This window comes from Gobio gobio (assembly GCF_949357685.1).
Source record: "Gobio gobio genome assembly, chromosome: 21".
NCBI classification, from domain to species: Eukaryota; Metazoa; Chordata; class Actinopteri; order Cypriniformes; family Gobionidae; genus Gobio; species Gobio gobio.
This window is the reverse complement of record NC_137117.1, coordinates 21,192,388-21,314,283: the sequence shown is the minus strand read 5'-3', so window position 1 is coordinate 21,314,283 and position 121,896 is coordinate 21,192,388. Positions and strand designations below refer to the sequence as shown.

General features: G+C 40.1%; 1 protein-coding gene across 3 annotated transcripts; it reads right to left on the bottom strand.

Annotated features, from left to right (window-relative positions):
• Positions 1 to 2,758: 2,758 nt before the first annotated feature.
• casz1 (castor zinc finger 1) lies at positions 2,759 to 89,375 on the bottom strand. 3 transcript variants are annotated; one of them, XM_079803153.1, is made up of 19 exons: positions 89,275 to 89,375; positions 34,417 to 34,986; positions 27,475 to 28,336; positions 26,469 to 26,534; positions 22,787 to 22,877; positions 19,822 to 19,986; positions 18,023 to 18,195; positions 17,082 to 17,944; positions 13,877 to 14,009; positions 13,360 to 13,423; positions 12,480 to 12,634; positions 11,681 to 11,803; positions 11,161 to 11,478; positions 10,824 to 11,022; positions 9,171 to 9,342; positions 6,688 to 6,836; positions 6,307 to 6,535; positions 4,997 to 5,338; positions 2,759 to 4,406 (listed from the first exon to the last, which is right to left on the bottom strand). In XM_079803153.1, exons 1-19 carry the CDS (start codon positions 89,315 to 89,317, stop codon positions 3,118 to 3,120), a joined length of 6,006 nt encoding a protein of 2,001 aa, XP_079659279.1. In that variant the 5' UTR covers positions 89,318 to 89,375; the 3' UTR covers positions 2,759 to 3,117. The 3 variants fall into 3 exon arrangements, with proteins under 3 accessions (XP_079659279.1, XP_079659278.1, XP_079659280.1); XM_079803152.1 differs by lacking the exon at positions 89,275 to 89,375 and adding an exon at positions 79,584 to 80,055; XM_079803154.1 differs by lacking the exons at positions 19,822 to 19,986; positions 89,275 to 89,375 and adding an exon at positions 79,584 to 80,055.
• Positions 89,376 to 121,896: the final 32,521 nt, after the last annotated feature.

The following is a 121,896-nucleotide window of genomic DNA, read 5'->3' as shown; positions in this document are numbered from 1 at the left end:
GAATGAAAAAACATCAGCAAAAAAGTGCTAGAAACTTTTGTACCCTAATCTGGCTCGGTGACTATGTCGGAATTGTATGCTCTATTGTTGAATTTGTTGTATAGAGAAAGAGAAATACTGAAATACTGTCATCCTGTGTCAGAGCAGCAGCGAATGCAGCGCCGCTGGGCGTCCTCGGTGTCGTAGCACAGACCCGGGGCCTTGTGCCCTTTAACGGTGTGAGTCTCAGCGGGAGCCGCTTATTAACCGCAGTCTCGTTAAACTCTTTCTCTACAGCACAGCAGCGCTACCTATTATGACACTGTATGTTTTGGCAGGGAAAGCCATGGTTTCGAGAAACACTGTGCGGAACATCGGCATTGTTATAATAATTAGAATTTCTTTATTTCGACTCTTTACAAATCCTGCTATTTTACACACATAAAATGTATTCAAGTGCACAGTATCTCCCAGGCAAACAGCTGCTTCAGTGTGAGTCCTGCGCCTTTGCACTTGAGACCAGAGAACAAACGGCCTGTGAAAAGGGGCATGCCATAATGCAAAATACATAAGTTCAATTAAATAAAACAAACACCAAAACAATAGCAAACAAAGAGTTGTGGATGGTATTAAATTATGCAGATATCATCGTTATTGTGATCGCACGTGATATACAGCTTTGAAAATGATGACTTCCTTGCGTATAAGGTAGAAATACACTCCACTGTTCAGTGCTACAATAATGTGACTCGTATAGATTTAATTACCACTAATTCCTCTACCACTATGGGGAAACCATGGCAATAACAATAAAACCTCACACACGCTTACATACTGTCTCTCTCTCTCACACACACACATACAAGCAAACTATTCTGGTGTTAGTTCAGTTTTTAACTTTTTATTCTTTATTTCTCCTTATTTTCTTTTAAAGGAAGCTTTTAATCAAAGAGCATTTTTGTTCATATATAGTTTTTACAGAAGAAAATACTATACAACCTTTTTTTTCCCTCCTGAAACAATATTTCAAAGATATCCATCTACACATTTAGTTGCCTGTATTCTGATAGTTCGTTCGAAGCTGTGTTTAGGAAATGAATCATTTCCTCGCCTCGAGTTTGTCTTGTTTATGTTCAATGGAGGCCAAGTAAACAAACATCTTTTTTTTTGTTTTGTAATTTGGAGCGAAACACTGCAATAATTTCCTCTGTATAGAATTCATTTAAATTAAGTCATCATTAGTGTTACTCGTTTGGCAAGCCAGGTTCTAGCATGCTTGTTTCATATTGAAATCATCCAATCCTGGAAGCGAAGAAAAAAACCTTTTTTTCTCTCTTTTTTTCTTAAATAAAACACAGAACAACAGTTCTTCGTCACACTGAAGACTATTTGTGCATCAAAGCAAAGTGAACTAAACAACGTTGTAAAGCAAGTTCCCTGTTAAACGATATATGCCATCATTTCAAAAGGTAAAAATGAACCTAAAAAGTGCAAAAAACACCCTAGAATTCTCATTGCAAGGTCACATAAATATTAAATAACTTCTTATTATTGGAGTGAAACCACAGCTGTTGTAAATAGAAAACAAAAGCTTGAAACATTGTTTTCCGTCTGTACAATTCATAAAATCACACACTTTCCGAGCAGCGCTACCAGCGCTTGCATTCATCATGGTGCCTTTGTGATGCCTGTCCTCCATTCAGCCCTCTAGAAAAGAAAGTCTCTCTCCATGTTTCCTCTTCTTTTAGAAATAGATACATGATGCTTCTGAAAAAAGAAGCTTCAAAAAGCCAGTCTTCATCCTCAGACTTTGTCGCAACTGTTGTGTTTTTTTGTCTTTTTCTTTTTTTTTCATGCTACAGAAACTCTGAAGGGAAAAGGAAAGAAAAATAACACCTACAAACTTTTCCCTACATTCAGAGACGCTCGTCTCCTGCTCTGTGTTTGAAGGACATTTGTATTTGTGGAGCAAAACAAAGACATAGCTGTAATCTCCTCCCATTCACACTGGGCAGTAGCACCATCGTCACATTACAAACTCTCCGAAACACAGGGGGCGATAACTCTCGCCATCGAAACAGACCCATTTACAGTGAGACACCCCCACATGACCTGGTCATGCCTGTGCAATTAGAGAATAATGCCAAAACAAACAAACAAAAAGCCATATTAATGCAATCATGTAAAAGATAACAAAATGTCTTAAATAGAGGCTCGAGTATCCGCTCTCATCTATACAAAAGTGCACTATGAATATGCAATGCCAAACGGGTCCTCGTTGAGAAAAGTAGAAGGAACAGAAATCAAGTGAGAGCTGGCATTCACTGAGATCAATGCTTTATGGCCTGAAGCTTTGCAGTCACTTGTCGCTGTTTGTTTTTTTGTCTTTTTGTTTTTTGTCCTGAAGATGCAGGCGAACGTCCACATGGAATGGAGCCTATGACACCACTGACCATGACAGCAGGTTTAAGTGAGAACTGTGATAATTGTAAATAATAATAATAATAATAACAACAAACAAAATCATCTGATCAACGGAGAAGCATAGAAGTCAAAGCGCTGATGCAGGCCCCTGCACAATAATAATATTTATAATAATGACACAGGGTGTTTCTGAATCACTTATTTGAGCAACATTCTTTATAAAAGATTTCCTGCAATGTACGCTTCTCGTTGCTTTCAGGTTGGTACGAGAGTCTTGCAGTCCAGTGACCGCAATTAAAATGTACATTAACATCCACACACATCTACTTTATATAGATAGTCATATATAGAGAGATTGTTTTTTTTTCTTCCTTATTTTTTCCACACACAAAAAGTAACAAATGAAATCGAATAAATTAAAGTCAAACATGCACACACACAAAAGACTGATGTGTAGGAAAAGGTTTACATAGCCACCCATGTGTAAAAGAGGGCCTCGTCTGTCTATTTCTCTGTTCATTTTTTAATGCATAATTAAATTAATAATGTTGGTCATCTTGTAAACATCATAATAAATCATTTTGGGCCTTCACTTTTCTTGTAGTTGGTTGTTTTCTTGTCATCTGCAGCGTCTCTAAGCATGATAAATGAGGCCACTCAAACTTGCGTTTGTTCAGGGAATTCATACAGCAAGTTCTCCTTCTACAGCATAGATTAGGGCTCAGCCTCCGGCTCCTCTTTATCCAGTTGGGAAGTCTCTGCGTGGTTCATGGAAGCATCAAAACTCTCTCCATTGTCCTTGTCTACTTCTGGCATGGAATCTTCATACGAGTCTGTATTCATGTCCTCCTCTACTTCCTCCTCGTCGTCGTCATCATCGTCGTCGTCGTCGTCATCGTCCTCCTCGGCTAAAGGCTCTTCCTCGGGTGATAGGTCATCTTCGGGATCGCCAGATGTGCCGGTGGTGTCGTCCTGAGGGTTGCTCAGCCCCATCGGGGCAGCAGGGCCAGAACCGGTGGCCAGGGAAAGTGGCTCCCGGTGCATCTTTTTGCTCAGGTCCATGGAGTCGCTGAGGCCCAACCCAGCAGCGTTTTTCAGGAAGAACAAGGAGCTGTTGGTGTCCGTCCCCAGGTTCAGAGAGCTGTCAAGGTTGACCGCTGAGCCCGGATGCTCGTACTCGCCAGCGGCCCCTGCCGAAGGGAGGTACATGGCCATATTGTTGTGGGTCAGCCCCGGTGTGCCAGGTGAGGTTGGGGGCAGATTCATGGGCATTGGGGGCACGGCTAGGCCAGCGTGGTGATGGTGGTGGTGGTGGTGGTGGTGATGGTTGCCATCCTGGTTGGGGGAGACCGAAGGCAGCTCGCCCCTTTCTTGCTTCTCATGCTTGCGCTTGTGGGAATCCATCTGGGACATGCCCACCACCGTGTGCTTGCACTCTGGGTAAGTGCAGTGGAAGTGCGAACACTTGAGCTTGTACTTGCAGTCGGCCACCTCGCAGTCTACGCTCGAGCTGAACTGACAGAATCCGGCGGCGCTGATCACATCCTGCTTACCATGGTGCTTGCGGTGCGCTGTCACCTTGGTGCTGTCCGTACAGCGGAAGCCGCAGCGCAGGCAATGGAAGTGGGTGCTGTTGCCCGAGAACTGGCAATCGGGGAAGTTACAGCATAACGAAGACTTGAAGCGCTTGAAGTCATCCAGGACCAGGTTGTCCACGCGGTCGTGGTGCTGGGCGTGCTTGTACATGTGGGTGCGTCCGCAGAACTTGTAGCCGCAGTTCTCTCGTGTGCAGTGATAGTGGGTGACCTTCAGGGAGAACTGACAGGCCGTATCCTTGCAGTCCTCATAGAGGTCGTAGCGGCGGAACCCTTCCAGCATCATACCTTCGTCCAGCATCTTGCGAGACGAAGCGGTCTTGCGCCGCTTGCCGAAGGGTGACATGTCCTCGATGATCCAGAAGCGTTTCTTGGCGCCAGTTGCCGTGGGGATAGATATGGTGTTACCTGGTGGCAAAAAAGCCACACACGGGTTAGACTTCAATCAGTACGACACGCAGCAAAGCAATTCTGTAAACAGGAGTAGACACATGCCCTATCAAAGCTACACATGAAAGTTCCTCCTACAGCAATATACTACATAATGTGATTCCATGCCATAATCAAACAGAGGCAGTCCCATTTGTATAATGTACTAGTGACATTTTAACGTGATTGTCACGTCTAGGTATTGGGAGGGTTCAGAGGTGCTTCCGTACATCTGGCTTTATGGGAGAGCAGGATACCCTCCCATAAGCCTGAGGTCAGTGCTAATGATGTGCTCCCTGTCCTGGCCAGCAGGAATCACATGACTCTATTAAAGCCTGGCATGATTAAACCAGCCCTTTACAGCAGGCCACTAATGGACAGCATTTTAGACAGTGGACCTAATGGCAGGTGTGCAACGTACTACACAAGTCTGTAGACTGCACTGCATGTGTAAAAAGCATAAGAGTTGTAACCAGCTAATGCTTTTTAATGGCTTTGTAACTACTATCCATAGTACAAACTACTGTAACTCTACAGCTGCAGTGTTCGGGTGGAGGCGAGATAGGTACCTGCAGCGTCCTGCACTATAGGGACGTCATTTTTAACCGAAGACGAAGTAGGAATGATGGGGCTGAAAGCTGGTGTGTTGGTTGGCATGACAACACTCCTAGTGGCTCCGAGAGAGGCGCTGAGCAGAGAGTATGATAGACAGGATGGGGAGAGGAGATATGGGAGTGAGGGGAGTGGTGGCCGGAGAAGAGCCGAGGAGAGAGATGGAGGCTGACTCTGGAGCGCAGGCTGATGAGGAGGTGGAAGAGGAGGAGGTGGTGGAGGAGGAGGAGGTGCAGATTGAGAAGGAGGAGAGTCAGCAGAGGTAGTGGTGGCAGAGGCAGGGACCTGACAGCCTGGTCCTACAGAGACATGGTGCCAAGGAAGGATGGTAACAGAGAGACAGGAAGGTACAAGACACAAGGGTGGGGAGGTAAAAAGGGAAAGAGATCAAGTAATGAAATAATGAAAGCCAAATGGTAACCAAAGTCAGACAACAGCCAAAAGCAACAGTGATGAGAATGGAAGATAACATTTGAAATCAAACAGTGAACCCATAAAAATCAATTCAATGAAGGAAAGCTCAGATTCACAGAGCAAAGGCCTAGGTTTAAAGGTGCTGAGAGCATTGTTAGCCCGTTTACTAACTTTTGCCAATGAATTAGACCTGTTGCCCATGCCTTAAACCACACAAAATCTCTCCAAAACCCCTCCCTCCACAGACACCGATTGACAGGCCAAGTTTTCTGATTGGCTAAAAAGATCCAGATTCTGTTCCCAGGACACCCATTATATTAATACCTGTACATTTTCAAGCACCTTTAAGCCTAGAGAAAATGAACAACTTGTGCTGCCTCTGTGTGTGGCTGATTTCAATGACAGTAGAGATGAGAAAAGTCTGGGATGCCCCTGTTATGTATTCGCCACAGGGGTGGCATTAATGTGAGCTGTGTGTGGAAGACTATATGACAAATTTAGTGCTTTATAATTGAATAAATATCATTACAGTTGGAAACATTTGGCGGCTCTGATGCAACCTAAGTAGCTTTATGAAACAGCTACAGGGAATTCAATGAGAGGTGGTGCAGGTTTTTACGTTTCTTTTTTCAAAAGAAGGACAAAAGGCCATCACAAGGAACACAAAGAAATTTGATTGAATGATTGGCTAAATAAATCTCTAAATATTTGCTCCACTGGCCACACTGAGCCTGTGGTCTCATTTGATCTCTTTCATATACTGCCAACCTCACATGGTTGATCATATATGAGAGAGATTAAATGAAACCAGGCTGAAAATGTTTATTGTTGCTTGTTGCTGAGGTCGACTCACCTGCTGGCGAACTATCATTGCCCACGGGGGTGCTGGTGCAACTGCGGTCTTGATTGGAGGACTCTGAAGAGAGGCCCAGTGGGCTTCCTCCGCCGGTGTAGTCCATGTAGTCATCATTGTCATCCATCATGCTGGAGAAGTTGGGGTTCAGATGGCTGCCTATCATGGCAGACGAAGCTAGACTGGCCATGTGCTGCATGTCTTCAGATCGGTGGGCATGAGAAACCACCTACAAATGCCCAATGGGTAAAATCCTTTTTTCACTTAAATTTTTGACTTCATGTTTAAAAAAATGTATTATTACCAAAAGGGACAGACTTAAAATGATATATATTATTTTGAGAGTAAAAGTTAGCTCTATATTATAATTGTGCTTCGTACCTGGGAAGGAACTCTGTCGAAATTTTTACCCAGCATCCTCCTCATGTGTTTGCGGGCATGGGAGGTCATCTGGTGCTTGAGCAGGAAGGAGAATTGACAGCCCTCACGGATACAATGGAAGTGGCTGTTAACTTGGTTGTATTTGCACCCTGCAAGAGACGAGCGACAAAATTAACTTGAGCAAAGACCGTCTTCATCGCGCCCGGGTTTCAGGGACAACATATATCATTGATTCTCAACGAGGTAATGAGGACATTGTGCTTCCGTCCCGCGCCTGCATAATGCAGAGAGACAGAGCAGATGAGTCCAGTGTCACACTGGGAAAGTCGAACCTTTTGAAGATTAGACCTGTGGTGCTCTTTTATTACAATGACATCTTTTATTCAATTTGGAATTTACATAAATACATTCTGCATTTGGAGAAGCAATAATGCACAACCCTGCAAACCAAAGTAAACACACAATTATTTCCATATTAAATTCATTTTTCACGACCTATCTGTTGCTGGTGTATTTCCTCCCCCTCACGCCTGTCCCTTTGCTTTTTTATTTATTTTTTTCTACACAAAGGGCCCTACAGATTTTAATTGCTATATGTTTTCAAATTTAAAGACTGCCTCTGTGCACTAATCAAATATGGTAGGGTGCTCGTAATAATTTTATTGTGAATAATGCGTGCTGAAATAATTGAAAGAGTAGCATTCAGGGCAGGTGCTGGCTTGTCCGTTACCATGGCACAGAGGCGCCGTGCAACAAGCCGCCTGTTGTCAGACTGCTTTTGTACACAATGGTGATATACTCTAAAACGGCAGAGTTGAGTAAATATGAGCACATGCTGAAATATCAGGGCTCTTGTGCCACCAGATCCTGGTAACCTCATCGCTGGTGTTCTGTTTAATGTTGCTGCCATGGATACCATTTTCTCAGTCCAGCTGAACCATCAATTCTTTATGACTATGGCTTGCTTTTGTCATATGTCCCTGGTTTATACCACTAACAACGCAACAGGAGAGACCTTATACTCTGTGGACACTTGTGATACTTTCCACTCATCAATTAATGTTCTTTTCTTGACTTAAAGGGATAGTTGAACCTTCTGTCATCATTTACTCAACCCGTTTTATTCAATAGAGCCAAAATAAGCTGCTCTCATACAATTGAGATTGAAATGACTTCATGCTCTTATATGCCTATATTAAAGGCTTGGTCCTATATAAAGACGCTTTTGTTGTCCTTTGATTTCTCAACACAGTCCCAATTCACTTTCATTGCGCGGAAAAGAGCAGCTTGAACATTCTACCCAACGTCTCCTTTCGTGTTCCACAGATGGGTTGAAATGAGGGTGCCCATTTTTGGGTGAACTCTCCCTTTAAGGGGAGGGGAGTAGAATAAAATAAAATACAAACTTTTAATCTGCCTGCTTGTGATGATGATCGAGGCTTGAAAAAGAGCAACACAAACAGACTGAGCTCGACAGGCACAGTAATTAACAAACATATGTAATTGCTCATTCCTGACAGGTTAAATATACCCAAGAAAACAACCTCTTGTTTGATTGCCTACTATAAATACTGAAGTATTAATGTATGACAAAAAGGCAGACACCATTTTTCTCGGCCTGTTTTCTGTAATATAAATAAAACGTCCCCAGTTTTACAATGAGACGAGACCATCTTTATTTCCACCAAACGTGTTTGTTCTGCAAAATGCAAACGACTGCTACAGCGCGCTGACTCTGTTGTCAATGTAAACCGTTCACTTGACAAAATATCAATGCGCAGATACTAATGAGATAACAGCTTCTGAGAAACATGCTCAAAATTCAGTGAATAAATGCGAAGCGCAGCCGTTTCACACCCTGTACTGTATGTTGTGCTGCAAACAGCGTAGCAATTACCAACTCAACTAGGGGAACGACACTTTTCCTGTAGCCAGAGCCAATGGAAAAAGTGTTTTCATAGCAGATGATGGCATCGATATGAAATTACAGTTACATCATCTCTGATTTCACACCATCTCTGATCCTTTCAGCTGCATTACAAACAGCACGCTTGCAGTCGCTGCTTGAGAATAACGTGGGAGAGCGAATGAACAGAGTGTGTTTGGAAACACGAGTAACAAATGTGAACAGTGATCGAAACAATAAGGGGTGTGGGAGGCTGGAACATGATTGCATAATGTCGAATTCACTAAATTACTTGGCAAACCACACCAAATCAAGCAAATCAGATTTCCAAAGGGTTGAGGGGGATATATAATATAGTCATTATTTTCTCACATTCACGTCTTTCCAAACCATTTCACTTTCGTGGAACATAGAAGTTTTTGAAGATTTTCAATTGCTAACTAGCTTATTTTGGATTTATGAAGAGCTGTGTAATGATTATTCCAAAAACAGAAAGTACATGAGGGTGAGTAAATAATGACAGAATGAGCTTGTTGATCTAGATGCTTCTTTTAATACATGAAATGTTGGTTCTTACCGAGTCTGCCACATTCTTCTCTTTTGGTGAAGTACTTGAACCCGTTAGCAGCACGTCTTTCGGCTTTCTCGTGCTTCTTGACGTGCCAGGGCAGTTTGGTGGTGATGTTAGTGACGAAGTAACAGCCAGGTCTCAGACAATGATAATGGCCCCTCATGCGAAACTCACAGTGCTGCAGAGAACAACAAATAAACAAAACTCAGAGCGAGAACATCTATGTCTCCATGGTTCGGTTTTCTCCAGTTAATTCACAACCCAATATTAGATATTACATGAATATACAAGCATTACAAAACCATCCTTTGAACCAAAATGGGGTCTGATCATTTGTCAGTTAGTTCCTCATTACTCAGGGTACCTAAGGGAAGAAGTAGGTTGCGTCTGCTCATTAAACCCTTTTTCCTCTTTCTTTCTCAGAGCATGTGACAGGACCAGCCTCACTGACCAGCGGAAATCTGAAGTTTAGGTTCACGTTATAGCTGCTGACCCCAATAACAACACACCAATTAGTTCATTTGGCGATTCATCTATTTCTAAAACAGCTCTTTTATCAATTCATTAGTCTGCGTGTGCGTGCATGTGTGTGTCCTCCGCAAGGTAACCTGTTTCTGCACCACCATCTGTTTCCAGAGAGGCAGTTCCCCCAGGAGCACATAAACAGAACCCACTCTACTCTGGAGAGGAGGGGGGAGCTCCGAGAAGTGGGGATGGGACGCATAAATGAATTCATTTAAACAGGTTTTGCTCCAAATGCAAGTTGCAGGAAGGGGAGGGCTTTTTCTATTAATGATGGAATTTTTGATGAAAAGCAAAACTTGTTTATTTTATACAGCTTTGGGGGCTCCACGGTGGGTTTTTTTGTTTTTGTTTTTGTGAAGAAATAAATATGTACTTAATTCTCTGTCTTCTGAGTTTTAAATTTTTACAATGTCTGAGAAAAAAAAGAAAAAAGCATGGTGCCTTTGTATGCAAATGTTGTTGCCACGGTGCCATTGTGTTACTATATGGTTTTTAAGGTGGCTTTAGCATGTTGCAAAGGGATTTATAGTTTTATCATTTGAGATAATTGAGATAATTTTTATTATTTGAGAAAGTTTTATATTATGGGTAAAAATGTAATACATAGGATTAGTGATTAGCTCAAATTGCTAAGTATGTGCAAGAACTAATATTTTTATTCAGCAAGGATGCATTAAATTGATCAAAAGTTACAGTAAAGACATTCATAATGTTATAAAAGATTTGTATTTCAAACAAATGCTGTTCTTTTGAACTTTCAATTAATCAAAGAATCCTAAAAAATGTTTCCACAAAAATATTAAAAAGTACAACTGTTTCAAAATTGATAATAATAAGAAAAGTTACTCAAGCAAAAAAATCAGCAAATCAGAATGATTTCTGAAGGAATGATGCAGAAAATTCAGCTTTGCATCACAGAAATAAATTACATTTTAAAATACTAAAATAGAAAACAGTTCTTTTAAATTGTAATAACATTTTACAATCTTTGTACAATGTTTTATGGCATTTTTGATCAAATAAATGCAGCCTTGGATTTTTTTCAAAAACCTCTGAACCGAAGTGTATATGCCACTAAAAAAAGACATAATAAAGAATGTTTGATAGAATATTACTGCCGAAAGTCACGCTCACCTGGTTAGGACAAAGACACTGCAGAGAATAGTAGGAAAACTGGTCTCGCACATTCACCAGGTTGTTGTTGGGGTTAATGTGGTCCAGGCAGTGTGATTCAGCCTTCCCGGATGTCTTACACACATATTTGCAATTTCCAAACAGACAGTGGAAATGGAACTTATTCGAGTATTTGCAGTCGGTGGCCAGGCAAGGATCACTGTGGGAGATAAGCGTGACGAAACGTCTGTCAGATATTTAAAACTGCACAGAAGACATGGAAATACAGGCTGCACAGCCCATTCAAATCACACCACCACGGTATTATGAATTTACAAGAATGGCAGTGTCTACTCACTTGTCCTGAAACTGCAGGAAGCCAGGCTTGACCTGAGGCTTGGCGTTCTCCAGCGATGTGGTGGCCAGAGGGGAAGTGGCTGGCATACTGGGCATGGAGGCGGGAAGCTGGGGGATCGATCCGGCCAGCTGCTTCCAGGTGTGGAGAGAGGGGGATGAGCTGTAGCCCCCTGACACAGCCAGGCTAGGCACCTCCATGGGAGGCGTCTTGGCCATGGAAATGGGGGCAGCCATCTGATTAGGAGTGCTATCATTGGATTCCTTGCTCTCGTTGAAAGGGGGCTCCGATTTAACCTTCAGGTTGGCTCTGAAGTGGAAGCTAATGACAGAGAGGTACATCACCTATTAGATGTGCTTTAATAGAGCTGCCAGAAATAGCAGCAAATTAACATTACTAGATCATAATCATGTAAATTGTGTGCGTATGTGTATGTGTGTTGGCGTGAACTCTAACATTTCAAAACTTTGATTTAACTTCATTATGTTTGATTGTAATGCTCCAGGACTAGAGCGCTCCTCACTTGGCGTGTTTGATGGCTCCGTCCATTGTGCTGAAAAGCGCCCCACAATCCTCCACCAGGCAATGAAAATGGATCTTGTGCAAGAAATCACACTGGGCTTCACAGAAATCATCAGTGTCATACCTGTACAAACATGTGAGAAAGAGGGAAACTTTAAAAAGAGGAAAAAAGTCAAATTGCTCGTAAATTCAGGTCAGTTACTCAAACGCACTCTTGTATTTTCGGTTTAGCTCATGAGGATCTGACTTTGAGTAAGGTGGTTCTTTAGGTGAACTACGCCTGAGCCAGAAGCAGCGGGTCTCTGGCTGGGCCTTTTGCTAGGGCTTTGTAACTAAATACTGTACATAACATCACATGCTCTGGATAAATCTTCTCTTTCCACATAACAACCTGGGAACAAACACTCTGGATGGCACTGACAAGCAAAAGGGTACATCATAAAGACGGATGGTGACAAAAACCAGACACCACCTTCAACAAAACACAGAGGATGTGGAGCCAAGGCACGGCAGTGTTCTCTGTAATGGAAGATCTATTTGGGCACACTGGTGATAGTAGCTGACATAAATAACATGTCCATGATTTAAGGTTACAATTTATATTCATGTATAAGGTAAAGTGTATACTTCAACTGTTCACCATTTCTTTTCACGGTTTAGCTTTAGTTCAGAGAGAACTCATGGCTAGTGTGAAAGAATTAAACAAGTCTAAAAGAAAAGTACAGTGGAAGTACGAAGCTTTGAAAAGTAAAGCTAAGGCTGGAAACGACTCTATAGGGAAACGAGATGATTTCAGGCACCTGCGCAGGTAGGTCCTCCACAGCTCGGTGTGTTTCTCTGGGCTCGACCTCTTCATTACCCTACTGAGATAGTGAACTGCATCTGAGCCGTCTGCCGTCTGAGCTCCCTCCAGCTCTGACTTCAGATCCAAAGCACTGAAGAAACCAGGATTCATCTACAGACATAAACACGAGCTTAGGCATGTTTCGTCACACAGTAACACCAGTTCTACTCGAGGACAGACCAAACACACAACAGTTTCTGTGCACTCTATGTTTGAGGCTTCAGATGTGTTTCAATTCGGTCTTGTATATGAACCCGAGCGAGAGACAGGAAGAGAGAGAGAGAGAGAGCTGAGCTAAGCTGTCAGGAGAACTAGAGCGAGTTTTCTATTTAAATCATCAAGGTAATGGTACATGCACACCATTTATACTAGTCATAGAAGATATATGATTAAAACAATGTCCATTTTAATCCCCACAAAAACATACAACATTTAAATATCTGTTTGGCACCATTTCGTCTTTGTAAAAAATGAGGGTGACATTTGCTCTTTTTTCTCGGCGCTGACTTTTTAATCAAATAATTTACAAAGTCCATAAATAAAGATAGAGCAGATGGAGGAGAAAAAGAAAAAAGCCAGAGAAAAAAATGCACGGAGAGTTCAAAACAGCTCATCAAAAAACAAACATCTCTATATATCTGCCGTGGCAACCGGCTCCTGCTTCATTATATTAATTTGCGAGCGGCGGACTGAAATTACACTGTATGAAAAATGGCTGGAAAATTTAAATGATACAAACTCATCCTATTAGCGGTGAAACATTAAAAAACAAACAGCCCCCTCTGCATCCTGCTAATTTGTCTTGGGATGAAAAGCGTTTGATGGATGAATCTTACCTTATTCATAAGTGAGGATAAAAGAGATGTATTTCCTGGCGCAGGGTGTCCGTTTGATTCAGCGCTAGAACAAGCAAAATGAACAGTGTTTAGGCAGGATTTGCATGAGAACAGTAAATATTATAATTTATCCGAGATTGTGAATATACAATGAAGAAAAAAAAGGGAAGGAGGCTGGAAATTAGGGTTTATGCGAACACGCTTTCATCTAAATGAATGTGCAAACATGTCATGCCTCATACTTGACGTGCATTATGAAAAGAGGGTATTATGGGAGAATTTTTTGCATTCGTATGATGGATTTCCTCAAAGGAGGCCTCGTGGTGGGAGAAGGAGGGAGCGTGTAAATCTCGTCCTCCTTGATCACTCCACAGACCCACCTTGTGAAGGGGGTTTTAACAAGAGCACTCACACTAATTAACACAATACGGCATTATTTGAGAGATAAATCACGGCGGGGTGGGGCGGGGCGGGGCGGGCCTGGGCGCGAGTCGAGAGGGGGAGGATGATGGGATACCTGTGGTCTTTCTTGCTCAGGTCCAGGCTGTGCTCCTGGACAGAGTCATGGGGGGCCGTGGAGATGCTGTCTGCCGGCTCCTGCTTCACCTCGACCGGATTAAACCGGCCTGCTTGAGCCGGCTGCCCCATCCCTGAGGAGAGAGAAGGAGAAAAACAAAGTTATTGTTGGTCAGCATTATTCCGCCGTGATGAGATCCAATCTGACTTCTGTCCCGGCCAAGGAGAAGACCAGGAGTGATAATTATTGCGGAATTATGTCAGGCCGTCAAGGCATTTAAATGTTGATTGAGAGGCAGCAGGAATGAGGGAAAAAGACTCCGTTTTCAGCAGCGCTTGTCACAACTCATTTGCGGGCCTGCCTCTTAACTGGTCATTAAGAGGCATGCTAATGCTGAGGGAAAGTGGCAGATTCAGCCTGCCGCCCCTCCCTGCCGTCGCAGTGTGTCCTTGTTGGCCCGACGACGGACGCCACTGAGCATGCCCAAAAGGAACATCTGCTTGTCCGTCAGATTAGAGGTGACAGCCAATCAGATCGGTTCAAATAGCGTGACCTCTCGATCAGATTTTCAGAATAGGTATGCAGACGACGTGGAGAGGAGGAAGGCGGCGGGAGGGACGCTGACGGGAATACGACCTGGCTTTTCCTCCAATCCCCAAGTGATTGAAATATTAATTTGTCCTCAGGCTATACAGAGAAAGCCAGGCTTTTGCTAGCCAGTAAGTGGTATTTTATTAAAAAACGGCTAGGAGTTCAAGGCCCAAAGATGGAGCGATGAGTGCATCAGCAGTGATTGCGAGGTCGGGTGAATGTTGTTTAAGACACCAGGCCCGCTGAGGAAAAGTGACAGCTAGTGCCCACCCTGCCCTTGGCCTTCAGTTCAGAGGGCATTTAACCATGTGAAAAGAGACGAAAGCCACTCCTCTGGGTCACAAACAAAAACGCCCAAATACAAACACAAGTTTATCAGATGTGTCACTCTAACTTTCCTGACGCATGTGCTTTGACTCTATGTGTTGGTTATGGAGGTGAACTAGTGACTCATTGAAATGTGTCTGCTTTAGGCGCATCACATCCCAATAAAGTCAGTAGCTCATACCCGCCCTATTTTCAGTCTTCTGCTGTGTGCCACGCTCAGTTGACTAATTACTGCCTGTCTTTGCATGAAACTAGCCTAGTCCATCTACAGTACCTCCAATCTATCCAAATCTGTGGTCTTTATATGTGAGAAGTATGTCGTACTTATATTAACCTCCCTGCCTGTTCGTAAATGACAGTGCCCTACATCGGCCCAGTACAAAGCTCTCACTTTCTTTCTCTCTCTCATTTTTTTTTTCTTTTTCTGGGTATAAAATGTCTGACGTTAACAAGGGACATTTAAATAACGACCACGTGAGGAGAGAGTCATTAAATCTTCAGCTTTGCAGTTTCTATGACAAAAATCGGCGATGATCTAAAAGAGTAAGGAGAGGGAAAAAAGCACATGCTCACGACGCTGTGTTTTTCTGGAAATTATCCAAGAATAATGTTGTACTGTGTAATTACCTCAACGAAGTTACTGAACTCATGAAAGATCATTTGTACTGGGTGTCTAATTAGCGAACCCCTCAGATTTCAAGATCTTCCAAAACACTCTGGGGGTGAACGTGTAACGTGGATAAAAAAAAGAAGTGAGTATTCAACTAGGAAATAACGCCACCTGAACAAATTAGCAAGCGGCTCTTCTTACACAGTAAGACTGAGATGTGTTTCTTTGCAAACTGGCCCTTGACTAAAAAAAAGTTCGGAAAAAAAACAACAAAGCTGTTTGAAAATAGTCGCAGTAAACATCATTCTCTCTTTTCTAACGCTGAGCTCTGACCACATCCTCTTCATATTTTACCCAAATGTCCTGTTCACACGTCTTTTCTGAGCAAACGTGTAAAATTAGCAATGCCACATTATGATCTGCACTCTCAATTCTGTCTAGTAGGGGATTTTCTTTCTCTACTTTTCTCGAAGTTACCAAAACTAAATACAAGGTGCTCACTTATGAGAGAACATGCTCATTTTATTTGCCTTCTTGTAGGGCAGTAGGACTTTTATGAAGTCAGGATCCTGTTCCCATACCTCACAAAAAGAAGCATTGTCATACCAAGAGTTTTGTACTGTACCATGTACAATGAATGTGATAATTAATCAGTACTGTGAAATATATTAAAGAACAGTACAATGACACCCTCACAATACAGGATATTATTTTTGTAAGGAAACCCACTTACTAGCCTTAAAACGCCTAGAGAGTAAAGACTTCACTGACTCCACATCAGTGTTTTCATACTGAAACAAGTAGTACCTTTATATACACACCAACACATACACACAGCCCTCTCTGGAGTGCTGAGTCAATTCTGCTTCGCCAGTTTCTGATATTTCTTCCTCTATATCAGAGTGCATATAAAAAGCTGCTTTGTACCTCCAATTTCTCAACTTAATATTATTCAGGCTCCATTTGGTTGGAACGAGTGCACGCTCAGATAAGAGGCCGGTGATGAGGAAGCATGTAGAACACAGGCCCTGGGATCCTCCTGAGAATGCTATTAGAAGCAGCTTTACAGAGCCCACTCACTAGTTCAGCACTTATCTGCTAATGGATTGTGGGTATCATGACAATGATCGCTGCAATAACAAGACTAGAGCAGCAAACCAGCCCTTTAATATTTTGCCTTAATCCTGAAATCAAAGTTTATGTAGCATCTGAGGACAGCATGAGCAGATGACCTGAAAGTGCCCTTTCACTGATGGATATAGGTACAGAGAAAGAGAAACACATGGGCAGAGTGACCCAAAGAACTGATGTTCTCACAATTAAACACAGTGAGGAAATATTATCTAATTTGCACTTGTTCTAGATGTAAACATTGGAAATATTTAGTCCAGTAATGATTCTCAAATGGTTTTATTTTTAATTTATTTAGACAAAATAATATAGAATTGTAATATCTGGAAATGATTGGTTAGCCATAATAAGAAAATAATTATTGGTTTTTATACATTTTTATGGATTTGAATTAAATGTAATTATTTTAATATGTAATATTAATGGATACTATTGAAATCAATAAATATACTTATAAATATTAGAATTACTGTGTGTAACCCACCAGTTGAGAATCACTGATCTGGATCATCTTAAATTGATACTATGCAGAAAGATGAAACAAACCTGCATCCGGGTTACTGGAGGGCTTCAGAGCAGCCGCTGCCAGTCGGGCCATCATGGGCGATATCAGACCCTTGTTGGCCGACATCTTCTCCATAATGGATGATGCAGCGAATGAAGTTGGAGTGGAAGCTACAGTAGCAGTTGCTGGGTCCCCAGTCGGGGTGGAGGTCTGGGGTAGAGAATCACTGGGCATGGAGTGAGCCACAGAGGTGGCAATGGATATCAGGCCAGCGGCAGAGGGTGTGAGTGGCATGGGCATTCTAGGAATGAGGGAGAAGAAGGGGTTGGAAGCACCTGCCAGTGCACTGTTGGAAAGTGCCAGGGCCATGGGTACGTTGCTCGGCAGAGCTTGGGACAGCAGGGTGGAAATTCGGCTGGCCGGAGGCAGAGCGGCGGTGGGCTTGACGCTGTGGCTGGAGGACATGGTGGTGGTGGGAGTGGGCAGCAGATGAGGTATGGTGGAGGACTGCTGGGTCGTTGGAGAAGCACTTAAGCTGGAGTTCTTGCTGCTAATGGCGGAGTAGTCCATGAGGTCATCATTGCTGGACTCTTCCTGCTCCTCTTTGGGCAACAGGAAGGAGGAAGTGAGGCCCAGCACACCCGAGGAGCGAATGTGGCGGCGCTCGTGTTTGCGCTTGTGTGAGGTCATCTGGCTGGTGGAGGTAAAGGTGAAGCCGCAGCCTTGGCGTATGCAATGGAAATGATTGGTGGCCTTGCTGTAGACACAGCCTTCGTACTTGCACTCCTCGTATTTGTAAAATTTCTTGAAGCCATCCTTGGCGTAAGCGTCATCTTTGATGTGATAGCTCTTGTGCTTCTCAATGTCACACTTGTTCTTGAAGGTGAAGGTACAACCTGGGCGCCTGAGAGGCGGAAAAGCCGGATTAAACTCTAAAATGGCATTTAATGCACATTTAGCTGAGTTTGAGCGGCTATCGTACCTGCAGTGGAAGTGGGTGGTCTTCTGCCCATAGAACTGGCAGGCGACCGTCCCACAATCCTCGGTGGCGCGGAACCTCTGGAAGCCATCGTTGATCAGCTGTGCATTTTTCTTATGGAAGTTCTCATGAGTCATGACATCAGAGGTGCTCGTGTACACCTTGTTGCAGCCCACCTGACAGACAGGAAATGAAAAAGAAAAAAAAAATGCTTTCATGATACAAAGCGTGAGCATGGTTTAGAAATAAACACCATGTGTGAGTTTCAGTTTGTTGCACGGAATGAAAAATGCTCAGTATGAAAACAGTGGCTTGGCGCTTGAGCTCTTGTAGTCTGCAGGGACATGAAAACAACAACTCGAGATGTGACACAAAAATAGCTCAGTTTGGCGATGAACTCAATGTGGGGAGCAAAGAAACAGGTGACCTAAAAAAATGAACAGGAAACATTTTCTCAAGATCTGAGCTTTGTTAAAAATGTACTCTTGAGACAACATCTCATAAAATATGAAAAGCAAACCCTTTACCCGAAAAAAAGAAGAAAAAACAGGTGTGCGTTTCATGAAAACAGCTTCAAAGAGATAAAAGACAGGACTTTTTTTTGTGATTTGCAATATGTGGCATGCAAAAGCAGCATGGTGAGGTGGCGTGTGGTTGAAACCTTTTTCCATTTAAGGTTTTAAGTCTATATTAGAGGTCTATGCTTTAGTAGAAGAGTCAGGGGGGTTGTTCGGGAAGACTGTCACTTACTTTGGTTTGAAAGGCTCTGTTACTCAACAGCAGCACTCAGGAGCCCTCTGGGCAGCAGACGAACATGAACTAATGTTTGAATTAAAACCAGCAATTGTATATCATCCCTGGCACTTTTCACCCGTGCAAACATGGTAACTTGGCCATATTCAGTCAAACAATGAAAAAAATGCCACTCTGTTTTTTCTCCGTAAATCAGGAGAACGGGTGCCAACATCTGCCTGTTCTCACTGCTGTTAAAACAAGAGCTGAAATGTCTAATAACAATTACGCCGTTAGGGAGGCTTAAAAAAAAAGAGAATATATCTTAAGCCCTGGGCCACTGTTGCCTGTGGTGAAAAAGAGCTCGGCTTGAAAGTGACACCTTGAAAATAAGCAGATGTTAAGAATTAAACAGATCTGGTGGGAAATAATCTTTAACTCGCCAGTTGGTACTAAAAGATGAAAAATTTTGAATTTATATAAACAACTCTGAATTTCATCCATGCCAACTAAGGAGTGAGGGAGAAAGGTGGTGAGGGGAGAGGAGGGCCACATCCTGTTCATCCTTTTAATTACATTTAATTTATTCTGTCAGCTTCTGTCTTATGAACAAAAAAAAACAAAAAAACTGATCATAGTGATGAATAAGTTGAAGAACTTTAATGTCATTACAGAATGCCATTATAGAATGTCACAAAATTCGGTGCTATTTGCCTGCTGCTATTAATGTTATTTCTGAGCAAGGAAAGTAGATTTGGTTCAAATTGCAAGTAAATGTATCTTAATTTAAAGATGTTTAGATATCTGTATTGAAAAACAGGAAAAAATACTGAGGAAGATATTCATTTTTTTGCAAAGCATGAAACATTTAATATCATGACTTTACGCATCTAAGACCTTCTGGTTCGATTTAAGACATTTTTAATTATGTAATGGTGAATTAAGATTTTTAAAAGACTGAGATATATACTTTTTGTTCTCAAATCCTGTACAAGTAGGGGGCATGTTTCTGTATTAGGATGAATGTGCTTTTTTCCCCCTCTTCACACTAGGGTTTTGCTGTGGTTTACCTGCATGCAGTGGTAGTGGGTACTCTTGCCATTGAGATGGCAGCCATGGTAGTACACACTGCAGTCATCCAAAGGGCTGAAACGCATGAATCCATGCTGCAGAGAGTTGTCCCTCTTCTTATGCATGTTATAATGCCTTATCACATCCTGCTTACTGGTGAATCTCTGTAAACAACAGATATACAGAGTTAGTAAGGTGGGGGAGGTGGTGTGTAGGTTCTGAAGGAAACCAGCAATGAGTTATTTTATTACTCATGCAACAGCTGCAGAGCATTGCAGCAAATTGCAGCCAGCCAGGTGGGTGAATGGTGCATATCACTAGCGGTCATAGCAGCAGGTATAATGTGAATTCACTTTTACCCTAGCAGAGTAGAGCACTTAAAAGTGAGTATTTTGAAGGGTGTATTTAATTTGGAGTTTGCCTTATAGACTCGCATCAAATTATGACTCAAATATGACTTGGTAGTATTTTCTAAGCTCACCTGGTGTTTGAATCTGTGCGTAAAGTGCTGCTTAAAAAGGTTCCTGAGCAAGACTGTTTATTACGTTTTATTTCACCATTTCTAATTAAGATGGATCACTTGACATGCGAGATCACAGTTGTGATATTCTCCGCTTCTGAAAAATCATGTTCCATGCAGATGGTTTTGGAACGTGCACGAGGGAAAGACAACAAACAAACAAACAAGGCAACCAAAAAAATTTTCTCTTTTAATTCCCGTCTGAGATATGATTCCATTTTTAATTAAAGTATTAAAGCACAGTTTTGTGCAGGGTTAGACAATAATAATGAGGAAATATGCTAAAATTTAAAATCTCTTACACCACGTAAGAGCAGTCTGGGGGGAAAAAAAAACGAAGCAATGTAGGGGGAAAAACCACACTCTTGAGAGATCAGGGCAACCAAATCTGCAGTAATTGGGCTTGAGCTAATATTACAGGAACTGAAACAAGAGTAGCTGAAATCAATGAGCCTTTTCCAACGTAAATCCATATTTTCTACATAAATGAGCAACAGGAGAAAAAAATATGACCGAAACATCCACAAAACCTCATTGCCCATCTATGAAGATTATCTTACAGGCAAATAAAAAATAAATAAAGATATATAAATACACAAAGATAAATACTTAAATCTTGGCTATATATATGGGGTTACATTGCCATTCCTGTTTCAAAAGAAGAGAACTGTATTTATATGATATATGAGCCAATGTCCAACAAACGGTGATGACAGGAATTTGGGTTGTCGACAAACAAATAAAAAGAGATACTGATCTAGATCCGGCCACACTGAGCGGAACTGTGGAAAACAGCAGGAAATTGTATCAGTTGGGCTTCTGTACTTAGAAGAGTGGCCACACGGTCGTGCGGACATTTATTTTAGGATTCCGAACGCATTGCAGGATGGCCATGAAAGGAGAGGCAGGGCCGGTATGGACTGGAGCAAAGGCTGGCAACCGCAGGATAATATTCCACCACTGTGTCATGTAACATTTTAATGACTTATCAATTCCAAAAACAAGTTCATCTGAGCCTCACCTTCCAGCTGGGGTACGCACAGCCTCCTGTCTGTCATTACTAAACTGCCAAGAGTCACTGACGCCTTTACGTGCACAGGAATATTCCAATATTAATCCGAATTTGGTCATATTCTAATTTTGTATGCATCATGTAAATTCTGACAACCCACAACCAGATTAAGCCAAAGTTCTAGGTTTATAGAAATCGGAATAAGATTGCCAGTCCCATGCTCTACTGTTAAGCTTAAAATATTAAAATAAATTAAAATATTAAAATATTAGATTTTCACACTAGCACTACTTCATGTCATACACTGGTAACTGAATTTTTAAAAAATATTCTAAGAGTAAAGGCTTAACCAGAATATTGAACTTAATCGGAAAATGATGTGCATGTGTCAATGAATTCTTAAGCAACACAAGTTCCAAAAACGGACAGCTTCAAAGGGACTTTTCAACCAGTTCTGCTTACAGTTTGAGGAATTGTACTTGAATAACAAGAGGCAGCCCGCTAGGCTGAATAAGTCTCTTTTAGATGCAACAGCTGCCCTGTTGTCTTCAGCAGGATTCCTGGATGTTTATAATGAAAAATGTAATCAGATGATTAAAAATGAAGTGGGAGATTATGACTAGAGAGGACTTGATAAAGAAAGACTCTGCAGCTCTCGTTGCAGGAGGATTTTTGATGTCTTCTACAAATGTGCCCGTCTTTGCCTGCTCTTTTCCACCATATGCGCATGAGCCGCTGCTGTCTGTGTTCTGATCTGCTTAATGCTGATTTTGCTGTGCTGAACATGACAACTCTGGGGACATGGATCAGATTAATAATGTGAAAGGGGATTATGAGTGGCCCAAGAGTATTAGCAGATGTCCTTAGGAAAAAAAAGAAGGCATCTTTTGAAAGTATTTACCATTATCTATGAAAAAAAGGATGGCCATTGTCAGTCTGACTGAGTTTTGAGAAATAGCCCTCATCTATCTAAACCTGTTAAGCCAGTACGGTGCTAAGATAAAAGCCTTGTCCGTAAGGTTTTGTTTGGCTGTTTCCTTGTGTGTACCCTGGCACACTTCAATCATTTCCTCTAACAGTTATCTTGCTCTCCTGTCAGGGAGTGATGGGAAAAGTGTGAAGGTGAGCTTTAAAATGGCGTTGTGACACTCTCTGCATTATACGGTTGTCTTACAGAAGCAAGGCACTTCGGGTTTTCAGCATTAAGGGATGAATGTTAAAGTGCGTTGAACCGTGCCTGTCAGATCACAAAAATGACCCAGCTGACATAATCTCATTTATCATTAAAAAGGAGGCAAGGACACCCGCTAAACATTTACGTATTAGCATTTCGCAACACTGACCACTCGTGGGTGAATTAAGAAAGTTACTTCCGTTTTGCACTTGGTGAGTGTACCTCATTTTGAACCCTGTTTGTGGCTGTTGTACTCACCTGATAGTTACATTCGGGGTCCATGCAGTGATAATGCTCTCTGTACTGGTAAGCACAGTGCACATGGCCACAGTGTTGGCTCCCAGAGAACCTACAATCAAACAGAAATATATGTAAAACTCTGTAATTGTTTAAAAGTGTTTTGGCCAAGTATTCTAAATCCAAACATTATTCTCATATTGAGCTAAAGATAAACACGATTTAAGAAACAGCAAATGAGATAAAGAGATCATTTTAAAAGAGAAAAAAATATCAGTGCTTAGTGAAAAGGAGTTGCATTTCGCTTTTTCTATTCCATATATGAAACCTCTAACAATGTGGGGGCTGATTTTGAAAGGGCAATTTAGCCTTTTATCTCCGCTTGATAGATGCCCTAACAATGACAGAGTCATCTTCACGGAGCTCAGAGTCATTACCAGGAACTATAAACACATAGAGAAAACAGGCCTACGCTTCCTCAACCATACGATTGCAATTCACTCTCCAGCCACAGCAATCTCCACCAAATTAGTTCCATTGCCTTCAAAGGCAGTAGGTAGACTCTTATTAAACTGTAACCCCCGACATAATTCGCTCATTTGCTCGTGCTTTAAGCCCTGCCAAATCAGCGTTTGGCTCTCCAGGTTAACAGCCTATGCTTTAATCAGGGAAAGGTTAGGCCTAATAGAAAGGTTTGAGTGTGTCTCCGTGTGGCTTCCTCCTCTTCACTCTCGCCGACTGACTCGCCCGGTCTTCCGCGGATTGGCGGCGCTTTAAAGAGGCACATTTCCTGAGTGTTTACAGGCTGATTATAACCCTGACGATGATGACTGTTAAAAACCTCCAATTACAGCTCAAAACACACAAATAAACATTCGCACCGCCGCTGCCAAGAGCACCATCTGCTGAAGTAGAGAAAAAGCTAAGTAATTTTTTTCCCCCTACTGCCTGGATTATCCCTAGACTGCTTTTACAAATCACTTTGCTAAGTTCATTAAGCTAATTGAATGGTGAATCCACTACCTGCTAAACGTGGGTGGTGTTCTGAAGGGCTGGGGAAGTGGCAGGCGCTTAAGGTGGTTGTGTTTGCATCTTAAAGGAACAGTTCACCCAAAAACTCACCTACATGTCATTCCAAACCTCTATGATTCCCGGAACACAAAAAGGCATGCATTTTTCAATGCAATTACAGCCAACGAGGACTGGAGATTTCAAGCACCATAATTGTATCATAAAAGTAGTCTATATGACTATATTCTACTATAGTCTTCTGAAACGATCATTTAAAGCTGCATTCATGGAAGTTCATTAGAGAAATAGTATTGTCAGGTTTGTGAATTAATCATTCATTGAGTTGGTTTTTTTCATTGAATCAAATGATTCTTGATTACAACTCAATGACTCACTGATTTGGTCATAGCAGTTAGCAGCTTGCTGAAGATTGAAGTGATTAATTAGCCTGACAAGCCAGACCCACATCAAGATGTTGGGTCTGGAAACTCACCATTGACAGGGCTCAATCCGAGGGGCGGGATAAACAGTTGTCTGTCAAATTCCCTCTGCACGCAATTGGATAGCGCCACAACCAACCGAGGCGGAGCTAACGTTAGTTGATAGATTAAACTCAGAATACATCTTCCTTTCTTTCGAATGACATCAGTGCTGTTCTTTGTTCTTTCCTCAAGGAAAAGCTTAACTCCAAGTCTTCCAGAGTAGCGTCCAAAACCGATTTGAAAGACGCTGATCGTCAGCTTCTTTGTTTACCTGTAGCACCAAGAACCTCGGCAACTCCGCTCCGTCATTATGTTAAGCCCGCCCACCGACTCTACACACGCTGTGATTGGCCTGACCAGAGTTTGGTTTTTCCAGCTCTCAGGTCTACCGAGAGTTGCTAGACTACATTCGCGGCAAAATAAATTTTCTGCCGCTAGGGTGCGTCTAGATTTCTAGGCTAGTGATTAATGAAATTTTGGTCCGTTTCTCACGCAAAGTGAAAGTTTGAATTCAAAAGTTTAAAAAAAGAAAATAGTCACATGATATTTTTATTTAGTTTAAATTTTTTTAAAACTTGAAATCCTCAGTCCCTATTCATAGTAATTGCATGAAGAAGAAGAAAAGGAGTGGTACAATATTTAACATGTCTTCATTTACATTCCACAGAAGAAAGAACATTTTTAAAATAACATGAGGACGAACACACGGTGAACTATTCCTTTACAAAAGAGATGACAACACAGTCTACAGTACAGACTGTATATCTCACACTGGCACTGGCAGAGATGCACGCATTAAACTCACCCACCATTAGCAGCCCCTCTGCGTCGCACTCAAACATTCCCGGCCCTGTGTACACAGAACCCCCCTGGGATGCCAGCCCACACCGGCTGTATCACTTTGCCTCTGGACAATTCCCACTTGCCGCGTCAGGGGGCTAATGGGCCACGCTGCTATTCAGTGGCGGATTAAATATTAATATCGCCACGATACAGAGATTGCCGCACATCTCCCGTTACAATAGAGACACGCCGATCAAAGTTTGGTGCAATGCTGGGTACATAAAAGCATTTAGGAGGGAAAACAGTGACTAAACACTACCAGGGAAGCTCTTTAAACATCAAACCACGGCAGTGCGAGGAGATAAAGAACTTTTTCCCCTTTTGTGGGGGGAAGGTGGGTGTAGACAAGTTTACAAAGCTGCTTTTTAGCACGACTGTTCTCTCATTAGCGTGGATGATCCCTCCCCCCCACCCCCACCCCGATCCTTCAACAACCCCCCAATACACCAGGCTGCATTTGCCCTTTTTATGAGTCCTCATTTTTCTTTTTTCCCCTCCTCTCTTTCCTTTCTTTTTTTCCCAACACGGAAATTGAAACTGTATCTGGGCTTATCTACTGCCTCCCTGCGCATCAACTGCCGAGATGTTTAGACAAATTTTATGCATTATGCAGTGCAAATATCAAAACAGTTCTTGGCAGTGCCAGCAGAAGCCTCATTAAAAATTCCTTAATTAAATCTTCTTGCAAAATGTAATCAGTCCAAGGAGGGTTTTTGTGTGTGCACAAGGATGTGTGTGTGTCTGTTAGTGCCAGGGCTTTGATTTGTGGCCTTCATGTTACGGCTTGGGAGAGTAATCATTAACGCCAAAGCCACTTTGCCTTTTGAAATGCGCCTTTTTCTCTCTTTAAGGCTAGAATAAATAAACAAATGATAATCACCTTTCTACTGGCATGACAAAAGGAAACAGAAGCCGATATTGGAGTGTGCTGCATCTATCTCTGCGCTTTGTCTACATTTGCGAGTGCCTGTCATTTAGTTGATTCAGTATCTTCATTTGAAGTGCAGATATTAGAAACGAAAGTCGCAACTATCTGTGCAGTCATGCCCAATGACACACAGGCACATGCAGGGCAGTCTAATGTGTCCGATGTTTTTGCAAACATTTCAAGCTGTTTGCTTAAGATTTTACGGAGTTTAGCTTCGGCGCTGGCAGGGAAACTGACACTGGGAAAAAATTACTCACTTTCCAGCCTTTAATTCAATTAATTTTCCTTAGTCCATAAACCTGGCGTGCTTACGCGTAATTTATCGTCCACACAGAAAGTGTATTTTTGCAAATCTACATCCTGCTTTATTAAAGCGTGAAATATGCCATCGATTAAAGAATGTTGTCGTGAAGTTTTGTGAGGATGAGGATTTGCATACCTGGCAATATATTTCTGGTACACGTTGACGTCCTCTGTGACAGGTTTCTCGGGAGGAAGGCCATTCCTATCATGGCAATGAAAAAAAAAGAGAAAAGGATTAATGGTATGCATTCCATCAGTAATAAAAACAAACTGACGCAGTATTTACTTATGAGCCATTTCAAAGTTTGGGCTATCAATATACATTTTCTTCGATGGAGTAGCGATTTGGTTTGGGAATGAATTAGGGAGGTATATAGGCACGCTTTGATGCATGGCCTCCCAACAATGAAAGCGCAGAGGGGAACATTTTTTTTTGAATGCATAAATTATGTATGTGTGTTTTTGGAGAGAGCACAAATGCAAAGATGAGGGTGTGCGCCGAGTGTCAGAAAGCCAGAAAATGGCTGCATGCATTATATTTTGTTTGATTGGCCCTTGTATGAGGGATGACTATGGCTTTTTGGACGTCCTGTTTCAGAAAAAATCCTCATCGATTTACTTAAAAGTCTGGGTTTGGTGGCAGCATTTAACTTAGCATCCCACCTTCATTGAATAAGCACTTAAAAGGAGGAATTCCTAATGTAACGCATTATAGTTTGTGTGAAGCATTTTGTATTCAAGGTGGCAGCAGTTCAGCAGCACTAACTCAGGACTAAATACATGAGCAGCTCCAGCAGGGGATGACCTGGGGTTAATCTGCCTCTTTAGGTCTGGTTCTGACAACAAATCACTGTATGTGTGTGTGTGTGTTTGCACATGGCCACACTGCTGGCTGTCTCAGGGACTGCTGGAGAACAGCCTTAAGGATCTTGCTAACCTGAACTATTGACAAGGTCAAGAAAACTCATAGAAAGAGTTCCAACCAAGCCCCTACAAACTTGCAATCTGACTCTAAAGCCAGCCGAGGTCTTCTGACCCCCCACAAGTCCCAGGATCCCTATGTGGGTTATCGTTAAAATTACTGTCATTTCCTGTCGATTTATTGTCCAAACAGTTCATTTCATTTTCAAACAGTGCCTTACTTGACAGAAGAGACGGTTCCAGTAGTGATGGAGTCAGTTTTAGAGAAGCTGGACTTCATGTAGTCAGTGTTAAAGCCGAGGTGGCCCGCCTGGTCTAAGGGCAACCCGGGAGGTCCCACGACCCCGGCAGGAGCAGCCGTGTTGATGACAGGCGTTCCTGGGGTCCCTGCCGTAGCCGGGAGAACGCTTGGCATCATCGGCGGATCAACCTTCCCAGGGATGAACTTCTGAATGTTTCGTATATCGTACTTTGACGGCCTGCCGACCTTGCCGGTCTTAAAAGCAATGGCGCCACCCATGTCAGGGTTGCCCTCTCCAGGTTTAAAGAGGTGGAGGAATTTGACGTTCTCCAAGTCGTACTTGGAGGGTCGTTTGTAAGAATTGCCATTTTGCTGTTTGAGACTCTCACCCATCTTCAGCTTCTGGATGAAGAAATCGTACTTAGATGCACGGTTCTGGATTTGTGACTGGTTGGATGGGGGTGGATTGAGCGAGCTTTGTTTGTGGTCCATTCCGGGTGGAAATATCTGTCCCTCTGACCCCGCAAGGGCCGGCTGGATGAGGGCTGTGCTCTTCTCCGGTGCCATTTTGGAGTTGAGCTCTTCAGGCTTGGTGTGTATAGGCCAGGGCAGGGTCTCCCCGGCCTTTAGCTTGCGGATGTACTCCTCATACTTGGAGAAGCGAGCTCGACGGGTGGCCTCCTCGATGCTCAGGGAGGAAGGATCTGAGGTAGCTGCTTTCAGCTTCTCAAAGCTGATCTTCTTGGCCAGCTCATCCCGAACCTGCTGGTCATCATAGCCAAACATGTGTAAAAACTCATTCATGGTGTTGGCGGCGTAATCTCGTAGTGCGGAGGCCTCTCCTATACAAAAACAAAGATAAACAGTTGATTTAGATACACCTCAAACGTGCATTGATGACAAAACTGGATCTGAAAGTATTAGAGCACTTTTAATTTTAAAGCTAATAAAAAATAAAATTACAGCAAGGCCCAAATTGAAGAATGGAATTGGGTAAAGGTGTAGTTTAATTGGAGTATTGTGAAATTCATTCTGGACCATTAACTTTCATATAGGTCTAAAGGGAGGTCAGATAGACCAGCAAAAACAAGACAATTTGGGTTGAATGCTTCCCCTGCAGCTTAATCAGTTCCTATAAAGGCCAAATTAATGCTCTTTTAAAGTATCTTTTTGTATGTGTGTGAGCGAGGGACACAAACCCCTCTGACACCGGTGCACTTGGTGCTTGGCTCTGATACAGTGTTTAGCACAGCAGATGAATGCAAAAAATCTCATCTCGTCACATTTTGCCTGTCAGAAGAGCTACCCTGGTACAAGAACACGGCTCCTGATGACAACTTCACAGAGGTGTCAGATAAATTCCCTCTCCACCCTGCCAGGACCCCAGCCCTCCACCAGACCTTTTCTCCATTTATTTGATTGCCTTTTTCATTGCTGAGCAAATGAGACGGTTAGAGGTAACATTAGCCATGGCCATGCTAATTAATACTAAAATATTTCAGCTTTGGTCTCATATTTCTATGTTATTGCTAAATCGGTCTCTCGCCCGTGCTTTTCACATCTCCTTCTCAGCATGTAAAATAATCCCCAAATTTCCATTGCAGCATTGGGGCTAGTCCTAGCCGTGCTACAGCAGTATGAAAGGTGATCTGGGAGATCGAAAGGGCATGAAAAATTTAAGAGAAATGTATCAGGTATTTGATAGGAAACTCCCTACAATTTGCTATGCATCATTTTAGCAGCTATAGTGTGTTTGAGCACATACAGTAATTTCATCTCTGCTCTGGCGTCTCCTGTCATATTTACCAATGTGCAAAAAGAAGGAACTGAAAATGAATATTTGTATTTTGCAGTAGGTGTGAAAGGTGTGTATAGCTCATGTTATAATTATATATTAAATATTTAAATTATATAGATTATATGATATTTTAGCAGTATGTATATATATATATGACCAGAATGACCAGAACATGTGCTAAAAGCTATGAATATAGCCACGTTATGCCATTAATGCTTAAAAAAGTAATTAGACACCAAAGTGTATTGCATTTGTTAAAGTGCTTGCTATTTTGACAACATTTTGACAAAGTACACTCATTTATTGTTAATTAGCCTCAATTGAATCACTGCTGGATCGGCCAAAACAAAAACTATAAAAAATAATGAGCTATTATTACATACTGAAGGATATTTAGTGCTATTGTATGTATCCCCAGAACTTCAGTTTGGCAGAGCAAGGCTTCAGTCATAAATTTGGCATCCAGTGACTATATTTTTGTATAGGTCATGACTGCTTAGAGGGGTTTTGTCAGGTCATGTGATTTTACACAGCTTTAAAGTCAGGACAGGCTCTTTAATCTCTGTCCCTGAACACTTTCCAAGGGCAGCAATCAAAGACGCTTCTGCTTTGGGTAATTGGACTTATTCCATGTGTACCTTTTTTTTCAAACAGTTGGGAAACTCCCTTCATTTTCTGACAGAAATCCCCCTCTCCGTCTCTTGTGTTATCGGTCTATCATTAGCATTATTATTAGTGTCAAAAGTCATCTGTAGGATATGCAGCCACCCAAAATTATCCACTCAACTTCATGTTGTTCCAAACCTGTATGATTTGTATATTTTTTTAGCAGATTTATTTTAAGTCCCAAGTAAAAAAAAAACAGGTTTTCAAACAACATGAAGGTGGCGATGTCAACTAAATGGCTTTTTTTTTTGAAAGGGTGAACTATCCCTTTAACAGCTTTCATTTTGAGTAAACCGTCTCTATAAGATCAAACTGATGGTATTAGAAGAGATGTTGGTTGTACTACACAACAGTAGTAGCAGGTGGTAACAGTAGACAGGACGAGAAGTCTAGCATGCCAGTGGGCGGCTCTGTATGCGTTTAATAGACTATCAGTGTCAGGAGAATGATTGGACTTAAACTGCACACATTATGCCAGGACCTAAGAGGAGATAACCTTTTAAAACAGCATGTAAATGAGCCCCCCCCCCCCCCCCCCCCCTCATCCCCCTCATCCTTATCTCACACGCTCCAAATGATGTCATGTGCATGTGGTTGGAAAGCCATGGCTTTGGGGGAAAGGTACGATTTGCCTGGCTGAACTCCCAGCACTCTCTCTCTCTTCCTCATGCCACTGGAGAGTACAAAAAGAAGTGCTCCTAATCTCGCCACTTCATACTGGCAAATTCCAGCCTGTGACAAAGCCCTTGTCTATGTTTGAGGCAATTAAGGTACGTTTTTCCCTCCATGGTGTGATAACAAATGGATATTATATCTCCTTTCTGTTGACCAAACATGGCCATCAGAAGCAGGCTGATTGGGTCTTCATGCACTCCAGAAGGGGTGATGATAAGGACATACATGTAGGGATCTATATATAAATTGACTTATCAAGGGTCCACTGACAACACTTTAAAAGCTGTGATCTTAAACGGAAATTTCTGATGGTGATTTTTACATAAACTCATTCAATTTTAGACTGAATTCAACAGTTTATATTTTGAAAGATGCAGACTTCTGTCAAAAATGCAACTCTGTATTCTCTCCAGAAAAACAGCAAATTAAATGTGCTGCCATAACTAAAAACCACTCATCAAACATCAAGATATTTGAATAGTGGATGGTATTAGCTTCTGGTGAAGCTAAGTGTGTTATGTGAATTGGTCATAAAGGCTGAATTTGAGAGAATCTCGAGCTACGCTATAGCACTTCTAGCTGCAATAAATTCAATTTAAATTTAGTTCTATTAGAAATCTTCTGAACTACAAAGCACAAATAAAAAACACACAAATAAAAAAATAAAAGAATGTTAGTATAGTATTAATAGTATATATAGCATTTTTTTTTTACTATTAGTTTTTCCTCCCAGATTTGTTTTTGTTTTAATCATATATGTACTTTTTTAACGTTTCGATTATAAATAAATACATGTTTTTTATTACATATATAATAAAAAATCTGACAAAATAAGCAAATAGTTATAAATGTCATTAGTAAATGGAAACAAATCTCACATATAGTCAAACGGTGGTTGATTATGATTTGATTTCCCTTTTCAAACTTACACAAGTTAGTGTGTAATGTTGCTGTTTGAGCATAAACAATATCTGCAAAGTTATGCCGCTCAAAGTTCAAAGCAAAGGGAGATATTTTCTTTTAAAGAAACTGCTTTTTAAGGACTACAACAAACGGCTGGTAGGGACAAGACAAGCTTCCTCCCGGGTTAGTGAATCACTAATCCTGAAATTTACATACACCCTGCCCCCGGGAACACTCAACAAAGGGGGTGAGGCCATGTTGAGAATTTATAGATTATCATCACAGAATATGCTAACCAATGACTTGAAGATAGTTAACTCCACATCAGCTACATAAATTAATCAACTAACCATTCAGGAACATCTTACATGTTGTCAGTTCTTCTTGAGTCTCTCCATCATTGTCCGACTCCGGTTTGAACATAAAATGCTGAACAGTTTCATTGCCTGTCCGCATGAGGTAATCAGAGCTGCTAATGGAAGCTCTTTAAGCTCCGCCCCATGAGCAGCAGCTCATTTGCATTTAAAGGGACACAAAAAGTGACAATTTTATGATCTAAAAATGATCTGTTTTGCGCTAAAACTTCTAGGGACATCAGACTTATTTTAGGTCTTGTAAAAAGGGGCAATCAGCCACCCCTTTAAAATATGTAATATATAATCAAATATAAATTTTAAAAAAGTATATAATTACTTAAAAATAAACACTTCAAAGAGATACTGATATTTTTAGATGATCTTTTGCCTAGCCTGGTTGAGAAGCATGCATTTGGCGGCTATGGGAAAGGCATTCTGTGATTTTATGCTGATAGGGATTCTGCTCAGTCCCCTGATGTGAGGAGTTAAATGTTTTGAAGGTCGCAGTTTCTCTCATTGATCTTGCGATGTTTGTTAATTACATTGTCACTGATGTTGTGAGAGATAATTAAGCCACTATGTTTATATGCATAATTATGTGCGCTCCGCATCAGCCTTTGAAAGACAGCAGCACGAGAGAAGAAAAAATATTTTAATTGTGAGCCGCTCAGTAACATGGCAGTATAGATGCCCTAGTTACAATCAACAAAGAGAGAGAGGAGGGAAAAACAACTCAAGACAAAAGTGGTGACTAATGTCTGCTCACTGCAGTCTTCAAATGCTTTTTCCTCATTTTGAGATGCAGAAGCAGCCGGGGCCCGATGGAAGCAAAGGTGTACAGCACAAACACATATTTACAGACAGCTTTCTTTATGACCGTGAAATAAACAAAATGACTGATTAAAACCACAAGCCATCATGTTTGCCGGAAAATACTTGATTTTCTGAGAAGCTCTTGGCCCCACTTCTGTGATAGAGGCCGCAAGCCTATAGGTGCTTCTACCGTACGAATGAGAGAGAGAGAGAGAGAGAGAGAGAGAGAAAACATGAAGCAGAAGAAAAACTGAAAGAAGAAAGCATTTAACAAAAAAGCACCAGCTTAACCTGATTTGGTAAAGAAAAGAAAAGTCTTTTAACCAAAGTGACATCTCTTATCTCCTGTTGTTATCTAGCATAGTTTCTGTCTTGTTTTGTGTTAAGTACCTTTGTCGAGTACTGCAGTCTTCCTGAGATAGTCAGAGGTGAAAGTTCACAGAGGTTTTAAAATGGAGATTGGGTTCGGTTTCTGCAGACTCTGCTTGTTTGTTATCACTTTGTGAAAGATGACAACATGTGTCATGTTATCTAGATGATCGTGTAGCAAATACAGAGGAAAACGCAGTGTTCGTTTCTTCCCATTCAGTCTCTGAATCTCTAGGATTTAATCTCCTGAACTACTAGAGACCTGGAGTCTTGGCAGAGCGGGTCTACTATGTAATTGGGTCCGGGTGGTAGCTACGTTTTGTGAGCTTATAGAAAATCAAAGAGTCAGAGTGTAATCCTGGGCGTAATATGAAGCTTAGCCAGCCTGCCAACACTCTTGGCCCCTCGGCTGGTACGCAGATATGCGGCAGTCTCTATAAGTCTCTTCTAAAAATTCCTTTCTTCTTTTAGTTCTCTTTTCCCCCCAATGCAGATTGGTTTGTATATGTTTGCGGGTGGCAACAGAGTCACTCTTTTATGTTATAACTATAGATTTCTCTTTCCAAGAACTGCACTTGCACAGTTGTGAAACTGTCAAATTGTCACTGTAATTATGCTTGCAAAGAACACAGGTAAGGTAAGACCTGTGAAAACTGAGCTGGAGAGCCTTTGAAGAGAGATTTTATCTTGATTATGTGCACTTTGTTTTGGCTACACACAGACAAATACTGAACAATGTGATCTTTTTAGTATTCATAAGTACGTCAAGTGTAGTTCTGAATATTGCCATAGACATTGAAATGCACAAAATCAACTCAATGACTGCATCTAAAATGTATTTAGATCTTTTACTTATCAACAACTTTGGAAATGTAGGCTACTGTGATTCATAGAATAACAAATTCATGAAATTGAAAGGTAGTTTTTTATTTTATTAATAAATTAGATGAATAAAATATGCTTCAAATTAAATATTTTGAATGCCGTCACATTTATTTAACAGCATTTTATTGTTTATTTTTAAATGTTTAATTTTATTTATAGTTTATTACTACACATTTTTATTTCAATGTTATAAAATAATTTTCCCAGATAAAGTCTCTTCATCCCGCTAAGAGATTGTAAGCATTGAACTTATCCACCAGGAGGCCTTCGAAAGTTTTGGAAATATTTCCGACCAAACATGTTTACGTCTCAAAAGTTGTACATATATAAAAAAGTCAATGTTTTAGATGCTGTCAAAACAATGGAATTGTGTGTTTCTATTTGAACATACAGAAATCTGTCACGTTCCAATACCTATGAATACTAATGACATCATCCAAAAAGAAAGAGGGGATACCTGGTGAGGAGAAGGAGACTTGGCGAGGGGGGGCTTCACTGGTGGGCTGGTAGCTGTCGTCCTTGTGCGGGCTGCCCACCGAGTCCTTGTCCTCTTGATAACTGCCCTCGTGAGAGTCGGGCATGGTGTCAGCATCTTCTGCGTTGTCTTCTTCATCGCTGCAGCCTTTGGGCTGTACCATGTACACACCTTCAGGGGGATTGTCGTTTATATTGTTGGGTTTGAGTCCCCTGTGCTCACCCCCTTCAAAGGATTGAGGATCATCGGCATACTCGCCGTTCACCCACTTCTCAATGGCCTCGCGCCGTTTCTGGTCCTCCTCAAGGCTCTGGCCCAGGGTCAGGGCCTCTGGGAAGTCGCTTTCAGGCCTGTCGCCCTCATCGTAGAGCAAGCTGCCCCGCTCGCTGTTGTCCACTAGGTCTGAGTCTCCCTCTGCATTCTGGGAACTGCCGTCGTACACCACCTGCCGGCTAAGCTTGGCACAGATCGCATTCAGTTTTAGGCCACCTTTCCTTTTGGCGGCCATCATGGATTTTCCTGAGGTCTTTTCAGTGCATAAACTCCTCTCAGCTGTTAATGAAAAAGAAAATTCTTATTGAATTTTTCTCTAGTTTTTGTTTAACCTTTAAATAAGCATTTATTTAACAATTTAACACCATTTTTTATATTTGTTCAAATATTTATATTTTATTACAACACATTTCTATGTATTTATATATCTGGATTTCATTTATATACACATTTTATAAAAGAAAAGGGAACATTTTAGTGGTTAAAACAAAATATGTATGGTCATCATTCACAGTTAATTCACTTGTTCAATGATGACAGCTGCACCATCCTCGAAAACTGCAAGCAAACCACAATGCCTCTCGCTAAAAACCACAAACCTGTTTAAGTGCATTTAACTACGTTTTTGTTCGCTGTTACTCTTAGACATACAAAAAAATACAGAGCTAAAAAGAAAAAAGTCACGTGTGTCTGTAAGATGTCATTCACATCTTTGAGAGAAGGTGAGAAAGGGAACGTGAGAAATATCCCTACCTAAATAAAAACCCAGTAGAAAAACTAGATCGCAATCAAACCCTCAACAGTGTGTCAAGCCGCCACTACAGTGAGATTTAATCCTGAACATGACAGCAGAATAGACACAGCCTGACACAGAAGACTCTCTTCACCTAAAGAGGCCCAGCGTCCTGCCAATGTGAGCCTTAGCTCTGACAACGTGAGGATGAGCGTGCAGAAGACTATAAGAAAGAACAAAAAGTGCATCTGGAAGTAGAGAGAAAACGACAGAGCGCATAAAAGAGATAAACACAGAGAAAAAAGTAGCAGCCATTCCCTCACCTCACATCCCCTCGCTCACCCTGCTTTAGTCTTCACAGCTTTCACTCAAATTCACTGTCAGCACTTTAAACCTGCTCTTACGGTGCAGAAGACCACCACACCAACAGTTACCACAAAAACAGCTTTTCTCATTTCAGTAGACATTTAAGCGATCAAAACGGTGGTTTAAGAGTCAGACACACACACTTCCTGTGAATATAGACAGTTGCGAGTGTAGTGAAGCTGATCATTCACACATAATAAAGGGATTTGGTCATAACGTGGCGATATAGCCTCACCACATATTACCTGCTGCACCCTATATTACCTTCTAGCTTAGGGCAGCATGAATTTCCACGCTTCAACATTCCAATAATTCTGTGGAAATCTGCATGTGAAGATTCCGCATGGGCCTGGTCATTTGCTATTTCACCCCAATGGGCTATCTATAATATCTATCCCGTGTCAACTCCCCCCTGCAGCTGTTCTGGGTCCGTCCATTTCCAGAGATGCCTATTTAAGGGCAGAATTCTCTCACTGCTAAGTCACCCTTTCGCCGCAAATCTGATGCAAAGATTTAGCAAAGTTCACTTTTAATAGGTTTTCCAGGCTTAAAATCGAGCCCGCTCGTAACAGTAGATGTTTATCATGCAGTAAATAAAGTATGGGAAACCTGCGGGACGCATAATGGTCTGTGGAACGCTTTAGCTGGTAGTTAGACGCTGTGTTGAGATGAGCTATTTCTAACTATCCCATGAAGCTGTCAATACAAAAGCTGTTTCGATTTGAATGGATGCTTTACCAAAAAAAATGTTTTTGAAGGAAAAGTGTGTAAAATTGAAATCTAAATGTAACGTCCCCCCCCCCCTGCATAATGAGCTTTTCAAGGGACTCAAGGTTAGCCTGTTACATTCTAGATGTGCCGTGCACCCTGTGGCCCCGGCACATGCTTTCTCAGTTACTGTATTTACACTCAACACTTCCTCTCCGAAACAATGAGTTGAGGAATTATGCTGCACCAGATGCATCTGAACGCCTCAGAAGTGCACATTTTTACCGTAGACAATTGCAAGGCCCGGGTTGAAGAGGTCACCTAGTTGAGGACGGCAATTTTGAACCCAAAAAAAGAAAAGAAAAATCAGCTGCAAAAACTATTAGGAAGTGGAAACATAAATTCTGAAGTATTTTTTCAGAACACCTCCAAAGGAAGATTGAGGTCATTTGGGTGTAACAGTAAAGGTCATTGACTGTTTACCCTGCTCAGTATTTCACGCTTTAACTAGTGATTTCCTTTGCATTGCAATCTCGCTTTTCCTTGTAGGAAATGACCCCTGAGAAGCGATCTCGTTCCATTACCCACAATTTATGTGTGTTTTTCCCAGCATCTAAAATTAACACTCACCAAGCGGCACATGCAAGTACAATTTTAGGTCAGTAAATGCAGATGCCAGTAATTTTATAAGGAACTGCAACAAATACATGGTTTAAGTGTAGATTAACGTGAACACTGCAACAAGACAACCAACAGTTGCAAGATTTTATAGGCAATAAGCCACCAGTGTGTGTGTGTGTATATATACACTATATATATATATATATATGTGTGTATATATATATATATATATATATATATATATATATATATATATATATATAAATAAATGTAAATATATCATACAAAAACTAGAAATAGAAAAATGCAACCTTTATCTACAAAAATCAAGGCTGTGCACTCGAAACACATCTCTTTTTTTTAGAGATGAGATCTGAGGTTTTAAATGAAAGAGAATCATGGCACTAATGAGACGCTCCTTAGCTCAAAAAAGATCACGGAAAACCAGTTAGTAGCTGCTGCATTAAATACATGATGCCCGGCAAAAGATATGCCTCAGCTCTGGCCAACAAGGGGGATCGCTATGGTAACACCGCTGTTTACTCCAAGTCGTTTGTGTTCATGATAGCATGCAGTGCGATAAAATCAGTAGGGACGCAGATAAAAGAACAGCCCCTCCTCTCGGGATCCCTCCCACCACTCTGGGGACTGGCACTCATGTTAAGAAAAATAGGTGTAACAAACAGCAAAGCTCGATGATTTGATGCGTCCAAACGTGTTTCAGTGAAATGCTATAATTTCAGGCCCTCGAAGACGCCTGTCAGTGCTGAATAATAAACGAACGGCGGGGATGATCACAGCTAAAGCTTGTTTTCTTTAAGAGGTCCTGTTTATTTTAATGCTGACAATATTTTACTGGAAATAGTGCAGAGCTGGAATTGCCATAATGCTTTTACTGTATAAGGAGAAAACCTTTGCGAAAAAGTCAAGAAACTATTCTAAACAGATTCAACAATAAGAGTGAGAGAGCTTCTCCTTTTTATCTGCTCGCACATCAAAGGCCCCACAAGCCCTGTTTCTTTTCAGAACCGTGAGGCGGAGGATGCCGGGAATGACAGAAAAGCTGCCTTGAACGCGGCTCTCCGGGCCCTGCATGTCTCGTTTAATGCGGAGCTTCTGTTTATGTGCCGGAATGATATCATGCCCAATCAAGTGGTGTTTCAAATCCTAATAATGCCGTTGGAAGTGCATTATTTGTACGAACGTGTGCTGACTGCAATCAGCCCACCAGAGTGAGGAAGTGGCTGCTAATGACTGCTTAGATTGGCGTGTCCTGTTCTTCCCTCTCTCTCCCGTTCTGACAGGAAGAGTATGCATGCTAAAGCTGGGATATGACATACTCCTTCTCACCTGGCATCCACTGCAGCAATTGTTCTAGAAACAAACTTTGTTTACTTGGCTAAACCCTCGACTTAACAGTGATCTAACACTCTGGTCTGCCCTGTCTGATTTCATGCAGACTTTCAAAATATTTTGACTAATGCAGGGACAAAACCCTGATAATACGGAGCATTCATTAATGCAACAGGCCTGGACAGCATTGGATTATTTCTCATTATTTAACAATCCTCCTATTTCTTTAGTAGTTTCTTTCTGTCCGGACTTTTTTTTTCTTCTTTAAATCCTTTTGTTTGAACTTTTTTGACTGTCAAATGTTAAACGAATGAATGAATATGAAGTAAATGTGAAATAAACAAATACATGAGAAATGCGACCTGTTACCGTCCTTTCCTTAGCACTTTATTTTGCATATTTACAATTCGGTTTCTCATTATGTGGACATGACAGCAATTGCAAAAAAATGGGGCCCACAAAGAGGCAGGTTCCCAGGTATTTCCTCGCCTACTAAAGCTCGGACACACACACATGCCGAAATAATCCCCAATGTTTTTATTTTGCTAATTTACAGCTTGCAGGAAGGAGTTTGTTTCCCCCGCCGCCGAGGGAAGGGGAGCGGAAAAGTCAGCGTCGGACCTGTTCTCCACACACCCTCGTTCCCCAGCATCTGGCCTCTCTTTCAATTTTATTACACAAGAATAACAATAAGCAGGTCTGCGACCCCGTCTACAGAATTTGCCGTATTTTTTCCAACGGTCTGTGCTGATGCTCCGAATTTCCATTTTCTGCATGCATATTTAATTGAGTTTTGTCCCAGTGGTGCGGAAATGATTTGTTTTTTGCTCTCTGTTCACTTGACTCCTCTTCGGAGTCGGTAACCCTGATTAAGACGTTCACGTTAATTTCCCAGCGCACACCTTTTTTTGTGCATTAATGGTTCTGATCGTCTAATTAAAACTTCTCAGCTTCGCTGCTGATCACCGCTCGTTGTGCCTCTGACCTGAAGTTTTAATTGCCGCGTCAGAGGCGATAATAATAATTTCTGGGTTCTGATGATTAAAAACAATGCCATTCCCAACTGCCGCTTATAGTGGGAAAAGATGGAAGGAAAGCCTGAGGTGAAGCACAGAGGAAAAAAGAGGTGAAAGAAAGATAATTAGAAGGTAAAAGATGTTTTTTTTTTTTAGGTTTGAAACAGGTTTGTTGAGTATCGCAGTATGAGAGGGGAGGAATGGCTCTCACAGGGCAGGTTTGCCAGGTTTGCAGTGTAAATGAGGGCAAATATAACTAAACAAAGAAAAACATTCTCAGAACTGCACTAGGTTATAAGAAACCATGGATTCCACATCTCTATGATACTTATTATGACATTGCTGCGGTATCTGATGCACGAAAGCAAGTCGTTGCATTAAGAAGTTGTGCTGAAAATAAAACGTCAGCTGACATGTGCATTAATGGCAAAACTATGATGGGGTTTTATAAACTGCTCATACTCATACACACTCTATCATTCTGTCCTTTTTTTGTCTGATGGGCTCTAATGGATTTTTCAGATTCCCATGCAGGGATCAATTTTTTAGTGGGAGATACACATCCGGACAAAACAATTATGCTCATGAGTTTTTCTTTTTTGCTCTGACTTTAAAGTTTTGATGTTGCTGTTGTTTTTTTGAGAAGCAAAATATGAATGCAGAGGGCATGCACACACTCAAGTACACACACACTCACTCAAATCTGTTGTATTATTAATCAGTCCGTTGCACATCTGCTTGCTTGCAGTGTGTGTTTTTTCCCATCAATAAAGCACTTATTGCTTTTAGTCTGGAATGTGACCTTGCATGTTGCATGCTGTCTTTGGACTGACCTTGAAGGACCTACTTTAACTTCTCCCTCTCTCTTTTTTCTCTATCTGCCAGACTGGAACCTTCTGCCACATACAATAATTCAGTTACATCCCGTTGCAGGTAACAAAAACAAACAAGCCGAGGGGAAAAAAAGGCACGCACATACTTGCCGCCGAGGACAATGGACAGAAAATGGCAGATGCATATTTTGACACACAGACGGAAAAGGAAATATTTTGTTTAAGCAGTGCAGTTAGGCAGCAACCCTTCAATTCTGAGAACAAATACATCCCTGCAGCCTAATTATAAGACAAAGCATTTAAGACATCCCCTGAGGATAGGAAGACTGGAATAGGGAAAAGTCAAATCTGAGGTGATGTGAACGCTTCTGCACGTGCCCTGATCACAGTCTCACAGCTGGCACAATGAATGGGCCTGATTCCAAACTAAAAAGACAATTGACCAAAATAAAAAAAATATTATGTCATCATTTACAGTACTCACCAGCATGACTTTCTTTCATCTTTCTATACTTTGAAAGTCATTAGACCCCATTTAAATTGCTTATTCAAAATACACTACTGTTCAAATGTTTGGGGTCGGTAAGATTTTTTTAATGTTTTTGAAAGAATTCACCAAGCAGCATTTATTTGGTTAAAAACAGTAATAATATGTTTCTACTGTATTGTGAATTTCAAATGACTTTTCAAATTTTGTATGTTTTAAAAATTATTTATTTCTGTGCTGGCAAAGCTGAATTTTCAGTGTCACATGATCCTTCAGAAATCATTTTAATATGCTGATTTGGTGTTCAATAAACATTTCCTAATAGTATCAATGTTGAAAACAGTTGTGCTGCTTAATATTTTTGTGGAAATCATGATACTTTTTTTCAGGATTCTTTGATGAATAGTGTAAAATAACAGCATTAATTTGAAACATACTTTTTTGTAATAATGTACTATAAAAGTACTGTGAATTGGTCAGTTTGACTCATCCTTGCTGACTAAAAGTATTCATTTTGAATGGTAGTGTATTTATAGTACAGACAACAATGACAAATCATCAATGACTGTAGATGCCCTACTTTAAAATAATCCGATTTTTACATCTAAAAATAATACACAATGGTCTCATCACCCGTTCGCTGGAAGTTTGATTGAAGCAGGCCCTGGCACACAGAGTTAATTGACCGAGCTGCCATGTTTGAGGGGCAGCCAGTGTACAAAGCAAGAATTGACAGGAAGCAAGGTTACGAGGAGAGGCTCCCTGTGCCACTGAAGGGCACTTGAGCTGATATCTGCACAGATTAACTGCTTGAGATGTATTTTTGTCACGAGGAGCCGTGGTTAGTGTGGGGCATTGGGGAGCAGGCGCAGAAGGGGATGGGCTACTCTAGTTCCTCCAGTGCAAGGGCACAACGAGAGGTTGGTGGCCACTGGAGCCGCCCAGACCGGAGTCTGTCACTCAGAGTCATTATCTGTGGGGATATATTTAATTTAGTGGTTCCGGAGCTGCGCTGCTGAGTAAGCCAAGCCACCATTAGGGCCGTCCTCTGGGGGAAACACAGCACACGCCGCTCGATTAGTTATCAATTAAGAGTGCAGAAACCTCCACCTGCCGTGTGAGAGAGGGAAAGAGTGGCAGAGAAGAGCGGGACCTGAATGATGTCTGACTTTTTCTTCTGTTTTCGTCTGCCTCTTTCCCTCGCGGGCCTTCGAAACATCAGGTTAACCTTGATATGAAGCGCTGTCAAGCCAGATAATGTCAATCAAGGGGGGTCCTTTCAGATAACCTCAGTGTGAAACCTAAAAAGCAACCTGTTTGGATGTTTAGACATGCCCCCTCTTACCAGCATATGAATTTCAATAAAGAGCAAATAAGTTGTGGCACTTCTTTAACAAGACTCTTAAGGCATTTTGACAGCATTTAAGACACTTTGCTGTTAAAAAATAAACCAATTAATAAGCCATGGCATGCAGTAAAGCCTCTGGTTAAGATAGTAAAAGAAGGTGGGAAATTGGTCAGTTATAAACTCCACATATCTTGCAGAAGTCATTTTGACACCCATAAGAGACCCTAAAGGGACCTTCCATCTCACTTCCCAATATTCCAGCCCAAATCAAACCTCCTTGCTGACGCCTGTCTTGTTGGAATGGGGTGGCCGTTCATCGACCATCATGAAATCCATCCATCTAGACCATCCATCGTAGTACGGCATTCGTCAGTGAATAAAACTATTTAAAATGGAGTCTTTATGTATTTCTACACCCACTGATAAAGTTTCTCTTTGTGAGATTTGGTTAGAGCTGGCTGAAATGCAGCTTTATGCACAACTGCCAGCCAGCATGGAGAGGTTCTTGGGACTCCAGCAGCTTCAAATACCTGTTTGCTGCTCAACAGTGGCTTTAAAAAAAAAAATAGCTGACAGAAACTTCCCCTAATAAGCCTTTATCTGACTGGGCTCTTCTGTGCTCTAAATCACTCAAGTCAATTTTTTGACAGTTCGATAATCTCAATTCAATTTTTGCAAAATATAACTAGTTTTCACACCTTTTGCAAGACATTGCACCCTTTCATGCAAAGATCTTTCTTCCTCCGCATATTTCATGAGAACTGCGACTTGCTTAATAATGTGGAACAACCACTTTAAATAGGCTTTCCATTTAGACCTAGATGTTTTTATGTTTATTTCTGCTAGTAGGTTGTGTCTATTTTTTTTTCTAAGCTACTGTTTTTTCCCCCAGAAATGTATGTTTTTGAAGCAACTTTTATCAAATTCTGCTTGTGTTGTAATGCACACCATAGATCCCAGTGCAAATCTCCTTCAGAAACGAGAAAAGGAGGTGATGTAAAGTCAAAAAACACTACATTTCCAGACAGGAAGCCTCGCTGACAGCTTCGATCCCTGGCCACCATTAAAGCATTTGCTCTGCTTCACAGACTCTGACTTTTATTTATTTATTTATTTTTTCACATTTTATGCACAGAGGAACAATTTGCAGGTGTCCCCTGAACTTCTCAGGTTCAGCCTCTCTTAGTTCTTTAAGTTCCCTTCTGCAACAATGCCTCTTTAAAACCAACCTGAATTCTTTTAATCTAGGCTTTGTTACAGTGAAATGCGGTCAGTTGACAAGACTGAAACATCTGAATCATCTTGTGAGTGCCATAAAGCTCATAACACACTCAAATCTATTGTAAAACATTTAATGAATATGCATGCTATTTCTGTACACTACCAGTCAAATGTTAAACTGTGTAGACAAAAACAATATTTTATTTAATAATCTTATATGTATTAATTTATTTGATGCATTAGACTGCCAACAGCCTCCATAGGCTCTGTATAAATGCTGTACACTTTAAATGTTTAACATCCACATTTTTGTAGTGTCACTGGTTTCAGCTTTAGGTTATATTTATCTCAAGCCAGTGTGCATAGATAGCTTGGTTTTATACACCTGCAAATATAGTCATTCTCAAAGATGGCAAATGCTTTTAGCAGTTTTTGCAAGAACATGCAAACTTCAAGTTCAAAATGAGAACATTTCATAACTGTGTACAAAAAACAAACCGATTTTTGTGAGAGAGAAAAAAAGGGCTGTGGTTGCTCTTTTTAAAATCATCACGAGTAGAAAGAAGCTTTACAAAAGGTGAGTGTGTGTGTGTGTGTGTGTGTGTGCTATTTTGGTCAAAGAACACAAGAGGAAGTATTGCATACTGACTCAAACAAAGAATATGCTTTTGATAAAACCACATCAGCTTCTTGTATATTCTACACTAAAACAGGCTGGTTTCCTGATTTTTTAGATGTGATGTGCCCTCAAACGGAAGCTACACAAGTAAACAGCACAACAGCTCAGTGCTCAACAAAACGAGCGGTGCACAAATGATCACAGACATTGATAACAGTTTCTAAACGAGCAGCGAGGGCAATATCATTAACACGCCATTGTTTTTCCAATGCACTAAAAATGGCACAAATGCATTTGAGCTTCAGCCACACACGGGTCGCAATTTTGCATTTCACCTGCATTAGCATTCGACTTATTATTATTTTAAAATGAAAACGGATACTCTGTTGAAGTGCAAATCTGATGAATTACCGTAGCAGATTGCTGTTATCAATTATTAAAGCATATTTTATAAATATTCAGGTCTGTCATGCATCTAATAATGAAGGCTTTGGAGAAGGTTACTTCCTGTGCGCATCCTAACGTGTCAGAAATATCACTTTTAATCATGACTGTCAGGGTTTTTGCATTTGAACCCCCCCCCCCAAAAAAATGTAAAAAAAAAATAAAAAACAGCACAGCTCACTCTTTTTCGCTGACTTTCTCCGCTTCCGCTCATCCAGGATGGCCAGTTGCATGGCCACATCATTCAAAGCCCGGAACAGCCCGTGCACACATGGCTGCGGTGTGCTGCGGAACTACGAGACTGATCATTTGAGAGGAGAATAATGCATTAACGTGGTTCTACCTTCTGGACACACCTAGTCCCAGAGCAAGTGCAACCATATGGTGCGATGCATATTCATATTCCTCTGTCTGCACCTCTGTAATGCTTAAACAGTACTTCACAAACTTCAAATGGGAGGAAGAGAAGATGAAAGGGAAAGACTGACAAAAAGATGAAGAAAAAGTTTTTTGCCCTCCATGTTTCCTGTCATTTTCTTGGTTTCTGCTGTGGTTTGTCTTTGTGATGGATGCTGAAAACTGATCTCGGTGCAGCCTGTGTGTGTATGTGGGGGGTGTGTGTGTGAGCCTGAGGTGTCTGGCTGTGGGTAAACTGTGTTGTCAGGTGGGCTTGCCGCTCTCTCCCCAGCAGGGTAAATACCAGGCGAGGACGATGTGGAGATTAACGCTGTCAGATCTGCAACAGTAACCCTTCATTATAAGAGCACCAGGGCCTACACACACTCAGTCACTCACACACTGTCCTCCACTGCCTGGGCACAGAGTTAGTAATTACCAAACCAACCTCTTCCTCTCTCTCCTTTTCTCTTCATCTGCCTCAATTCTGCTACAGTATCTACCATGTTTATCTTTCCACCATCTATGTATGTCAATCAATCATTTTGTCACAGAATTACACATTTTCAGTCGGAGCCATGTACTATTTATATATATGAACTATAAAAAAAACTGGCAAGTGTGGTTGGCAGAAATTGACACAAAAACATGATGGTTTCAGGCTTTATGAGATTATGAAAATCATAATTTTGTACAATGAAATATAATTATATGATCAAATATATTCAACAATATAAAATATAATTAAGTGTGACGTATTAACAATGGGAACATCATTTACAGTTCATTCATAAAACAATAAAATAAATAAATAAAACAGCTTGTAATTAAATAGTATATCTTGTTAAATAACATAAGTTATGGTAATTATGATACAAATGAGGTATGAGGTAATTAATAATTCTTAATTAAACACATTTAATTAATTTAATAATTAATAGTAATTATTTAATATTTGTTACAGCATTCTACAGTAAAATTACTTGCATTGATATAAGGTAATTAAACATTTTTAATTACAAAATATTACTTAATATTTTTTTACAGCTTTTTACATGTTAAATCTATACATGTATGGTAATGTACATTAAAAAAATGGTTTCGTGATGCTCTGACATACTGAGTTGTGGCGCTTATGTGGACAATGCAAGAAACAATTTAAATTAAAATCTTAATACAAAATAAAATAAATTGTAATTCAGACATAAAATTACAAGGCAATTACAATACAAATAAAAAAGTAATTAATAGAAATTCATAAATTATTATTTATTTTTAAGAATTAATAATAATTATGCAGTATTTGTTATAGTATTTTACAGTCAATTTAAACGCATTGAAATGTTAAATCTATACATATACATTGGCATATATGATATATGGTATAGAAAAAGTGGTCAAATGGTTAGTGCATGCTCTAACATACTGAGTTGTGGTGCACATGTGGACGATGTTTGGGTCCAGCTCGTCATTTCGAAACAAAAAATATCAAGGTGTGTTTAAATGACGGCCCAGCCTTTTGCTTGGTGGCCTGACACACTTGATGTTGTGCCAGGCGCGGTCACAGTATGTGTGTGTGTTTGGTGTATTAAGTGGCGCTTTATCAAATTAGTTTGGTACCCAGCTGATGAGTAATAAAGGTACAGTGGAGCCCCCACTGACTCCCAGACATCAATCCTCTGAGCGGGAGCCAAACGCAAGGCCTGGCACTGCCTGAGGCGTACAGAGCGCCTCTCCCCACTGATCAGCTTATGGACTCTCTTCAACCAAACTAATATTAACATTGGGCATGTGGAGGGCTTCAGCTGTCTTACCACTGCGAGGAATAACACTTAATAGATGCTGTAACAGGTAGGTCTTTTATTCAAACCATTGCTGTGGGCTTTTGTTTTTCATCTTGTTTACCGTCTTTATCAGAGTCGATGGCCTGCCGCTGTACATTTTTCCAGACGTCGTCCTCTTAAAGCATTGGCTCTCAGGTGTCGAACAGACAGGAGACGAGAGGGGAGATGATAGTGAGATCAAACGGAGGACTGGAAGGACAACGAGAACAGAGAAGGAGAGAGAGGGAACTACTGTAATCTCGCTCGGCGTTGGGCTTTTACACAAATATAACAAAATGCAAAGCACCAGAAGAAGGTGGAACGGAGGGGAGGGTGGGACATCAGAGGGCTTCAAGCCCGTCGAGGAGTTGTTCATGTCAGTTCAGAGCAGCCGCTGGGACTAACAGTGGAGAACAGAAGGTAGCAGCAGGCGGATCACAGCCGATCAGGGGTCCTGAGAGAGATTCTGTCTCCTCCACCCCAGAACTGAGCTCGAGTCACTCTCAGCAGTCACACAATTCATCTCGCCCGACTTTACACAACACCCTCTCAAATACAATTCCCACCAATTTCACAAGCTTTCAGATGTTTTGCTTGATGTTACTCCAAAGTCGCTGTGATGTTTGAACCTTCAGACCCTGTTTAATATCTTAGAGTTACAGAGCTTTGCTGTGATTGGAAAGTTTTTGGCAATATATATTGCCAAATTGACTGGGTTATCACTAAAATGGTTGAGGTCTAGACCTAGATTTTTAAATGTTGGCCCAATCTCCCCTGTGCACAGAGTAGGCCAGTGGTTCTCAGCCTTTAACACCAAGACACTATTCAAAGGCCCATTTATCTAAGCTGATATTTACCTCTGGTACTGTTGGTACTTTAAGCAGTTTAATTAAGATCATGTAAATAAGTATTTAAAGACTAATTGGGGCCCCCGCTGGAAGTTGGCTGAGGCCCTCTAGTGGGACCCAGCCACCTGGTTGAGAGCTAAATATTTCTAGATATCTAATAATAAATATATATTTTTATTAAATATATTTAAATATATAAAATAGACGAAAAGAATGGTTTTAGATTGGACACTGTCTCCAAAATCTTGTTGGTGTAAAAAGTTGCAATTTAGCAGGGCCTTGGTGTCCCCACTGATGAAAATCTCATAATTCCATCTATATTCTGATTGTCAGAACTCTATGGCTGGAAAAACGGCTCTGATGAGGGTTTCTCTTTTTCAAGATGGTGAGAGAGAGATCTGAAAGAGGCAGCTGTCGACGTGACGGATCTGATCGAGCTGAAACAAAGACAAACAAAGCTCTCTCTGCAATATGAGTTTAGTTAGCGAGAGAGTTAGAGAATGAGTTACGGCCGGCATGCTGCTGTGGAAGGTTGTATTTATGGGGGGATTGAGTAGGTTTAAATCCCTGCTAAGAAATAAAGTCATCCCTGTGCAAACTGGGGAAACATTTCACTCAGCCTAAAATGTAGTTTAAAAAAAACAAACACAAGACCCATATTTTTTCTCTCAAAGCAGAAGTTTTGCCCATGTGCTGAGATGGAGGGATTGCAGAATATCCCATTCAGGGAAGAATGTTGCCGAATATCCAAGACAATGAGATATAAATGAATAAAGTAGCTGATTCCTTTAATATAACATGATGTTTCAGTGGGAATTTCATTGGAATACCTGCATGAAGTTACACTTGTTTCAGCGTTATGATAACGCTAAAGACTTGTACCATGTCAAGCCTTGAAAAAGAGCCAAGAACTTCCAATTAAAGTCCTTATAAATTTGATGAAATTCCAAGCTATTCCTTTCCTCAGACTCTCTGTGTTTCCTTCACAGCGTGCTCAAATACACCTCTGGCTGAATGCCCGCACATCCCTCCCTACCCTCCGCCCAGTAATCACAATTATTACTTAAAAAGGCTCTATTTCTACATTAACTTAAAAGGCCTATATCTTTTTCTTCCCCTCTTAGTTGGTGCACCCTCACTTACTCTAAGTATCTCAATAAATCAGCAGTTACTGTTAACATGTACTCAACAATTCAGTCATCAATCTCCCCCAGCTCAGAGTGAAAACAGAGGGGAAATATCTGCTCAGTAAAATCTCCCGTGCCCGTGTTTATGCACGGAAACACACACACACACACACACACAGAGAGAGAGAGAGAGAGACTCGCTATCGCACAAACAAACAAACCAATCCACTGGGACATCGGAACCATTGCCAGATCACCACGGAAACGCAAGCCAAATTCAATTGTGACCTCACCTTTCACTGAGGGCTCAATTCCATCAGCAATAGAAACAAATCAACAAGAGGGTGGAAAAGATACAAACTTCCTTCCTCTCTCTCTCTCTCTCTCTCTCTCGCTTCATTCGGCCTCCCTTTTCAGGCCTGCACTAGGCCCGAAACAGCATATTGCATCCTTGGCAGCGCACTGAGCTCCATGCAAATGTGTGCTTAGATTTAAAGACACTGTATTTATTTAACAAAAAGGGGAAGATCTAATTAAACGATGGAAAAGAGCGCATCTTCCAAACAGAAGCTCTGTGGAAAATCCTTCAGTTGAAAGAACAGCTGTATCTAAACAAGTGCATGAGAGCATGCTCAATACCGGCAGTCGCTCGCTTAGCTGGGCAAATAATACCACTTGTCATCTAACAGAGAAATTCTGAGCAATCACTAACTGAGGCCTTGCTAGTAATTAAGAACAGCAATTTGAGAGAAAAAGTACACAGTGACTAATCCACATCCAATATAAACAAAAATTACAAGACAAAAATTACTAAACGTTTGACTCAATTACTAAACGTTTGACTCATTTAAGTATAATAAATTATTATATTTTAGGAACTTCAATTGCAAGATATTTCACACCTGTGGATAGCACATGTGGAGTCTAAAAGCCAAAAAAAAAAAAATCTAACATTATTTTTATGAATAGAAATGCATTTAATTAATTAGTTCATTAATATGTTAAAATTCAATTAACTTTTAAAACAATGTTTTGTTAAATTCTAAAACTTGGAAAGGGTTAGGGTACATACAGTAAAAAATGCACGATTCTTATTTTTAATTGCCCTTAAAATTTTTATAAATTAATCAATAAAATTAAAATTTGTAAAAAAAATATATAAAATAACTCTGTCAAGTTCTAAAACCTGGAAAACAAAAATTGCGTTTTCAATTTAAATAAATGAACAAAAAAAAAAAAAAAGTTTTGAGAAGTTTGAGAAGTTCATTTTTGTTTTTAAAATTGTTTCATTTTAAGTAAACAATCAAAATAAGTTCAATAATCTAATAAATATAATTTCTTTTTTTTTTGCTAAACTAATTAAGCACATATAATGTCACTTGTGCACCTAAAGATAAAAATCACTCCTCAACTTCATATTTCCATTCAGTCATCACATCATAGTGAGGTATTACTTTACCAAAACACACAGTGAAAGTAATGAGTGCCTTTGTCATTCTACACCATCACGCCCACCCCATCCACAGCATGCTCAAGCCACCAGCATCTCTCACTCTCACTCTCTCTGTATGTGTGTGTGCGTGTGTGTGTGTGTGTGTGTGTGTGGCGCCTGGCGCGGGTCTTACCTGGCAGGAGACAGCCCTCCTCTCTCTGTCTCACCTCTCCCTGCTGCTTTGGAGAAATTCTCTCCACAAAGCAAGGCATTTTTCTCTTCTCTCCCTGTGCGTCTTTACGGCTGGGCTGCACTCGCCCTCTCTCACTCTACCCTTCTCCTCTCCCTCTCCCTCTCCCTCTCTCTCTCTCTCTCTCGCAGCACAGATGTCAGGGCTGTGCGTGTTTACCCACTTTACCAGTAGGGGTCCTTCAACACCCTCTGCTCCCCACAGCCACTGTGGAAAAACAGGCCCAGGAGAGTGAGATGGAAAGAAAGATAGAGCGCGAGAGAAAAAGGGCCACTTAAGTCGATCTCCCGCGGTACGAGGCTGAGTGAGACGGAGTGGAGGAAGTTAGACTGGTCAGTCCCTGGAAGTCACAGCGAGCTCAGGCCGTTAAAGTGAGACCCGTAGAGAGAGAGAGAGAGAGAGCAATAGAGTGAGTGCCTGCAGCTGACAGTAATAATGTCCCACATACTCCTCTCAGTCCACTGAAACCAGATACCACACTCGTATCTTTAAAGCTGAAGTCTACCACTTTTTTAATCAAATCATTACTTTTTGAGACTCCAAACCAGCCTGAATAACAAACAACAGCGTGAGTATGTGGAGGGGCTATGCGTTTAGCTTATAAACGGCAGGCTAGGAGTGGAAACCTGTTAGAGAACAATCATTTGTTTTCTAACATGCATATATATATATGTAAAGAAAGACAAGAGGAAGGGATTTTTTTCACAGAGTAACTGACACAAGTCTGCCAGATTTGTCAGCTTTGGGCTATTCTTCAGCGAGGAATTTCAAGTTTTGCTCCTACTTGTGGGGCACTTTTCACATTGCAGTATTAATGGCAGGGCGGTTGCCTGCCTGGACCCTCTGTCACGTATAATGACAGCCCTCTCTCTCTCTCTCTCTCCCTAAGTCACTCAGACAGAAGAATTTGAGACTAAGCATCAAATTAATATCATGGGCCGGACAGCCTCAAACTGCACATTATGGTAAGTGGAAGGTTTCAAGGGTGAGCTAAAAAACAATCATTCTTTAAATATGAGGTGTGTCGATGGAACAGGGGAAATAATGTGGAATGAGAGCAGGGACCTGCAACTGGACTCAAATGGGAGGATGAGCCGTGCGTGTGTGTGTGTGTGTGTGTATGTTAAGGATACTCGTACCCTCCTCCACACAAATGAGAGGTGCCGTGTGTTGCCTCTCAATTCATTCATGCATAGATTGATTGACCAACACCGAAGCATTGATCTGCTGAATATGGAAACTTGTCCAGTGTTATAAAGTTGACACGAAATCTAAACTGACCCTATTTACTTTTGCATATTACTTTGCATATTATTATAAAAATGTGTCTTTGTAATATTTAATCAAAGTGTAATTACTTACTATGAAATGATTATGCTAACCAATAGCCAAATGGCTATTTTGGCAATGTTTCACACTATACTAAATAATGCTCCAGTTTGTGTGTTAATCACAGCAAACTATGCTTCTCTATCTATCTATCATAACAGTCAGGATATACAAGTCTTAATTTGACTTAATTTGCTTACAGCTGTGAGCAGGATAAGAAACGCTCATGTAGCCGGACATGTTCTCCTGAACCAACCCCTAATAGCGTTAGCACGAAAGCAAATTGACAGTGTTTGAGCGAAATTAAACAAACAGTAAAATAAATACTTGTTAAAGACGGGTTTAACAAGTTTCTGTCACTTTTCGTAGCACTAGCATGTTATGTTATTTAAAGACTGTTTTGGTTTGTATCCAAATTACAAATGGTGACAGAAAACATGTTAACTTATAACGTATATTTCAAAACAGATAGTTCTGATTGGATGAAGCACGTTTAAAGTCGATAAACGTAGCTGTAAACTTTATGAATGGGCAAAATTGCTACTGCTAGGATAATGTACTATATTAGCTTACTTGGAAGAATTGTTCAACATTGGTGTTTTATGAACGTGTCAGCAGTTTATAAAAGAAAAAACAAGCGTTACAGTGATTTTAGGCACTTTTGTGGTAAAATTACGGTAACGCAGTGTAGCTCACTGCTTTATTATTTCCAAAACTAGAGGTGTATTTTATACAAAAAAGCAAGTCGACAACCTCAGATCATGGCACTTGCTCTCTCCGACAGTGTCTGTTTTTCTCGTCTTTTTCTTTTTAACAGGCACTTCTGCTGTCATTGGGCTGGGACGTACGTGTTCCCTCTAAATGGCTTTTCTGACAACTGATCTGTAAATACAGCCAGATCTGCAAGTCTCTCCATTCTAGCATCAGCAACCCCAACCCTACAGCAGCACACACACACACACACACACACACTGCCCCCATCGCAGCCCCACGGCACCCCCCCCCCCCCCCCGACAGCCCCCTGCCCTCCTCCCCATCTCCATTCCCTCAGCCACTATAAAAACACAAATATGCCATAACTCAGCTTGCCCTGCCACACTGCCTCCATCTTGCCCTGTACCAGGGGGCCCCTCAGGAAGGTCACCAACAAATGGCTTTCCGATTCACTGCCCCTGAAATAATTTTGTGTATTAAAACCTGAATCTGCACTTTCTGGCATGAAAGCTTTTCTAATTATTCTGCCGTCCTTGGGATAGACACAGATCCTTCACATGGGGGGAAACAAGCGACAGACCTGCCTGTTCAGCCGCCACAAACATCCGCTCTCCGTCTTTTTTTCCTCCCTCTCTCTCTCTCTCTCTCTCTCTCTCCCTCTCCTGCCCCCCTCCTCCTGCCCTCCTCTCATCTGCTCCCCTCTCGCCGCTATATAGCTACCCCCCCCCAATCTGTTTTCAAAGCGTGCCTGTCCTTTATTAAATTGTTTTCTTTTCCACATTATCAGTTGCCATGGAGACCTCATCTCTCGGATTATTTGAATTTCATTATATCTATTGATTTGGGAGCATTTCATCTTTTTTATTGTTTTTCTGTCAATTTTCGAAACGAATAACCATCTAATTTGCGTCAGTGCTGATTACGTTCGTCCCTCAATAGAGGTCGGCAGCTGCGCCGGGGAAACAAATCAATGAAAAACATCATAAAATTCGAAAGTACAATCAACCAGGATATGGGTGACATTCCATGGTTGCTGAAACTAAGTCATCAAAAAATATATACTTTTTTTGCGCCTCTGCATGTGAGCGTGTGCTTGCGCGTGTGTGCGTGTGATATATATGCATCTGTGCAGGCATATGATATGACTCAATATCAGGGGATGCTATAGTAAACTCAATCTACTCTTCAATGCCCCCCAGACCAAAACAAAAAATGCTTACTTTGTGTTTAAATAATTTATGCAATTTTAGCATTTATATATAAATTTTTTAATAAGCCGCTTGGAGCAAAGTGGCCATTAACAAAATACACAGCTGTCCAGTGGGCCGAGCACTCCAGATCAATTGCACTTTTTTATGACATGATAAAATGCTTTTAAAGCAATTTACACAAATATGAAAAAAAAAACCTGCACCCAGGCTTCATTTATTCATAAGCTGGGGTATTAAAAAAAAAAAAACGTTGTGCAAAAGCCAGCATGAGAAGATGGTCCCAGGCCTAACCGAATCGGACTAGCTGTCCTTTCTGCAAGGACATAAAGTTTCATTACCGATGCACGCAGTCAAAGGCAATTTAGAAAACACAATGTGCAAAAGAAAAACATCAGCATATTGGAGGTGTTTGCGTATTAAGGGGCGCCAGCGCTTTGTTTCCCAATTTTATGTTCATTATTTATTTTTGCCCAGGACGGTCTGCCATTGACACCCCACCCTCGAGGGAAAGAGCGAGGGAGGGATGGATGGATGGATGGATAGATGGGGGCATGTCCAAGGTGAGAGAGATTGTTGGGAAATAATAAGAGGTCCTGACAGGAGTCCACACCTCAGCGGTACACACATACACGTGGCAGACGGGTGTCACCGGGGAGGCAAACGCCGGTGTGTTTGCACGTGTGTGTGTGTGTGTGTAAGGAGGCAAAGGCAGGTGTGTGGCACTGGACCAACACTATCCATCAGCGACTCTACAAACAGTCCTGGGTCTAACGCTGACATTCTAATCCGTTTGTAACGGCAGTTTTGTCACAAACACAATTACGTTACGTACTGCGTGCAATTATTTTTTACAAGACTTTTGGGCCGACTTAATGTTATTTTAGGCCAAGTTTAAAGACATCATGAAAATCAAATTGGAGTTTTGGTTTTTAGTCCATTTTATTAATGGTTACTAAATATATATATTATTGTGTTATATATAATGTTGATTTATAGACACTACCATTCAAAATGTTGAGGTTGGTAAGATTTTTTTATTATTATTTGTTTATTATGTTCATCAAAGCTGCATTTATATGACAAAAAATATAGTAAAAAACATTTATGAGATAGTATTATATAATATATATTATATAATATTATAACTTTTATATTATTATTATTATATATTATTATTAACTTTATAATTATTATTATAATTAAAATATTATATTTTATAATGTAATTTATTCCTGAATTTTCAGCAGCCATTACTCCAGTCAACGTCACATGATCCTTCAGAAATCATTCAAATATGCAGATTTGCTGCTCAAGATTCAATTTTTTTACCGGTGAAAACTGTTGCATGTTTTTCAGAATTTTTTGATGAATAGAACATTCAAAAGAACAGCATTTATTTGAAATAGAAATCTTATGTAATATTATAAATTGTCTCTAATATTATGTACTGTCACGTTTTATTTAATGCAGTTTAATGCACCCTTGCTGAATAAAAACATAAATAAAAAAGGATCCCAAACTTTTAAATGGATTTGAAATGTATACGAATTTAATATTTACAGTCTCTCCCTTAAAGTAAACCAGACCAAAAGTAATGATGACTCATCTTGCACTACACATTTCTGTCCAATCAAATCTCTCTAGAATGAGAATGCCCCACCCTCTAATACTTTGTGCCTGTGGCTGGCAATAGCAAGAAGCAAATAATGCTACACGACAGTGCCATAACAGGAGTCTCTCCTAAACGTCTTATTTCAATAGGAAATACATCAAAACACAAGAACAAAAACTGCGCTAGTTAAACAATTTCACACGGAGCTTGAAGAAATAGAAACCAAAGCACATTCTGCTGTAGTACAAGCTGTCTGTATTAGAGTCTATGTACGTGTGTATGTAGTAGAGACATACATCTACCATTAGGTTCATGAGTGCAGGAGCTGAGCAGCAGGCTAATCTCATTTCAAAGCTTCTCTTCTCCTCCTCATGTGCTGACAGTCCTGGCCGCCTGCGCTCTTTATAAATGCTCTGCTAAGGGCTCCATGTTTGCGACACGTGTCAACATTTGACAAAGCATTACTTTTCGTACACAATATCCCGCGCCCGGGCCTCTGAAATGAGGTAGCTAACAAATTAGCTTTTTATGTTTATTTGAGCGTGGGTGTGTTTGAGGAGAGGATGGGCGGAGGGGGGAGGCTGGGGGGGAAAAGCGAAGGGCATTTATGTTAACATTTCTGTTACGTTGAATGCTTTCCTACCAAATCAGCTTACTACCCTTACAAAAAAATGCGGTACCATGTTAAAGTGACGGAAATAACACTGTTCTTATATATCATGGTAATGAATAATTGGAATATACTATGGTATTCACAAAGCACTCCAAAATGATGCTATTTTCATGGTGCATGTTGTTAGTAAGTGTCCAAAAAAACATATGTTTTGCTACTTAGGTTTAAAAAAAAAAAGAAGCATATTATGTTACAATTAGTAAAGCATAAGACAAAGAAGGTGCTGAAGTCACGACTCCCTCTGTCTATTGGCCAAACACATTTCTCTAGCCTATGTATCACTATATGAATTCAGAGACAGTAATTACACCATTCTCTTTAGCTCCCACACAACAGTGGTGGATCTGAGCTGTGAAGGCACAAAAGTGCAGTTCAGTGTACTGTACAATCGTAGGTGTATAAGTCACTTGACAGCTCTAGTTCTTGACAAATGAACACCACGGCACAGAAGCTTCATCGATCCAGTTTTTAAATGTTATATTAATAAGCTCTAAACACTGTGTTAAAACCACTTGATGTTAAGGAAATGACAGGTACTGATAGGATTGCTCTTCCCTGTCAGCCGTGGGTTAGAGGTAAGCACAGCGGTTTTGAAAGCGATTTCAATATTTGCCACCCCAGCGGCTCGCCTCTTCTCTCTTATCAATGTGGCAACAATAACATGCTTGTGTTTCAAACCAAACATTCCCACACTGAATAATAGGCGATGTCTGAGTCCAGCCACCAGCAGCAATTTGTTTACACTGGGCTGATCATAAACTACAACTTCCTACTGAAAAGCCATTTCTGCTTGACTTGATTCTAACAACAGCATATATCAATACAGAGAAATATCTGACCACGCATTCACATTCAGTTTTTCATTGTAATGTGTGGACTGACCATTGTTGATAATGAGACATTTCTTTGTTATATTTTTATGATTGTTTAGCTCTTTGAAATGCTCCCATTTTGCTTTTGAAATAAGGCTTTATGTTTGTCTTTAACAAGGTCAACGTGACCACAGTATTTGTTGGATATCCCTGTCTCTGCGCCCAAAGCCATCATGTCAATCAATGCATCTTCTAATTAAAATGATCTGTTGCCTAAATGTGACGCAAATAAGGACACAAACCAGGGTCAGAGTAATGTACATTCCACACCTTCAGACAAATTAATTTACATGACTTCCCCAGTTTGTGATTACTGAATGGGGGAAAAAAAAAATTATGTGATAAATTATAAAAATATAAAAATGTATTATTTATACAAATTATAACAAATAAATGAAATTTAAATAAATATAAATAAATAATTTTATTAAAAAAATTTAAAAGAATACAAATATTTTATAGAGAAAGCCATTTCTAGATAATGGAACATTTTATTGTTAAATATATATTTTTTAAAAATCCATGAATTCTTAATAAAGAACTTTAATACAAGTTACAGGCATGGAAATCACAATATTCCCTGATATTTCAAAATGTTCCATGCTGAACATTAAGTGGTACACAAATGTACAGAGTGAGAAGTGGAAAAAGAAAAGAAAAAGAAAACATGGCATTACAGCCCAGTGAAATAGAGACGGGCTTATGGAAGGATAGAGGTCTGGTCATAGCTTGCTCAGACTAACAGAGCAATAAAGCATCGTGTCCATGCACAGAGGCTTTAAAAAGCACAATTAAAGAAGGACGCAGTTTAATAATTAAAATGCATAATTATTGACCCCTGTTTTCAATTCCTCGCAAAGTACATTAGATCAGGAAATCAGAGAGGACAGAAGGGAGGTGTATCTAATGCACTCTTTCCTGCTTGAACTTCCTTTACATCCTAAAGTGCCATCCCGCTATTGAGATTTACACTTAATGAGGGTCCGTCACACACAAAAAACAAAAAAAAACACTGAGTCTATCAACAAGCATTACAATCACCCCGACCCCCCCCCCCCAAACCCCCAAACCCCCCCAACCACTCTCAGTGCCAATGCCCACCCGGAGAGCCAGGCCAGACAAGGGAAATTTGAGGGTTAACTGTCCCTTAGGGGGCTATCAATGCACGGAGAAACCGTCACTGCTGGTGCCCCCCATTCTCGTTTGACAACCAGGCCCTAACAGATTAACATGCAGTCAAGAGTGATATATTTCCTGCCAAGTAGTCAAATCACTGCTGTATAATGATTTTGTGTGTGGGAAGACACAAGAGGGACACTCTTAATTAAGAGGAAATATTTGTTTTGGGGTTATGAATACGGCTGATTCTGATTGGTCTACTTGCAGCGACACTGTTTAAATAGGTCAGTCGGGTGATAAATTTTCATTTTGACACATTAAAACTGTGACATCAAGAGGCTGGAGGAGAAAGACGGAATCAGCCGAAGAGGTCAGAATGAAATGGTCCAGTTCAAATACAGGCCACTGAAATTACCAGGAGAGTTCTTCAAAATCCTGAATGCCAAGGACAGGTGGATTAAGGTATTAAAACAATCGCATTTCAGTCTTGAAATAGTCCTGCACACGACTCAGCATCAAGCCTATCTATTCAAGATCAGGTGCGAGCAAATTCGCACCATGCGCAAGATCTGCTGTAAACATCAGCGAAAGCTAATACGAGCAATGATTATGGCAAGTGTTCCCGAAACAATCCCATCAAGGAAACATTTTTTTGTAAATGTACCCAGATGGCGAGCTGCCGGTGGCATGTTAACATGCACAATTGGAAAGGCTGCCAGAATTCAACCAAATATAACAACTGAGCTTTTTAGTGTATTTTTTTCCCCCTTCTCTAATTAATATCAGAGAGCTGACTGGAAGGGAGACGAAAAGACAAGGGTTTTGCTAAAGTTCAGTCCTGAATCTATTTACAGTGCCGAATTAATGAGAACCCGAGGTGATAATAGTGCCAACACACTCAAACATTTGGGTGAGTGATTTTAATTTAATCAAAGCTGTTTAGTACAAGTCTATTCTTTAGTGCTACAACTGTGGAGCAGGGGGAAAAAAACTCTCCTTTTCCCTCACTTTCCATCTCTCCGAGTGGATGGAAAACCATAATTTCTTCATACATCGATATATAAACTAATGTGGTGTTGATGGTCAAGCTTTGAAGTGTATGTGCTCATTTATGGCTGTTCCCTGTGAATGAGGAAATGGTTGAGAGAAAAGACTCTTAATATTTTAAAAATTCCATTAGTGAACTCACTGCCATCATGGGACCGTCTCCGGCAGAGGCACTTTCTTCACAAGACCAAGAGTTATGTCTTACATATTTGTCAAATGGGCAGCTCTGCGAACTTAAATACTTCCATTCAAACCCTTGTGATAAAACTCATACTGCCCAAATAATACTGTTTTTCTTCATCTTCTCAGGACAATGCAATTTATTTTTTCTTTTAAAATCAACATGAAATCAAAATTCCTCAATAAAATAAAGGTTTAACACTAGGGGGGGAAGATACAAACGGCGCTGCTTGTAATGCTGATAATAAAGGTGAGCCGTGACAATGAAATTTAAGCCTCTTAGTGGAACACACACCGTCTGGGATATTGCTACCTGAAAAAGAGCTGTGAATGTATGTGTATCCATAGTCATATTGTACCCTTGGAATTCACAGAAAATGACAGACAGAAAACAGGAAGCCAGAAAGAGAGAGGAAGAGGGAGAGCGAGAGAGAGAGACAGAGAGAAGGAGAGAGAGCAACATGTGCCCTTCAGTCTCAGTTAAGGCACAGCTAACCAAGTCTGACAGCTGCCGGCTCCTTGACAATTGGGGTCAGTTAGAGGAAAAGTAGCTCAAGTTTTCATGGCTTTGCAGGAGATGTTCAGGAGCAACTGCCCACCGCAGCATCAAAGGGGATTAGAGGCCGCAGCCATCTGCTGCCAGGACAGGCCATGGGCCTTTCATGTCCTTCTTGGAGAGAAAGGCAATCCTTCCGTCACATAGTTTTAAGTCCCACCGTACTGGAGGAGGGCTAGTACGGGGGACATAGCCAATTAGGCCCAAATCAAGGAGAAAGAAAAGTACACTATTAATAGCAGAAGGATTGTGTTGGTGTCAACTTACAAACATCACTTTTCTATCATCTCTATTTGACCAAACCTCAACCCCTATTATTTAGTATTAAATGTCAATGTATAACTTGCCACATACCCAAACATGAATGACACCTAAAAGCGTCTAGCTTTTATAGAGATTTATTCTAGAGATTTGGAGATGGGCTCTTTTGACTTGCCACAATAAGTTGCCACACAGAACACCCTTGTAACTACCCAGCATGCCCTAGCAACCACATAACCACCCCTAGCACCCATCTAGGGTTGACCCAGTAGACCCTAGCTACCAGGCAATGACCTAGCAACATGTATCAACCAGCCAGAACACCCCACCATGGTGGGTTTACATCCTCGCTCACATTTCTGTGCTCTGAATCTCATTTTTCCCTCTCTTACACATTTATTGACAAGCTGTGCCAACATTTTTCTTTTAGCCGCTAATTTGTTTTGGGTCCCGTTCCTGGCCTCCCCCATGACTGTTACCTCAATAGTCTGCTACCTTTCAGCTCAGCAGCTCAGCACTTGACCTGCCGACGTCGCTTATTTCCAGCGCTCTAATTGTCGTTTAATCACATATCAACCTGTCACTTAAAGAGCCCCTTTTTCAATTGCAGGAATTTGCATATTGTGTGAAACTAATTTCTATCAAAAGCTCTGCTGGCTGTGAAAGCGTGTGTCTGCCCGGGCTCTCTCTCTCTCAGTCTCTCTCTCTCGCGCTCTCTCTCTCTCTCTTATCCAAAGCGCCTGATATTCTCCATTCTGAGTACAGGTTTGTTAACAGCCTCACACATATGGTGACAGGAGAGATAAGGAGCTGAGAGCTTGTGACGGAAGGTACCGGTGAAAACATGATGTCATAATGGAGGGGTTTGGTGGGTAACCGCTGGGGTTAATATCACCCTCCACTCTACAGTAATGGCATACATAGGGAGCGCTCTTTCATTACAAGTGTAGGCCACACGTCAGCACCCATCTCTGCAACTCGCACTGGGATTTGATGATCCTGGCCAGCTTTTATGGAGGGTCCTCGCAGTGACGGTCCTCCAGAGATGGACAAGTTTAATTATGGAGAGGAGGGAAGCTCTTTGTTCCACCTTTTATTATATTAATTGATAAACGGGTCCGGAAGGGGGCTCTTGGGGGACAAGGATAAGGGAGTGTTTTCTAAGGGGTTTAATCCCGTTAGAGGCACCGGCCCGTACCCCAGCTTCACTGGGACCCTACGCTTGCTTTTTACCTCCACCCCCCTTTTCCTGGATCCTCCTCAGGGCTGTTACTCTGCATGACGGCCAATAATGAAGAGGTCTTTCTCGGGTTCATATGAGACGAGAACTGCAGATGCCAGCCTGCTTGAGAGAACTGATATCACCTTAGCACAATACGTTTATATATAGTTTAGGACACTTAATATGAAGTGAACTATGTCAAACATGGGTTCTATAACTTGATCTAACATTGTTTTTTTATATATATATATTTTCAAGTAATTCACCAAATTTTACCTTTCCAATATTTCATGGTTATATATTTGGTAAAATTTGTACTTAATATGCTGCAGCATCAGACACTCTGAACAATCATAGAAGGTGGGCTTAAACGTACTGAAGCGTTGTCAATATTGTAAAAGTGCACACTTCATGTAATAATACACACTAAGTTAGTCTCAGTCGTGATGCTCTGGCTCATTGAAGGGTTCATCTCAACCTGACCAAGTTCCTTGTCATTTTTTTCAACAAGGAGTCAAGATGTCTCAAAACTGTCAAAAGCATTTTCCACAAAGCTGAAGAGAGGGACGAGGGGGAGACTTGAAAAAAAACCCTCACGCGCAGGCATACGCACCAACACGGACACATTCGCGCATACGCGCTCGCGAGGCTGTCAGGTAAATTAGATCTGAAAGCTGACAATTTCTGACCATATTTCCTTGATTATTTCGAACAAATGCACACCAGCCGCTCTAAGGAGATTAAAGTGACATAAAAGTCTCAAGTGGGAGGAGGGAGGGTAGAGAATCCAGGTCACCCCCATTTGTCCCCCTGCCTGACAGCAGCTATATCGCTATCCAATCCAATAAAAATCCCCCCTCCTTTTGCTTTAATTAATTTTACAGCTAGCTTGCTTAATTACTTTCAATCAAAATCCTCTTGCCATCACAAAATTAGAAATGGTTCAACTCCATTAGTCTAAATTCTTCATTTACATACACAAAGACTGTCAGCTCTTGCTAAGCAAACGGCCTCTCGCCTGATGAGATTGTTTTTTTTCTTTCCCTTCACTCTATCTCTCTCTCCCCTGCCCTCTCTCTCTCTCTCTCTGTCTCTATCACCGTCTCTCTAATCATAAACATGTTCAGTGTTACAGCAGAAAAGTAGTAGGGATGTTCAAAACTAACTTTCAAAATCGACTAGACATTGGGTTGCCTGTACAACTAGTCGACTAATGGGAAGTCCTGTACAATTTGATTTCAGGTTCACCTGACCTTTCTAAGGGGGCATTTAAATAAGATGCATACAGCTTGACGGAGTGCAATGGAATAAGACAGAAAAAAGGGGCCTTGAAAATAAATTTAACCATTTTTAACTAATAAATGTTTTTTTCCATTTTGCAAAATTTCAATCATTTAACATTTTAAAGGTGATTATCACCTTTAAGACACATGATGTTATTTACACTACAGTTCAACATTTTAAGATCAAAATTATATTTAAAATAAATGTTTAAATATTATATTTACTGTTTTGAAAATTGATAATAAGAACATTTTCTTGAGCAGCAAATCAGCATATTAGAAGGATTTCTGAAGGAGTAATGATGATTAAAATGCAGCTTTGCATCACAGGAATACATTTCATTTCAAAACATATTAACATCAAAAACAGTTATTTTGAATTTTAATAATATCACAAACTATTACTGTTTTTACTGTATTTTGATCAAATAAATGCAGCTTTGGTGAGCATAAGAGACTTCTTTCAAAGACAAAAAATCTTTCCGACCCCAACATTTTGAACAGTACGTGTATCATATGACATAAATACTTTAACAGTAAAGTTCAGTAAATCAGTCATTTTACAAGTTTTCACTTCTTGTTCCCTAACTTCCCCATTGACAAACACTGAATATGTACAAAAATCTTTGACCAAAACATACTCTTCAAACAGGAACAAAAATCTTCCTCATATCGAAACAAACAATCCTTGCTGCAGAAAGACACATTGTAAACAATAATAATAATAATAAATTAATTAAAAATAAATAAAAATCAAAGTGTAAACCTGCAGTTATGAATTGCATCTTATCTACCCCTTTGAATTTAGTTACTGCTGAAGAAAACTAAGTTTTCTCTGAAAAATCAGAAAACTACAAAAGTGATTGCTAAGTTTCTTTTTTGAACGGACAGATGGCGGATTAAGGCAGTGCAGTGCAGTGTGCACTGATACACCCAACCTGGGTCTCTTGCCTTTTAGGATGGAGCCACACAGGCGGCCATCAACTACCGTGGTTTCGACATGATATTCAGAGGCCAAACAATAATTTCCACTGGTGACGCGTCCTCTCCATCACGCTCAGTGCCCAAGGCCTGCACATCAACAGGAATTAAGGACATGCAGACACAGTTAGTGGGCTGGCCATGGAATCAACCCCCAGCCCTGCTCAAATAACTAGGGCCCTGTAATAATGACAAAATCAAAGCAGGCCCTCATTGGTGCTTTGGACGTCCCCAAGCATCACCACTCAACCCTGATATCCACACACACACAGAGACACACAAAGTGCTGACTCTCGCACAGCAGCGTTGTTTTGTTTGCCCTCACTTTCCTTGACCACACGCATACAAAGCCGCAAACACTCACTAACTGGGAATGAGCTTTGATCTGTTGTCTGCACGCTAAACATATTATCTTTCAGCTGCTCGCCTCTCGTGCTGTCCTCGCTGGTGATGATGCAGAGAGAAAGTGACTTTGGAAATTTCAGAAGGTTTGTGACACGAGTTGGGCCAAGTAGCTGTTTGGCCGTCCTGACTGGGACATAAAACCCAGACCTGAGAGATTGGGTACCCCTATCAAACTGTACCAATCCATGCTGTTCTACCTGTTTTGTCCCCATAAAACCAGTAATTATCCAAATCTCTCTGTAAATTTAAAACGATCAATTTCCAAATTCACATTTACTGAAATCACTATTGCCCTATTTACGTAATAATACTTTGCTTAAAAACATATGTTTCTGGATTGATTCATCAGTGCATTCATATGTTATTTAAAAAAAAAAGTTTGTAATCCTAATAAATTTTCAAAATAACCTTTTTTTTTTTTTTTTCAACACCTCTCCAATGCCATATTATGGAGGTAAATGGGAACTTTTTAAACTTTTCATTTACAATATCAGGAGACAGTGATGGAGGACAACCCTGAAGAAGGGGGGCACTGGGTCTCTTGTTGGCTGGCTGGTGTTGAGCAGCAGTTCTGCATCCTTCAGAGCGCCAGCAGTGCTTCTCTACCAGCCCTGCTCACTTGGGCTTAGCTAATTCTGTCACATCGCTCCACGCTGCCCACGCTGAGCCTCTTTAAACGGCTCCGCTGCACCTTTGCTGCTTCTGCTCTCCTGCGCTCCTCCTCTAACGAGGGGTCGCTCGTACCAGCGGAACAGCAAGTGGGAGCAGTGCCCTGATCATGGACCACCAGTCCACTTTAGAGGAGCTAAATAACCTGCCTGTCTGTCACTACCTTCCCTCTATAAGAATACTATATATTGATACAGAATTTACATGTAATATGCATATGCAGTTTACATGCCGTAAATGTTTTTTAAAATAATATATATATAAAAAAAATAAAAATAAAAAAGTATATATATATGTATATATATAAACGAATTATAGATAGATAGAATAAAGATATAAATACAATAACTAAAAAATATACAGAATTTATATATGAAATATTTTAATTTATATTTAAATATAAATACAATAAAAACATTTAATAATATAAATATAATAAATTTAAATAATATATCCATTATTTATTTTAATAAAAAACGATTCCTACAAAAATGGGACGCTGAAAAACAAAACAGATACCACAGCTGAACAAATTTGTATAATATTGTTTTAAGATTGTGGAACATGGCGTGTTGAGAGATAATTGTTATTCCTAAGAAAGATGATAAAATATGATTACATTCAAATCATGCAGTGACACCACACGCTGAAAAATAAGAGCACAAAGGCACATTCATTACACGCACAAAACTGCATAAAGACAGAAACATAAACAATGGACTAAAGAACTGTCCTCTCATTGTTCATCTGACTGCACATTCATAGAAAAACAGTGTTTTCCCTTTATCCAATTATTTAATGAGAAAGGAAATTTGCCCCAATTCCCTCATTCTACAATGTAAGACATGCTATGTCACACAAAACAAACACAAACACACGAGAGTAAGAAAAAAAAGTTTAAACCCCAGGCTTTCCCTTTAAATTTCCCAGACACTCATTGTTCGTGAGAGTTTCGGATGATTTTAGCCGTGATTTAATGTAGCTTGTTAAAGAGTGATGATGTCAGCACAATAGAGGAGCCTCTAAATCCACCACATTCACCCAAAATGCCTCGATGAGATAATCACGGGTGACGTCTGCGAAAACACTTATTATATTCGCCCATCGCCTGGCTGAAGCTGCTAAAACTCATCAGCGTTATTCCCTATTTCTCTCTGGGAGCGATGAGAGGGGGGAAAAAAGACGATCTGAACTTTGAGGGAAAACTTTTTTTTTTTTTAAAGGGACAGGACTCTTTTTCCATGGAGAAAAGGGCTGTTTTAATGCTTACAGAACACATTTGTCTGTTTTTCTGTGAACAATCACACAGCCTTGATGTTTTTGCTCTTTATAAACAGCTTGTTTTTCTGAATGCTAATGCACGACTGGTAAATCATAGGCACTTGTCCCTGTTCTTGTGCACATGGGCTTTACCAAAGTCCCATAAAAGGCTTGGAGCTGACAACTCAGCACTAGAGATAAGAAAAGGATCAACCTGAGCCTTTCTCATAGCTTAATTTATTTTAAGTCCTGGCTCTATTTACCCAGTGCAGGCCAGCAGCCATTGTCCACCTATACCTAAAGAAACTCATGGGCGTTTTTGTGTGGCACCGCTACGAAACTAGTCAGGTATTTATATGTATACGTCGATAAGCTCACTACATTCAGGGGCTACGGCCTGAGTTGTGAGACTGCTGGGTCGAGGGCAGCGACTCCCTGTAGTGTAAGTTAATAATGAGCAGCTCTCCAACAGTACGTGATGTGGAGGTGAGGTCCTAATCCTCCGGCTCGCCCCCGCGGGGGAAGGCCTCCACCCGGCCCCTGTTTATCAACGGCGAGAGCCGCGCGGCTGAGGAAGGGGAAGCGCAAGGTACCCGGGCCGCTCACGTCAGACAGGATATCTTCTCCGATGCGCCAGCACTTTAACCCGGCCTGTTATTAAAACTCTAATCTGTTAAACATGTCAATGTTAGCACTTTTAGTGTGATTAATAAAGCGAGACATAAAGCAAGACTCCAGAGTGCTGCGCAGGCCTTTCTATTGCCTTGGGTTGTTTCTTTTGTTGGATTTTTCTTTTTTCATTTCGCCTCATAAATGCTTTGAATTATCTACTCGTACATACGTAATTGTCCAAACAATTTCTTTTGGTATGCGCCCCACGTCAATCAGCTTTTGAATCTGAAACCAAACAGAAAATGTATTACCCTGAAAGACAAATATCGATGCTAACGAAGACATATATCTTCGCGGAGCAAACACGAAAAAAGGTTTCCAAGATGCTGGTATCAAATTGGCTTTATAGAATCTGAAACAGTGTATGTATGTGCTTGCAGAGAAAATAGGGTGATGCACAGCAACGGTACTGAGGCGGAGGGGGAGACTTAAAGGATGTGATTTATCTGAGCTTGATTGCGTGTTAATCGAGGTTACGTGTATTAAGTGGAATCTAATTGGAACAGACACTGGCAGCCTGACAGATCGACATGATGCAGATGGATTGAGAGAGAGAGAGAGAGAGAGAGAGAGAGGTGGGGGGGGGTGAGTGAGAGAAAAAGAGAGAGAAAGCAAGAGAGGGACAGCGGTGAAGCAAATATAAAGCTACTAAGAGGTGTTTTCCGAAAATAAATACAGGAATTCGTACATAACCTGTAGGAGTTGCTTTGAAAGAGACAAAAACTTCAATAATACAAATGCAACATGAAAGTAAAATGTACTTTCTTAATGCAGCTATTGCAAACGATTATTCTGTGCATGTTATTCTAAAGAAATTGAATTAAAATGTAACTTGCAAACGACTTCCTTGACTGATGACATCACTAAGACCACTAATCATGTATCCAATCACTTCTCAATGGTCGAAATCTACTTTTTGTTTCATTCGAAAATGCACACATCATTTTTTTTTTTACATATTTAAAGGGATAATTAACCCCAAAAAGTGTAAGTTCTACCATCACTGTGATTAATGTCGCTCTATTTCATTCTTCTGTGAAGAAAATGTTAAACATAATGAAAGTCAATAGGGACCAGTGTTGTTTTGGACCCCATTGACCTTCAAAGCATAAGCAAACCTTCTTCTTCAAAAAAAAAATCTTCTGTGTTTCGCGAAAGGCACGTCTGAAATGATAATGTTCATACAGCACCACTAAGAACTGGAAATATAACTAATCAGTAATTTGTTTTCTGAGAGCCTGGCGAGATCTGTGGCCCTTCTAGAAGACACAACTACACCACTCCGCTCTGGCATGCGCACTCCATGGCCTCAGTTGCCACAAACATTCATTTATGCTTTATTGGAAACAAGGGGAAAAAATATCCTCCCCTTCAAAAAAAGACCCAGCTGCTCCAGTACATCTCACCTCTGGGAGCCAACTGCCCATGTGCACTCAGCTCACCAGCTTTTTCTATCACAGAAGACAACTGGTTTGAAGGCCCTTGCTTTAAATCCGAGGCATTCACCCTATGACTGAGTGCCCTTTGCAACATTAGTCAGAAAAAAAGGCACAAGAGCCACACCTGTTGTGCCAAACAACTGCTCTCTGAAAGGCTACACAAACACGTAACAAATTATACCAACAGAAAAGGAGGGGGGTGAAAAATATCTGTAGCTGCATGCCAAATGCCGAACGGGAGGAGGTGGCTTTAAGGTTTCTCTCTGAAATGAGCGTGTGGACACAAGCCTGTTAACAGACATCGATTCCATCGGGTCTTGGACTCAGAAATGTCATTTGTAGTCATCTTTTATCACAACTGTGTTCAATAACAGGCCTGCGTTATTAACAGCAGCACATAACCGTCGTGGATGACTGTGTCCATTCGCATCCCTTCATTTTGCACTCGTTCTTGCATGATAATAACACGACTGGTGATGTGAATGATACCATTTTGTGCCGTAATCTCAAATCATTTCACGTTCAGTCAACCCAAACCCCCACCAAAAAATAGAACAACAATGAATTGATTGGTTTTAGGTGCATATAGTTGTGGTGAAGTTAAAACTGATTATTTGGAGTGCATTGTACAAGAAAATACTACTTCAGTCTTGCTGGCATGTTTAATTCAATGCGCAACTTGCAGTTTCTTTGTAATTATTTGTGATAATAAATATAAATAAGTTATTTAGTGATATCTAAACAATTTTACATTTTATACATAATTTCATGCCTTCCTTGGGAATCAAACTCATGACTTTGGTGCAGCAAGCTTTACGGGACAAAAAATAATATAGCAGAAAGACGCACAGCATTGTTTAGCGAAGACTAGAGAGAATAGACCCTCACCCGTCAACACAAAACGCTCAAATCGCTCTCGACACAGTCCCGTCACAGTGCCGAGACAAGGGACTGAGCTACTCTTCTCCTCCTTTGATTTGATGCATGCTGACTGTTACACTAATGGCATTAATAAGGACAAAATTACTATTTTGAAACACTGACTTTTCATCTTCCTAATCTGTTTGGCCATGTCCCTGCCCCCAGCCCTCCATTACGGGACCTGCGGATGGGTAGCCTTCCCATTGCTCGGTATGCCATGCAAATTGATTGCAACATTTTGAGAGGCCAAGAAGACTATGATCATTGAAATTTGACCCTCAGCTATTTTTAAGTGTTTGATTGAGATAGCAACTCATCCAGTTCAGCCCAGATTGGCCAGATAAGATTTCTCTTACTCGGGATATTATTGCAACCGTGCACTTGGCTTACAAAACCAGGTATTGCAACAGAAATATGCACATTTAGAACACAAATAAAGAAATATGGATATATATGTATTGTAATGTGCAAGGGGAGGGCTGGTCATGCTCCGCTAAGCTTTGAGCTCTAACATTGAGAGAAATGACACAGTGTGATCAAGGACATGAATTGCTCATTGATTTTTAGCGCCAGCTTAACTATCCATTCCAATTGATTTTAGCCCGGCCGGGTTATGCGAGTTATGGCACTTTTAATGCATCTTCTGTATGGCAGCTCACCACTGACAGAGAACAAATTCCGAAGCGCATGGAGGGAGAAAAAAATGTTGATATGTAAAACAACTTGCCAAAACATGCGAGTTGTTTTCTCTTCTTCTATCTTTTCTCTCGCTTCAGCCCTTTCTCGCCCAGTTCCTGGTTGGGAAACAGGCACATCATAAAAAGTGTACTTCAGTCTCTAATTATTGGAATATGTCAGTATTTTCACCTCAGAAAACCTTTGCTGATTACAAAATACAGGCAAAGCGATATAAGTCTGCTGAAATGTTAATTACAGCACATAGTTGCGCTTTGTGAGCCAGAGAGAAAGTGCAGAATATTCTAGGTGCACAGGAACCAAATAAAACCTTTACTGCCTCAACATGCACACCACATACAGTATACATTTCAGGCTGAGAATATACAGAGCCTCCTTACCAGAAGTGAATCAAGTTTCTACCAAACACATACATGTGGCCAAAACTTACATGAAAATGCAAAATATCCTTCATGTAACATTTTCTTTCCCTCTCTCCTTTTGTGCGAATTTACTATGAACCCAAACAAAAATCTTGGCCAAAATCATGAAATAAATTCAATTTAGCGGATCATTCTTATTGTCTCTCTTCTCTATTAGTGCTATTATATCATTTGCATCAATTATTAATTAAGCCTGGGTTTAGTGAAATAAGAGATAATGTGAGACATGCGATCCAATAGATGGGCTAAATGTCATCTGTCACAGAGAAACACGTTAAAATAGAGGCTCACTTTCCTGTGCAGGCTCGGCTTTCACCCTAGGGAGGGGAGATTTCTTTTACTTCTGCAAAAAACTGCTTTCAAATATCATAAAGTCTATTACCGCACACTCATTTCAGCCCTATCGGTTCAAGAACCTATTTAGTTTGAAGGACATTTCGTTCTGTTTTCAAATAGAGTCAGATTGCAGGCCGAACCGAAACCCTAAATTTCAGAACTAACATGTTCCCTTCTCTCACCCCACCTGAGACATCATATCTTTTCAATTCCCATACTAAGCCAGTGGCCTCATGAGACAGATTTAATGCAGATTTCAGCACAAATGGGACGTGGCCAGTGCCTTTCAAGCACGGTAAGTGAAAGTAGCCACCAGCGCTGCGTCTATAAGAGTGTCAAGAGTGTGTGGGTCAGGATGAAAGACAGGCTCCCTGTTAAAGCTGCGAGAGCTTTCAGCCATACGCTTGTTTCTCTTGGCCTCATTCATGCTGCGGCCAACGAGAGCAAACTGCACATTGATTCATTTCAACAGGATGAAAGGCTGGGAACATGCTTTAAACGTGCTCTATATGATGTCTGTGAATACAGAAGTTAGATAAAACTGACAAAACCTCTTTTCGGAAATACCGGGGGACATCCTCAATTGGAAAACGTATTTAAAAACATAAATAATATGATATAAAAATGATAATAATAAAAATCTGAACTGATGATTATGAATATATATATATATATATATATATATATATATATATATATATATATATATATATATATATATATATATATATATATATAATATTATGTGTAAATACTGTGTGTGCAGAACATATGCATACTGAAAATATGCTCTTCAAATATTTGCAATGCTTGAATATATCTAAGACATTATAAGGAAAATTTAAATATTTTATTTTAAAAAAATTCCATAAAAGTATGCAAGCCCACACCACAACTACAGCCTTTCTACCGCTCTGTTCTTTAACAGGCACACACACCTTTTCTGAAAACACAAACAGCAGGACAAAAACAAAAAAAAACTGAACATGAACACCCTCCAGCATTATTGATGATGTGATAATTCTTATTTTGCGCTTGTGTGTGTGCTTTGCATGACAGCATAATTAAAATATTTCACTTTTCCTGTTGATTCACTCTATTTGTGCACAGCAATGATAATGCTAGCACAAACCGTCTGCCAGTTACAACAGCAATGAGACACGTCATGGAAAACTTTATGATCTCATGTTCCAGTTAATCACGGTTTGAAAAAAGCGAAGTCCTTCACTCGTATTTACCTAAACCAGCTCACTTTGTGTAGCATTATTTTATGGGTTTGTTGTTCTAGCGAGAGGTATTATAACTTTGCATTCTTTCCCAAGGTCAGCTGGTGGCGTGACAGACACAATATTTGCTTATGGCGCTTTTCAGGTCAGTTCTATTATATTTACATCAAATAATTTTTGATAAGGGATGTAAAAGACCTATAAAACTGTACCATAAATGGGAGAGGTGTAGTTGAGAAAAAAAGTACAAAAGATCAACAGGTTTTTTTTTTTCATCTTTGACACGTTGTCATTTTTCTACTGAACCTTGCCGATCCATGCACCTAAACTAGGCCAACAAAGTGGGCACCAGCTCTCGTTTCTGCCCAAAGTACCTGTCTCTTATCTCTACAGCTCTATAATCACTTAACAAAGACTTGGGCATTTGCACAAATTAAAACATCAATAATGCACGAGTGCTTTTCAGTTTCTGCCACACACACCCCAGTGCAGGGGCAGCAGCACTCTCTCAAAATGTGCCATAATTTCGCCCCGAAAGACCTCAAATCCAGGACCAACCCACACCCCCTTGACTCAGGAGGGGGAAATAAAACGCAATAGATGATTGGGGGAGGGCATATTTTTTTTAAGGATGAGGGAAAGTGGCGCTTCAGTGTAAACAGCCAACACCCTTGAGTGGTGTACTTCCATAAACAACATCACCACGGCATGGCCACCGTTTGTCATTAGTGGTCTCGATGCGAACACAGACACAGCTTTAATTCAGGCCTGGTATTCTGCCCTATCTTTACATATCTAAATCGGCAAAGGCAAGTCTCTTATTTACAGGGATGAGAGCAACCAAACCATCATAGTCAGATGAAATATTGCATGTTAAATATGCATAAAAGGGGTCAAAACAAGTCCACCATGGGAGAAAAGGAGAAGAGGAAGGGTGGAGGAGAAAACACTAAAACTTAAAGGGTCCGAAGACGGAGTCAGGAGGTGTTCCGTACGAGACGGTCCGTTAGGACATGAATCTTGTTCGCCGTCTTCACATACTATCCACATACCTCCCGGCATGTATAGTCTATACCTTAAATAGGAGATAACCATTCAAATACTGCAGGATTTGTAATGTGTGCGCTTGAGCCAAATGTACATGTTTATGGACATTAAACACATTGGCAAATTCCTTCTACGGGCAAGAAGATGTCAAAGACAGACTAACTCATAGAGATTCACACACAGGCTTTTAAGCTGAGGTATTACAATTAAGTTGCTTTATTTTCCCCAACTATAATATTTTCATCTTTTTTTTCTAAACAGATTATTTCATGTTCAGAGCTAGTTTATCATTATTCCATTGTTTTTTGTTTTTTTTTCTCTCTCTCTCTCTCTCTCTCTCTCTCTCCTCCCGTTACCCTTGCAAACAATCCCCTTGTTAGCAAACTGTTAAGACAGGCGCTTGGTACACAAATTGCGCTCGACCAAGCGAATTTGTTTTGCAAGGATGACCTGTTTAATCATCTCATTTTCTTTTGCGGACGTTTATTCATCTGGTTTCCACGGTTACGGAGAACATTAAGGGGCTACAGTAATAAGGCTGGAGAGTCAAACAGGTAATAAAAAAATTAACGCCATTTTCCAGCAGCCGAGGACGGTCTCTGAAATGAATCAGGGGAGAGGGGGGCGCACACGCAGGTGAAAAGGGGCCTCCAATATTTCCAAACAATTAAGGGCCGGGCGGGTTATTTCACTCTGTAGAGAAGCTCAGATGGGCGTCCAATGGACACGACACCTTCAGAACAATCAGCGCTCTGCTGCTTTAAAGTCATAATATTCCCTTATTTATCATGATACTCTGATTACTTATCAAGACAATCAAAACCATCTAAATTACGATTATTAAATTATTTCTTCCCTCCTTTCTAAGATAAGATTATTGTTAGTTGCAGAAATACAGTTTATGGAGTTCATGAATCAGTTCATGTTGTAAATCTATATATACATAAATATATTGCAGATTGCTACAAAGACTACATTAAAATACATTTTTTTTAAGTCTTCCAAATCACTACAGAAAGTAATGTCTGTCTGTCTCTCTCTCTCTCCCTCTCTCTCCATCGACTTTGACAAATGTTGCCCCTTTGTACCAACCAACGAGTCTGACTATAAGCCAAATATAGAAAATTCCGGCACAATAGACAGGACAGGTGTTGGAACCCCTCTGAAAGGGTCTGAGCTCAGTAAGTGAGACTAACAAAATCCAAATATGGTATTCAAGGATAGCAGAGTACAGGCAAAATAAACAAGCCATTAGCATTTTCTATCTCTCCCCTACCTTGCCTTATGCTTTCAGACAATCCGCACATACCAGGGATCTACACCGCAGATTGTATAATGTAAGGTATAAAGGAGAAAAAAAAAGTTGCAAAAAACTCTGGGCAGACTTGAACAGGTATTTTCATTCTATTTCTGCTGGTTGTGCAAGCTGTAACATGGCATTTGTCATGGTTTGCGCAGTGCTGGAAAATATCTAAATCATGCTAGAACACTATTTAATGAAGGCTGCCTTCAACAACCCAACATGCCCTTTCATTCATAGTGTGTATGAATAGATTCATATGACATAAAATCGCACAAATAATAGCACACAAGCCTGGTGTCAGGTGACTTGTTTGCCACATAGCTTGTACAGAGTTTGACTCATTTCGTAAGTTGGTTGTTCCAAAAATATATATTGGCTGCAAAAATAGTTTGGACACTTTTTGACACTTCAAATTTGTCAACGTGAAACGCATTAGGATAACAACATATCAAACAAAGTGGAATCTGTGGATGCTTTTTTGCAGAAAACGTTTTTGCAATTACTACTAACAAACTAGTGTCAAGGTGATTTTTAGTCAATGTGAGTTCCCACAGGTTTCACACAGGTTTCCTAGCAAAGTAACAACAAAAGATCATCACCAACACATCAACTTTCTCAACCTTGAACAATATTTAAACATTATATTGTTTTATAAAACTTAAACTAAAACTGTATATAAACTTTATAAACACTTTAGTCAATTTCAGTGCTTTGATATATATATATTTTTATGCACAAGATTTGGTTTCATGTTTTGTTGTCTAAGGCAAAGACAGTCAGACAATTTGAAGTGTGTATGAAATGTCCAAATACTGTTTGGGAGTGGGACCACTGTATATAAATAAAATAAAATATAATCAAATAATTATATGAATATAAAACTTTTTTTTTAATGACATTAAAATAAAGCAAAAGCAAAAATTAAAATAAAATAAACAATAAATAAAATTAAAATAAAAGCAAAGCAAAGATTATTGAAGGAATTTAAGGATGGCCAAATCCACACCTGTTATCCAGTGTGGAAAAGTGGGAAGCCAGTTTCTCATTCAGATTAAGAGTATGAACACCTTAGCCACCCCCCTTTGGTCTTGAGCAGAACAGCCTTGAGACCCAAAACCCTTCTTGTAAAGACAGAAACCCCAAAAGAGGACACACAGAAGAGTCTGAAAAAGCTCTAAGCTCTAGCCATGAGACTGCCAACTGCTCTGTTAACAGCCTCTTAACAGGTGTTGGTCCAAGAACCATGTAATCCTATCAAGTTACGGAGTTAAAAAAAAAAATTCAGTCAAACAGCAAACTCCTGAGCCCCCTTTTGCTCTCTCTTGTTCTCTCTCTCCGCTCGGTTTAGTGTGTAGGCTGTGACAGAACGCAACAGCTGGGCTTCAGATTTATCATGTACAGACTGTAATTATTGCTGCTGCTGCCTGCTACTGACCCAAGTGAATAGAATGTCACAGGCAAAAGCACACACAACCAGAGGATTCACGGCAGGGAAGGTTTCGAACGCAAGCACCCCTGTTTGCAGTCAATTACCAGAGAGGACAGGATATCAGCTCTGTGGCTCTCTAATGCAAACAATCTGAGGAAAAAAGGCAACACCGAAGACGTTCATTTCCCTTGCTTATCATTGGGAGAATAAAAATATAGGAGGATTGTCTTTCGGGGGGTGGGGGGGTGAGTGTCGGTGGGCAAATAAAACTGCAAATAAGTGAATGTTTTCATGACTGATTAGACGAGGGGGAACTTGCTAATTTCACATGATAAACTTCAAGAGATTAATGTTCCATGCACACAGCATAGAGATTTCACATAAGACCACCGGAAAAGCAACGTTCTAATCTTATCGTCTGCCCCACCCTATGTGACCTCTCTGTTTGGGTCTGAGATAAGGAGCTAAAGACTGCTAGCGCACAGACAAACCATCCATCAGCTCGGGTCAATCGTTCCCTTAACTGCAATCCAGCCGATGTTCTCCGCTCCTGCCAGACTAAAGGAACTCGTCAGAGTGGCTGAAGCCTGTAGTGTGCGCTCAGCCGTCAAAGAGCGGGTCGCGGTAGCCTCTCTAACAACCCTGCCTGAAACCTGCCTACAGGGTTGTTCACACCTTAAAGACCCCTGCCACATTTAAAAGGATTAGTCGCCACATTTTGTACCGGCTTAATCTTCCTTTCAGACGGCATAATAAGGGAGCGCCGATAAGCGGAGCATGCAAATTTCATTCGAGGCCATTGGAGCTCAAGCTTTCAGACAAACAGACTAAAGTCTTCCACACTGTGCTAATTGCTTCTTCATATTCTTCTTTTCCCCTCTTATATGCCGTATCAGCTGCCGCAGATTATTTGTCTCCCCCACTTTGCATGAAATTAGAATTTCATGTGGAAGATCATAAACGTGAAATGAAGCCATTCTGCGAGGCCCAGCACATAGAGGAGGAAGATCTTTCCACAACTTTTGTAACCAGATGTGCCAAAACACGAAAACTCAATGTTTTGTCTACACAGAGTGGGAGAAAACGGATCATGAAATTCTCAATCGTGTGGCACATTTGTTGCAAAAGGTGAGGTAGATGGCACGAGATACTGTAGCAGCACTATGAGAGGCTTTTTTGAGATGCAAAACTTTAACCACAAGACCTGTGAGCTACCAATACCTTTAAAGTAATACCCCCCCCCACCTCTCTTTGTACAGTTCACTTTTGTTTTACTGAAAATGACTCACCTGAACTCTATGTTTATAACTGGATTTGCTTACAGCCAGGGAAATTACGTTCTGGGAAATTGTATCATTACTCAAATAATATTCCAGCTTATTCACAAAGACATAATACTGTGATATATTTGTTTACAATAATATGGAAAACGTTATCTAGTATTTTTCTTATTTAAATAACTTACTATAATAACATACTTTACTAATAATTTATATTTCATATAATTTTTTTTAATATATGATAATGTATATAATTATACAACAAAAACAGCATATTTTAAGAATAAAAAAAAACGATGGATATTTGTGATCAATTTATTATTCCACAACTTTTCTAGCACAGTATCAATTAGACCATTACTGTGTTTAAGTGACAGAAAGGTTTTGAAGTTTTAATTAGGGTCTGGTGTCTGCATGAATGCACAGGAGGAGAGGAGAAGAGAGACCTCATAAGCATTACGTTCACATGCTTGGAGATTGATCCGTTCCTGTATTAGCCTCCGTTATCATTTGCCCGACTGTGAGCTGGGGGACTGTTGGGGTATTAGGATGACAAAGTTGATTTTGATGGTGGGGGGCCGGTGACAGATCGGGAAACTCAAGCTAGACTCAGTCACCCTCTCTCTGTCTTTGCTAGCCTTTCTAATTTGGTTTACAAGACAAACATATATGAAATGAAACCAATAAATGCAAGTGCACTACTATAGAATTTAAATCTTAATTATATTTATATAACATTACATTTTTGTAATTAACTTGATATAAAAAATACTGTGTGAGATATATTAAAACAACATTTAAAAAAATACAGCTACGTGTAAATAATGACATAAATTAAATGTTATGCCATATTTTAATAATGATAAAAAAAGTCTTACAAAACGCATTTCAGATGTCCTTCTAAAAAGAGCTCACCTTTCTTCTATGTGATCTGTGCGTGTCATCAATTATAGATTAGAATTTAAAGAATATGCATGAGTTGACATGGCAACACTGATCACCCCTTCACTAAAGAGCGCTCTCGCCTCTCTCAGCGGTCGGGTGTGCCGAGGGTCCCTCAGGAAAAATAAGCATAAAAGGGGTTAAATGTGATGCCTAGCATCCTCTCCCCCTTTAATGTCCCCCCTTCCAAATGTACTTCAAAACTCTGTTAATCTGCGGCACACAACATTCCCATTAGCATAGCCCAGCCCCCTCATAAAAATTCCAGCTAGTTTAATTAAAAAATGTAAATTTACTGTCATCCGAAGAGCTGCAAAATTAGGACAGCAACAGCCTTTTTTATTGCTTAAGACATCAAATTGATTCGGTTGTTGCTAAATTGTGATAAAGGTTATTGAGGGCTGCAGACCTTGGGTTGATTTTTCCTCCTCATTTGATCCTATTTTGCAGATGAGTGGTAAAGGTGCTCAAAGTGGACAGAGGCTAAAACTGCTTTCACTCGCACAGGAAAAAAAAAAAAAAAAAAAGCTACTGGAGTAATAAAATAACTCCAGTCATCTAAAGAGAGGGCACACAGCAAAAATGACAACAATTTTAAAATCTCGGGTGTGTCTCATTTATAATAAGAATAAAACAGAAAGCAAAATATGATTCTGTTTCTGAAAAGTGAAAAGTTTCTGATAAATATGACATAATAAATCTGAAGACACTTCTGAAAGTTCAAAAGATGCTCTTTAAAAGAAGCCACGATGACATTTATTTTCACTTAATTTCATTTCATCTTTCACCATCTATCTTTTAGAACAAAGTGTTCGTTAGTGTCAAAAAAAATCTTTCTTGCCTGAGGGCAACAAGACATGAAGATATCACATCAAAACTCAGTAAAATTATCGATTGAATTTCCCAGCTATGACAAAACCTACTTTTTAAAATTCACTGATGTATGTGAGTATTAATTTTCCACGCTAAAAAGACAAATAGAGTGTGGTTATTGACTAGTCGAAGACCAAGTCCTATTTCAAAACAAAACAAAAAAGTGACATTTTGGATTTTGGTCAAGTAAAGAAATAAAATAAAAAATGATGTACATGATAAAATATCTATTTTTAAAATAAACATATGGCAGATACACACTACAGTATATAATCAAATAAGTGTCAAAGTGACGACTAAAAATGTACCCAAACAGCATGAAGTAAAACACATCAAAATCCAAACAAACAAGTGTGTGAATAAATACTATAATTCTGGACTAAATTAAAACTATTAAAACTAATACAATTAATTTCCAGGAACTCTATTTAAGACTAAACTGAAATAGAAATTCAACAAACTCAAATCACATAAGACAAACTAACTATGCTAGAACAGTATTTTTATTTTAAGGAACATATTGCAATTTCTGATTTTATAATAATATCTAAAGCTCCTAAAGCCAGATTATTTGCTGAGGAAATTAGGAAACAGGATGGGACAGTATGATATCAATTTCAATTCCATAATATCCCTAAATGGAGGAACGAGGAAAAAGGAGAGGGATATCATTTGTTCTGTTTGCCCTTACATGTGTCAAAACAACGTAACTACAGCATTTTGTTTATTCAGTCCCCTTGGCAACAAACCCCTAGGCCACGCCAGTCACTTCACTGATATTTTTACATGCCTATGTACGTTTATGCCACATCGGTGCGTCCATAAAGCAATATCGGCATCAACAAAAAATCCCCTGCACTCAGACAAACAGGACTGCTTTAATAAACACAGATATACGGGTTTCAAACATCGCTGGACGCCTGTAGGTAAGAGTGATATGCTGTGTCTAAATAACAGAGCAAATAAACTTGACCACTTCCAGGTTTAAAATGAAAGTAGTCTACTTAAATTCTTCCCCTCCTGAGAGGCATGAGTAAAGTGAGAAAAGAAAACACAGGACTCAGAGACAGAGTGATCGTATTAAACACTGCCATCTTCTCTGGGCTTGTCACACAGTTATAAATAAAGGTACAGTAAACTAACAGCGACGATCCACGGCATTTAAAACAACTTCCCTTTTCAAGGCATATTTTACATTGAAACACTCACCTTTGGACACACACACACACACACACACTCACATACAGAGGTTAGAGAAGAGGGTCACTTACCATATTCAGGGTAGTCGAAGTTAAATCCTGTCAAGCATGTAACTTTCATAATATTACTGAACTCTGTTTGAAAATCATCAGATGTAAGCTGGTCTGTGAGAAAAGCAAAACTAAAAGAAGTTGACAATAAACGCCTTTTTTGCTCTCAATCATGTACTAAACTCCTTGACATGTAATCTGTCAATAGTTTGTAGCAGTGATAATGCCGGCTGCCACGAGTGAGGTTGATTGGCAGCTTGGCTTGGCCCCTCCCTCCTGTGGTTTGACGGGGGGTAGGTGAGAGAATACAGAGCCGGCCCCTTCCTCGCCTGCTCCTCCTGCCTCTCTCTCTCTTTCTCTCTCTCTCTCTCTCGGTCTACGGTTCTGCTCCTGTACACACGCACACACACCAAGCAGTTGCCGATGTCTGAATAGGCAGATAGGAAATTACAGCAGTGGAGGAACCTGAGCACACTTTTTTCCTCCCCTTAGTGGGCTGGCCTTCCCATCTTTGGGCTCTTCTAGCCTTTCAAGTCTCTCGGGGAGGAGCCTTCCACGATTCCATGAAAATGAGGAGGGAGGGAAAACTCAAAGGCTCAGAGAAAATATCAAGCTCATTAGATATGTCAGTCGGACATTTTTGCATGTGATTCTGATGATAACAGCCAGCCCGTTTTAAAATGAACAAAGTGTTCTGTTTTTTTAAACCTCACATTGTGGGAAAGACCCTTGCTGATCTACTGTACATTTGACTATCGGAGTTCATTTTATGAGTGTTATTTACCGAAAACAGGAAGTTTGTGGAATATTGCAAAAAATAAAATAAAATGCATGTGTAAAATGTGGGTGGTTACATAAAAGAATAAAGGATATTTCATAAAAGCATATTTTAAAGTTGTCTCATAAATAAACAGTCATCAGTATTGAACAACGCTCACATGGCGGAGTAACCTTATCCTTGGAACAGTTGGTTTCATCATATTACGATGAAGGGGAAAAAAACCTACATGTCCCATCCCCCGTCCCCTTTTTCTCCCTCCCTTTTTCCCTCCTTCTCTTCTTCATTCATCTTTGCCTGCTCTCTATGTGCTTGTCCCCCTGATAAGGTATCAGTTTTCATTGTAATTTCAGGTGAAATGATAAACGGCAGCCGTTACCAGGTGACAATGAATACTTTATAAGACAAAGCCCTTATTTGCCTGGCAGTTTCTTCCGCTGTGGCATGCAAAAGCGCACCCGGACAGCATTTTTTCAGCATATTTTCTATCTAAACACAGTCGACTTTGGAAATATTTCCATTTGCAACTTGAACCGCAAATGATATGAGTAAACACCAGGCAGGAAGCGGCAAGTTTTGGCCAAAACAAAATGAGCTTAATTTCTTAAAAGCACTGAGAAATAGGGCCAATGAAAAGGGGAAATGCATATTCTGAGTACTGTCTCATAACTGTGAGAAATTAGTCAATCCCAAGTTCCTGTTTGCTAACTGCTACATCTCATTTGTGAGCATAAAACAGGTTTTGGTTGATTTAGTGATTACACGGATGAGTCATAAAGCAACAATGGCAAAATGTTCCCACCTTAAACTCATTAATCCAGAAGGGAAGAGCCAGTCAGTCATCAAATATCTTCAAGACGTTCTAGAGAAAACCCTAAACACGCAAAATATCAGCAGACGTGCCACACCTCTCGGCCTCTGCCAACTTCACAAAAGTTTTGCAACAAAACAACATAATGCCACCTTTATGCATGGGACATTATTGAATTAGTACAGCAACACGTGCCGAGCGCATTCAAAGCTCTGACTGACACCGCAACAAGACGCGCAACGATAGAGCGGAATGCTTTGTATGGTAGGCAACGGCCAGTGGTCGCAGATCATTTTTCTTTTCGCTGCCATTTCTGTTTCTCGGAGAGGATCTGAATGGCGTTTGATGTGGCCCATTATGATGGTATGCTCAGGGCATGGGGGTGAGCGGGGAGGGGGTAGTGTGACATGGCAGGGCTGCATCCGTCAAAGGGATGCAGGGGCCAGACGTTTAGCTGCCCCTGACCGCGCACTCCAGGAGGGGCTGGTCTGATGGCCGCCCGCTCCAAGCACCTCGCTCCGCCGGGACAAAAGCCAGCGCCCAGTTGAAAGATGTGAATTGAGGGGCTTTTGTGCCTAGGGCCCGGGGCCATGTGGAGTGAGAAAACTGACCTTTGCTGGGAGTTAGATTGTGTTTGAACCCTCTCGCTGTCTCAGCCAGTGGGACGGCACAGAGCGAGTGGACGACTGAGAGGTGGAGGGCGTCACAAAAAAGAAAACAAAATAAAAAAGACAGAAAAGGAAGAATCATCACCACTGCCATCATCATCATCATCATCATCTCTAGCCTGAAAAAGAAGCTTTCCCACAGAGGTTTAAAATAGAGCTTTTTTCCCCCCCTCAAATCTCAATTGTGAAATTGACAGGAAATTGAATATGACAAATCTGGAGTCTAGTGCAGTGGCTTGAAAAGAAGGCCTGAGAAAGCATTTGCCCTTGTATTGTTCTAGCGAAGCCTGTGATGTTGGATATTATTCCCCCTCACGTCTATTTGGATAGCATTATATATTTATTTTTCTGGGGGTGAACGTACTGCATACCAAAATGGTATCTCCAAAAGAAGCGGTCAGAAGTTACTTATCATAAACTAATTGGCCGACTTGTGGCGGCGATCTTTATAATGAAAATATCTTTATTAAATTAGCCTATCGTCGTTTTGCAAACAAATGAAAATGTGCCCGGGAAAAAAAAGGTTAAACATGTTCCTGTGATCTAAGGAGCAAAAACAGGTGCACATCTATCTAGTGCTAGGCTGAAATGTCCAGTTCACTTAAAATACATTACTTAAAAGTAAAAACATTTGTCTTGACGCAGCTTTCATCCCCTGCCTCCCATCATTACATTTCAGTATCTCTCCCGGATGCAGACAGTCATAATGTAATCTTCCTAATTTCGGTCTCTCGCAATCTGGTTTTAAAAGGGAATGAGAGAAAGGGCCACATTTCTGAAGGCCCTGACCATAATCATTTTAGACAGATAGCTTCTCCCATCGCAGATGAGCAAATATTTGTAAACTAGCTATCTAATGGAAAATTATAGTGAAATTAGAGCGAAATTCACGACAGAGAAATCTGATTACCTCTAATTTTATTATGCCATCTTAGCCCACACAGCATATTTTTGTAGAGTTTTTTTCCATAAATACCTATGCCAGGGGTCCCAGTAATCAAATAAAATTGAAATTCATCTCCCCATTAAATTCAATTAGATGCAATTTCAAAAGCCTATCAAAGATTTTAATTACTAAATTATAAAAGTCTCTAAAGCCAAATTGGGGAAGAAAAAAGTACATCCCTGCATTGGAGGGGGCAGGAACGTAAATATAAATAAATAAATGCGACTTGAAATGAAACCAGCAGAGGAAATTGTCGATCCAAAAAAGATACCCGACGGAAAATAAAATTAACCGAGCAGAGGCCTTATTCAGCGGCTCTGTGTGGAAGAGTGACGTGCGGCCAGGACGAAGGACTCCTGGACCAGAGGAAATGAACTTAGCTGAGGTACGCTCTGCTTCTAAACGTCTGCCCTCCGAGTTATTACGCCATAATTGACTAATTGACACCTTAATTTCATTTATGGGCTCCTGCATTGAGGAGTCAACCTCTGGGTATGGAGGTGGTCCAGGAAGAGAACAGCGAGCCAGTATCCTGTGTGCAGGTGGATCCGAGCCCTGTTCTCCCCCCAGACGCCATGATCACGGGTACGATAATTAAATGGCAAAGAGAAACATATTGACTGAGCAAATGCTTGAGGAATACGCTAAAATCCTCTGTACCTGCTAACGATGACAGCTGTGGGGGTTCAGTCGTGCGTGCACAACCAATATCCTTGCAACTTGCCTCATTGGGCATCAATTTGTTTCCCTGCGATAATTCTTTTTTGCTGGAATACGTGATAAAGGCTGTTTTTCTAGGTGATGTGAAATGCACCGTTTAAATGATGTTTACCCACCGAAAGCTCACTATATCATAACACAAATTTATAAACAGTAAATTTGCGCCGAACTTACAGATGAATGGGTTTTAACACGCTGTGCCGTAATGTGAAGGGCTTACTCTTTTAAAGTGACATCAAACGCTGCTGCTACCTTTCCACAAAAGTGCTCACAATGGGACAGTAGAGGGGTCTCGGGTCACCTACTAGGCCCGTTTCCCAGCCACCCCCTACTCCACGCCAATGGGCGGCTAAAACAACAGCACAGCAGCCTGGGAAAACTACAAAGCTCTTTCTGAAAGGACACCTGCTGCCTTTATTCACTTAACGCTCTTTAACTGCTCCCTGTGTTTGTTTAAAAGCCATATCCTAAAAAGACAACCTTCAGGCACAGGATTGGGCGATGATGAATTAGATAAATATTGGCATTAATTGTTGCTAGACAAACATCTTGCCGTCTGAGAGAGAGAGAGAGAGAGAGAGAGAGAGAGAGAGAGAGAGAGAGAGAGAGAGAGAGAGAGAGAGAGAGAGAGAGAGAGAGAGAGCGTGGGTGTGGGGGAGTGCGGCTTCTGGAAGACTCTGCCCGATGCCGAGTTGGGATCCGATAGAAGAGGCTCGGTAAATATTACTAAACTGAAACTTTAATCTGCTTTTTTCCACACTCAAGCTTGGTGGGTATTAAAGCTAATCTTTTTTGTGTGTCATATGGTGTGAGATATGGATGGAGCTAATTTTTAGAGACAAATCTGATATTTGTCAACTGGTTGAAAAAAAACTGGGGATTTTCCACTAATCCTCCCACGGATGTAAAGGCGCGTTAACAGCAAAATGCAGATGGTGTGGAGCTCTCAGCACCCAGTCCAGACCTGAGTTAGTCCTGGAATCACTAACTGCAACCTGTGCTAATACCCTAAGCACCGCCCTCAGCTGGTTAGCAAAGCAGCTAGCGCGTTTCTACGCTGCACTTTTCTTGCTGTTTATTCTCTATTCTTCCCCTGTTGTTTGCCTGGCTACTTCCTCTGTAATTATTAAAAATTCAACACTGACCTAACTTTACAACTCTTTCTTTTTCTAATATGGAGACAAGGAAAAATTTTAATTTAAAATGTACCATAAATCTTTAAGGACGCCAACTACAAACCCACTGGGTAATTTTCTTGTTTACCTTTCCAAAGTAAGCTCTTTCCTTTCCTCTGCATACTTTACAGAAAAGAGAAAGTAATTTCAGAGGCAGACCAACATTTTTATGAAAGACTACAAAACAATAAATTGTTCTCAAGAAGACGAGGAACATATTAAGAACACATATGAGAAAAAAAATCTGACTAATCCCAAATTATTTCAAATATATGCTAAATTTATGATGTAAACAACACAGTTTAAGGACTTTTTCCCCAAATTGATCCCTCAAAACATTGCAAAATGTAAAAGAGGCAACAAAAAAAGAAAATCTAATCTTTAATCTAAAAATAAAAGAATAAATAATATAAATAAAATAAAATGTAGTTGTGTATATATATGTTTTTATGCAACTATATTATATAATCTATACTTATATATGGCAGATGCCATTACACTAAGTGCAAATAACATATTTTCTTAGCAATAGATGATATTTACACTAAGTGCAAATAGCTGTATATGCTATTTACTAAGTGAAATAGCATTCTAAGTGAAAATAGTGATATATTTACACCATGTAAAAGTAGCAGTTCTTTGCAATCTGTGTAAATAGTAATTACATGCAATTTATACTTTATTTTGACAGATACATACTATTTGCACCTCAGTATTGTTGTACTTTAACAGGATGCAATAATAACATAGAGTGTAAATTATTATATTTATTAAAATTATTAAATGGATGCTGCCTTAATGGGGTAATAAAAGCCCTCCCTACACCTACCCCTAACCCTACCCAATAAATACTTTTATTATTATTAAACTTTTCGTTAGGCACTTGATTTCCACTTTTAGAACATTTTCTTAATTTTTATTGAAAGCAAATGCCTTTCCGATGTGATATGTGATGGGAAAAGGGAGAATTTTCGGCAAAAGGCGGATTCGAACCCGGGTCGATTGCGTAAAAACATAGATCCTTAAGCCTTACGCTATACAGACTATGCCACTGAAGACGATGAAATATCCATGTTTTTTTATGTTGTTTGGCCCAACCAGGCAATGTTAAGCGGAGTTATTGCAAATAGCACTTTCCAACAAGGCATGATATTTGCACTTGGTGTAAATAGACACTCCGTGTATGTGTGTGTGTGTGTATATATATATATATATATATATATATATATATATATATATATATATATATATATATATAAAAAATAGGATGGATGGATGGATGGATGGATCGATCGATGGATCCAACGCTCATTCCAGAGATTTTTTAAAGAAATGAATACTTTTATTTAGCAATGATGCATTACATTACATAATTTTTTTTATACTGTTGTCTGAGGTCAACTTATTGCGTTCGTGTGGTTTTTACATTCAAAAACATTATAATGAATAAGTAATAGGCTATTTTCTGCCCTGGTTTCGAAGCTCTCCTTTAGACACGCTCAGTTTTGATGGGCGTGTCACACTGAATACTTGGACGTAAACGCCCACAGCTAGGATTGGATAAGATTTGCATATTTAATGAGCTTCTGCTCCCCTGTCAGTGACAGCGTATGGCAAAAGGCAACCGGAATGAATCACCCAGCCCACAGCTAGGGATCGCAAAATGCCTTTATCAAACAAACACAATGATTCATCTCTCATCCACCCGCGATTGATTGGAATTATATTTTTTATTAACGTTACTTGGCCCGCCCGATCGTTGAATATAACCGTGAACCGTACACACACGCGCGCGCGCGCCCTTCAAATATCGAGTCAAGAGAGTGAACTACGCACATCAAGACAATAATGAACCAAGAACACCACAAATAAAGTATTCTCCAGCCTGTGACAGCGTGCTAAGGTATGTGCTGTTAGACACGTACACATAATTCATAGATATCAAACGATCTGTAACAATGCAATACTATCACATATTAAAAAAAACATTTTTTACTCACATTAGTGTGTTGATTCATTCATTCATGTAATCTCATCCTGTCTGTAAATCCAGTCTCTTGTTTACAAATGACGTGGTTAAATGAACAAATGTGCAATGTCTTCCCCACGTGAGCTGGATATTCATTAAAAATAAAGTTCATCCATGCATTCATAATATTGGAATCCAAATGCTTAAAAATCCAAATCCGAAAAGCTTATGTGGTATGTTTACTGCTTAGCAATTCGATGCTGTTTAGCTCTATGCTGCTCTTAGCTGTCATGTTAGCGGCACGAGTCGGTGGGCGGGGCTACAGAATCAGGCGTTGTTCTTCTTCTGTTGAGGCGGTGCTTCACTACACTCTAACGTCATAGCCGGGCACATTCTGAGATCGATCGTTTGCTGGGCTTGATGTCAATAAAAGTTTATATCTTTGACTAACAAGGAAGTTTTCAGCTCTGAAACTTGCAGGATATTCTTATATTACCATGACCTTTTATATATCAAAAGCTCAAGGGAAAGTTGATTTCTCAATTCATCACCCCTTTAAACAAAAGTGTATGGACGGATGGATGGATAGATAGTCAATGGTATTGGTGTAATGGTATACAGTGTGGCTATGTATTTGTGCTTCAAACAGAAGAGGTTAAAGTGCAGTCCACTAAAAAGGTAGTTCAGTATCGACATCATTGAAGCACTAGAAAGAACAATCTACAAATAGAAGTGTTCAGGAGGAAATGAGCCTGTAAAACTTTATTTAGGGAACAGTGCCAACATGGCAGTTCACATAAAGAAAAGGCCTTTTAAGAAGTTAAACACTACCCTCCCTCAGATGAGAGGCCTCTTATGAGCAACTGTGTGACTGAGACAGAAAAAGAAGAACAAAGATGATCATCATCAGTCGGACAGACAGATCTGAGCTCAGCAAAGGTATAAGGCAGGAAGCCTGTCACTCCACCAGGTGGACTATACTACAGTGCTACTTTTCCCCACTTACACAATGTTAATTTTTTTAAGTCAACCAAAAACAAGCAATCCAAGCCTTTCACTTTGAGCACAAACACACAATCTCTAACCTCCAATATTTGAAAGAAGCTGTATGGACAGGCACCAATGTTCTGCTAAACGTATTCATCTTCTTTTGTACACTTTGTCAGCATGTTAGCGTTTTATTCAACAGTTTTATTTCATTGTATATTAGGTTAGCTTGTAATAGAATTACTTATTTGCTGCTTTAAAGAAACCCAACAAGTTGGATAAATCTAAATTTGAAAACAAAAGTGTGGTAGAGTTGATTTATGTAACACAAATGCTTGTTGAAAGTAGCAAGCACAGCTGACATCTATTGATCAGTCCTACTGTGAGCTAAGGAGCTGAAAAAGTTTATATTATAGGCACAGTGAAATTCAGCATTTTTTTAACCTTCAGAGATGCTTTGCATTTGTCTGTAAAATAAATAAATATATAAATGCCGACAAGAGGGGGGAAAAAAAATCACTAAAGCTCTTTTGGTGTAATTGGCTGAACAGCAAGGGCAGCAGAAAATTTACAGGCAGACGACAGTGTGAAGGGGACTCGGTCACTGCACGAAAGCAAGCCCTCAGCACTGGCTGCTCTGCTCTAGCCTGGACTTTAGCCACTGGCTTGACACTGACATCATACAACTGTGGCCCACCTACACTAGACGGAAATCACTACAGACTACCAACATGCAGCACTGAGTGGGTTTTAAAGGTACAGTTCACCCCCCCCCCCCCCCCCCAAAAAAAAATAAATAAAAAAAGTTACTGTCGTTCCATATTACTTTCTTTATCAGTGGAACAGACAAAAAGGGATTTTTTGGACAAAAAATTACATTCAGAATATACTGTATGTAATTATACATATAACTAAAAAATGCTTTTATTCAGCAATGATGCATTACATTAAACAAAAGTGACAGTAAAGACTTTTATAATGTTACAAAAGATTTCTATTTCAAATAAATATATATCCGTATTCTTGTTCACCAAATTATCCTGACATTTTTTATAAGGGTTTCAAAAAAATATTAAGCAGCACAACTGTTTTCAACATTGATAATAATAAGAAATGTTTCTTGAGCACCAAGTCAGCATATTAGAATGATTTCTGAAGGATCATGTGACACTGAAGACTGGAGTAATGATGCTGAAAATTCAGCTTCGCCATCACAGGAATAAATGACATTTTAAAATATATTCAAATAGAAAACAGTTATTTTAAATGTAATAATATTTCACAATATTACTGTTTCTATTGTTTTGTTTAGTTTTTTTAATTGCTTGGAAAAAAGCAATCAGCACTTTTTGTGAAAAAAACAAAAAAAAAAAAACATTTTTGTATAAAAACAAAAACTCAAACTGGTTTGGAACAACATGAGGGTAAGTAAATAATGACAGAATTTTCAGTTTGGCGCGAACTATCCCTAACATGGCAAGTAGTAATGTGAAGGCAAAAATCCTAAACAGAAACCAAGCTGCCAAAGCAAAAAAGCAAAAAAGCTGTCATGGGCGGCCCAAAATTGGCCTGACTTGTGACAGTGGAGCCTCTTTCAACACCAGCCTTCTTGAGAGGATAGAGAGGATAACACTCAAAACCTTGCGGCTTTATCTCACCCGCTGATTTTCCATAAAATGCCAGGCCAGGGAACCAGGCCATGTGACCACCATGTAGGTCAGGCAAACGGGGGTAGAGCGGTGGGTGGCGGTGGGGCTTGCAGAGGGAGGGAGTTTTCGATGGAACTGTTGAAAATAGCATGCAGTAAACAGATTAGATCAATAAGGATTGTTGCTATATCTGTCTTTGAATACTACCCAGAGAGAGAGAGGATAACAGAGAAAAAGAGAGATGGGGGGAGAGGAGGAAAAAAAGACAGGCCGAGAGATGAACAGACCGTTTTGTTTAAACAAAGTTATAAGGTCATAAAATGTTTGGGTGGAGCTAATCAAACAACCGTCTGCATGTGGAATACGCCTGAATTTACCAAGTGTGAGAAATGTGCATATACGTGTATACTCGCCTATGCTGTTAGTCTTGACCCGAGAGAACTTGAGACACAAGTGAAGAGTTTAAGCCTGCAATAGCTGACAGCTGGTTTGGGCAAAGCCAGGAAATATGACACTGTGTGTCAGTTGCTGAAAAAAATGTTGAAAATGGCAGCTCTCAGCTCAAACTGCAAATATGAGGATGGGTTAGGAATATACAACACTAGTACGTTTGACAACGCGGTTAAAATATTCGAAAACCGGAGCGGTGCCGACCGCTTTGCGCAATTTATCAGACGATAATTGATATTAATGTAGAAGGGGCCTGTCAGCCAGCACAGGCTGGAGTAATGAATAGGTTCCTCTAATGTACTCACTCCCAGACCCTTCAAAACTTCTCAATGTTTCATTTTTTTTTTTTTTTTTTTTTACCACAGCTTGTTCCTTTTTAAAAAACCAGCACAAATGTGAGAGTTTGTGTGCACTTTGACAGACCAACCCACAGGGAACACAATGAATAGTATGAGCAGTATGCTTTGGTTTGCTTGCTTACAGAAAAGGAAGCAGATCTATTGAATGAGCGATTGACACCCAGACTGGATTTTTCACTGTCAGAGTATAAAAATAACACTCATCGACTGGTTGACCTTGCTTGGTGAAATGGCAATATATTGAACATTTGTGTGAAACTACTGTGTGACGTTCATTAAACGGACATCAGCGACGGTGGACCCAGGAGTGAGATGAGTCACAGCGGGATGTTTTTGTCTTTTTAATTGACCTTGACCAATCGTTCACCCAAAACCTCCATTTTGTTTTGGAGTTTATGTTGCATGTAACTAACGCGAAATGGCCCCCGCGACCTAAAATTGATATATCGGCAACGCTGTTCATCATCTGAGCATTTTTTCTATAAATATGAGCATTCTGTGTGTTTGAACGTCAAACCCAAAGCAATCAAATCAAGACACTGTATCCCTGTTTGCAATAATTATTGATCATAAGTCTGCTCTAGTTAGTCATAAGGGTCCCTTTCAATTGATTTTTTTCTCTCCTGCCTGAAAAATATATATAATAGAGTTGGTATGAATTAAAGGCTGTTTTGCTTCAATTCATCTAAGCAACCAGACAATAATTTCATGTTACCAGGGAAACGTGATAACACAGACTCCTTGTTGCTAAACAATCAATTAGTTTTATGCTTTGTACCACTGTTTACTCTCCCATTAAAACCTGAAAAGTCAGTTTAGCTTTTTGCAGCGCTCCAGTTTTCGGGGTTTTGTTGAATAAATCCTGAAATACAAAAGAGAGTGAGAGAGAAGCCAGGTGGCTGCGAGTAGAGCTGTTCCACACACAGACGTGGCCTTTTGTTGGGATGCTGAAATTCAACAAACCATGCCCCATCACAAATAGAAGCTGTGTTTTTGTTGAAAGGATGTTTTTATGTCACTATTCTTCTAATGAGGGGGCACGACAAAGCATTGACTTTTATCCATTTTAATCAAAAGCATTAGCCTGGCATTATAGTAAACAGATACCGTTCCTGGTCATATGCGTTCGTTTGAAAAGTGTGACTTGTTTTGTTCAGGGATGTTTAAAGTCTTTTTTAGCTTTATCATACTGTAAATATAAAACTTTTCTGGGATCAAATATCAAAAAATGATGTATGCGGTTCGATTAAAGAGATCTGTAATCTGATTCTGTCATCACTTACTCACCCTCATGTCATTCAAAACCTGTATGATGTTTTATAACACAAAAGAGAAGTTTAGAAGAATGTTCATGCTGTTTTTTTTAACCATAAATATAATATGATTTCATAAGCAATTCAAGTCACTGGTGTCCAAGGGTTGTCAAGGTTAAAAATGACCATAATGTGAGGAACCATAATGTGAGGAAAACACAAACATTTAAGTCATCTCTTGATGATAATCCTCTAATGCTTCACTTATATCCAAATATATCATGTCATGGAACATTAGGTTTAAAGTCAATGATGCTGAACATCATTGGTTCTAATGTGTTTCACAACTGATCACAGTGTGCCAAAATTGAATATGTGTATATTCAAAATGAGAATTGAGAACTATGACAAAGGGGAAGATTTTCAGTGAATAAATTACATCTCAGTCTGTTTCTCACATAAAGCTATATGCCATCAGTGTGACATCACATAAAATGACACTGCACAAAGTATGAGCAGAACCTGATTTCACATGTACAAAAGAAAGTACGTGTTCCTAGATCAAGGAATTTGTTATCCTGAAAACAACATTCCAATCAACCAATCAGATTTGAGGGACAAGTTTATAGTTTATGTCAAGTTTAGGCTTACAATCAGGGTTAAGTGCTTCTACATCAGTGTTACTCACCTATCATTTCCCTCTGATTTTAGGGATAAGTTATGGGTAGGTTTAGGGGTATAGGGATATGGTTCAAAAATCAGAAAAAAAACAAGGGACCACTTTTTTGATACATTTATGGTGCATTTTTGTAATTTTTGGAGTTTGACAGGAGGTCACCATCCTCTTTTATTGTATGGAAAGCAGCATTTTGAACAGTGTGAACAGGAAAAAAAATTGAAAAAAATGAAATGAGTATATGATGACATAATTTTAATTTTCGACTGAAAAATCTTTCAAATATCTCTTGGGGTGTGACGCTGTTGCGACGATGTACGTGTTTGAGTGCCTTGTTGATGGTTCATGGTTCCCTCTAAATGCTGACAGGCAAATGTAAAGAGGGTAAAGGGATTAAACGATGTGGCCCAGCAATTGCAACGTAAACAGAGGGCTAATCTTGCCTTTAAAGCCAGTATCTCCTGACCCCTAAGGCTTCAAACTAGCACTAAGAGAAAAACACTACAGGGGTCTTTTCAGGTGAGCGGGTGGCCGGGCCGTACACCCACACCAACACAAACACAAATTATCATATCAATAGAAATCCACTGTCTCTTTTTCAACACAGGAAGCTCCTTTTTTTCAGGTTCTGAAATCAGGTTCTGCTCATACTTTGTGCAATGTCATTTTATGTGATGTCATACTGATGGCATATAGCTTTATGTGAGAAACAGACTAAGATGTAATTTATTCACTGAAAATCTTCATATATATATACAGTATTGGAAACACAGCCGATTTTGCAGGTTTGCAAAGCATGTAGAAGTCTGTAATTTTTTATCATAGGTACACTTCAACTGTGAGTGACAGAATCTAAAACAAAAATTCAGAAAATCACATTGTATGCTTTTTAAGTAATTAGTTTGCATTTTAATGCATGACATAAGTATTTGATACATCAGAAAAGCAGAACTTAATATTTGGTACAGAAACCTTTTTTTGCAATCACAGAGATCCTACACTTCCTGTAGTTCTTGACCAGGTTTGCACACACTGCAGCAGGGATTTTAGCCCACTCCTCCATACAGACCTTCTACAGATCCTTCAGGTTTCGGGGCTGTCGCTGGGCAATACAGACTTCAAACTCCCTCCAAGGATTTTCTATTGGGTTCAGGTCTGGAGACTGGCTAGGCCACTACAGGACCTTGAGATGCTTCTTACGGAGCCACGCCTTAGTTGCCCTGGCTGTGTGTTTCGGGTCGTTGTTATGCTGGAAGACCAGCCTCGACCCATCTTCAATGCTCTTACTGAGGGAAGGAGGTTGTTGGCCAAGATCTCGCGATACATGGCCCCATCCATCCTCCCCTCAATATGGTGCAGTCGTCCTGTCCCCTTGCAGAAAAGCATCCCCAAAAAATGATGTTTCCACCTCCACACCCTTAAAAATAAAGGTGCCAGGAAGAACCAAAAAAAGGTTTTCACAGTGATGCCATAGAAGAACCATTTTTGGTTCCCTGAAGAACCATTTTTTTCTAACCATTTTATAGTCTAAAGAACCTTTCCGTGCTAAAAAAAGAACCTTATGTGAAATGAAAAGGTTCTTTGGATATTAAAGGTTCTTCATAGAACCATATACCCCACCAAAGAACCATTTAAGAACCTTTATTTTTAAGAGTGCATGCTTCATGGTTGGGATGGTGTTCTTGGGGTTGTACTCATCCTTCTTCTTCCTCCAAACACGGCGAGTGGAGTTTAGACCAAAAAGCTCTATTTTTGTCTCATCAGACCACATGACCTTCTCCCATTCCTCCTCTGGATCATCCAGATGGTCATTGGCAAACTTCAGACGGGCCTGGACATGTGCTGGCGTGAGCAGGGGGACCTTGCGTGCGCTGCAGGATTTTAATACATGACGGCATAGTGTGTTACTGATGGTTTTCTTTGAGACTGTGGTCCCAGCTCTCTTCAGGTCATTGACCAGGTCCTGCCATGTAGTTCTGGGCTGATCCCTCACCTTTCTAATGATCATTGATGCCCCACCAGGTGAGATCTTGCATGGTGCCCCAGACCGAGGGAGATTGACGTCATCTTAAACTTCTTCAATTTTCTAATAATTGTGCCAACAGTTGTTGCCTTCTCACCAAGCTGCTTGCCTTTTGTCCTGTAGCCCATCCCAGCCTTGTGCAGATACGCAGATACACAGCTTACAAAGCTTACACAGCTCTCTGGTCTTGGCCATTGTGGAGAGGTTGAAGTCTGTTTAATTGAGTGTGTGGACAGGTGTCTTTTATACAGGTAACGAGTTCAAACAGGTGCAGTTAATACAGGTAATGAGTGGAGAACAGGAGGGCTTCTTAAAGAAAAACTAACAGGTCTGTGAGAGCCGGAATTCTTACTGGTTGGTAGGTGATCAAATACTTATGTCATGCAATAAAATGCAAATTAATTATTTAAAAATCATACAATGTGATTTTCTGGATTTTTGCATTTTTTTTTACATTCCGTCTCTCACAGTTGAAGTGTACCTATAATAAAAATGACAGACCTCTGAATGCTTTGTAAGTAGGAAAACTTGTATCAAATATCAAATACTTGTTCTCCCCACTGTATATACACATATATATTGGTGCATTATTGTAATGAGGAGCTTCTACATATATATCTACAATCTATATATCTACTTTTTTTTAAAGCGGCAATGCACATTGATCAACATTCAAATGATAAGGCTGTATATGCATATTATATATATATATATATATATATATATATATATATATATATATATATATATATATATATATATATATATATATATATATATATATATATATATATATATATATATATATATATATATATATATATATATATATATATATATATATATATATATATATATAAACCTTTATTAATAAAAAAGCCATCTCCATTATGGTTACAGCAGAAAATAAAATAGTTTACAGCCTGGTACAAAAAGTAGTTTTAGTCTATATAGCTAATTTTGCCCTTCATGACAACTGTGAGGGGGGTGAATATTTTTATAACTCATTCGTTTAAATTATATTAAGCCTTAAAGTTCTGCATAATTAAGGGTGTAGCCAGTTGAGTGATAGGCGTGTTTTCAGCAACCAGGCACCTCATCTCCACCCACGTCCCGCCTCTTTGCCCATTTTCAGTTATCAGGGAGTGATGCGCTGCCAATATGGCGACAGCCGGCTTTAGGTTTCAAAACTGCTCTTCAGAAACCTATGGGTGACATCACGGACACTACGTCCATATTTACGGTCTATGGTTCAAGCGCGAAAGAGAACTCATTATGGCACGGGCGAGAGGTACAGTTACACCAGTGGAATTTTATTTAAATAATGTTAAATAAAATGTCCTCCTTATATGTGCTGACATATATCATTATCATCAAGATAAGAGGGATCTTAAGGAAAAATGGTTTTGTTGAGCCGAGCAGGCTTGAGTTTTAAAGACGGCAAGGTTCAAAGTGTCAACTGTCGGGCATGTAAAAAGACATAACCCTTCAGACGAGCGTCAAAGTTTCTCAAAGCCTGCCAGTCCAGGGTATCCGTTTGATTGAAAATAATATGCCGTTCCATCTTTCAAAGATGTACTTTTCCTAAAGCATCGTTGATTGCCCTGTGTCCATTACTAGGAGAGATTATGATAATATTCCACATTGTGCTCTGTGTGATGCAGGGGAAATTCAATACTCAAAAGGTTAATGCAATCAATTAGGATGACAAAGGGGTAAAGTAAAACCCTCCTGCTCGCTGAGAAAGGAGCAGGGACAGAGAAGGAGGAAAAGGTATTGAAAGCTTGAATAGATCTGCCAGGAGAGAAGAGGCACTCCAAATATGTGAGAAAGAGGTGAAAACGAGTGTTGTGTATTCTATATGAGTTCTTCAAAGTGCCCGCTGTCCTTGTGTCACACAAATGCAGACACACACAAGACAGATAAAGATTAAAGAGGAGCTCTCGCTAATACTCAATAGCTACATCCTTTTCCTTTAAAAGCAGAACAAAAACACTTTTAAATCAAAGCCCATGACAAAAAGAAGTTGGTTTGGTTATAAATGATTTAAAAAAAAAAGATATACTGGTAAAAAATGAGAGGTGAAAGTATTGCATGCGTGCACTCGACTTCACAGATCCACTAGAAATCACCTCGAGACCTGTTGGTTTAAAGTAATTACAAAAATGGCTATATATTCCACTTCCTTAAGCTTTCTCTGGCTTTCCACTTTCATGTTTTGGGTTTAATATTTCAATTTCATCTGCACAGAGCAGTCACAGCTTGAATATTAACAATAATAAAACTGTGCTGAAATTAAAAAGACAATCCCTTCTCTTCAAGAGGGAGACAATGGCCTTTATTATTTAGATAGATGCTACACCGCTGCACAACACAAAGGATTCCCATCTTTGCAGATAAATGGATAAAGTTAGATAGCAATATTGAGCTGTACAACTATTGTGATAATCCATATTACCTTTTCAGTCCTCAGCACAGTCTATCAGGGAGAGACGGTGATAATTACATCTTAGCAACCGTCTGTTCTGATAAAAAAGGCACAGAGTGGCACTGTAACGTCGCTCTATTGAGAGACGCTGCAATGCCTAATTTTCCACCCAGCGCAGAGAAATTACATAAAGGGAGACGGCTGTAATCCACCACATCCGGGAAGAAGCAAACTTAAACCACACCTGTTTACGCCAGGCCCAAATGCAACAGATGAATTTCAGCAACAATGATGCTCCCTGTCACTATCTGTTTGCATTTGTTACGCTTTTCTGCAATACCCTGATTGACATAAGGATTTGTGAAGAGGCAAATTTCCAGGAATTTTTCCCAAGGAGATCCTTCTGTTACAAAATCTAGCAAGCTGCACAGGCAACATTATTTGACATCGCAAGCGCGCTCTCGGCATGAAGGCTATTTCAAAAGATAGTGAACTAAAGTGATAGTTTACCCCAAAATGAAAATTGTGTCATTCTGTCTCATCTACCAATTCAAAATATCTACTGTTTTGATCCATAGAAGACAGAAAGTCATAGGTTTGGAAGAACATGAAGGTGAGTAAATGATGACAGAATTTTCATATTTGGGTGGAGTATTGCTTTATGCATGGCTCATAATATATAACTCATATTCACCAAAATCTAAAGCAGCACTGCATGTACCATTTGCAGAGACCCAGAATGCATTGTGAAAAGTTAAAAATATATATATATTCAATATAATAATAAAAAAATTAATTCATGATTATTTTGATTATTTTCTTTATAATTTGTTAACTTTATAATGGCGATTGAATAAAGAAAATGTACGAGTGAATAATTATTTTATAGTTATTCAATAATTAATTACAATGAATAAATAAATTAAATGTATACATTTATGCATAACATTTATATTTATTCTTAGTATGTTTTTTGTTGGCTTGATTCAGGAAAGAATAAAAAACTTTGGATCAGTTAGATTCCGTCTTATATTTCAATTAAAGCCATGTATTAAAGCAAGTTACCAGCCTAATGATAAGTTACTTGCGATATTTAACCAACAAATTCTATTTTGCAATTGGCATGTGTTAACTTTGGACTGAGCTATCTACGTAGCATGAGAGGTAACCAAGGCCTTCCGTTGACATGCTAAGAAATTTCTCTTTTTATAAGCGCAACTGCTGTAATTTGACCTACATCACATTTCCCTGTCGCACCATTTTGGGGGCCAGTGGACGTACCACTGAGACAAAAAACCCAATAGGCTTTGAAGTTTCAGGGCTTATGAAAGGCAAGAGACCACAGTCTCAAAAGATGTGGCGGCCCGGAGGCCCCGGTTCAAAAGAAAAACAATTACTTTGAGCGCGAGGGGAACGCGATGCTCCTGTCTTGGCTTCCTGCGGCCTAAGTGGCGGCCGGGTGTTGGGGGGGTCGAGGGGGCGATTTGAGGAGTTGGCGGATTTGATGGATGGGCTAGAGGGAAAGTCTATTCACATGGAGATGTTACATCATAAATATTTACACAGGGCTGCCGTTTCCATGTAGCCTCTTCTTGTTTTGACACACTGGAAAAAAAAATTCAAAGGACAAAAAAATCGAGGGGAAAATCAGAAAAAGTAAATAGTGGGCGGCATACAAAAGAGATGATCGCTTTTTTGTTATCACAGTTTGGACTGATATGCCAAAGGGAAAAAAGTAAGGCTGACAATTTAACTTGCTAACTCAGCAGAAACATGCTCTCTATAAAAGACATAAAAGAGGGTTTAATATATCAATGTCTGTAATTACTTAAATAAGAGAGAATAGTCTCCGCAATCTGTCTTTGCACTGCATTTGACCCAAGTGATCTCTGAAAACAGCCCAGTTAGGCGGTCTTGCGAGAGGGAGCCTGCTTTTTGTTGTCTTAAAACAGCTCATCCAATTCTTCACAGCAAGTGCAATTAAAAGCCTTCCAACTCCCTGCAGAAGGCCTGAACCAACAAAAACAAATTTGGCAGTTTAATTTTCTTCCCACTGTTTGAGAGGGAATCCATTCTGGGAGGCTCCTGCGCTGCACCCGCCTGGTCTCTGGGAGCTTTTCGGGAAGGGAAAAGGCATGCAAGGCCCCATGTTGGAGCCAGTTTGGCTGATTAGCCGAATTAAATATATCAAAACCCAATTAAGCTAACTATACTCCAGCCATTCAGTTTGCAATGAGGAGAGAATTGGGTCATGATGCTGGGGCTGCCTGGCTTGGCACACTGTCCTAGGTCTGAATGCGAAGAGGGACTCCTAAAGCATCTGGCTTATTAGGCAGAGACGCAGAAAAACATCACTTTAACTTGATAGCAGGCCTGGGTGTGAAGGTACATACCACGCAATGATAGTAATGCGTCAAACGATAGAGATTTTCTTTTACTGTTCAAATCTATGGCGGAAAATGCTACAGGAGTTTCCAGTATAGACAGCTTTGCTTTGTTGATTATAATGAGCGTGATTTTGTGTTGACGCGACATGCTAACTGGTTAACTAGTATAACTAGTACAGGTATATCGCTTCAAACGTACATCGCTCTTCTAATCATTTTTGTAATGTATTGCTGTTTAAAGTGTTTTACCAGTGTTACATAATATGAACCCGTTTTTGAACTGAAGCCAGAATTACTAAATGAATGAATTTACTACATTTCTGAAATATTTTAATAACAAAATATAAATTGTTAAATAATGAAAACTGCGACATACAACTTTACTGTGACACTTACCGCCCACCCCTACCTGACAGCAAAGTCAAACACTGTTATCTAAGGAGAAAAATGAGATTTAAAAAGGCTCTAAAGAACAAAGATGTTCGAAATGGAGAACATCTCATCCACATATAGCCTGACACAAAGAGCATGATCTGTGTTGTTCTCTCTCCATTCCCTGCCCAGCCATGCATGACTGCCGGTGGCTGCCGAGACATTGTTTAGACATAGTTTGCCCGTGATTGATGCTGCAAGTGTGTATTTCGCCCTGCGCTGAAAGACACTGGCAGGACAAAGGGGTGTTGGTTTCTCTGAGCCGCGTATCATGGTCAGGCCAGAACCCCCTGGACATGAGGATGACCCCGAGACTGACACAAGACAACGCACAACATCACTCCTCTCCGCTGAGATTGCTGCTGACTCAGGAGCCACGGGCAAAGCCATGGAAAACATTGTCATTCATCCAGGGAAGCAAATCCTTATGCTCTTAACTTTGTCCGTAAACTTCCATGAGCTGTATTAATCATGCACGGCATCTTATGCTTATTGAGATGGCAGCTGTCAAGCAGTAAATATGATGATAATGGAAAACCGCATGCTAAGCTGCATGCCCATTTAACAAACGCTGCAAAGTTGGAGTAAGTTAGATAAATTACAGCACTGTCTTGAAACCTAAATAAGGAAAATAAACATTTTTCCATCATTTAATCACTTAATGTATGAATTTCTTTATTCTGTGACATACAAAAGGAGACGTGCAGAATAATGTACTGGCTGTGGATGTGAATGGGGAGCTTTCAAGTTTCCAAATATATATCCAAATTATATATATATATATAATTTTTTGTATGCACTAAATGGATCAAAGGTGACAGTAAAGACATTTGGATATTAGACATAACTTCAAATAAATGTTGCTCTTTTGAACTTTCTATTTGATCAAAGAATCCAGGAAAATGTGTGTCACCGGTTCCACAAGAATATTATGCTGTTTTTAACATTTATAATAATAAGACCAAATCAGCATATTAGAATGATTTCTGACTTGAGTAATGGCTGCTGAAAATTCAGCTTTGACGTCACAGAAATAAATGACCTTTTAAATATATATAACAATACAAAACACTTATTTTAGCGTATAGTTTTATAGTCATCAAATATTTTTTTGCCATTTTGGAGCCTGACAGCCCAAGATCGCTTTCACTTTATTTATACAGAAAAGAACATCATTTTTCAGCATTTCTCTTTTTATGTTACACAGAATGCACAAAATGTTTTAATTTTGGGGTAAAATATCCCTATTAAAAATGTAAAAAACAGTTCTTATAAATCTTAGAATAAAAAAAAAATATGTCAATAATCTGTGAGTTTTTTTTTTTTTTTGGGGGGTGGGGGGTGTTAACACGATTAAACATGAACCATCATGCATGCTTCTCTTACCTCTCCCTCTCCCTCTCTCTCTCTCTCTCTCTCTCTCTCTCTCTCTCTCTCTCTCTCTCTCTCTCACTCTGACGGAAAAAGTCACTCCACTCACAGGCTTACTTCATCTGCAAGACAGAGAGAAAAAAACACTTTAGAGTAAATAGAATCCAAACATCTATTTATCAGGCATTACATAAAACACTCCATTAATACCCCTATATCCACACTGAGCGTATATTGGCTGAGTTGTCTAAATGTGAAGATATGTTGTTCCCCTTAGCATTCTGGGTGCAGAAACTCAGTGCTGACTGAACAAAAGGCTCTCAAACGGCCCCCGTCGTTACTGTGACCCACTGCGTACACACAGAATGCTACTGTATGGTGTCGCAGTTGGTGGGGACTGACAGGTGACAGAATCCCACCAGAAACCCCCCTTATATACTCATCTGAGCCCAGGAGAGCAGGTGTGCCATCAGTTAGCCAGTTTTTCGCAAATATTCTAACGCGGCTTGCCGATGATAATTTACTTAGAATCAGTAATCCTAAAATCTGATTGAGGGAGGATTTTATTAGCCACTATGACCTTGGCCGGCGTGCATTAACCAAGGCCAGCACAACACTCATATTACAGTGGGCAGTAAAGCCAAGCCAACTGTGACCACTTTCTTCTGATTCCTCTGTAAGCAAACATCCATGATGAGATGTCTGGTGATATATGTGGTTTGAACAGCAGAGCCTAACTGAGCGTGGATGAGAGAGAGAGATAAGTATTGTTTAACGCTATGAGATGAGCACACAGCAGAGTAATTCTTAGTTATTCCAACTTCAGACACTAAAGGGATACAGTTCAAATCCAACACATTTCAATGTTTGTTTAAAAGTGGGATGTGTCATTTTTGTTCCACTAGTTGACACCAATTGGAACAGTTATATTGGCTTTAATTAAATAATTAATTAAAAACAGGTTTCCAAACACTTTCCCCGTCTACCATTGGTCAGACATACCGTTAGCTCTGCCTCAAACTCACGTGATTCGTTGAACCAGTGTTGTCATGTCGGCTAGTTGGGATGCTCAAACAAACAAAGCAATGTTTTATAGCTTGTGTATGCTTTCTTGTTGTTGTTGCAGAAATCAACCTATTTGTAGTTGTGTCTGCATATTATAATAAGGTGAAAAAATGTAAACACTGTTAACAAGCCTAATCTGTTAATCTGACTTTTGTTTTGATACAGTCAAATTAAGCCTTTTTTTTGTTTTTAGTCCACCTGTTTTTGTCCATCTATATGCTAGTGTATTCCTAAAAATGTACAAAATTAACTTTTACCAAATATACACATTTAAAATTCCTTTCTCTTCCGGGAAAACAGACCCAAAATATTGATGACTCATCCTGCACTACACAGATTTATGTCCAATCAGATGCTTTTTAATAAGAAAACTCCGCCCCCTAATACCAGCTGCAAGACTGTAACCAACTAAGTAGCAATTCGTGGTTTATTGTTGTAACTAAAGCCTATTGGAATGACATTGATAAGGCCCGCCCAAATTTCCTGTTTCAAAATGGACATTTAATGCACAATCAAGCAATGTCATGGGGTCTTTAAGCCCAGCCAACAGTTCAGCTATCATGTGAAGAAAAAGTTAATACACACACACACACACACACACACATAGAAAAACAAACACCTAAATGAGAGACTGCAAAGTTTTCTAACCTTGAGAGCACAAGCAGCCGAAAAAGTAATAATAATTCTAACCTGATCTTCCTACTTATTTTATATCTCCCCTCAGCAACCTAACTTCTACTCGGCAACAGTGCAGTTATTAATTCATGAGGCACTAATTAGTTCTTTGTTTAATTTTGTGTTAAACAGACTGACCGGAATGATAACGACTCGCGCTGTAGCGCTCTGGTCCCACGCCGCCCCTGTTTGCTACAACAAGGGAGCATCGTGCGACTAGCATGATGAACCCAATTCCCTTCTAAGTTGCACTTCATTAAGTCAAAATGTGACAAGGAGCTTAGAGGAGGAACTGGCAGATCTGATCGCACATAACAATGCAGGCCCCGTAAGTTTGGGATGAGGGAGAGCCGTGCATTCCAGCATCCATGTTGCTAATTTTCTATTTTTAACCCGTAGGGGCTGCCTTTCATTTTCCTTTAATTGTTTTTGTTGGGAGCTGCAGTGTCCTCTCTTTAAATTGCCGCTCCTATCAACTCCCCAGATCAAACCCCTGTGCAACATCTCCGGCACAGAGTAAACAACAGGCTTGCCCTTTTGCATGAAGTGGCGCGGGCGGAATGTGCCGGTAAATAGGTGACTTTAATAACATGTTTGGCGCGGAGCACACGCCAGCTCACGTCATACGTACGCCAATGACAGGGTGTACGTTGTAAAAGACTGAACAGAAAATGTTGCATTTTATGCCTTTGGATACTGAGAAATTTGCTGAGAAGGAAACAGAACAAAAGCCAGCCAGAAAAAGAGAGGAATGTGACTGTTTTCCAACCTCCCCATATTTCACATTCTTCACCAATGTGATGAGAACACAAACATAATAGAAAGGCTAATCAAGTGCATGTTTGAGATTTATGATGATCCGTTGATAACGTTTGCCAAGTTTTTTTCCTTCTCGACATGAGAAAGTGTGGTATTCCACATTCTTGCAAATATAAGAGACACACCTATACCCATTTGGGTGTAGTTATGTAATGTGTGATATAATACATGTTTAATCTTATCATTCTGTCCAATTCTGTGTCTTACATCAATCTGGGTAAATTCTATAGATTAAACCATTCCCATATTTAAAACAACAAAAACAGAACATTTTCTCACATTTCATGAAAATTTAATGTGAGAAAATGTTCTGTTTTTGTTGTTTTAAATATGGGAATGGTTTCTGGTTCTGTTCGCTGTAGCCTACTGCCTACAGAGACTTCTTAGGGACCATCTTAATTATCATGGAACCTCATAAGAAACTAATTTGGAATGGCCAACACTGCTAGCGAATCAACAAGGAGCAAGAGAGACTGAACTTGAGTTTGACGTTAGCATGTTGTTAAGCTAATGGCATTATGCTCTAAGCATAAGAATACAACACTCACAAGTATTGGGTACAATATAAAAATGTTAACTTGACTAAACTATTTTTATAGAATCTTATATATCAAAATTACTCTAACCTCGTCTGAATCTGTTACAAAACCTAGTGACTAGCCTGGTTGCCTATTGCCTGCATGGGTAGCTGCCTTTTAAGGGAGTATCTTAATTGTCATGGACCCTAATAAGTGACTAATTTGGTACAGCCAAAACCGCCACACACTGCACAAACAACTCTTCATAAGGGAGACTCAAATCGAGTTTGATGTTAGCATGTTGCTAAGCTAACAGCGTGAAACTCGTGGCATAAAAATACTTAACACAAATATTTGATACAATCTCCCCTTATCTGCCTCGGTTTCAAAATCTATGCAGCTCTACAAACCACACAAACAGTGCTCCACATGGGAGAGTAAACTTGTTTTGACGTTAATATGTTGCTTATATTAGAATAACAATACATAACATACAAATATTGGATAAAACAATAAATTTCAAAATAATCCATTGTAATTATACTGAAATTTTGTTTGACTAAAGTTCATTTTGTTCCACATTTCTCTCACCTCGTCCGCAATTTTGAATTTATTCTTCCACTGATCTTATCACAGTGCTTTCTGGGATTGCCTTCTCTGCAAATGATCTGCTGCCTTAGAATTTGGCTAAAACAAGGCAGCTTAATTAAGTTACCTACCCTTTGCAACCCCTCACAATGTCGCCTCCGTAGACAGCTCGCTAGGTTTTTGAACAGAGCATAGATGAGATATTTACCCTCTCAAGGGTCTCCCCATTGGTTAAAGATACGATAAAAAAACAGACTTGTAATTACACTGTATAATAGGCAAGATTGGCATTTTCGAAATCATTTTCATGTGGATGGAAATGACATTGCTCTGACTATTCTGTATTCACTGGTGCAGATAAATAAACAAGGCATGAAGAAAGAGAGAGAGAGCGAGCGAGGGAGAGAGAGGGGAAAAAAACATGAAGAAAGAACGCAGAGTACAATGGCAAGCAGGTCAGTAATTAGAAAGTCTGTTTGCACAGTAATAATTTTAATATATTCATCAGGAAACAGGGCATGCTTCGCATGATAAAACGCCATCAAGGAAGATATCCCAGCACCCCCTTAACCTTTACTGAAGACTGACAGCAGATTGCAGAGAATCTCAAAGACAAACTAGCTCGACACATACGACTGGGCTTCGTTCGGCAGGGAAATTACGCGGCGGACAGTTGACATGAAAACATGACATTTAGATGCTACCTTTCGCTCAGTGTCACAGTTAACTGCCACGAGTTAGTCTTATTAGTTAAGTAACTCAATCAAGAGAGCGGTGTACTTTTTAACAAACCCGCACAGGAGGCGCGACACCTGTTAAACCAACAGAAAATGATGAGCGCCGCACTTCTCTCAGCACTAGAAACACAAAAACGGTCATGTACATGGCACGAAGCAGTAACCTTGTTCGTTATTGTGCCTGATGATGATGCTATGGAAATTGCAAATTGTTTAAAGTAGCCCTGACCTTATTAAGTCATTTCACAAACAGAAAAGCTTTGAAAGGTGAACGCAGTCTTGCCATAAGATCAAATCAGGTGTGAAAAATACTTCTAAGCACAAACCGGGAGAGCAAGTTCCGTTAATGTGCTTCTCACACCTTAAAGAAAGCATTGATTAAAGAATTTTTCCTTTATAGAACTTGATTTTCTCAAAAGCCCCAGAGCCTGTGTGCATGACAAAACTCTTACATGACAGCTTCCTATCCTGAAAACGGAGTTAGCTGCTCCCAGCGAATCCACAGAGGACCTGTAGGTTTAATAATTAAAAACAGGAACATACACATTCAAAGTAGCATACAAAACAGCTTGAGATAACAATCCTCTGTCCTCTTAGTTAGGATTTACGGCCGATCCATTGTTTCCATTTCCTGGCTGTGTTTGTAACTTATAAAATTAGAAACTCGGTAACCCTTTCTGGTGGACGCAGGCTCGGCCCAAATAAAAGCTAATCGCTAATTACATGATTCAGATGACATACTTTGGGAGCCATTAAAGCGAGCAGCCTTTCCTCCCTGGCTCAGACCTTTTCATTCTTTACGTACTCCCCTCTGAGTCTCTATTCAACGGCTGTGGCACAATGAAAAATCGAACATTTACTTAATAGCGCTGCTTATGCGGATCTGACAGAGGCGAGAAGGCCCCCCTTTTTGCTGTCACTCCTCGGTGCTATTCTCCGATGCCTGCTGGAGAGGAGGACACTGGGCCGAGGGGCAGCTACCTCTGCACCCCACCCTGCCCTCCTGCCCTAATTTTTGTCGTCCATCTCTTTGAAATCTGGCGCTCACGTGGGAGGAAAGAATGGTGAGCGATGTGCAACAAGTGCCGGCACCATGGAAACCACTATTTTCCCCACAAAATATTCCTTTCTGACCCTTTTGAGGAGCTGTCACTGCGCAAAGCGAGCATCACACGACCCCGGGCCCGGCCGTGACAAAGCCTATTTTCTGCCTCGTACTTGATTGATTAAAGAACTTTTTAGCAAAACCATGTAACGAGACAAAAAAAGTGACACATGGAAGAAAGGGCCGGGGGTGAGCTTCTATCACACTGTTTCCCCGGTAATATGAAAAAAGAGAAGGGGGTCGGGAGTGGGAGTCGAGGTCAGTGAGAGCATGAAAACCGACCACAATTGCGATTAAGACGATCAGGAGAAAAGGCAAAGACGTTTGGGAAGTGGGTTCATCTCGTAGCTGACATGAAATCATAACTGACCCTGTTCATTTTCTAAATACACGCTCCTGGTCTTTATTCTTTGCCCTAAGTATATAAATATGGGAGCCTGGTTATAAGATAAATAAATAAAAATACTTTTTTTTAGCAGATGCATAGTTCATGAAGTTCATACATATACCAGCAGGGGTGGACGAACTCAAATCCCTCGCCCTCCAACCACATGCAATTCATTCCCAATAGATAAAATATCCGGTTTCACTAGGAAATACGTACGTGGGAAAATAGGTTACGAACTGCATTTCATGTTGACTTTAATACGCTTTTTAATCTCACAGAGAGCAATTTGTTATACCTACGCCTTGAGAGTTCATACATTACCCCGTTACTGAACTTTTTTCATTTCCATCGAGAACCTCCCTGGCACATTTGATTAGCCATGTTACCATAACTACCCACCTTCACTCTGATTCATGATCTCTGTTTCAACGCTATCAACGCCAGTGCATAATCTCCACTAATTCCCAGTCTTGGTTAGAGAAATGCTTTTTGCATTAACTTTCATCTACACATCTGTATAACCTGCTTGTGTGCGTCAAATAAAGCGAGCGATCAATATGCTACATGGAGCACATTTCATGTATCTTGTTGGGCTAAGTGACAGGCCATTTAATATGAAGTGAGGCGGATCCAGCAGCCCAGGTCTGCGTCTGAGTCGGACCGCAACATTTATTCATCTCCAGAAACAAGTCAATAGAACCAGTTCATCAGCACCCAGTGGCTTTCATCTGCTCACACATTTATTTTGTGGATCATTACGATATGAAAAACAACAAAGGTGGGGGAAAAAATGAAAATGTTTACCTTGAAAACATCTTGGATTGTAAATGGTCTTTATTAGCTGGTATGGAACAGATATGCACATGTAATGCTTCATCCTGGCTGCTTTTATTCGGATGAAAAAGGGGATATTTACCAAGCGTGTGGGAGGGGGTATGCTTTGGCATCATGAGTCTTGGCAGGAGAAAATTAGTATTCCAGATCTGGCCAATCTGGGTTTAAAAAAGAGCCTTAGCAAATCCCAACGGTGGAGGTGTCAGGCGTAAAATGACAAAAATCTGCTCCTTGACAGGGAGTCATTTATATTTTAGCTCCGTTCCATTATCTTAACGAATCCATCATCAGCCAATGCAATATTAACAGCAGAAAATCAACTCATTAGATCCAGGGGGATTTAATCAAGATTGCAATCATGTATGCGGTTCCTGGAGAGTTTGATTTTTTTTTTTTCTTTTTGGTCCTTTCCACATAATTGCCGCATCTCAGATCTTAATAAATTATTCTCTGTCTCAGACTGATGCCATTTTTTCACTCCCTCTCACGCCAGGCTCACTCTGGCTCTGACTATAATATTTACAATAAACATTATTATGTCATGGGCACACTGTTTAAATGGCCTTTAGCTAACTCTGAGAGGTAATTGGCTTTTCCATTTCTCTCTCGTTTTCTTCTTAATTGCCAGATGATATTGCTAACTGTCTCCCAAGGAAAGAGGATAAACGTTTTGGTGGGGCTGTGCTCTTTTGCCTTTGAAAGTCTTCTGCTTAAGATAGTGAGCAACTCTTTGAATTGTTAATAAATACGAACATCCGAATGTCAGGCCACGGTTTAAAACACCAGCACCAGGACAGCATTGTTCAGTGGTTTAAAGGTGGACTGAGTATATATATATTTTTTATCTATGTTTTGATGGCTGATTCAACAGGACTCTTGGACTTGATACTGACAAAAATCGGATGCAGTATCGAAAGCAAGTGTTCATTTACCAATGCCATTTCAGAAATACCCTATTCACACATGTATTTGTCACCCATAAATTAATTTATCCAACAAAAATGTCCGATAACAGAAAGGTTATCGAGATAAAGTGAAAAGTATCAAAGTCTCACTCTGTGAACATCTTGGCAACGTCCCTGGGCAGCTGTTTTCTAGTCGTGACAGTACAGAACCTATTTACATCTTGGGGGGAATAAAATCTCTCATTATTATGCTACGATAACAAATGTCAAATCAACAATGACATCACAAATTCCACTTCTTTAGCTTAAATCAAAATAAAATAAAAACTTTTCTTTTTTTTCTAGCTAATGCGATTGCACAGACATGAGTAAATGTTATCAGCTAATGTCTCAATCCAAAAGGCAATCGGTTCTTTTAACTACTGTACACGGTGGGACTTCCACTGCAACAGTAATTTAAATGTCTCTCATTCACATAAGTTTAAAAAACATGCAACTGTAAAGTTTCAAGTTTCAAGAAAACAAATATTATGTGATATAGAAGCCACAAATGTGAGAAAAAGTCCAAATTGTGAGATACAAAGTTGCAATTAGATTCTTAATTATGACTAATGAAATCACAGTTATACAGTGAAGCTACAAGCTATATACACTATATTGCCAAAAGTATTGGGACACCCCTCAAAAAATCATTGAATTCAGGTGTTCCAATTACTTCCATGGCAACAGATGTATAAAATCAAGCACCTAGGCATGCAGACTGCTTCTACAAACATTTGTGAAAGAATGGGTCTCTCTCAGGAGCTCAGTGAATTAAAGCGTTCTGTGATTATTTGCCACCTGTGCAATAAGTCCATTTGTGGATTTTCCTCACTACCAAATATTCTACAATCAACTGTTAGTGGTATTATAACAAAGTGGAAGCAATTGGGAACAACAGAAACTCAGCCACGAAGTGGTAGGCCATGTAAAAAATCACAGAGCGGGGTCAGTGCATGCTGAAGTCGCCAACTTTCTGCAGAGTCAATAGCTACAGACCTTCAGATTAGCTCAAGAACAATGTGTAGAGAGCTTTATGGAAAGGGTTTCCATGGCCAAGCAGCCTCATCCAAGCCTTACATCACCAAGTGCAATACAAAGCGTCGGATGCAGTGGTGTAAAGCACGCCGCCACTAAAGCACGCTTCTCTGTCTGGCAATCCGATGGACGAGTCTGGGTTTGAGGGTTGCCAGGAGAACAGTACTTGCCTGACTGCATTGTTCCAAGTGTAAAGTTTGGTGGAGGGGGGATTATGGTGTGGGGGTTGTTTTTCAGGGGTTGGGCTTTGCCCCTTAGTTCCAGTGAAAGAAACTCTTAATGCTTCAGCATACCAAGACATTTTGGACAATTTCATGCTCCCAACTTTGTGGGAACAGTTTGGGGATGGCCCCTTCCTGTTCCAACATGACTGTGCACCAGTGCACAAAGCAAGGTCCATAAAGACACGGATGAGTGAGTTTGGTGTGGAGGAACTTGACTGGCCTGCTCAGAGTCCTGACCTCAACCCGATAGAACACCTTTGGGATGAATTAGAGCACAGACTGCAAGTCAGGTCTTCATCAGTGCCTGACCTCACAAATGCGCTTCTAGAAGAATGGTCAAAAATTCCCATAAAAACACTCCTAAAACTTGGAAAGCACTCCGTGGAAAGCCTTCCCAGAAGAGTTGAAGCTGTTATAGCTGCAACGGATGGGCCAACTCCATATTAAACCCAACGGATTTAGAATGGGATGTCATTAAAGTTCAATTGCATGTAAAGGCAGGCGTCCCAAAACTTTTGGCAATATATTGTATATGTGTACTATTCACCTCTACTTCCAGTATTACATGAGACAGGACACCATACAATAATATATTATTTAAACCACCATTTCAAATAAAAGATGATCAAAACAAACAGTATAGTCAAACCCAAGGTAAAAAAGGAGTCCTGTAACGTGCCCAGGCCTGGCCTGTTGCCACAGCTACACATAGCCAACAGACACAAATATGGAAGTGTTCACATAAAAACAGTCAGAGGAGGGAAAGGAAATACATGGATCACTCAACAAGAATATCAAACAAAGTTCATCCAGAACACTTTAACTAAATCTCCCACTACACATGGTAAATATTCAAAAAAGTTTATTCATAATTAATATATACAGTCAAAAATTGCCTATTCCCCATAGGCCTCGCAACACTTCCCACCAGCAGTGCTATCCTGTCTGGATTAACACACAACATGTCCTACAAGAACCAAAAGTATAAAAACTGGGCAAGAGCCTTTTAATCTGCCTATGGAACAAAGCCTTTTTGTACAAGCCTTACCCTGACCTTGTCACTACCAGTTAAACTCACTGTCTATTCTGCAATATAAAGCCCTGGTCATCTCGCCGTGTCTCCACGCCCCCTCCCGCTTCCTGTGGCCGCCCTCTGCCTGTAGAGAGCAGCACAGAAAGCCTGGCTAATCCCTGTGTCACTCAGAGATGGTCAGCACTAAATCCTTCTCCTCAGTAAACCAATCTCAGTGTTTTTTATCTAGATTTATTAGATTATAAGCCTTCCTGGCTCTGCCTGAGTCAGTACGACACATACTAATCCTAATCGGAATAGACAAGTATTAGCCCAGTTCAAGGGGAGCTAAACTGTGACGGCGCTCAGATCGCTGTGACAAGAGCCAATAACACCTCAAGTCCTTGCATCTTTTTTACATATCTATTTTTAAACAAAGCATTTCAGTGTATAAATCCAAAATACTGTAATAGCTCACCAGATTTTTAATTTATAAATAATAAAAAAAATTACAAAATTATGCTACTTAATGTGTTTTAAGGATATATATTATCTCTATATGGCCCCATAATCATATCAGATGTGTGTCTTGTTAATCAATTAGACAATGCATAGATGCTGCTGTCATTTGTTTATAAGGCCTTATGCGTTTAAATAAATGTCCAAAATGCCAGCATCCAATAAGCAAAGTTGCCCTATAAAGTAATCAGGTTTAAATGCCTCCCTGCTGGCCAGAGTTAAAAATAAAGACTAATTCTAAGATACTTTTTCAGACTGTTTAGTTGTTTGCATGTCTTCACATACAGCAAGATGCGAAAAAGACTAGGACGAGAGGAAAATGCAAGTTTAATTTATCTAAATTGGGGTTTTTAGGGTGCATATAATCTCATTTTGCCAAACATTGTGATAAACGAAGCAAATATTTTCAGAGGCTGCATTACTTAATGTGAGCTGGCAGTGAGTAAGACCTACTGGAATGGGTCCATACGATTTATGAGGACAGGACTGACTGGATACAGAGGTGTCTCTCTCCACAGATGTTGCAGCCAGTGATATCAGGGCCAAAAATGTGGGTTCCACTGCAGGATATCCTGAAATACTACTGAATTCCATTCAAATCTCCACACTCATGTATAGTTACACTACTGTTTGGCACAACTGAAGTCAATCTTCGGGCACTATCATAGTCCTGGCGCAATGCCACGCCAGGAGTTTCAGCCCGACGCAGTTATCATTTTCACGTCCAGCGCCATGTTGTTTAAATTGCAAATGCACTTTGACACTTTGCTACATACTGCAGAAATTGTAAGAGTAATATAATATTCTAAAAATAGCCAGAGTTCCCAGTGCCCTTGTCTGAGTGCGTTTGTCTGAGAGTGAATGTAAGAGAAAGAAAAGATACATATGCATCGTGCACTTCAGCGCATGGCAACACATTTGTGTGTCCATGTCTGTTTGTGTGAGAGAACAACAGCATCCAACACACACGGCAGCCTGACCGCATGTAGCCGCTGGCTGACAGGAAGAGGTGAGGGAGATCTGACAGTAGTGTCTGCTCCCTGTACATGTTAGCTTGGCCTGAAAGCGAGAGCCTACTCTTGGGTCTTCCCCTCCGGGCAGGAAAGGGACCCTACTTATCACTTCCTATTCCCCATCACTGCTTAAACCAGTTCAGATCATACTTGTTTAAAAAAACAAAACACAGTGTAGTAAAGCTAAAGGCTCGGGGAAGAAGGAGGCGGGAACCGGCAAACATTCAACGTAAAACTTTAATCACAAAATAAACATAAAGAGCAAAACGGAAGTAAATGGGCGCCCCACTGTTACGTCTCATGTTGGCATAGAGGTATGACGTATAACAAAGTCCAGGCCTGGTCCGCTCTCATCTTTTTCTGTCACTCCTCCTTTTATCCTTCCGGAGCACCTTCATGGGACTCGAGACCAATATGCCTCGCTCTGTTCCCACGGCTCTCGGCCCCGCCCTGCTTGCCTTAAGCCAGTCAAATCTGGTTTGCTGATATACCAGCTTTGTTAGGTGGATCTAGTGTGCTGGTTTTAGAACATTTTTGGGGGTACACCATCTGGGACATCAGCTAGACCATCTCAGACCAGCAAACCAGCTTAGATGTACACGTGTAAACCCCATGTTCATATCCAAGTGTATTTTTGGTTATGTTCAAATAGTCAGTGTTTGGGACTGACAACTCTATTTACTAACAGGTGTGACCCAAAAATTGTCCTGTTCATACAACAGAAAGAATAACAAAGTCAAACACCTTTTCTAAGTAAACTAAACTATAACTAAAGCAAATATCAAAGATATTTCAATAACACTGTAAAGTGACACAACCTTATTTAATGAACTAGCCTGAATAAGACGCATGCATCGCCATTGGAAAGACTGACTATTTAGACTATTGACATAGAACTTTATGCGTTTCGTCAGTAGTATTTTATAAAAAATAAATGAATTAAACATATTACTATTTATTTATTGAATTAATTTTTAGAATTGTTGTTTAAATATATTTATGGCAATTTAATAGATTGCATTTATGCCACCTCTAAAATTATTATTATAAAAGTCTGCAAAAACACAATACAATTTCAGACAATTGCAATTATTGTTGAAATGATCTCATCATTTGATCATATCAATCCCGAGTTCTGATTTCAGGAAGTCTGTGAGTTATATAATGCAGTTGTCACTCTTGTTCATAACTAGACTGAGTGTGAACAGAAGCATATATTAGAACTCCAAACAATGTATGTGTGAACAGCCATAAAGAACCAGGACCCCCTTCTGTTTACAATGGCTCCTGCTTCACAAACACACAGGCGTTAGGAAGGGTGACCCACGCTCTACACAACACCCACTGAATGTGCCTGGCATAGAATATTTATTTCCAAAGCGCGACCTCGTCAGCTTTGTGAGAAAATCCATGTCTGTCCCGTCTGCACTTTTGTCTCTTTTATGTAAGTGGGAGATATTTCAACCGGCTATCGGTTTACCTTATACGTGCTGGTATATGCAGGAAAGGTGCCCATGTAGGGTCAGTGACTCTTCTCCGAACGTCCCTCTGAATCAACACTGCCTGTCTATGGCCATTTGTTTCCCTCTGTACCCTCTCTTTCTCTCTCTCTGGATGGAAAATATGGCATGCTCTTCAGAGAGGAATGTAGTGCTGAGTTGCATGTCTGAGAAGGCTTGATAAAATGCCCACAAGTAACACAACCCTCGGTGGCACTTTGAGAATCAGCAGCGGTTGACGTTGGTGAGAGATTTGGCTGAGCTTACGCATATTTTCAGCACTCAGCCATATCTACTGACAACAAAAATCAATCCGGTAGCAGAAAGCCATCAGTTTAGTTGACCGTGGAAAGGCTGAGCACCAAAACATCAACAAAAAGCCTTAAACACTTATTACCTAGCCTTGCCTTGCCAGAGACAGTAAGGGAGAGCAAATCATTCATATGTTGCCTAGTGCCTACATAGAAAAACACTGCATGGGGGATTTCCAAGATGGCCTCCACATACCTTACATTAATGGGACTATCGTCTTTTAAAGCCAGATTTTTAGTGGTCCTCAATAAATCTTATTCAACTCAAGAACTGTTCATTTAGGCAGGAAGACCGTGACTGACCAGGGTTCATTTTGTTTTTCAAATTGGGGCTGGGTCATCTGAAATGAATGGCACGGGTAAAAAAATATGTAAAACTTTACCAACCCCATACATTTAAACATTTTTTAACCCATACAAGTATTTTAAGTTTTGATATCACTAATCTGACAAAGATCAGCAAAGCAAGTGATTGGCTATTCCTCAAAAGTGCTCACTGTGTCAGTCCGGTACACCTGGAAGTCAACCAATCAGATCGGAACTTGCCATTTTCAGATTGTGCTTGTCAGTTTTGTGTGCAATATGCATCAGACGTTCAGTGAATGGGTTGTGGGTGTACCGTCCGAGGCTGAGCCTAAATGTTTTTTTTCCACTGAAGTGTTCCTCACATACACAACGACTGAAATCAGCACAGTCCGCCAGAATGAAACATTGAGAGGCGACTTCTGTGGAAAACGAGAGCGTTATCATCTTCGGCGAGCTGGTGGGGAGGCAAACAGCTGTTTAAATGTGAGGGAGACATGAGGAGGTTAAAAGGAGTCAATGGAGGCTAAAGAGACAGCAGGTCTAGCGATGACAAAAAGTGTAGCTAGGGACTGCAGATCAGGACTTCTGGAAACCACATCAAACAGGCCATGGAGAACAGCCAAGATGAACACACACCAACTGTTGCAAAACGAGAGAGGGAGAGAGAATCAGGGAGGGAAAAAAATGATGGAAGAAGGAGGAAACGGAGAGGCGGCAGGCAGTAGTTAAGGGAAACACAAACGACCGATGCTTCACTGGCCCAATCAATCTGGCACACCAATCAATCGTTCAGCAGCCATAAACTCCAGCCTATCAGAGGCCGGCCACTCGCTCAGACGAGCACCTGACTAATACCCACTACAATGTCACTTCTATATTTGTATCCCACTAATCTGCTCTCCGGGCTCCAATCTTTTCCACTTTCTTGCAAATTTATCACTAGACTGAAAGGCCGGTGCCAGATCCTAAGTGCCTCACCCCTTTAAATTAAACCGTGGCATTTCAGATAAAGCCCCTAAATTCCTTATCTCAGCGCTCTGAAGAGTCTGTAAAGGCAGAGTGTCACTTTTCCTAAAACAGAAGCCATGACGCATGTAGCGCTCTGGCCTCTCTTTCCTCCATTTAGAAGAGAAAATCTTGACAAAAATAGAACAAAATTCAAGTAAGGTGCATTACAAAACAGACAGCTATCTCTTCACAAGTGTGGCCATGAGAGCTCCTGTCTGCTTGCCAGCAAAACACACTGAACAAATGATGTTTGCTTTTCTTTTTCAGCCACCAAAAATACAATATATTAAATAACCTGTCCGCTCTTCCCAAATTAAATGTGCAGTGCTCTTTCTTAGCTCAGGAGATGGAGACCCTTCATTTTAAATGATTCTCCTAAAATTCCTCAGGAGAAATACTTAATAAAAACAAACGAGACAAGCGTTGACATTATCCTCACTATCCTCGATTATCTCGTCTTGAAAGTATCTGATGAGAAATATTCGAGTTCATATCTCTGACTTTTGTAGACTTTTGTATCTCAGGAAATCTGACATTGTTGAGATTTTATCTGAAAGTCTAAAGGAGATACAACAGGAGATTACAGCAGGATATCAATCTGTGAAATCTGTCTAATAGAAGCCATTGAGATATTAAAGATCTCATCTGTGATGTTTATTTCATATGGGTTCAAAAGACTTTAAAGCTAAAGTTGAAAATGAATATTTCTCTTTCAAACTTAAGTCTTCTGTCTTCAGTCCATCTCATGTCCAGGCTTTAGCAAACAGTGAAACAGCCGTAAGCAGACTCTGTTACTCTGTTCTTGCTACAGGTCCACAGTAACACCAGCGTGTCAATATATTTCTCATTAACTTGCTTTCTGCTGGAGATTCATTACCTAATATGGGACCTGAAGCATTTGGAGATCTTTTGACTATGTGTGATATTGTGCTCTCTTTGTCTCTGTCTTTCTTTCCCTCTTTCTTTCTGCCCCCCACAGATCCCAGGATATTTTCAGGCAACAAAGTAGCACATAGTGTTAAAATGCTGATACTGAACCTAGTAATGGACAGAGTCTATAAAACATTTTCCATCACAAACAGATGGGTTCGAGTACAACTAAATGATGTTTGCGCTTTCACTTTGAGGAGTGCTGTTCCAGCGCACATATGCGATTCAGTCGATCAATCACAGTTCCAATCGCAAGAAAGCATGTCAAAATGACTACTTCCAAACTGTAATGGTTAGCTCATCCAAAAAAAAAATATTCTGCATTTACTCACACTCATGTTGTTTTCACGCATCACGCAAGCATTTGAATGTCAGTGTTTACTACAGTACACGCATTGTTTTAAATCTGTTCATCATATAAAGCCATCGTGTCTCTTCAAAAGACTTGGATTTGGATTAGACCACTCGATTATTTTTACGATGCCTTTGTGACATTTTTTTGGAAGTTTTAGAGGAATGGACTTTAAACAGAGGGACAGAAATCTCTCAGGGTTCATAAAAAAAACATCTTCATTTGTGTTTGGAAGTTGAACGAAAAGTGTGCCGCACACATCCTGAAAAGTGAAGCCAGAGCGCATTGATCGCCCCCAGGTGGTTGGTCCCAGTATAGCTCATAAATCCCGCCCCCTCTATGTATTCTAATAGGACGCGAGACAAACGAAACAATCAAATGACACTTTGGGCAATTTTTATTATGCTGATGTAAGTTTTTTTTTTAAAAATGATTTAGTATTTGATGCTATAAAAACGGGGGAGTGACATCATGATTTACAGCTGAGATTGACAGTTTCTCTGAGCGAAGTTGTCACTGAGCCACCACCAGATTTTTTTCAGAATTTTCCGGAGGAGATTGGAGCTTTAACTTTAATTTCTACATTTACATAACTGTTTATTTCACACTGACATAATGAGTTGTTCTGCAGTAAATTTCTACTAACAGAGTGTGGGCGGGGTTTTGATATCGCGGCTCTACTTCCTGCTCTCTACTGCGCAGACTCGAGTCCCGAGGTCACTACTGTGCAGACGTAGGTCCCAAATCAGCGCAAGATGTCAAATCAGCGCCATATTCGAACATTGGCGGCTTCACTTTTCTTCAATGAAAGATAGTGTAGGGGCGTCGTCCATCTTTTTTACAGTCTATGGTTTGAAACGACATGAGGGTGATTAGGCCTACATGATGACAGAATGTACATTTTTGGGTGAATTATACCTTATAAATACCGTAAGCTGAGCCTTGGCTAAAACTACCTCTATTTTGCGAATCATATAATTTATATCAACACTACATATCGTTGCATTTTTATATTGCGATGTCTCGATATAACGATTACATCGTTACACCCTTAGTAACAAACCATTGGGTAGCAATACTTTACAAAAAAACCTACAAATAATTTTGCTTCTAAAGTAACTTTATTGTTTTAAGGATGTTTAGATATATCTAATGGAACATTATTTTTTGGCATCTTGCAAAGGACAAATCTTGCAAATGACAAATTCTTTAATGCTTTTTTTAAATCAATTTATTTAAATGTCAAGAGGTTTACTGTGGTTTTGTGTATTTATTAAGGGTGGATTTGTAATGCTCTTTCTTTAGTTTCTAATCTCATTTTGATACGATGTGACTTCCTTCACCCACCCAGTCCATTGTTTTTCCCCTTTTTTCATGAATGAGGTCAAAACCGACTGCTCCTTTTTAGAAGGTCAAAAAAACATAATAGGCGAAAAGCACTCTGGACCAAAGGTAGTCTCATGCAGCACTAACCAGAGAAACAAATTAACCCCTTAGACGGGTCCGAGCACTTGACACATTACAAATCCCCACGCTTTGAAGAACTGCATGGCCGCGCGTTCTTATAGCGCTGTCTGTGTTTAGCTTCTGCCTCTGGTGTTTATTTATCAGTACTGTTATCTATGCTAGAGGACTGCCTGATTATTTAGACAAGTCACTAGAGTATTTTCAGGGCCAGAGGAGTGAGATCTCTAGTGCACAGCTTTAAGCAGGCAGTTTGCTTAATGCTTGACCTTTCACCTCTCAGGGGTAATAATACCTCTATATCTTGCCTCACACGCACACATATGGCTGCAAAACATGAACAACTATCCAGGTGACTTCTAACAAGGATTACTTGTTATTATATACACACATACTCACATGTGGCGACTGACTATGGAGGGATCTCTCAGCTAGGCCAACAGTATATATACACTACCATTTGAAAGTCTCTTATGCTCACCAAAGCTGCATTTATTTGATCACAACTGCCATAAACAGTAATATTGTGAAATATTATAACAATTTACAATAAGTGTTTTCTATTTTAACATATTTTAAAATGTAATTTATTCCTAAAATGGCAAAGCTGCCGCTTTTTCTTCAGTCTTCACTGTCACATGATCATATTAATATGCTGATTTGGTGCTCAAGAAACATTTCTTCTTATTATTAATGTTGAACACAGATGTGCAGCTTAGTATTTTTTTGTGGAAACCGTGATACATTTATTAGTATTCTTTGACGAATAGAAAGTTCAAAAGAACAGCATTTATTTTAAATAAAAAAAACATTACAAATGTCTTTAATGTCACTTTTGATCACTTTAATGTCTTAAGTATATATATTTACATTTTAAAGGTGATACAATCTGTGCCTATAGTGTGACCAAATGAAAAAAAAACTAAAATTAAATAAATGAATTGCTTAAATCACCCTCTCTATGACTGACATTGGTCAACTCAACAGATAGCCCCGCCCCCAAAATCCACTCCATTGGTTGCTATGTGGGAAGGTTGGGATGCTCAATCAACCCTGTAGCCAGCTCTCTATATTTTTGTAATTTCTGGTTGAACTACTTCTTTAACACAGCAATTAAAGTTGAAAAGTTTGACAGTGCATTGAGAACAGTGAGTACTGAGGCCTAAATAAAACATACAGCACCTATTACCAAACTCTCTATTAATTCTTTTCTTCCTCCAAGGTTAGTTCCGCTCTTTTCCAATCAGAAGAAATGCTCCCTCTGACCCTTATTGAGAAATGTTGTTTTCCTTTCCATTTTTCCTTGAGATTTTGAAAAGGAAGCAGATAAATGTTGCCCTGTCTCCTGGTTGCAACTTCCTGCTTTTTCCTTCTTTTTTTCCCCCAGTTTTTAACAAAACAGCAAGTCCCCCTCAGATTTTCCCCTCCTATTTAAACCTCACACCCAACACACACTAATAACACAAACAGCATAGAGGCAACTGCAAAATGAGCTCTCCTAGCAGAAAAGATAGAATAAAAATAGAATAAAAATGCTGTTATCCAGCTGTCCCCTTTAAATCACTCAGCCACTGCGACCGCTTCAGCACAGACCTTGCTTTCCTCAAGCCCAACAACTGAGATATCCATAAGCAGAATGTGTTTTTAAACTCTTTTCAGTATGCTCCCCCCTTCCTGCTGGAGCAATGACTTGTGCCGTACATTCCACAGCCGGTGCAAGGCCACCGATGGTACAGAGAGACCCTAACCCCAGATTAAAACAGTGAGCGAGAGAGTGTAAAACAGTCCCAGAACAGTCCCATACTCACGTACAGGAGAGACACTCGTGCATTACACCCCTGATCGGACTGACTGAAAGACAGGGACAGACGGTGCGCTTGGCAACACAGAGAACACTGAGCTTAAGAGTTCTCGGGTTTTCTACTTTATGTAAAGTTAGACGCGTTTGAAGGTTTCAAATATAGCGTCTGCCAAAGCGATTACTTTTAACATTGGCAAGCCACAGCGCAGATTCTATGAAGCATTCTTTAACACTTCCCTTCTTAACAGCCATGTGCTTTAACGCAAAGTGCAGCCCCGGCCACAGCACAGAGGGGAGCATAAATTATCACTGATATTTAACGTGCTGCCTGGGAGGAGCTGCGCTTGAAACCAGCTGCCAGAATTAGTGGCATTTAGCTGTTTTGGAAATTGTTCACGTGGGTCCTGATGCGCCCCTTGACAATAAACTATATTGGTGAATCTCACAAAGCCTGTCAGGAACAAGACCAGGCTCAAAAAGAAATTACATTTGAGGCCCACTTGTACGCAACACACACACACACACACACACACACACACACACACACACACACACACACACACACACACACACACGCACACGCACGTCTGTTTTACTATATTTGTGGGGACTCCATAGATGTAATGGTTTTTATACTGTACAAACTGTATATTCGATCCCCTTACACTAACCCTACCCCTAACCCTATCCATTACACAAAACTTTCTGCATTTTTACATTTTCAAAAAAAAATTATTCTGTATGATTTATAAGCTTGTTTCCTCATGGGGACCTCAATTTAGGTCCCAACGGTGACACAAGTCCCCATGAGTCTGAGTGCATTCAGGTTGAAGTCCCCACCGGGATAGAAAAACATGAACACACACACACAAACCAACATATATACATTTATTACTGTAAATATATATATTATGTAACCTGTACACGTTTCTGTAAGATTCAACCTGATATGAAAAATGTTTTCTGATCATCATAAACCAGACAAATCAAATGCCTCTGCCTCTCAGGAATCAAATACATCAAATCCTAAGAAGGATATAGTTCTCATAAAAAAAGCATTCTGCGTGCGTGGCTTTAAAACACCTGAAATTTATAACATGTATTCAACATTTTTTATCTGGCTAAACTACTTCATTCCTCATTCAAAAGAGCATCCCTGCATGTATAAATTAAGTCACAAACCAGTCTTGACACTGCATTTTTTTTTTTTCACCTCTCAAGATAAACATGGCCGGTTGCTCTGCATAGTAACTCCTCTAGCAACAATATAAACAGTCTAACACAAGAGCAAAAAATGTGCATTTCAGTTCAGGAAAGTTTCCTTAATAAGGAAAAAAGTGGATGAAGATGCATCCCAGGCGCTCACAACGTGTCTGAACTAAATTTCTCTGTTCACAGACATTCCTGTCCCAGAATCATCAACACATATTCTCTTTAATCCTTAACTGGCCAAAATGTTCTTCCAGCTAGTCATTCAGCAAACCAAGCAGCACACAGCCACAGGCACAACATGAGACGGGGAGAGGAGCGGTAAGACTTACTCTGCAATAAATCCACCGGCAGGCAGGAGAGCAGGGCTGCTTTCTGAAAGGCCCACAATCAGGCACCAGATAAATTGCATTTTGTGCAAGCTGCATTGTCTCTGCTTCTGTGTTCTGCTAATCTAATGTGTTCAACATGGTCTTGGTCACCTTGACTTTGGTTGCCATAGTGCTCCATACAAACACATCCCCACCCAGAAATGCACCAAATAAGGCCAAGGGAAAAATCTCATAATCAAAGAGGTGAAACGAGAGAGTGGAAAATGCTTCTGAATATCCATGCATTAAAGAGAGAATTAAAGCTGGAAATGCGCTAAGAAGATGATGAAGACTAATTATTCTAGGACAATAAACGCATTAAAGCGGCATCTTTGCGTGTGAATGTTTATGCATTCGTAATCATCATTCATTTTTAATCGACAAAAGATAAATTTGAGTCGTTTAAAAACGGAGGCCCTTTAAGCTGTATCAGGGCCAGTGTTGTTTGTTCTCAGTATGACCTTTAAACACTTCGCTGAAACACAGAGGAATCAGCCAACGCGAAGGCGGCCGTCCTGTCTG

Coding starts and splice junctions, on each gene's coding strand:
- casz1 (XM_079803152.1), bottom strand. CDS start 79,632: ATGAAAGTTACATGCTTGACAGGATTTAACTTCGACTACCCTGAATAT. Junction 28,337..34,416: donor AGTCTCCTTCTCCTCACCAG/GTATCCCCTCTT, acceptor GTTTTTGTATAG/GAGAGGCCTCCGCACTACGA. Junction 13,424..13,876: donor CTGAGCAAGAAAGACCACAG/GTATCCCATCAT, acceptor TGCTTGTTCTAG/CGCTGAATCAAACGGACACC.